This window comes from Crotalus tigris, unplaced genomic scaffold, assembly GCF_016545835.1.
Source record: "Crotalus tigris isolate CLP2741 ecotype Arizona unplaced genomic scaffold, ASM1654583v1 scf7180000017814.3102382, whole genome shotgun sequence".
In the NCBI taxonomy this organism is placed as follows: Eukaryota; Metazoa; Chordata; class Lepidosauria; order Squamata; family Viperidae; genus Crotalus; species Crotalus tigris.
The window spans coordinates 1627810-1771988 of record NW_024096652.1 but is presented as its reverse complement, the minus strand read 5'-3'; the positions used below and the strand labels follow the sequence as shown (position 1 = coordinate 1771988).

At 38.5% G+C, this 144179-nt stretch overlaps 2 protein-coding genes across 5 annotated transcripts; one reads left to right on the top strand and one right to left on the bottom strand.

The window, feature by feature from the left end:
- Positions 1 to 46813: 46813 nt before the first annotated feature.
- TMEM104 (transmembrane protein 104) lies at positions 46814 to 118117 on the bottom strand. Of its 2 annotated transcripts, XM_039342880.1 has the most exons (10): positions 117966 to 118117; positions 115493 to 115605; positions 112710 to 112831; positions 105712 to 105793; positions 105259 to 105361; positions 102099 to 102179; positions 91028 to 91127; positions 90097 to 90205; positions 61115 to 61208; positions 46814 to 51141 (listed from the first exon to the last, which is right to left on the bottom strand). In XM_039342880.1, exons 2-10 carry the CDS (start codon positions 115535 to 115537, stop codon positions 50381 to 50383), a joined length of 1497 nt encoding a protein of 498 aa, XP_039198814.1. In that variant the 5' UTR covers positions 115538 to 115605; positions 117966 to 118117; the 3' UTR covers positions 46814 to 50380. The 2 variants fall into 2 exon arrangements, with proteins under 2 accessions (XP_039198814.1, XP_039198815.1); XM_039342881.1 differs by lacking the exon at positions 117966 to 118117 and having other exon boundaries at positions 115489 to 115605.
- Positions 118118 to 118236: 119 nt separating this feature from the next.
- On the top strand, positions 118237 to 132247 carry NAT9 (N-acetyltransferase 9 (putative)). Of its 3 annotated transcripts, none has more exons than XM_039342882.1 (8): positions 118237 to 118358; positions 119343 to 119538; positions 124982 to 125068; positions 127008 to 127117; positions 128688 to 128828; positions 129770 to 129829; positions 130449 to 130543; positions 130641 to 132247. In XM_039342882.1, exons 3-8 carry the CDS (start codon positions 124992 to 124994, stop codon positions 130782 to 130784), a joined length of 627 nt encoding a protein of 208 aa, XP_039198816.1. In that variant the 5' UTR covers positions 118237 to 118358; positions 119343 to 119538; positions 124982 to 124991; the 3' UTR covers positions 130785 to 132247. The 3 variants fall into 3 exon arrangements, with proteins under 3 accessions (XP_039198816.1, XP_039198817.1, XP_039198818.1); XM_039342883.1 differs by having other exon boundaries at positions 118243 to 118358; positions 119461 to 119538; XM_039342884.1 differs by lacking the exon at positions 118237 to 118358 and adding an exon at positions 124306 to 124415 and having other exon boundaries at positions 118365 to 119538.
- Positions 132248 to 144179: the final 11932 nt, after the last annotated feature.

The following is a 144179-nucleotide window of genomic DNA, read 5'->3' as shown; positions in this document are numbered from 1 at the left end:
TTCCTGCAGACCCCATCAACTGGTGTTCATCTCCCTAATCCAATGTAAGGGGGGAGGGGAATTCTGCAACCTGGACTGCCTTTCTGGCCCTTATAAGGTAAAAATAGGGGGGGGGGAGTGAAATAATGCAACTCCTTAGACATGTAGCTAAGACATTTCAGTCCTTTCCTGGCAGATAGACAAAATCAAACATACTAAAAAAAGAAAAGACACATGTCACTAATTTTGCTTCAAAATAAATCATAAAACTATATTTAGTGTTCCAGGGATACCTCAAGATGATGCCAATATAATGATGAAAGTTTATACCTGGTTAAAAGATGTTGCAATTTCATATGAACAGTATATTAGAAAATTATAAATAAAATTAATTTCTTCCTGCCCAGCCTGGAGGATGGAATGCAAGTGGAAGTACATATTCAATAACCCAATCTGTGCAGAGAGATAAGAAGACATTACAAAGCTTATGTACCATGTTCCCCAAAAATAAGACCCACCCCCAAAATAAGCCCTAGCCTGATTTTTTGGGGGTGGGCCTAATATAAGCCTTACCCCAAAAATAAACCCAGGGGGATGGGCATGGCCAGCACAAGCGGTAGCGAGTGCACGGTGGCCAATGGTATCCGGCAGCAGCCACAGCCCGCTGACTCCTTGGCACAGTGCAAGTAAGTCCAAGCATGGAGACAGAGGCGGGGGTGGGAGGCAGGCGATCCAGATGCGCTATGTCCTTTTCGCCCAGAGGGAGACTGGAAGCTTTATCTGTGAATGGGATGCTTAGAGAATAAGCGATTTGCTCCGTCTCCAAGTGCCCCATTTGCAAGCAGACGAAGCTTCCAGTCTCCATAATTTCTCCGTCTGGGCTAAAAGTAGTTTGGATGCCTAGGGGGCACTTGGGGCAGCTCCATCCCTCCCCCACCTGCCTCGCCTCATGGTGGCGACACAGCATGATGGGCCATGTGGCCTCCTACTATGGGCAGCCACGAACAGTCACAGAAGTGGGCTGGTGGCCACACGGGTTCCTGCTGGATGGGGCTGTTGGTGCCGCTGCCGCATGGCAGGTGTTGGAAAAAAATAAGACATCCCCCCAAAATAAAACCTACTGCCTCTTTTGGAGGCAAAATATATATATATAAGATTGGGTCTTATTTTCAGGGAAACATGGAAGTTACACACACACACACAAATACCAAGAATCTAATACAAGATCCAGCTTGACTTCTATCTATCACTACAGAAACAATGATTTTCTGAAGCAAAAGTTCATTACTTACATAGTCATCCTTCAGCATGGAGGGGGAGGTGTTCAGGGTTCCATCTTAACCTGAATGACCTCCCAAAGGATGATCTCCTACAGCCTTTCTCTAGGGGTCTCCCCACTTCAAATTATTCTTAAAAAATCTAAGCCTTTAGCAGATGAGAATAGGAATTTCAATTTTGATGAGAAGCGAAACATTTTCAAAGAAAAACAAAGTCCAATTGCCTTTTGAAAAAAGCACCGTTGGGACTACTGAGGCAGATCTCAGCTATTAGAACTGTGACAATTATGCCATCCTATTTTTCTGTTAACTCAAGGACTGGAGGAATGCACCTTAATACAGCCATGAAGATGAACCCATAATAAAATATAAGCCAGTATAGTCCAAGTTCAAACAATGATAGTTCTTACCAACTGACAGAATAATGAAGAGCAAGCTGTTAGAGATCTCAAATAATCAAATTAACCTGAGCATCAAGGGGAGAGATTCCTGCCCTGGAAACTGAACTATATCCATCCAAGTGCAGCTGATTGGCTTCATTTCAACAGTTTAGCTCTTCAAAACACTTGCCTCAACAGGCAGAAGAGTGGCAGAGTGCATCCATGACCACCAGCTAGCAATCAGAAGACATGTTGAAAACTCCTTATTGCACAACATATGGACAGACTTAAACATAGTCTCAACTGGGAGACAGTGAGCATCCTAGACCAGAGGTCCTCAACCTTGGCAACTTTAAGACTTGCGGACTTCAACTCCCAGAATTCCTCAAGCCAAGACCAAGTCCAAAAACACAAGAGAATTCCTGGAAGCCTAGCATTCAGACAAATCATACATCAATAGGCACATAAACAACATCCATGTATCATTCGAAAGAAATAATCAATAAAACCAAAAGACCACAACATCTCCTGACCAGCAATCAAAACCCAAATAAGCAGAGATTAACACCAAGCAGCAAACAATACTGAATCAAGGAATTACTAACTCAGTAAACAACTGCCTATTCAAGGAACCACCAAGAACTGACAGGGTGAGCTACTTGTAGATAAACAGAGAGAAAACCTCTCTCTCTTCTAGCATTGATGATATTACCTAGTTGAGTAATAGCAATAGGATTTAGACCAGGGGTCTTCAAACTTGGCCCTTTTATGACTTGTGGACTTCAACTCCCAAAGTTCCTCAGCTAGGCTGAGGAATTCTGGGAGTTGAAGTCCACAAGTCATAAAAGGGCCAAGTTTGAAGACCCCTGATTTAGACTTACATACCACTTCATAGTGCTTTACAGCACTCTGTGAGTAGTTTACACAGTCAGCCTATTGCCCCCAACAATCTGGATCCTCATTTAATGAAATGTCTGCAAGAAAACAACCAAGCTCAGAGAGCATCAAGGACCCTACAGTTCAACCCTGCATGACAAATACTCTCTTCTATTGATACATTTAGCCAGAGCTTTTTTTGTCATAGAACGCCCAGAATAGAGTTCCGGCACCTTTTATGGATGGAACCTTGTAGGGTAGGCAAGGCGGGTTGTATGATGTGTGTGAGTTCCGGCACCTTTTTTTTTTTAATCAAAAAAGCACTGCATTTAGCTCAATTTGCTGTTTCACTTTTCTTTTAGGCTCCTCTGCTTTGCTACCATGTAATCACTGGAATTTGGTGCCCCTGAGATGAATGCCAGGTCCAACCCCCATTCACCAGAATTTGGACTGGCAGATCCATTTTTTGTATAAAAACCTGTTAGGTATGGTTTTTCCAATTTTGAAAGGGCTATCAGATCTGAACTGCAGAAACCCAGCCCCATCTTATGATACCTTATTTTTTTGTATTTCTAAGATAACCCATTTCTCTATTTGCTCTTTATCTTATCCAAGAAAGACATGTTCAGCAAACCTTGAGATGGATGTTCAGTCAAGAAGTTAAGAGGGATAAAAGTCTCTATTAACTTTCTATATGCAGAACAGGAAGATAGCTATAAGTTGCACTCCTATGTGAGAGCTTTCTCCTATAAAGATAGTATGCAACTATAAGTCTACCATTGATAAGAACTGGATGAAAATGTGTAGGAAACTCAAAGTTTCAAATACTTCTTCAAAAAAAAATCATGCTTCACAACTCAGAATGCTGCAATATTTTCCCATAAATATGTGTTTCACTATCGCAACATAGTGGAAAATTGAAAATAACATCTAATCAGCTGGAGAAACCACTTCTAAATGTCTACTGTATTTTTGGTTCGTGCTCTAATCCATCATCCTGTCAGAGAAAGAGAAAATCATTATCCAAAAAAGAGAAGGGGAATTACCCCCTTCCACCCTCTTGGACTCCATTAAATTAAAACACACACGCAAAAAGTGTCAAATCCCCTGATTTCCACATAGAAAACAAAAAATGACTTCCATCTTGCCTTAAAGTCTCTGGAACTCCAGAACATTTGCAAGGCCTGGAATGCAAAATGGATTGCATCTCTATTGCAAGAGATGGTCCAGGTAGCTAACTCTCATTGCTTTTCTAAATGGTTGTTGAAAAGCATGAAACGAAGCTGCATCCTCAGATAAAGTCCAGTTTTGGCTGATGTATTAGATAACTGCATATTGGAGCAACACCAAAGAAGAGAAGAAAAGAGATTGGTTGTATACAATAAATATTGCATATGTTAATTTCCAATGGTTTTGTTTTATGTGTGATGAAACTGGAATTTCAGCAAAGGACAATTCCAATCCTTCCTATAGAATAACAGAAATAACAGAATAACAAGAGTTGGAAGGGATCTTGGAGGTCTTCTAGTCCAACCCCCTGCTTAGGCAGGAAACCCTAGACCAGCGGTTCTCAACGTTTGTGTGACGGCGACCCCCGTCACACAAACGTTCTGTGCATGCGTGGCGCCGCCCCTGTGCACGGCACGCATGCACAATGCCGCCCATGCGCGGTGCGCATGCACGGTGCGCATGCGCGACGCCGCCCCCTGAGGGGAGAAAATGGCGGATCACCTTCTTTGGCGACCCCCGAAAAATGGTCAATCGACCCCAAATGGGGTCATGACCCATAGGTTGAGAACCGCTGCTCTAGACCATTTCAGACAAATGGTTGCCCAGTCTCTTCTTAAAAACTTCCAGTGTTGGAGCATTCACAACTTCTGGAGGCAGGTTGTTCCACTGGTTAATTGTTCTAACGGTCAGGAATTTTCTCCTTTGTTCTAGGTTGCTTCTCTCCTTGATTAGTCTCCAACCATTGCTTCTTGTCCTGCCTTCAGGTGTTTTGGAAAATAAGTTGACCCCCCTCTTTTATATGGCAGTCCCTCAAATATTGGCACACTGCTATCATGTCACCCCTTGTCTAGGATCTAGACTTGGCTGGCTGGGGAATTTTGGGAATTGAAGTCCACACACCTTAAAAATGCCAAATTTGAGAAACAGCGATGTAGAGTATTTATCCAAATTGTTTCTATGGGGAGTTATTCATGATACATGAGTGGATAGGGGAAAGAAAATATTTGGCTATCCTCACAGCAGTGCAGGTGGTGCAATCCACATCTAAAAATTAAAATCAGTATAAAGAGACAGACTTTTACTGCCCCACCCTCTGAAATTACATATTCCTCATTGTTTTCATAGCTAGATGAAGACCTCAAATATGCCAAGATTTTAGGAACAGCATGTAAAGGATATTTTGCTTGATGCATTTTTTTTTCTAATACAAGGTTAAAATGATCATGCAAGATGTTCTCTATACAATGCTGAAACAAATTTCTGGACTGTTCTCTGAGTCAATATTATGTGAAAAAAAAAAGTCCTTTCACTTCTGATTTGGAACAGTCTCTGCAAATACATTGCCTTCTCCTCCTCCATCAGCTTCTCCTTTACCCTATTCAGCTGAAAGACCACGTGTGCTATATCAGGGTGATATTTTGCTTTATAGCCTACCTGATGACTTAAGCATTATTTATTTATCACCACAATTTTGTTTTAATTACTTGAACATTACCTTCCAGAACATTGTGGAGAAGGTAGAGCAGAAGGGATTTTGGTTAATGAAAGAGATGAACAATAAAGGATGCCCTCTTTCTGATTTAAAAAGTCATAGATAGTTGTTATTTTCTAGGCCAGGAAGACCGAGCCTCCACAAATTAAGAGGTGGCATCAAGCGCTGACAGGATGGTAGACACCATCAAATTAAAGGCAGAGCCCTTAATCCAGATTTAGTACACAGACGCCCACTGGAAGTGCAGGATCATCTTCCTTTAGGTCTGTAAAACATTTCATCTCACGCTGACATTTTGTAGATGACAAGATACCCAACTGGGCATGCCATCAAAAAGTAAATCCCATCCCTCCAGGAGGAGTACATCTACATTTGTTAAGTTAACCCAATCACTAATTAATGTTAACACCACAGCATCATAATACAATTTCAGGTTCGGTACCTTGAGTCCACCTCTCTCACAAATATCTTGTATAATTTTAAGTTTTACTCTTGGTTTTTTCCCTGCCCAAATAAATTTATTGATACCTTTCTGCCATTCATTTAAGTTGGTCTCATTCTTTAAAATAGGTATCATTTGAAATAAAAAGAGAAACTTTGGCAAAACATTCATTTTAATTGCTGCAATTCTCCCCAATAGGGATAATTGCAGCTTCTTCCAATTTTCCAAATCCTTTTGTATTTTAACCCACAGCCTTTCATAATTATTTTTATACAGTTTTGCATTGGAAGCAGATAAAATAACCCCCAGATATTTTACCTTGTTGACAACCTCAAAGTTTGTCAACCTAACTAAAGTCTCCTTATCCAAATTGGTCATGTTTTTGAGCAATATCTTAGTCTTATTATTATTAATTTTAAAACCCGAAACTTGTCCATACTGATATATCAATTGTAACAGCTCCATTACAGAATGAGTTGGTTGGGATAAAGTAACAACCAAATCATCTGCAAAAGCCCTTAATTTATATTCTTTTTTATTGACTTCTATTCCTTTTATTTTCTGTGATTCCCAAATTTTAATCAGCAAAATTTCCAAAGTTAAGACAAACAGCAATGGTGACAGTGGACAACCCTGTCTGGTCCCCTTCTCAATTGAAAACACCTCTGACAAACCTCCATTAACTATGAGTTGTGCCGTTTGTTTTTGATAAATAACACGAAGAGCTTGTAAAAATTTTTCTCCAAAATTCATTTCCTCAATTAATCTTAACATAAATTGCCAATTTAACTGATCAAAGGCTTTTTCAGCATCTAAAAATATCAATCCTGCAGAAACTTGGTTGTTTTTATCCAAGTATTCTATTAAGTTAATAATTTGTCTGACATTATTCTTCATATACCTTCCAGTTATAAAACCCGTTTGATCCATATGTATTAATTGATTTAACACCCTCATAAGTCTATTAGCTAAAATTTTCGAAAAAATCTTATAATCTACATTCAAAAGAGATATGGGTCTATAATTCTTTGGTAAAGTGAGATCTTGATCTTCTTTTGGAATCAAAGATATGAAAGCTCTGCCCCATGACAAGGGGGTCTCTGAACCCTGTAATATATTATTAAAAAGTTCCCTTAAAGGTTGTATCAACTCTTCTACCAAAGTTTTATAATAAATAGATGTCAATCCATCAGTACCCGGTGCTTTACCTAATTTTAATTCTTTAATTACTATCTCAGTTTCCTCGATGGTAATCAAACCGTTAATTTTTTGTTTCTGATGCCTATTTAATTTTCAATAAAAAAGTTGACAGGGTTTTTAAGTCTCATATTTTAAGAACTTCTTTACTTTGGGTTTGGAAGAAATATTATAGAAGTGACTCTAGAATCCCATTATGGGCTATCCCATGGCATGCGATAGAAGGGATAAGGAGAGGAGTTAAGATGGATAGTATTTCTTATACACAACTACTGTAAATGCCGGCGTATAAGACGACTTCCGCGAGCGCTGAAATCGGCGCCAAAGATGGGGGTCGTCTTATACGCCGAGTCGTCTTATATGCCGGAAATACTGGTAGTTTCCGGTGTATAAGACGACGTTCTAGGAATGCGGCCCGGCTATAAAGACGGGGGTCGTCTTATACGCCGGGTCGCCTTGTACGCCGGCATTTACGGTACTTAGGTGGGATGGTAAAAATTGGCAATTAAAATCTATGGAAGATTTAATACAAGAAAACATGATTTATTCATGGTTTCAGTATAGACAATTATTGGAAAGGTGGAAGATAGATTGCAAACTGGGTTTGCTCAGAGAGGATGAGAATTTGTTAAAACTAATAAAAGATCAAAGACGAACCCATATTAAAAGAATTTATGGGGTGTTAGTGGAATTGGATTCAGAAGCAGAATTAGTTAAAGATTGTATGGTTAAATGGGCACAAAACTTTAATGAATCGGTTCCATTAGATACTTGGGAGATTATTTGGGTGAGGAATGTTAAATTTACACAAGCCCAAAACTTACGGGAAAACTTTTATAAAATGTTTTACAGATGGCACCTTGATCCACAAAAAATGTCTCGTATGTATTCAAACTTAAAGCCTAAATGTTGGAGATGTGGTTGCTTGGATGCCACTTATTATCATGTTTGGTGGTTATGCAAAAATATAAAAGCTTTTTGGATTAAGATATGGTGGAATATTCAAAGAATTTTTAAAAGAAGGATAAAATTTACTCCACAATTGTTTTTGCTGGGTATTGTTTCCAATTGTGACAGTAAAGAAACTATATTAATGTTAAATTTAATTACAGCGGCTAGGTTGTTAGTAGGGCAATGTTGGAAGAAGGAATCTTTGCCTACTTTGCAAGAATGGTTTCTTAAAGTTTCTTACTTAGCGGAGATGGCAAAGATTTCGGCTTTCTTGAAAGATCAGTCTCAAGAGAAGTACCTTTTGGTATGGAAAAGATGGATAAATTTTATACAATATAAGTATGATATAAAAATATTATTTAGCTTTTGAATAATTTATATTTAAAGTTTAAGATATTTTTTAGATATTCTTTTCTTTTTTTAATTTTCTTTTTTCTTCTTTTTCTTGTTTCTTTTTTTTTTCTCTTTCTGCTTTTCAAATATTGGTGTTAAAATATTTTATAATTTGTTTAATTATTGTAACAAAATTTGTATATGGTTTATTTGTGTTTAAATTTTTTTTCTTTTAAATCTTAATTAAGCCTGTATTCAGCTCTGGGAAGGTTGGGGGAGGGTTGGGGTGGGTTGGGAGGGTTTGGGGAAGGGAACTTTTTTGTAAAATTTTAAAAATTTTCAATTAAAAAAAAAAAGATACCCAACTGGGTACTTCAAATAAAGTACTTGCTTGATTAAAAGGTCTCCTAAGGCAGGGCTTTTCAACCAGTGGTACAGGTACCACCTGTGGTACATTGGCACCTGGCAGATGGTACTGGCCATTCTAGAAAAGTGGTAGTGGGGGAGAGGAATGAGCTTGAACCGGTGGCAGCACCGCACAAGCCTGAGCGAGAGACAGCTGGAGCTGCAGGGCTGTGAGGGCTCAGCAGAAGTGTCAGGATCAGTGCTTCTTCGGGACTGTCAGGGCTCTGTGGAAGCGCTAGGATCAGCGCCATAGTGAGTGAGTGGCCAACTTGCACTCTTAATGATGTAACCCCAAGACAGGCTGGATATCAGGCTAACCTGCAGCCACTAGAACATGTGCAAGATATAATTTCTCAGATTAAAGACCCATTAACTAATAACAGATATTGTTTTGTTTTGCTCAAAGTTGACTCAGCCTTCCGAGGTCGGTAAAATGAGGACCCAGATTGTTGGGGGCAAAATGCCAATTCTATAAACTGCTCAGAGAGTGCTATAAGGCACTATGAAGCAGTATGTAAATCTAAGTGCTATACCCATGGTGGCGAACCTATGGCAGGGGTGCCAGAGGTGGCGCTCAGAGCCCTCTCTGTGGGCACTCGTGCCGTCGCCCCAGTCCTAGGCCTTCAGCTGGGTTTTATAAAACCTTTTCGCTTTAGGCCTCTGCCACCATGTGCAAAAAAAAAAAAAGGTTCAATCAATCAGTCAATTTCAACTTCTTGCGGGGGGAAAAAGATCTTGCAAAGTTGGAATTAATTGATTGAACTTTTTAGTCCCAACCAGTCTGCCGTTACCACTGCAGCCACGCCCACTCAATGGGCCATGCCCACCCAATGAGCCACACCCACCTGGCACCCGACGATGCATAAGTGGGTTTTGGGTTGCAGTTTGGGCACTGGGTCTCTAAAAGGTCCGCCATCACTGTGCTATACTGTATACCAGGGGTGTCAAACTGGCGGCCCATGGGCCGGATGCGTCACGCACAGGCCATGCCCATCCCAACTCTGCAAAGGCATAAAATGTCATGACACATCACGATTCATCACGATTCGTCGAGTTTGACACCCATGCTGTATATCATCATACGGTTAAAAAACAATTTCATTTATTCTGCTTCTGAACTCAGATGTGAGAAATCACATTTCCTCAAGCCGCTAGTTCAACCTCCAAAAGAACGGCTGTGCCCAGGATTGGAGAATATTGCAAGTCAGCAATTAATAAATATGCCCCAAAGAAAGGAACCCAATTCATAGGCTGCAGCCTAGAGTGGGGCTTGATTGCCTGAACAATTCAGGCTGTCAAAATTATGTTGAGTTGGATTCAGTTCTTTTTCCCCAGAAACAGTCTGCAAGAAGAAACTAAGGCCATTTTGCAAAAGACCAGGTCACTTTAAATAAGTGCTATAAAACTGGATTGTGCATATGTGTCCATTGGCTTAGATACTGGGCAATACAGTGAAAGCATAGGCTTTTTCATTCAGCTTTCATTTTAATAATGTTGGGTATTATCAAGCTATGATGGTAGCCCAGACCGTGCACATAATGGTGCAGCAGAGTCTTCTCCCAGAGACTTTGTCTCTTTCACATCAAACCCCCGTACACAGTAGCTCATCTCTCTTAGACAACAACAGTCTGCCTGATTTGCTTCCCACCTTTGGGCACAATTCTCCTGGACCTGAAAATACATTGAAGAATCCATGACCTAATATATTTTTGCCTTTAGAAGTGCTACCGCTTGGAACCCGATATCATCCCTTCAAATGAATAGTTTAATTATTCAGAAAACCACATTCACATCTCAGCAAATGTGAGCAGACAGTTCTGGACAAAATGCATAAAAGGTACACTCTTTTGCATGTTTGGAATGCAGCCACAGGTGACAGTGGTCTAGTGATGTTCCTATTCCTGTTCTTATCACAGTTATGTTCTCTTCTGTTTCATCCGAGTCAGAGACTGAAAGGCCTAATCTGACATGTTGTCAGCTTGGGAACTGGCAAGCAATCACCTGAAGTAGAGCAGAGAGACCATAAGCAGAGCAGGGGAGTGCAGACTCAGATCACGAGGGGCCAGATTCAAGCATGACATCCAGCCCCAAGACACATTCTCAACTTTGAAAGACAGAGCAAAGGTGATCCTGCCTAACTGAGTTGTGTCCACAGCTGAGGTTGCTTTGAAGTAGCTACCAGGTCCTGCTCTCTGTTGAAAACAACCCTGCAATGTCAGAACTCCATGCCTGTATTCTTATTCTCTGCTCTCAAACAAAAGGTTTACAACTCAGAATAGCTTATGGAAGTCTCCTGTGTCTGAATTCTAGATAGACTGACTTGATTCTCTAGTGTTGCTTCTTCCTATTTTTGTGCTTTTGGCTCTCTACCTGTTAGATCTACCTCTTATTGCTGACTCCGATTCTGGATCCTGAAGTATCAGCTTGGCTGTGCCCTGATTACCAGGCAGACCTTCCCTTCCCAGAATTCCTTTTGAACCTTGTGTGCTTAGCCAAAAGTTCCACCTGCCTTCTTAGTTATTTGAATTACAACCCTGTAATAAAACCAGTTGCAACTTACTATTGTTTGCTCACATCAGTCATGTCACTAGAAGGCAAAATCATGAAGCTGCGTCTCATGTACTTAGGCCATATCTTGCGTGGGAATTCACTGGAGAAAGCAATTATGTTTGAAAGAGTTAGTAGTAAAAGGAAGCCAGACTGCCAAAGAACATGGTGCCTGGACACCATCAAAGCTGACACCAGCCAGAGCATTGAAAAACTTAAAGAAGTAGTGCAAGATGGGAAAGTGTGGAAAGACCTGGCCCATAGAATTGCCAAGATAGAATCAAGATCACGTGAAGTATTAGTACTGCTTTATAAGGCCTTGGTAAGACCACACTGGAATACTGCATTCAGTTTTGATCACCACGATATCAAAAAGATGTTGAGACTCTGGAAATTGCACAGAGAAGAGCAACAACGATTATTAGAGGGCTGGGGGTTAGAATGTATGAAAAATTAGGAATTAGGTATGTCTAGTCTAGTAACAAGAAGGGCTAGGAGTGATATGATAACAGGGTTCCAATATTTGAGGGGCTGCTACAAAGAAGAGCACCAGAAGGCAGGATAAGAAGCAATGAATAGAAACTAACCAAAGAGAGAAGCAACCCAGAACCAAGGAGAAATTTCCTTGACAGTGAGAGCAATCAACCAGTGGAACTGCTTGCTTTCAGAAGTTGTAGGTGCTCCATCTCTGGAGGCTTTTAAGAATAGACATTTGTCTGAAATGATATAGGGTCTCCTGCTTGAGCAAGGGGTTGGATTAGAAGATCTCCAAGGTCCCTTCCAGCTCTGATGACGATGCTCTATTCTGCTTTGGGAAGTTTAGTGCTTCCTGTTGCAGTTATTCTGTGTCTTGCAAAAAAAAAAAAAAATCCACTGATGTCCTTTTCAGTCCTAGCTGGAAACATCCAGAACACAGAGAAAGTCCTCTATATTAATTTTTGACAAGGCTTGTCTTACCGAATCAGGAAGGTTTTATAAATGCTCTTTTGAACTAGGCTAACCCTGTGCTGCTGCTTGTGCTCTACAGTCAGGTTATTTTCCTGAGAGAATCCTGCAAAGACACAATTAGCCTCCTCATTAGTATCCTTGGAGAGACAGGATGAAGTCAATCTTCACTTTAAGCGGCGTTTGGATGAAATGGAGAGGGGGGTGGGAGAGAGGGAGTTCCTCAGCCCAGCCAACAAACTTGCAAACCGTTCTCAGGGCTGGGATGCCCTTCCCTGCCACTGGGGAAAGGTGGTGGGGGGAATGTCTGGTAACCTCAATTATTATAAACTGCCCTGTCAGAAAACTGCAGAGTGGGAGAAGGAGAAAGCAGTGGCTTAAACATGAAATCAGACCAAAGGCATTTGTCACAATGAAATTAAAGAGATGAGGGGCTGGAAGCAAACGGCTTGTCAAAGCAGCCCCCAGTTTGGCTCACTTGAAAGAGCAAGTCTCAAAATGCAAAGACAGCTAATTGCCACTGTAAATTCCTTGCTGAAAAGAGGCTGCTCTCCATGGGGGTTACTGCTCAGTTTCCTGTGGCCATCTCCCCATCTCTCACCTTATTAGCATCCAGTTTTCAATACTTGTGCGATAGCTATGCCACTTCTATTCAAATGCTACCAAGCAGGAGCTAACCAGAGGCAAAACATCTGTTAAGAGACAGACATATGCATACCCTAATTTTGCAAACCTAAAGTTTGAACCCTGGAATATTGACAGACCATGTTACCATGGTATTTCATTGTTTCATGTATTAATCATAGTTAAGAATTTGGGTTCCTATCTGAGGAACCAATTTCAAACATATTTTTTTATTCTGTACATTAGCCAACTCCATACATATCTTCTGGATTTAGCTTTAGCGTAACATTTACTTGCAGGAGAGATCAACCTTCTACTTGGGTTTAAAGGCAATAGATGATGTGCAGAAAGTCATAAATCAATTTTTCCCCACCTGGAAATTTTTTTTTCTGGCAGATGTGTTAGAGTTAAACCATCTATAATTTCCAGAGAGCTGTTAGATATGCTGGGTGAGGATTAATGATTTCTTTATGTTACAATATTTCAAGTACCATTTGTTCCTCAGGAATCTGCAGAGGAAAATGTTAAGTCCTTGAAGCGAAGGCAAAGGAAGAGGACACATTGCTGTATAACAACCCTTGTGCATTCAGTCAAAACTCCAACAACGAGCAAAGGCACGCAGGCCTCCTTTTATATGCCCAGGTCCCCGGACATAATGGCAACATCAGCCAAGGACACTTCATAGGACAAGGGTCCCGAGACCTTGCAGACCACAGCTGGTACCCAGAGATGACCAGGCCTGTAGTTCCGAGTTCAGACTGGATCACCCACGTGAAGGCACCTTGGTGCTCGTGGATGTGGCACCTGAGACGTCACCCGGTCAGGATGCAGTCTGTCCAGCTTTGTAATGAGCCGGCGACCCCAGAGGAGTTCAGCAGGACTCTTCCCGGTGGATGTGCAAGGTGTGGTGCGATGTGCAAGAAGAAAGTCTGCTAATCTGTGATGCCAGTCACCGTAAATCAGTCTCTTCAGGGCATCCTTGGTGGTGCGCACCATACACTCAGCCATCCCGTTGGTGGATGGGTGGAAGGGAGCCGAAGTTGCATGGTGGATCAGGTTGGCTTGAAGAAAAGCCTGGAACTCAGAAGAAGTGAATTGAGGACCGTTATCTGAAACCAGAACATCTGGAAGGCCATGAGCTTCAAAAATACCTCTCAGCACCTGGATAGTCTTGGCAGTAGTAGTGGAGGTCACAGGAACAACCTCTAGCCACTTGGAATGGCTATCAACAACAACTAGGAAGAATTGCCCCTAAAAGGGCCCGGCGTAATCAATATGTACCCTAGACCATGGTGTTAAGGTTTCCGCCCACCTATGAACTGGGGCCTGAGGCATTTCAGGCCGGGACTGTTGGCACACATGGCACCCATGTACCTGGGCCTCGATGGCTTTATCAAGGCCAGGCCACCACAAATGGCTGCACGCAAGCACTTTCATCCTGACTATCCCAGGGTGTCCCTCATGTAGAGAGATTAAGATTCTAGACCTCAGTGAGGCAGGGATTACTATCCTACTTTCCCATAACAGGCAACCCTTGAAAGTGAACAACTCATGCCTCTTATGCCTGAAACTTTGGAACTCAGTATCAGGGCACTTGTCAGGCCAACCTGACAACACCCACGACAACACACATGTAAGTGTGTGATCAGTGGCAGTTTCTACAGCCACATACCTAGCATTGAGGGGAGACTCAGGCAATTCTTGAATGGACAAAATATTAACTGCGAGAGCAGGATCAGGCTCAAAGACTGGCAGGGGTAATCTACTTAGGCCATCAGCATGGCCCATTTCCTTTCCAGGTTTGTGAATCAGCGTGTAGTCATATGCTGACAAGAAAATGGACCATCTCAGCATACGAGGAGAAAGAATATGTGGGGTCTGTTTGGTTGTGGTAAACAAACCCAGCAGTGGCTTATGATCAGTGTAGACCATGAAATGGCGGCCATATATGAAATCATGAAACTTCCTAATGCCAGCCACAATGGCCAGTGCTTCCCTGTCAATCTGAACGTAATTACACTCAGCAGAAGACAGTGTTCTGGAATAATAAGCCACAGGAATCTGTGTCCCATGAGCCATCAGATGGCTAAGGACAGCCACTACTCCATAAGGAGAAGCATCGCAGGCAATGCAAACAGGCAGTTGTTCATTGAAGTGAGCTAGTACAGCATTAGAAGTAAGCAAGGCTTTAACCTCATTAAAACTTTTTTTCGTGGACCTTAGTCCACTGCCAACAGGCTTGTTTGTCTAAGAGCCTATGCAAAGGCTTAGCTATAGCAGCTTTATGTGGCAGAAATGCATGGTAGAAGTTCAAAAGGCCCAAAAAGGCTTGAAGTTCGCCCTTAGACTTAGGGCTTGGGGCCTGCTGAATGGCCTTTAATTTAGCATCAGAAGGGTGAATGCCTTGAGCATCTATCCTGAATCTCAAAAAGTCAGTTGAATTGATGCCTATCTTACACTTGTCTTTTTTTAACTTAAGGCCTGCTCTTCTGAAACGAAGTAAGACAGCCCTTAATCTCTCTGCCAAGTTTTGGGATGATTCCCCTGCAATGAGGACATCATCAAACTATGGACAAACTCCAGGAATACCCCTCAATGTGTTTTCCATGACACTTTGGAATATGCCAGGGGCTACATTCACCCCAAATTGCAATCTCTTTACCTTAAAAGCCCCTCTATGGGTCACAATTGTTTGAGCTTCAGCAGCTGCCTCATCAACAGGCAACTGTTGATAGTCCTGTGCCAGGTCAAGTTTCGCAAAAATGTGCCCCCCTTTTAGGGAAGCCAGAATGTGACTTACTACAGGTACTGGATAAGCATGTTGCTGTAGTGCCTTGTTTAGTGTGCACTTGTAATCTGCATAAATACATATGTCCCCATTAGCCTTAAGAGGCACTACTATGGGAGTTTCCCAAGGACTAGAATCTACAGGTTCCAAGATACCCTGCTGGAACAATTTGTCCAGTTCAGCATCAATCTTGCCTTTGAGGGCAAAAGGTATCCTCCTAGGTTTGACCCCAATGGGTGTTATGGAAGGATCTAATCTTAATGAAACTGGAGGCCCCTTATAGGTTCCAAGCTCAGAACTAAACACATCTGCAAATTCCTTGTAGACTTCTGCAAGACTTAACGTGTGCAAATGGTGCAGGCCCATGACCTGGATTCCCAGAGCCTCAAACCAATCGAGTCCAATGAGACTCGTGCGTTCACCCCCAACAACCAACACATCTAAAATCCTTGTACTGTACCTTAAGGGTGGCCTCCCCCTTAACACACAACTTAGAATTCTGAAAGTCAGTGAGTATCACATTGGATGGCCTGAGTTTAACTCAAAGGCCACTGCTGCTACAAATCTTCCTGAATGTGTTGAGGGAAATTATGGAAAGAGCAGACCCAGTGTCCAATTCCATGGATAATGGAACCCCCTGCAACCTTACTTTAAGGGACAGTTTCTTCTTTAAGGGTTTATGTGTGCCTGTCCTTAGAATACTTCTGAGTGTTGCGCAGAAACCCACCCTATTTTGGCTGGGGACGCTGGTATCTTTCAGATGCAATTTTTCTCTAGGTTGTACCTTCTGACGACCCAAACAGACGGATGCAATGTGGCCTTGCCTACCGCATGCCCTGCAAATGGCGGAATGGAACCGACAGTCAGCTCGTTTGTGGTGTCCTCCACACCCGAAGCATTTCAGGGCCGTTGAAGCCTTTTCTGTGCATTCCTCCTGTCTCCTTCCAGCTGCCTGGTAAAGCTTTTCCACCTCATCTTCAGGAACTTCTTCCGACTCTTCTCTCACATTCTCCTAGTGGACGGCGACGGTCTCCAGAGAGCTTCTGTTGGACTGCATGTTCTTGACTGCCCCTCCTGCTGCTTCCTCTGCTGTAACCTCTCGCAGAGCATCTTGGAAAGAGACATCTTCCTTAGAGAAGATCTTTTGCTATAAGTCTCTATTCCTTAACCCGCACACAAAACGGTCGCGCAGCCTTTCTTCTAAGTCTTTAAACTCACACGGTCTGGCTGCTCATCTCAAGGCTGCAATAAAGTCTTAGGCAGATTCTTCTGCCTTCTGATCCCTTTGTTCAAACGTGTGCCTCCATGCAATGACGGACAACTTGGGCTGGAAATGTTCCTTTAGAAGCTTCTTTAAATCCATGTATGTTACGCCTTCCAGAGAAGCAGGAGCCACTAGGTTTTCAGCAATCTCAAAAGTCTCTTGTCCGCATACACACAACAATGTGGCAGCCTTCAGCTCATCTTCACAAATTTGGTTGACTCTGAAATAGTTCTCCACCCTCGCAATGTATGATTCCCATCGTTCTGGGCGTGCGACGTCAAATTCTGACAAGCGGCTGATCTTCGCCATTGTAGCTTGTGCTTCACCACCTGCTTCTTCAAGGAAAGGGTCTTTCAGCCAAACTCACCCTCCAGAGACGCTGTACTGACAGGATAGATGCTGATTTTAATGCCGTTTTTTCCTTTTCAGGACTTCTTTTGGGTGAGTCTTATAGCTTCCTTCTATTTTTCTTGTGAAATATCCCACCTTCGTCACCAGTGTTAAGTCCTTAAAGCGAAGGCGAAGGAAGAGGACACATTGCTGTATAACAACTCTTTATTGTGCATTCAATCAAAACTCTAACAATGAGCAAAGGCACACAGGCCTCCTTTTATATGCCCAGGTCCCCGGACATAATGGCAACATCATCAGGCCCTTTTCACGCCTTGCGCATGCGTACAAAGCCGGCGCTACTCAGTTTGGTCCCGGGCAGCTTCTGCAAGCCTGAGACCATTGCAACATCCCGAACCTGCAATTGCAGGCTCAGGACACAACAGAAAAGATGTTAGATGCTACCCAGGACAGAAGAACAGGAGAATTAATATATCTGTACCTACAAATATTATCTGTATCCAATTTTATTAAAGATTTTTTTTAAAAAAAAGAAAGATAAAACTAATACAAATTATATAAAGTAAGCAAAAGAAATCAAAGAGAAAACTAAAGGTGCAAGAAAGGAAAGTAAAAAAAAATAGAAAAGAAAAAAAAAAGGAACAGAGAACCATTTTCCAATCTTCTTTATAGCAGTTATAAAAACTACTATAAATTTACCTCTTGTTCTACGGTGACTTGCTTCTTTTTATAATCTGCACTTACAATTACCATAACTCTCAGAATGCTATACTTTATGATAATTAGGATTTTATAAAGAAAACAAAACAACCTGTAGTTTTAGAATGACCCCAAATAGCACCTCAAGCATTTGATCATTTCAATACAGTTTTTCAAGTTTTTAAGGAGATTTTAAGAAACCAGAGCCAGCTTTTAACCATCATTCCAGAGGCCCATTCTTTGGTAGGACAGCTAATATTCAGTGGCACAGAAAAAAAGATTCCAGACCTTTGCTATGTCATCTATTGCCTCACCCTCAGACAAGGAGTTCGGGGGCACCAAGAAGTTTTTGCTCTGTGCGGGATTCTTGGTTGTTTTGAGCTTGGTTGTTTTCTTGCAGACATTACCCAAACTAGATAACATCATCAGTGCTAGTAAGGAGTGCAGTTTGCTATTGATTTATATTCTGGTGGCCTACCTGGTCCGTGTTGGTGGGGTGATCTTAAAGTTTTTTGGATTGGGCTGTTTGCTTTTGGCTTGTTTAGCAGTTCCCTGATTGGGGTATTGTTTACTTCTTATTGTTGTTCTGATGTTAATTTTGGAGTTAATCTATTCTCATCTGGGTGTTGATTGCTGGTAGGGAGGTGTTTGGATCTTTTTGTTCTCTTTTTGGCTTGTTGATTGTCTCTTTTGCATAATATGCAAGTGTTGTTTATGTCCATGTGTTTATTGATGGATAATTTGTCAGAGTGTCAGGATTCTAGAAATTCCCTGGAGTTTTTGGACTTGGCTTGGTCTAGGATGGTCATAGTTTCCCAGTTGAAGGTATGGTTAAGTCTGTCAATGTGTTGTGAAATTAAAAGAGTTTTCATTATGTCTTCTGACCGTCAGTTGGTGTTCATGGATGTGTTCTGCCAGTCTTCTGCCTGTTTATTCTACGTAGTGTTGTTGCAGTCATTCCACTGTATGTTGTAGATGACTCCTGTTTTTTCTTCTGGGACTACTGGGTCTTTTCATTTACTAGGATGTTTTGAAGGGCTTTAGTTGTTTTGTGTGCTATGCTGATTCCACATGGCTGTAGTAGTCTGTTGGTGGTTTCTGAGATGTTTTTGATGTATGGCAGTGTTATTCTTTTTATGGCTTGTTTTGGTAGTATTATGTTGGGTTGAGTGGCCAGGCACTTTTTGATAAAGGTTTTTCGTGACTCTTCACTTCATCACTCTTCCATGGTGTTCCTTAAAATGATGTCCCTGACACAATTCATAATTAAGCCTTTCAGCACCTCTTCATGGGAGGTTTACTTATCAGACACCTCACAGATGGCAGGAAGAGGGCAGATGACTTTCCTAAAGTCAAACTGCAAGAAACACACACACACATACAAACACACACACACACAAACACACACACACACACACACACGTCCCAATAAAAATACAGGCATCAGGTACAAACTAGGATGATGGACACTGACAAAGTCTGTGCGGTGTTGCAATGCAACCAGCCCCTTTTGTACTTGCACCCAGATATCAGACATAAGTATGTGAATTACCTGATTTGTTTGTGATGTCTCCATACATATTTCATCATTTCTTGCCCCACCGATTCTATTCCAGCAGAGCAGTGCAAAATACAGCAATCACGCCTGTCACTACCACTTTGCTCACTCTCTCTAACTTAACCAGGACTTATTGAAAAAAAAAAAAACCTTTGGAAACAGCTTCAATGACATTTATGTGAAGCCCTAAAATTAATTATCACATTTTTTATGCTGTCCTTATAAGGTATAATGAGCCCTGGTGGCGCAGTGGTTAGAATGCAGTACTGCGGGCTACTTCTGCTGACTGCCAGCAATTTGGCAGTTGGAGTCTCACCCACTCAAGGTGGACTCAGCCTTCCATCCTTCCGAGATCAGTAAAAGGAGGACTCAGATTGTTGGCGGGCAATATGCTGACTCTGTAAACCGCTTAGAGAGGGCTGTAAAGCACTGTGAAGCGGTGTATAAGTCTAAGTGCTATTGCTATAAGAGAAAGCTGATTCTCAAAGAGAACTTCTAAACATTATTGTGTTTTTTTGTTTAAAATGTGACATATAACCTATAATAGTCTTCCCCAACTTGATGCCCATCAGATGTATTAGATTCCAGTCCCTACCTCTACCTCTATTCACTGGAGCCGATGAGAATACATTTGAAAAGGGTCACTTTAGAGAAGGGTTGGGTTTGGGGGTTTTTGGAAGGCTTCTCTAAAGACTAGCAGCAGGCATGGCCCCCCTAAAGGTTAAGAGCAAGCTCTTGAAGGTAGCAATCAACTCAGATCAGAATGCAAAACTGGGGCTGCTCCTCAAAGGAACTCTTCAATCACTTAAGAAAAATCAGTAACCTATCACTTGACATATTCTCATTTGCAATCCATGCAGAATTCTTTACCAAGTATACACTAAGTCAGTGTTTCCCAAACTTGACAATTTTAAGGCATGTGGACTTCAACTCCCAGAATTCCACAGCCAGCAACGCTGGCTGTGGAATTCTGGGAGTTGAAGTCCTCATGCCTTAAAATTGTCAAGTTTGGGAAACACTGCACTAAGTAGAAAAGAGAGTGGTGGGAGCTGGGGGAAGATTTGCTGACGGTTTTTTGTCTGTATTTTCTATACAGAAGTACTAGTTGTGTGGATACCACAGAGACCAAAGCAGAGAATCTATTACTTCTTGAGCAATGAAGGGAAACCTGGGTTTATTCAATTTCTGATGGGAGAGAAGTCTTGCTTCTTTCCTATTAGCCAAATTATCCAGAACAAGAGACAAATATGTCAGCGTATTTTAATGGTGTGACAAAAAAGAGGTAAGAAGACTCCTGATATGTTGACAGTGCGTTAAATTAAAGCAAAGCAGAGCTCAAAGAAATGAAGAAATTTCACTCAGATTTGAATAGGGCAGACACACTAGACTAACGTGGTATTGGAAAAGTTGGAAAGATTTTTTTTTTCATATTTCAAGCAGCTATAATAGTCAAATGCAGTCCATCTCCTACCCAGATATGAGCTTGAGATACATATGTTTCTTTTTCAAATAAATATGTTATTAAAGTTTTACAAAACACATCAAAAGTAACGCAAACCAATAAAGTGGAGAAGCAGTAAAGAAAGAAAAGAAGAAAAGCAAAAGTGAAAAGAAAAATAGAAGCTTCTTTCTTTGCAGCAAATATAAGTACATTTACAAAATTCTCTCTATAGTTATATAAAAAATACCTCACTTTTTTCCATTGTCCAATCTTTTTCTAATCATCGAAACCACAAATCATCAGTGCATTTTTTTCCTGTTTCATGCAAAAAGTCTATAAAGGGTTTCCAGTCAACCATAAAAGTAGATTTTTTTTCTCTAAGCAAAGAGAATTTAGCTATCTCTGCAAGTTCCATCATCTTCACCAGTCACCCCTCCATTGTGGATGGTGTCAAGCCTTCCCACTATTGAGCATATAATACACTATAGTCCAGTGGTGGCAAACCTATGGCACGGGTGCCATAGACGGCACTCAGAGCCCTCTCTGTGTGTACATGTACCGTTGCCCCAGCCTTGCCTCCCCCCATGACCTCCTCCTCACCAATAGCCCTCCTGGAGAAGAGTCACCCACGCGGAGCAGTGCAGCCAAAGACATGGCAGCCAGGCAGCGTAGACAAGACTCTGCCCTCATGCCCTATCGTGCACAGTTGATGCTGTGGGGTGTGGGCAGACAGCATGGCTCCCATGGCACTGCTGGGCGATCTGCGGTGGGCTCTGGAGGCGATGAGTGGCCCTGCGGGCAGGCGGGGTGGGGCGGGATGGGGGCAAGGCAGGGGTGGAGCGGAGTGGGGCCAGTTTTTGGGCACTAGGTCTCTAAAAGGTTCGCCATCACTGCTATAGTCTCTCTACAGTTATAATATATAAAAACAAGGTTGTGTGACTTTTTTCTAGTTGCTTGTCCCTTAGTCCCAAAATAAACGTCTCTGGTTTCTAAAATTGTACTTTAACCTTTAAAATTGTCTGAATTAATGCATGTATTTGTATCCAAAACATTTTGGCTTTTTTATATGTCCATCAAACACTACAAAATGTGGTTCACATAAAATATGTTGTTCACATTTCCAGCAAAGATTCTGAAGTACCTTTGGCAGTTCTGGTTTTCGGCAAATCTGTGTCCATAGAGAATCGCTAGTTCACTTAATGACTGCAACATTTGCTTAATGGCTGTGGCAGCCACTTTACGATTACCATGTTTGTTTAATGATCACTGCAAAACAGGTTGTAAAATTCTGTCAGTCATGTGACTGAGCCATTCTTACAACTATCATAACTTACAGTAATGGGCAGTCTCCATTACAGTCATACGTTGAAGACTATCTGTATGGTACTCACTTGGTTGAGTTGGGCAGCTATAGAAACTGGATAAATAAATAAATGAAATGGTAATTTCTATCATCATTCTTAGTGAATTCCCTTTGATATTACTCTTTTATTAATACTTGTAATGTTGTGACAATAACCACCAGCAATAGCCAGAAGCCTTTGTATCATTTTTCAAATATTCACTGTACAATAAAAATCTTGAGATATTGGAATAATCCATATTCTTTGTTCACAATTGGATCAGATCCTGCTGATATTGCCAAATCAGACCTTTTTTTAAAAAGGATAATAATTGTAGAGATCTTGTCTGGTACTCATTACTATGCTAAAGAACCTCTTTATCTGGCCTCTCCTGCTTAGTCCAGGAAGGAGAATGAAAAAAGAGGCTTTCCTTTTCTTCTTTTGAATGGTACCTTGTTGATGATTTCCTAAATCCTGAAGTAAGAATTTCATTTTAATTTGCTAAATCCTGCAAGGAAAGGACAAACACAGATAGCATGTCTCTCCACTCCTCATAATTTAATTTCTCACATTTGTCCTAGAAAGTCAACCCCTACAACTTCACTGTTCTTTTTCTTAAACCATACTTTGTCCACTTGTCTTCTCATTTTGACTGCCCATTATATTCTCCAAATGTATACTGCTCAAAAAAATAAAGGGAACAAAAACATATAGGATCCTATACGTTTGTGTAACCTTTATTTTTTTGAGCAGTACATTTCACTTTAGATATTTTTGCTGATTGGCAAACTGTTAATCGTAACAATTGAATACCAAGTGGTTACTGGACTGCCTCTATGTCATTAACTCAAATGTTATTTAATATACTGAATTAATAAGTTTTACCATCTGATTCTGACAGACCTGGCAGTGTAGGAGGGTCAGTTCCTTGGACGAGCTAAACCTACTTTCCACATCACCATTTACTGTACATCTAAATCTTTCAAATATTGGTAATTTGCTCCAGTAGAAGAGATTAAAGCAGACAGCCTCATGATATTTCAATTTCCATGATTATATGGAAGAAACATAAGTCAGGATGGCTATAATTACAAAAAATAAGCTCTAATTAACAACATTGTAAGAGATACATTGATCAGATCAAAGCTTCAACTTCCAGAATTCTCCAGCCAGCCTCTATGGTTGACCTCTATGGTTGACCAACCTGTTTGCCTGCCTCCGCAATAGATAAATAGTTGTCCCTGTAAGTCCCACTAGCAGGTCATAAGTTGTATCTCCATTCAACACCCCACTGTTTCCTAGAAAATAGCATTGAATAGCATGTTATCTCTGATTCTGAAAGTAATATTCTATATAATCAATGCAAGGCACAGTTATCAACTTTTATCCTCCATTAATTTGTTGAATCTTTTTAAAAGTAATGTAAACTATTGGCCAGTTCTAGATCTTGTGGCAAAGAATTAGCTTATAACTAAGTCCATCACCCAAATGGGGCCATCTGGTGCAAACAATTAGTTACACTAATCGTAAATCACTTGAATCCATTTAGCCAAAAAGTGCAGTGGCAGGAAATATTATGTCCTGGTTCCTTAATGGAAGCTATTCCATGTTTTAAATATTGGCTCCCTTATGTAAAAAAAAAAAAATTCAGTCATAACTATTCAGTTGTTGACCTAAAGGACAATTTACAAAATCCATTCACAAATGTATATAATTTGGGATGCCAGTCAAATGAACAAACTTCTTTCTCTGCCACCCAGATGGCCTTTTCAATAGTTAATTACAAACCAAGAAACTGAAAAATATTTTTAAAGAATTTACTTACATAGTGTACAGAAAATTAGAATATCTGCACAGTAGTGAAACATGCAACCCTACTGAGACTTTTATAGCTAACATTAATTATCTGGTGTAGCAGATTTAGAAGCCTGTAGGCTAGATGGCAACTCTATAGCAATGTTTTTCAAACTTGGCAACTTGAAGATGTGTGGACTTTGACTTCCAGAATTCCCCAGCCAACAATTCTTGGAGTTGTTTAGCTGCTCTAGATACTCTCGCTGTCAAGACATTTCTCCTTAGTTCTACATTGGATCTCTCCTTGAAAAGTTTCTATCTGTTACTTTTAGTCCTTTCCTCAGGTGCTTTGGAGAATCGGTTGACCCTCCCTTTTCTCTGTACCAGCCCCTCAAATATTGGAAGACTGCTACCACGTCATTCCTAGTCCTTTGCTTTGTTAGACAAGCAATGGAACCATCCTAGAATCTGGAACTAAGGAGTCTACAGATCCTGGAAGCACAAAAGAGTGCAGAAGCAGATTTATTGAGTGGGCCTGGGATGTGTGAGCCATTAGTTTAAAAGTAGTAGGGGGACTGGAATCTTAGCAGGAAAGCCGTACAGTAGGTAGAGCATTAAGAGCATCTTCTCCCTTTGCAGTATTAGTTTGATCCGTTAGATCAGGGGTAGGCAACTTTGGCTCTTTTATGACTCGTGGACTTCAACTCCCAGAATTCCTGAGCCAGCATGGCTCAGCTTGGAAACCTCTCCCTGTCCCCTCAGCATGGCTGGCTCAGGAATTCTGGGAGTTGAAGTCCACGAGTCATAAAAGAGCCAAGGTTGCCTACCCCTGGGTTAGATGGTTTCATTTCTCCTCATTTTTAGTTCCTCTATTTACAGGTAGTCCTTGACTTACAACAGTTCATTTAGTGACCATTTAAAGTTACAACGGCACTGAAAAAAAGTGACTTATGACCATTTTTTTTCACACTTACAACCTTTACAGCATCCCCATGGTCAGGTGATCAAAATTCAGATGCTTGGCAACTGGTACATATCGATGATGGTTGCAGTGTCCGGGGGGGTCACGTGATCCCCTTTTGCGGCCTTCTGACAAGCAAAGTTGATGGGGAAGCCAGATTCAAGTAACAAGCATGCTATTAACTTAACAACTGTGGTTATTCACTTAACAACTGTGGCATGAAAGGTCCGTAAAATGGGGCAAAATTCACTTAACCATTTCTCTTAGCAACAGAAATTGTAGTCACAAGTGAAAGACTACCTATATTTGCTCATTTGCTATTTAATAATGCCTAGCTCTTGTATATACATTAATGCTTCTGATATCTTTGTTCAGCAATCTTCTCCAAGCACCTACCTTGTTTTATTTACTAAAACTCCTTTATTTGCTGCTTTTCCAGTGGGTTTGTATAACGTTGAGGGAAGTCAGCTCCCTAGAGTAGGAAATATTAAAAGGCCAGAAAAATATATTTCCTCAAAAGGATTTTAAAAGCAGAAACCAACCCTGCCCCCAAGTCTCTCTCTCTCTCTCTCTCTCTCATTCTCTCGCAAAAGCCTGCTCTGTACAAATGCAGATATAAACCATCAGAAAGGCCCCAGCTAGGAGATCAAGAAGACAAAGACACCTAAAATCTGCATTTTGTTGTTGTTGTTGTTAATTGTGAAGTCATGTTCCTCCAGGTCTTCCTGTCCTCTACCATCTTCTGGCGTCCATTTAATAAACTGGCTCTTCAATAAACTGCAACCTTCTTTCTAAAGCAGTTGCCCTCTTATTTATTTATTCCTGGCTTGGATGAACCAGGATGAAGACTTTTCTCTCAACAACGTCACTGCCCTTTCAGAATCGCCCCCTTGGGTTCAGCCAGCTTGTTTAAAAGAGGGGAAATTGGAACCATTTATTCACTTCGCTTCAACACCTTGTAATCTGCAGGGTTGATTCAGAAGTCAGAAATTCCTTATGCTAAATCCCTGCTGGCTTCAAAGAGCCTGAGGCTAGATCCCGAAGCCCTGCTTTGATCAATGCAGGTTCACAGTTCTCAGAGGATCTAACTAAGTAGATGCAAGAATTGAGTGTCATGTTTTGATTGAGAGGCTGATTGGCATGCAGCCGTTCATACTTTCTTTAGTTCTGCTTAATAAACCCTAGCTCCTACATTATTTTGCTTTTCAATAAAGTTCTTTTTAAAGAACTCATTAAAATTTATGCTAAATTGTGAATGTAAGAATAAAATCTTCTCCTTTGGATCCAGATTTATGTACGTTCAGGTTGCATGTGTGGAAAAAGGAAAAGTCTGCTATTCCTTTTTGTGGGTGAAAAAAACAGAGGAAAATGAAAGAGGAAGAATAAGCAGAAGAACTAAAATAGAAACGAAGGGGAAATATAGCTGAATCTAGCTTTAAATGCCACCATTTCACTCTACTTTTCCTGCCTTTCTAGTATTTCTATCACGTTTGTGCGCCATTTCATTCATCATTTTGTTCTTAGACTTCATCTCTCTTTTTCTCAGAATCACTTCAACTCCATCCAACCATGACTTGCTTGGTGTTCTTCTTCTTGATTGAGTCACCTTCCTTCATATATAAGTTCTGCAGTTTGATCCTCATTCATTTTCTCTGTATGACTCAACTCTCCCACTGTATTTTTTGTACCAGTTGCTCACTTTTATATTTAGTTTACATTCATTCAGCATCAATTCATTCTTGAGCTTACCTCTTCTTGCTTTAACCCACACATTTCCCTAGTACTCCACTGACATAGCAATCAAAGTAATGTTAGGTCGCTACTGGGATACCCTCATTTCATTATACTAAAGCATGCCGAACATAAATACAGGTAGTCCTCTACTTATAAGCAGCTGATTAGCAACCATTTGAGGTTTCACTGGACTTACCTGGGAGGTACTTACAACCTGGATTTGAAGTTCCAATAGTTGGGCTCCTCCTGAAGTCACATGATCACACTTTGGATGCTCTGCCACCAGGTTGCAATTATGGCCATTTGCAGCATTTTACAGCAATTTTACTGAAAAATGGCATTTACTTCCAGTTTTCAGCAAAGTTGACCCATGGCAAACCATGGGTTTGCTTAACAACCGCAGCATTCACTTAATGACCGCTGCAAAAAAGGGTCATAAAATTGAATCAGTCACGTGAGCGACTTGCTTTACAACTGTCATGAGTCAGGATTGTGATGGGTAAGTTCCATTATGGTTGTAAGTTTGAAGACTACCTGTAGATAGCTATTCACTCCCATTTTTACTTCTTTACAATAAAAACTCAGCCTTGTAGCATGCCACATACAACCCACTACCTTACTACTAACATCGGCATATCTTTAAAAAAAAAAACCTTCAGTTTTCCCACTTTTAGGAAGCATTCTACCAAGGTAACCAAATTAATGTAGTCAATAGGATGGGCATCTATAAATAATAAATACATACATTTGCTCAGTGGTGGGATTCAAATATGTGAACAACCGATTATCTGTATGGATGCCGCTTCCGGAAGTCCATTCTGGGCCTGGGGAACAAAAAAATAGCTACTGGTTTTGCCAAAGTGGTGCAAACTGGCTGAATCCCACCACTGCATTTGCTTTAGTGTTTTGTAATATATCTACAACGTGCAATTATTAATTCCATTTTCCTAGTGAAACCCTGACAGATTCATTATCAGATTCATACACCTTGCTACCCATATAATCTATTTGACATTGTCAGCTTCTCAGCCAACAACATGGCATCATCTGAAAATAAAAATACATCTCACCAACCAACGCACCTCTGTCATCACCTCAAATATCCTTATAAATTTGGGCATATATAAACTAATCAAGGGACATTTCACACATTTGTATTGTTGTCTGTTCAACGTTGAACCATCCACCAAGCTTTTCACAGATCTCCTGCGTGCTTTTTCTCTCTCATATACCACTCTTATCCCATTCAGCAACCAATTGGGAACTTCATAGTCAAGTAAAACATTCCACACTCCCAACACTGTTCACTTTATGATACTTTCTCAAAAGGAAGGACATGTAAGCTTTGTTTCTCACATCCATACTTTCCTTAATGACCCCCATGGGGGGAAAAAAACTGTTTGTACATTCCTGCCTGTCATAAAGAAACACCACCTCTTGCTTGTGTCACCTCTTAGTACCATTTTGACAGAACCCAACCAAACATTATTGCAGCACACTTCATGAACTAGTCTGCCTAAAGTTTTTATAATAATTCTTCTTATAGGTAGTCCTATAAGACTTACCGCCACAGTTGAGTCCAACATTTTTCTTGCTAAGTGAGACAGTTGTTAAGTGAATTTTGCCCCACTTTATGACCTGTCTTGCTGCAGTTGTTAAGTGAACCACTGCAGTTATGAAGTTAGTAACATGGTTTTAAGTGAATCTGGCATCTCCCATTGATTTAGCTTGTAAGAAGTTCGTAAAATGGATCACATGACTCCGGAATGGCTGCAACCGCCACAAATATGATCACATGCCCATGGGGGTGGGGCAACAGTCATAAGTGTGAAAAACAGTCATAAGCCACTTTTTTTCAGTGCCATTGTAACTTCGAACGGTCACTAAATGAACTGTTGTAAGTCGAGGACCACCTATACCTCTCCCTTTAAAGGAGGGGAACCAAATTGGCATGCTTCCCAAGTGTTACCAGTGCAGTCAGACTGCTGTAAAATAAGCCACTTAGCCATGCCATAAATAAACCACATCTGCAGTTCATTCACTGTAGTTCCACCATTTATACTTACAGCCTCATCACTATCAGTATTCAGAGAGCATTTATGGCTTCCTGTTGCTCATATTTTCATGGATGCTAACATTTACAGCATTCCTTTCAATTTTACCCTTCAACATTCCCATACAAGCGCCTATATATTCCTTGTAGGACCCCCCGCCCCCCCATCTTCAAAGTTTCATCCCAAATAATTATAATCACTTTTATTTCTCCCCCCCCCCTTTGCCAGAAGATTTTCCTGTAGGCACATTTACCCAATTCCACAACATTTTTAATTGTCATCATTTTCTATTTAATTTTCTCTGCTTCTTTTAATCATAACCATTTCTTGCTCTTTTATAGTCTTTGCGTCTGTTTCTTTTGTTTTTCTTTTTTTTATGTGCAGTTTCTTTTGTTCTCTCTCTTTTTCTTTGCAGCAATCATTCTGTTATATGCATTTTCCCCCTCAACCACAGCATTTTTCACTTTACCATTCTAGCAAGCTCTTTTTTTTACACATCTCATTAGTGTAACTTCACACACTTCAGTGGCACTTTATCACTTAATTTTTTTCAGTCCCTTCCAGCAGCTTCCCTATAATTTTTTCATTCATTCTGTTGGGCAAATCTAATATACATATATATTGTACTTTCAATATATATATATATATATATATATATATATATATATATATATATATTAAAGAAAAGAAAATATTTTTCCATTTCTTCTATGTCCTTTTATTCATTATCCATTCTTGATAATGTGAAAAATGATCAGTTCGACATTCAAGACTTCTCATCACTCACAAATCCTCTATATGTATACATGAACAGACAGGTGATTAAACCCTGTAGCTGAAACAATAAAAACTTATTCTAAGTAGATGCTTACAAAACAAATACAATTTCAATATCTTTTTGTATAATATAAGCCCAATTTTATTGCCATCCATTAATTTATAACACCTAACAGAATATTTTCCACCTAGATTATTTATTATTCAATTCATTTAGCCACTCACTTGACGTATGTCTCAGGGCGACATACACAACTGGAAATAACAGATTACAAGTATGTATATGTGTGTGTTTGCATATGGTTTTGTACACAAAAAAATCATGCATGTGTGCGCAGATACACAAACATATTGCATCAGAGGAAGCTCAAACAATAAATAATAATGAAGACAAACACCTTAAAGGCCCCGTGGTGACACAGTGGTTAGAATGTATTATTGCAGGCTGTCTCTGCCCACAGCCAGGAGTTCGGTTCTGACTGGCTCAAGGTTGTCTCAGCTTTCCATCTTTCTGAGATTGGTAAAAGCTGCTCAGAAAGTGCTGTAAAAGCACTATGTAGCAGTATATAAGTCGCAGTGTTTTTGTTATTGCTAACCAAATGTTATATTTGTTTTACCAAATATAATAGCAGGTGAACTATGTTAATGTAAAACCAAGGTACATATAGAACAAATAAAGAAAAAAATATTGAAAATACAAAGAAGTTTTACTGCAGTGAGGATTCTTTAGTTCTTTATTTTTAATATTAATTAAATTTAAATTTGTGGTTGCTTTTTATAATGTGACTGATGATACAGACCAACTAAAATCCAGATAAGACTTAATACTTTATAACACAGTTATGATTCAGATCCCACCACGATTTTAACAGGTACCAAGATGGGTCGTCCTTTATCACCTTTACTATTTACCCTAGCAATGGAAACCCTGGAACCAGCACTTATATCCAATAATTAGATTAACAGCGTAACAAATGGGAGATAAGTAGTATCACTGATCAAATAACTGAATGCTTCCCAGAGCTAGACTTACTGCATTTATTTGCACACACATATACATACTTGTAATCTGTTATTTCCAATTGTGTATGTCACCCTGAGTCATATGTCAAGTGAGTGGCTAAATGAATTGAATAATAAATAATCTAGGTGGAAAATATTCTGTTAGGTGTTATACAATTAATTAATGGATTCAGATCTACTAGTTCCAGAAAAAGAGTCATAATTGCAAATACTGGAGAAAGATGTTTCAAGAATATTTTCTTTTTTTTAAAAAGGAAAAAATATTAAATTACCCATCCTTTAAAAAAGTTCAGGTGGCAAATCCAGCATGAAACCATCAAATTGCAATTTGTCTGGAACTTTAATTCTAAATTTTTCTTTTTTTTTTATCTCACTATCTTACTGATGTAAAGTTTTTGGCCTTCTTCCCCAAGATCACTCAATAAATTCTCACAGTAGCTATTTTGATTTAAAAAAAACAAAACACCAAAAACCCCAAAAGAGCCGGTAACTTTGCTTTTTGTATTGGGTCCTTGTTTGGTTTTGATTTCCACTAGCCTCATTTCTCCACCAGTGTATGTGAATGTGCACATGCACACATGGGTGTGCCTGTCAGTTTTGGATTAAACTGCATAAATCAGAAGTAGATTTAGGTTTGCAGACACTCCTGCCTTAATTAGCATGCTAGTGCCCCCAACTCACGTTCCTTTTGCCTAGTTGAAGCTCTTATCTCTTATTAAAAGGCACACAAATGGCTTTGTGCCATTTAATTAAAGATGACATCACAATGTACATTCAGAAGCATTTCAAGAAACAGGCTCAGTCTCAAACTGGCACTAGCTAGAGGGAAGTTGTCTTAGCAATGTTACCATTCAAGGTCACCCATGTATGGCACGCTATATCAAGGGATGATGGAAACCTGTTAAAGTCCCTGCCACCTTTCAGCTGAATGGCTTTTGAATTTCTCATTGTGCAAAAACACCGTGCAGAGCCTGTTACTAAACTGGGAACTGAACTGGTTTAATAGCAGGCTACTGGGATAATTTACATGATCTCCCAACAAAGAAAAGGTCAGCCTGAGCCCACTCATTAGCTAGAGAACAAACAACAGGGAGTTTATTGCATTTTTTTTTGTCACAAAAAGCACATGGCTTCACTCAGTTCTTCTGAGATTTTAGAGTTTAATGGAAATAGAAGTTGATTTCTTCCCATACACCAGAGCATAAGGCCTACTGAACATTATTTGATCTACTGCAATCTAGGGTAGATGAGAGGCATTGATTTACATAACTTCAAACATAAATTACTGAATCTGCTTTTCGTCTCCTGTTTCCTTTTTTCGTACCCATGTGGAATTATTTTAGAAGATATGATGTCCAGTGGAAAAAATAAGAGAAATCTCTTCAAGGTCATCTAATAATAGTCATACTGACTTACTTGTAAGCGAGGATTGGGGGCTTATTATTTTCTATTATTCAAGGAACAATTTCCAGGCCAAATAGCCTTTGTCTCATATGGGCATATCTATATTCATGGCTGGGGAATCAAGGCTTTTTTCCTGCACTGCTTTAATTAGATCTTTTTATTTTTGCATATTCAAATAGGTCCTTAGTTCACTTAAGCAACATATTTGATCAAAATTTCCATTTTTGAACAAGGTCAGATGGTAGTTTTCAACTGTCCAGTGACTTCAGATTAAATGCAAATGTTCATTCACCCTTCTAACACTGCATCGTCCACCCATGAAATTTATCCAATTAAAGTTAGCTTTAGGCAACAGTTCCAGATTGGCTCCAAGGTGCCGAGAAAGATTGTCAGAGAGAAAAAAAATACTGGAAGAATATTTGTCTCATTGAAACTGTTACTGTCCTCTAGACAATTGCAGAAGACAGGACTACATTTCAGCTCCTTCTTATGAAGTAACCACAACAAGCTCTTCTGTCTTCTTCCCCTGTATGCCCACTCTAAGTTATAATGCACACACACCTACTCTAGGCCAGTGTTACTATCAGAGGTGTTTGCACCCCCATTCCCCAATACTGAGATTATAGTTGAGTAAGTTTCCTTGCAGAACCACTGTTCACTTGGAAACAGTATAATTTTAAAGTAATTACAAAAAGAAGGCAGAACGTTTAGAGATTTGACTGAATTTGAAAATTTCCCAACCTGAAATTCTGGTGGCGAAGGTGATGGTCTAGACCAGGGGTAGCCAACTTTGGCTCTTTTGTGACTCGTGGACTTCCAGAATTCCTGAGCCAGCTACTCTAGAAACCTGGAGCCTATGTGTTCTAGTCCTGCCTTAGGCATGAAAGCTGGCTGGGTGACTTTGGGTCAGTCACTCTCTCTCTCTCTCAGTACAACCCAACTCACAGGGTTATTGTTGTGGGGAATATAGGAGGAGAAAGGAGTAGTAAGGTATGGTCATTGCCTCGAGTTACTTATAAAGCAATAAAGGCAGGGTAAAAATCTAGTAAGTAAGTAAGTAAGTAAGTAAGTAAGTAAGTAAGTAAGTAAGTAAGTAAGTAAAGGAACTTGACTACAACGGATGAGTTCCTCTCTAAGATCAGACAAGTGCAATTAACATTTTCCCTAGTTATTTCCTTTCCTTCAAAGTGGCAGCAATCTTCTTGTCTACTTCTAAAGCAGAGATGTTTTTGTAAAATTATAAAGTGGCTCAACTGATGACCACACATAGTATATTTAGACAAATAATTAAGACCTTTATTGTTTGGAATGTATCAATTTCCTCAGCGTGTCTTGTCAAAAGATTGCCAGAGGGGGAAGTCTCCAGGCTAGTCAAACAGAGAAAAAGCCATTTCTTCAACAACAGACACTGAGTAAAATACATCCCACACATATTTATTTTATAAAGACTTGCTAATTAGATACCAGCTGCTTGAAAACCCGATAGAGAATTCCCCAGGCGGAAGCAGCTCAAAACGAGAAAGACTTTTGGACACCACATTAATTTGAGAGACAAGGGCAGATCTGCCCTACGTCTGAATTCCTAACATTTAGCATCAGTGTGGAATTCTTAAAAGCAGCCACTGGAATGCAGGACAGTTTTCAGTCTCTTTTTGAAGCTAATGAAATGCTCTGGTTAGATACTGGAAAAAGAGACCTTTCACCTTTCTCATACTGTCAGTTGCACCCCTATCCCCCCAAGCTTTTCCCATTCCAATTTATCTTTCCTGCAAATATTTTGTTAAGGAAGCTGGGGGGGAGGGGGCAGTGTCTTTGGAAAGCCTTGCATATGAATATAAATGCAAGAAGTTTAGATTGTATTTTCTGCTTCAAGAAGGCTGAAATTTCAAAACCTATGTTGGTGCTAGGTTGACCCCAGCCCTGATGTACCACCGAGCACATTGTCGACGAAACATCCAAGTTTGTGCCCATAGCAAAAAAAAAATGTGACACTTGTTTTCAATTGGGTTAGCTGAAGATGACCCAAACTTGCGTCTGAAGCTGGGATGAGGAAATGGTGTGATGAGGTTCTGTCCTTTAAAAATGTTTAGTGGAGCATCTTCATATTGTGGTTAAATGTGAGGATGAGCCCTTTGAGATAATATCTAGGGCAATTCAAACCCTGCTGGTGACAGCCTCAATAGAAGAAAGACCAAAGAGAAACAAGTTTTAATTTCATCCCCATTCTTGCTAATACTCAGCCCCATATGCAGGGTGCCATCAGAATGTGTGACACAAGAAAACTCATTGGATGAATGCTAATCACACATATTGACCTACAAGAACAGCAAATTCACACAAGGAAAAAGATGTTTGTTTTCCAAAGCAGGTGCAGTCATTGTGTTTGCTTTGTTTTTGCAATTCTATTCATGTGCTGTGGATTTTAGACCAGTTTCTGCAGGATTAATTAGGCTTCTTCCTTCTTTTAAATTATATTTTAGCTTTTAACGAAAAATATGAGGTAACATAAATCCAAGATACATATAGAGAAAAAAACCTCTGAAAAACATATAGAAAATGCAAAAGAGATCTACTGCAATGAAGATAAAGAGACAGGTACTAAAAAGTATGCCAAATTTTAGCCTATTGCTATTGAGATAAACCATAAAATCCATCCAAATTTAATAAAATTGTGGTTCCTGCCTTTCTTGTCTCATTAATTTAATTTTGTCTGTTATTTTTCCTAATGTAGAAATTGAAGAGGCCTTATTAATCCACAACTCAACTGTTATGTTATTTAGAGTTTTTCAGTATTGCACAATTTGGCTGCTAAGATTAGACAAATAAGAAGTTCTCTATTTTTAAGCTTATGGTTTGGTCCTGTAAATAAATGCAGTAAACTTAGCTCTGGAGAGCATTTAGTTCTTTGATTAGTAATAATACTTATATAATGTTATTGCATGACCTCCAATACACACACACACACACACACACACACACACACACACACACACACCAATCTAACAGGAGTCAAATGCCAACAATATATAATCTTTCACTGCAATTCTTGCACTGAAACTGTCTCCTGCAGAGATTACCAAAAACAGTATCGCAAGCTTCCTTTATTAAATCATTGGTCGGTCTCCTATGATTGCTCAGTGTAATCTTTATTGAAAGGTTCCCTGTTACTATAGAAATTATATTCTCTCAAATATTCTCTCAAATAATAATTATCTGAACAATATGTATTATTAGAGGATTTGAATGGGAAGTATCCTTTATCAAAGCTATGTATTTATTATTCCAGCATGTCCCAGACTGTTGCTGAGGTTTGTATAAAATCCTTTTAGTTACTCTCAGTTTTTGCACATAAAAACAAAAACTTCCTATTTGTTACTATTTATTTTTTGCCAATGTCTTAAAATCTAATCTGGAATTAGGACTGGGTAGCATTAAATAAAAAGTTAAGCCTTACAAGAATTTTCATTTTTAACACTGCAAATCCACCCCAAAATACTGAAATGGTTTGAAGTCCAGTTTTTCATTTCTTTAATTTCTTCCGGGTTCCAGATATGTAATTATTCTTCTGGATATGTAATTATTTGTTTAAAAAAAGTGTTACTATTTTTAGTAATAGTGGTATTTAAACATTTTAAAGTTTTATACACTATTAGACTCCCTAAAACTGGAAATATCATTTTGGCGGTGTATGAAAAAATACCAAATGTGATTTATGAAAATTAACTGATAGTCCTTTATGCTTCTGCAAATTCCTCTAATTCCTTCTTAATATAGCTAGCTGAATAAGAAGCATTTGAGAGCATCAAGATCATATCCTCTTCAAATCAATTTAAAAATATGTCTTATCTCCCATTTTTATTCCTTTAATCTGATTATTGGACCTAAGTGCTAGTTCTAGGGCTTCTATAGCTTGGTTAAATAGTTAAGGTGATAAAGGACAATCCTGCTGACTTCCTATTGAAATTGAGATGGGATCTGAATCATAACTATTAAGTTGCATCTGGGCTTTATTTGATTCATAATTATGTCCTATCATCTTATAGAAACCAGCCACAAATTTAAATGTAATTAATATTTGTTTTAAAAATGGTATATCCAAACCTTTTCCTATATTTTAGAGAATATATGGCTAATAAGGATTATTACCTTCATTATTAATTTTTCTAATTTGCGTATTATTTAATAATTTCTTGATTGGGGTATAGTATGGCTTGGAATGCAGCCAGATTGATCCATATGGTTATTTTTACCTATAACCACTTTTAATTGGTCAGCTAACAGTTTAATGCATATTTTATAATCCATATTGAGAAGTGAAATGGGCTTATAAGATGCCAATCATGGAAATTTTCACCCAATTTAAGGATCAAACTCCCAAACTTAATTACAATAACCCTTTAGACATAATTTTACCTACATTGTTTTACTTAATTCTTTACTCTTATTTATTTAACTCCCTCCTTTCCCCTCTTCCTCCAAATCTAAGAATTCAAAATGAGTAATGCAATCAATATAATTTTCTTTTTCTCCTCAGCAAAATGCAGCCTTCTTGTCATGGTTCCAACAGATGAAACGCTTCAAAGAACTTTGAGGCATTGTTTACCTTAAAGAATCTTTATTTTGAGTAGCATAGCTTCGGCACTAACATAGTTGAAGCCAAAAACTGGATTCCCCTCCCCTGAGCACATAGTATCAAAGCACAATTCCCTCTTCTAATTAACAGTCATAAATCACATTCTCCAATTAGTTTGAAATACAGGCTTTCCCTCCTGTTCTGCAACCCACCAATTCTTATCATCTCTTATTTCAAACTCTGAATTCACACCCTAGTACAATATTGTTATGTCTAACTAACTCCCACCACATTCCACCTCCTCCCCCAGCATCATCTAATTCTAAGAGTAAAGCATAAGAAAGAAAAAGGCTGCATCTTCATATGTTGCCAAAGCAAGAACATCCAATGTTAGCAGCGTTGACACTTCTTATCTAACCTTCAATTTTGGATGAGCTGCTCTCCATAGTTCCAAGGACAGGTCCTATATTGCTTCCTTCATCCTTTGTTAGATAGCTCTGCCAAGAACTTGTGCATCTCAGTCAAAATAAAAATAACTTTTGTCCTTGTGGCATAAAGACAATTAACTTGAATGGGCATCCCCTCTTGCATTGAATCTTATTCTGCATATATATTTTTTCTGTCAGGAGTTTGAATTCCTTTCCTTGCTGCAATGTGGCTATGCTGATATCTTGGAAGAAGAATATTATCTCACGATCCTATTTCATCTCTAGTTCACATGATTTTCTTATAATTTTATTTTTTAGATTTGAATTTACAAATCTCACCAAAATGTGTCTAGATTTCTCTGTTTTCCTAGGAGCATGTTCAATACTTTTATCCTTAACTTGAAATCAAAGCTCAGATCATTAATTTTAGAGAGGAGATAAGTAGTCAAATTGGTCATTGCAGTTTTTTCTGGTTTGATCTTTAAGTGATCTCCTGTGACGATTCTGTAAATCTGCCAACTCAATTTTTATTTCCAGAAATACTCTTTTGAGCCTTACCTATCTCTAACGTATTGTTTGTAACCATATCATAAGCTTTACTGGCAATGATCTGACCTGTATCTGCTATTTGCCATGACATTTCCTTAAATTGTTTATTCATTTGCTCAGACATATATACAATAAGTCTTTAGTTATTCACACAGCATGTTTATCCTATTCTGTCTTATATTCTTTGTTTTAATAATTGTCCAATTACCACTGTATCGGATGTCTGTCCGTGTCAGTGGGCAGTGCTTCCTTCTTCCATTGCTTCTTCTTCATTGCTCAGAAAGGGCTCCTCAACCTCTTTCAGGTCTTCCAATTAAGCTTTCCCTTGAGCAGATTCTCCTTAAGAGTCTCCTTAAATTGTTTTACTATCTAAGATATTTAATAAGGTAAACAGGCAATAATAAAGAAAGCAGCTGACCTGGGGGCAGGAGTGGAGAACTCCACACGCCATCGTTATCTTTAGTTAGTTATATGAGCTGTGGTGGCGCAGTAGTTGGAATGCAGTATTGTAGGCTAACTCTACCTACTGCTAGCAGTTCAATCTTGACCAGTTGACTGAACCTTCCATCCTTTTAAGGTCAGTAAAATGAGGACCCAGATTGTTGGGGGCACAATATTTTGACTCTGTAAACCGCTTAGAGAGGGCTGTAAAGCACTGTGAAGTCTAAGTGCTATTCCTATTGCTATATATCCCTCCATCAGGCTTCTTCCTAAAGGTAGCATAACTAACCGAAAGAAGCTTCAAATAGTGACCAAATCTGATCATAAAGAATTCTGGTCCATACAAAGACAAAGATTTCTCCTTTTCATCCCTAGTGTTGGATTCTTCTTCTCCTTCTCCTTCTTCTCACTAGGTGCCAGCAAATCTTATTACTATGCAAGAATCTTTTGTCTAAAAAAAAAGCAGTTTGTGCACAACTGCACAACAAAAACTTCATTTACATTTAGAGTAAAGCAGGGTTCCTTGCTGTTCAAAAGAGGTGGTCCTGCTGGATGACAAGGGGAGAAAAAAAAATCCCATTATTTTTCTTTTCTGTTTTGTCTCTAACTAAGTGCTGTAAGATGTGAAGCCTAGAGCCAGTTATTTGAAAACTGTTCCTCCCTAAATAAACAGATCTACAGCAGGAGGATGCAGTGCAGATTATTTTGATTGACAGTTGGAGGATATACAGTTTTTTTGGAATACATCACATGCCAGTTTATAGGTCTTGTTGTACAAAACCAGACTCTTTTAACAGGGAAGGAAGAGGCCTACATCTATATATTGCTTCCACTTTGGTCATACATTTTTGGTTTTGTTTGATTGTAATTTTGTTTTTATGATATTTTAAATACTTATTAGTATTGTTAGCCATCTTGAATGCTTCAGAAAGAAAGGCCTGGATATATTTTGGGGGAAAAAAGTCTATTACTACTAGGAGAATTCTATTACTAGAAGCTATTACTAGAATCTGAAGGTTCTGAAAGTTCTGAAGGTTGTTAGTAATAATAATAATAATAATAATAATAATAATAATAATAATAATAATAATAACAACAACAACAATGTTGGAAGGGACCTTGGAGGTCATCTAGTCCAACCCCCTGCTCAGGCAGGAAACCCGATACCATTTCAGACAAATGGCTGTCCAGTCTCTTCTTAAAAACTTCCAGTATTGGAGCATACACAACTTCTGGAGGCAGGTTGTTCCACTGATTAATTGTTCTAACTGTCAGGAAGTTTCTCCTTAGCTCTAGGTTGCTTCTCTCCTTGACTAGCTTCCATTCGTTGCTTCTTGTCCTGCCTTCAGGCCCTTTGGAGAATAGCTTGACTCCCTCTTCTTTGTGGCAGCCTCTGAGATATTGGAATATTCCTGGTCATGTGACTGCATTTTGGAAAATTGGCAATCGGGCCAGATTTACAGCCAAGCAGCATCCCATGATCACATGCCTGTGTTTTACAAAGGTTTTGCCCAAACAACGGCATTTATTTCTGGGTTTTGGCAAAAACACGCCCAGAGCAAACCGTTGGTTCCCTTAATGACTAGGACGTTCACTGAATGACTACTGCAAAAAAGATTCTCCTGAATAGATATACCCAAATGATGAAGATTATTAAACCTCTATTAAGTATTAAACTTCCTATGGTATTCCCTCTTTAAGCAATTTTTTTTAAAAAAAATAAGGGTTATTTAATACTTTATTGAAATTGAAGCTTCATTTAACACCCAGAAAGTAATTTTAAAAATATGGCATGTTATGTCCCAAGCCTTGCAAACGGCTCGGGCGTTTGCAGGCAGTCCCGGGCAGGTGCAAAGCTGCCCGGGACCAGACAGGCTGTCGCCAGCGCCGTGCGCATGCGCGGGTGCTGGCGCGGGAAAAGTAACCCATTTTACCCGGGAGTTGCCTATATAAGAGGCTGCGAGGCGTTTGGGCGAGGCTGAAGCCATCTTCCTGTAAGCTGAACGCTGAATAAAAGAAACTGAGAACTCCAGCTGCGTCTCGTGTCTGTTTCCCGCCACGGACTCAACACTGGCGACGAAGGTGGGATGCCTTGCACTACCTGGAAAGGAAGAAGTGTAAGCTTACCCAAGGAGTCCTGAGCGGCGGAAGAGGAACGGCGTCGACTCGGCAGCTACCCGCCAATCCGGTGCGCATTCGGGGGTAGGCTGGCTGATAGACCCGTCTCCTGAAGATCCGAAGATGGCGAAAATCGGACGGCTTTCGGAATTCGACGTCTCACATCCAGAGCGGTGGGAGTCCTACGTATCCAGAATGGAGAACTACTTCAAGGCAAACCAAGTGACGGAAGATAGCTTGAAGGCTGCCACCCTGCTTTGCGTTTGCGGCCAAGACGCCTTCGAAATTGCAGAAAACCTTGCAGCACCTGATCCAGTAGAGTCTGTAAGCTACGCAGACCTGAAGAAGCTGCTGAAGGAGCACTTCCACCCCAAGGTGTCCGATATCTCATGGCGCCACACCTTCGAACAGAGGGATCAACGGTCCGGTGAGTCAGCCAAGGAATACATCGCCGCGTTACGGAAGGCCGCCAAGCCCTGCGAGTTCAAGGACCTCGAGGAACGACTGAGGGACCGATTCGTGTGCGGGTTAAGGCATCGAGAGTTACAACAGAGACTTTTCGCTAAGGAAGAATTATCCTTCCAAGACGCCTTAAGGGAAGTCACCGCAGAAGAAGCAGCAGGCGGCGCCGTCAAGAACATGCGGCCGATCAGAAGCAGTGCAGAGGGTGCGTCCGTGCACCAGGAAGACGTCCGACGAAACTCCGAGGAGGATCCGGACGAAGAAGTCGACCGTCTACACCCTGCGAAGGAAGAGAACCAGAAGGGAAGCTCTTCGGCTCCGCTCAAGTGCATCGGCTGTGGAGGTCGCCACAGGAGAACCGACTGCAAGTTCCGCTCCGCTACCTGCCGGGCATGCGGCAAACAAGGGCACATTGCAGCTGTGTGTCTGGCCCGACGAAAGGCACAACCCCAAGAAGAACGCCTGAAGGGTACCAGACTCCCCAGCCAGAATAGGGTAGGTTTTTGCGCTTCGCGAAGAAGCATCTGTAGGACAGGCACACACAAGCCCATGAAGAAAAAGCTGTCACTCAACGTGAAGCTACAAGGGGTTCCATTATCTATGGAACTAGACACAGGGTCTGCCCTTTCCATCATTTCATTGCATACATTTAGGAAGATTTGTTCCAGTAGTGGGACTAAGGCCAAGTTAAGGCCTTCTGATATTGTATTAACAGATTTTCAGAACTCAAGAGTGTGTGTTAAGGGGGAGGCCACCCTTAACGTGCAATACAAGAGTTTTGAAGGTCCACTAGACTTATTAGTAGTAGGGGGTGAACGAACGAGTCTCATAGGACTCGATTGGTTTGAGGCCCTGGGGATACACGTCACAGGACTCAACAGCTTACAAACACTCGACCTACAGGAAGTCTGCAAAGAATTTGCAGATGTTTTCAGCCCCCAGCTGGGCACATTCAAAGGACCACCTGTGTCCTTAAAGCTAGACCCCACTGTCACTCCCATTAGGATTAAAGCAAGAAGGGTCCCTTTTGCTTTAAAAAGTAAGATTGACACTGAATTAGACAAACTAATCCAACAGGGAATCCTAGAACCTGTTGATTCCAGCCCGTGGGAGACCCCCATTGTCACGCCTCTAAAGGCAAATGGGGACATTCGCATTTGTGCTGATTACAAATGCACACTCAATAAGGCATTGCAGCAACATGCCTATCCTGTTCCTGTGGTCAGTCACATCCTGGCCTCTCTCAAGGGGGGGCGTGTTTTTGCAAAGCTTGACCTAGCTCAAGCATATCAACAGCTGCCTGTTGATGATGATGCTGCCATAGCTCAGACCATTGTGACCCACAGGGGAGCCTTTAAAGTAAAAAGGCTACAGTTTGGAGTAAATGTCGCTCCTGGGATTTTCCAAAGCGTAATGGAAAACACACTACGAGGTATACCAGGGGTCTGCCCCTACTTTGACGATGTCTTGATTGCAGGAGACTCCACACACATTCTAGCTGAAAGACTTAGGGCTGTCCTGTTAAGATTCAGGGAATCAGGCCTCAAGCTCAGAAAAGACAAATGCAAGATCGGGGTGCCTTCTACTGAATTTCTGGGATTCAAAATTGATGCTGCTGGGATTCATCCTGCTGAATCCAAACTAACTGCTATTTTAGAAGCACCCAGGCCAAAGTCTAAGGCCGAACTTCAGGCCTTCTAGGCCTCCTGAATTTCTACAATTCTTTTCTTCCACATAAAGCTAGTGTAGCTGAGCCTCTTCACAGGCTACTAGACAAACAAGCTGTGTGGCTGTGGTCACAAGCACATGAGGCTTGCTTTAAAGAAGTCAAGGCCTTGCTCACTTCTAACAGTGTTCTTGCACATTTCAACGAGTCTCTTCCTGTGTGCATCGCTTGTGATGCGTCCCCCTACGGGGTTGGAGCTGTCCTGAGTCACCTCAGGTCTGATGGAACTCAGGTTCCTATTGCATACTACTCCAGAACACTGTCTTCTGCCGAGCGCAACTACGCTCAGATAGACAGGGAGGCTCTGGCTGTTGTTGCTGGAATTAAAAAATTCCACGATTTTCTATATGGCAGGCATTTCACGGTCTTCACTGACCATAAGCCTCTGCTGGGACTGTTTACCACACGTAAGCAGACTCCCCACATCATTTCCCCTAGAATGCTTAGGTGGTCTATTTTTTTGTCTGCATATGATTTTTCATTACTCCACAAGCCTGGAAAAGAAATGGGCCATGCTGATGGCCTCAGTAGATTGCCTCTGCCAGTAGTAGAAGCTGACCCGCGCCAGCTGTCAACATTCTATCAATCCAAGCCTTGCCCGAGCTCCCTCTTAGTGCCAGGGATGTTACCGCTGAAACAGGTACAGATCACACACTTTCACGTGTCCGCTCCTGGGTCCTGTCCGGGTGGCCTGAGCACTGCCCTAGTCCTGAGTTTCAGAGTTTCTGGTCCAAAAGGAAACGACTGTCCCTTTCTCAGGGTTGTCTGCTTTGGGGAAACAGAGTTGTCATTCCCACCTCAATGAGGACTAGGGTCTTAGAATCCCTCCACGAGGGTCATCCTGGCATTGTTCGTATGAAGGCTCTTGCACGAAGCCACTTGTGGTGGCCTGCTTTAGATAAAGATATTGAGGCTAAGGTACACGCATGCCACCTGTGCCAACGATCTCGCCCAGAGATGCCCCAAGCTCCTGTGCATAGATGGGAGGAAACACAGTCCCCATGGTCTAGGGTGCACATTGACTACGCTGGGCCCTTTCAGGGCCAGTTCTTCTTGGTCCTTGTTGACAGCCATTCAAAATGGCTTGAGGTTGTGCCTGTCTCATCCACCACCACTGCAAAGACTATTCAGGTACTGAGGGGGATTTTTGCTGCACACGGGCTGCCAGATGTCATTGTGTCCGACAACGGCCCTCAATTCACCTCCTCCGAATTCCAAGCTTTCTTACAGGCAAACCTGATTCGTCATGCCACGTCTGCGCCTTTTCACCCGTCCACCAACGGTATGGCTGAACGCATGGTGCGCATCGCAAAGGACGCCTTGAAGAGACTCACCTACGGGGACTGGCATCACAGGTTGGCTGACTTTCTCCTTTCTTATCGCACCACACCGTCCACTTCTACAGGGAGAAGTCCAGCTGAACTTCGTTGGGGGCGCCAACTTACTACTAGACTTGACCGGTTGCATCCGGACAGACTGCCTTCATCTACCTCACATCCTAGGGCACCTAGACAACTACTTGTGGGTGCCCCGGTTTGGGCTCGCAATTACGGGCCTGGTCATACATGGGTCCCCGCTTCTGTTTCCAGGGTCACAGGTCCTCTCTCCTACGAGGTAGCCCTGGACAACGGTCGTGTCCTGCGTCGGCACATCGACCAACTCCGCTCTAGGCGGGACTTTTCTGATGAGACTCCTGGGTCTTTTCCAGGGGGGGAGGGGGACCCTTTGGAGCAAAGGGAAGGGCAAGAGCTACTGCCCATCTCCACTGAGGGAGCCACAAACGGCCCATCCCAAGATTCCGCAATTGCTCCGAAAAGGAAGTCATGGAGCTTACCCACACAACAGGCACTCACGCCTACTCCAGCCAGGGAGTCACCCCGGGGGCATACTCACTTCCCACACACATCACATAGCACTCCAGTAACGGAGGATACCCGGGGGCATCCCAACAAATCATTCCCCGCAAGAGAGCTGGCACAAAATTCCCAAGGTTGGCCTGACCTTACCCCAAATCCTACAGGGGGTCAAACATACACAGAGCTAGTCGAGGAGCCAAGTCCCGACTACAACACCCCTAGCACAAATCAGGGAACACCTGAGTTTTGGGAAAGTACAGAAACCCACACGAGCCCGAGCACAGAATGGGGTTCAGGGAATGGACAGCCTCCTGACAGGTCTTGGACTGACCTAGGAGGTTCTACAGAGACGCCCAGCAGTGGCTATCACTTCAAGGGGCCTGAGGGTCTACAGCTAGGTAGGACAACCAGGTCACAAAGCAACAGAAGCCCTGGCCTGACGAGCCCGGTGGGCAAGCAAGCAGGCCAGGCATCGGGGCACAGTCCTTGGAAGACACCAGGGCACAATAGAGAGAACAGGCTCACGCCTCCCTCCAGTCAGGGGACTTATGCCAGTAACCCAGAGCTAAGAAGGTCACAGAGAGCAAAGAAATCTCCTAAGTACCTAGAAGATTACATAACATTGCTGGCAAGGCAAAAGCCAGTAAACAGTGGGAGCACTGGGGAGCAAATTGTCGTATAAAATAAATGTTGTATGTTGGTAGTAGTTTTAGCCCGGGGGAAAGGGGTGTTATGTCCCGAGCCTTGCAAACGGCTCGGGCGTTTGCAGGCAGTCCCGAGCAGGTGCAAAGCTGCCCGGGACCAGACAGGCTGTCGCCAGCGCCGTGCGCATGCGCGGGTGCTGGCGCGGGAAAAGTAACCCATTTACCCGGGAGTTGCCTATATAAGAGGCTGCGAGGCGTTTGGGCGAGGCTGAAGCCATCTTCCTGTAAGCTGAACGCTGAATAAAAGAAACTGAGAACTCCAGCTGCTTCTCGTGTCTGTTTCCCGCCACGGACTCAACATGGCAAGTGTTTTACAAGTGTTTAAAAATAAACAGATTCTTCTAAGAGGAGGTTTCAACCCAATTTTACAGACAGGATTCTAAACTGAAAGAGGGAATGGCTTGTCCAGGGCTTTCCAGAGATGTTATGGATCTCAAGAAAAGATTGGCTGGACCATACTGACAATAGCAAAATGTTCTGCTTTCATAAGCTTCAGTGGAACAGTAAGGATGAAATGTTGACAATTCTCCCTATGGTCTTCTTCCTCAAATTTGGTATTTCCAACTATCCTACTTTTGGAGGTGGCTCTTTGCCCATCTGATCTTTGAAGTGTGGAAAAAAGATGGCTATCAGTTCCAGCACCACTTTGATTTCAGATTTACGCTCTGGTCCCTCAATAAATCAGCCACAGTGCTTTAGTCCCTCAGACAGAAATAATGTGTGAGCCACAAAAGGAGAAAGTAGAAACTGTTTATTTCCATCATAAAGATGCCTTTTAATATTTCAACATAAATCAAGCTGTGGTTTATGATTATAATAAATTTACCAGGAAGAAAACCAACAGTACTTCATTTGTTGCCCAAGACTGTGGAATGATTTGATTTGCTCCGTTTTTCAGTTCGAGAAAATGTAATTGAGATGGGTGAGGTACAGCTGTTTTAATTGAGTTTTCAGAGAGTACCTACTGCTGCTGGAAGCAGGAGGCTAATACAGAACAAGAAGGCGCGCACACACACACACACATCTACAAGCTGCTGCCCTTCTTTACTTCTGGCAATAGAAACCAATTCTAGATTTCCTCTAACCCCTGGAGGAAAAGGCCAGACACCATAGATGCATAATGTTTGGGGGGGGGGAAATCACCCATAGAGACAAATCAAGGACACAGGGCAGCAAAGAGCCATAGGGGAGAACTTTTGTATTAGGATAATCAATTAAAAGTATCTCCCACATTAAAACAAGTGGAGAAGATCTCAGCTGCTCATATTCACCCAAGATATGCACTGGATTTCCCTTTCCTGTTCCCTGCAGTCCTTGATTATGGGGTCAATGAAGAATACGCAAGAACAGAAACAATCCTATTTCACATTTCTAGCTCTTCTTTTGAAAGTTTTTAATGTAAGTTACAACTATTACGGGAATTGGATCGCCCTGCCACTTGCTTATTGCTGACATTTGGACGATCACTCCAACTCTAAGGAGGAACCCTCCACACTGAGGGACTAATGGAAGGCACTATTATTATTAGGCCGATGGAAAAGTCTGGTTCCTATTCAGAAAAGTCTGGCAAAGCCACATCTATCTAGAGCAGGGGTGGCAGGGGAATTCTGGGAATTGACATCCAAAGATCTTAAAATTACCAAAGTTGGGTAGCCCTGATCTAGAGAGTTGTTCTGAAATCAGTAAACAACTTCTACAATGTTGTGTTTTACAACCTTCAGAGCAGCATTTGGGGGTAGCAAAAGAATGTAATGTTGGCTAAAAGAGACATTTAACACAACATGGAATTGGGAAGGAGCTGCTGATGGAAATCCCGCAAAGCATACCAGAGGCAGCAGCTGTGAAGTTACGAATAATAGTGCATTTAAGTAAATGATAGGAAATGGGTGCACTTGAACCTTGTTGTTTCCTCTTGAGGGAAGTCAGAGCCCCAGAGAAGGAAATATTAAAAAGGCAGAAAAATATATTTTTCCTCAAAAGAATTTTTAAAAGCAGAAGCCAACTCTGCCCCCAAATCTCTCTATCCCAAACAGGAGCCAGCTTTATACAAATGCAAATGTAACCATCAGAAAGTTGGAGCCAGAAAACTCAAGAAGACAAAGAGACCTAAAATCTGCAAAGCCCACCCAAACTCTAAGAGTCATTAGCCCAGCCCCAGGGAAGCAGGATATGACTTTTGGGACATAATAGGATTAAACCACAGATACCAAGGCCTAGAAAAGCACTCAGACTTGGTTCAAAGTTCATGCCACAGGAACAGGAAACTTCCAAACAAAAGGCTAGGGAAGGTATAAAAACTACTGCCCATGTGCTCAGGCCTTTCTTTCCTCTGGTCTTTCCTGCAAGAACCATCTTTCTGCCTCTTTAAAGCAGTCGCCATATTGCTTATTTATTCCCGGCTTGGATGAACCAGGATGAAGACTTTACTTCCAACACTCTTTTCAAACAGGAAAAATGAGCTTCTGTTTAACAGAAGACCAGTTGCAGGAATTCTGCTTTTGCTGAAATCTAGCCCTTTTTGGCTGCTTCTAGAATCGAGCGATGGCAAACCCTGCCTTCAGAGGAGGTTCTTCTGAGCCGAGTGGCAAGGTCAAAAGAAGTGGGGGAAGAAACCCTCTTTTAAGATTAGGGAGGGATACATGCATAAAACGAGTAACTCACTATCCAGAAGAAAAAAGAAATACAATATATGGTCAATTCTTTTAGGGGAAGTAGGGCGCTTTTTATCTTTCAGATCATTCAAGGCCTGAAGATTAAGCAGTAATAGCCAAAATGTGCATTTTCATCATATACGGGTGATTCCTAAGGTACAGGACGTTTTGTTACTAAAATGCTAGCAGCCATCCTATCTTTGCTGGTGTCTTATTATTCTGAGGAGAGATTGGACCAGCATCTGACAGCCCTGAAATGACTCCCCGTGATCTCTCTTCTGCCGATTAGGAAGGTTTGCAGCAATTGCAGGCAAGAATGACAGAAATGAACAATGCTAAATCTATGCGCTTGTTGGGACAGAAGAGTTCCTATTTCAACGGAGTGTGGATATGTTTTTTTTAAACAAACTATTTTTGTTCTCCCTGAACCAGGGCAGAAATCTGGCTCTTATGGGTTCAGTCATTAAGAGCTCCCCTCAACCTGGTGCCCCAAAACCAGCCTTATTCATCTGCAAGCTTTGCAGGTTGTGTACGTGATTCTCTGATGCACCAAAAGGGCTGCCAAGAACAGCCTGATATCGAGAGGTTGCTGTCATCAGGTCTTGATATGCCTGCAGCAAACGTCCCTAGCTGCCAAGCCTAACCTTATGCAATCTAGCAAAGACAGAGTCTTCTTTGGGAGATAGCCGAGTTTCACTGAAGAAAAGACACTGTCTGTATTTCTTTTAAGAACAGTTGCTGCCAATCTCTGTAATAAAAGCAATTTGGGCTTTTAAAAAAAATCATTCTACTCAACAATTCTTAAAAAAAAAAAAAAAAAACCTAACATCACTGAATTTATCAACTAACTTTGGTGAACATCAAATTTAATATCACTGGTACAACCAGCCTGGAGAAGAGCAGCAGCATCCACCTGTTTGGAAGATGGAATTTAATAACAGAAAAAGCACTTTCAACACAACGATAGCCAAAGGAAAGGAAAAATAATACTTTCCTTATATGGATAACTTTGTGTTTTATGACCTAAACTCCTCTTGTGACTGTATCAACAGCAGTTGAAGAAATATTCCTTCTCAACAAAGCCTTATAGTCCCAACTAGAAGCAACTGAAATCCAGTATTTTGACCATCATGTATCAAGTCGGATGTAGGAATCGGATTTAAGATGGGAGTTCTCTTTCAAACCCCCACCCCACCCCCTTTTTTTCAGAAGGTTTAGTTGTCATATAACAGCCTGATTCAAGAGAAAAGGAGAACAGCACTACACCTAGAATACTGCATCCAGTTCTGGGCATTGTATTTTAGTAATGACTTTCACAAACTGATATTTACTTATTTACTTTTTGATTTACATAGCTCTGCATCCAAAAACAGCAACTAAGATGATAAGAAACCTGGAAGGAAAGTGTTATGAGGAGATAGAAGACCTGGAGAAGAGAAGACTGCAGGGAGTTGTTTTGAAGTAGCTAAATGACTGTCATGTAGAAGGGGAAATGTTTTTATTTATTTATTAATCAAATTTATATGGCCACCCATTTCACAGGAAGTGACTCTGGGTGATGTACAGCATCACTCAAAGTTATTTCAGAAGACAGAATGGCAAACAATGGAAGGAATTAATAATGGGTCATCTGAATTTCCTTATAGTAGGAGCTGTTCAACAATAGAACAGCCTCCTTCAGGTGATGACTGACTTCACAAGAGGTGTTTACACAGACTGTGGACAGCTATAAGGTGCGAAGCTATATAGCTGAATCATGCACTAGGATGGCAGTGGACTCAACAATCTCTAAAGTCTCCTTCAACCTTTACATTTTATGATGTGATCATCAGTTTAAGGAGAAAGAGAAATGAGATTTCATGGATTGGAGTTCATGATTTAGCGAGAATCAGGACGCATCGTTTGTAATTTTCAGATAGAAGATGGATTGGCTTTCAGAACAAGTCTCTTTCCACTTTCTATAGTTTTTTTCCCCCTATGTTTAGAAAATTCTTTAGATAGATTTAGTCATAACATATTGCATCAAGACTATATCAGCTGCTCTCCACATTTATCAAAGTAGTCTTTTAATAAGTAATCAACATTTTCACACTCGTACAGAAAGCACAGGGCTGGGCCTGCCCTGCTGCTGTGACCCTAGCATGATTCTGTTAATGGTATAAAGAGAAAATAAAGCATTATAATGGGAAACATTTCTTATTACTTATTTAAGAGATGGCTTTGTATCAACTGAGTGTATAGTTCATGACAGGACATCCTGCTCAGACCCATAGAGTACATAAACAACTGAGGAGGGAAATATCTGAAATAAAGTAACAACAAAGCTTAAAGTTTGGCAAGTTTCAGTCTCAGGGCTGCATTATATGAAACAAGGCAACATTTAAAGGCATTGGAAAGGCTGAAAAACAAATGAGGAAAACAATCAAAGTAGGACGAGGGGAGAAGAGGAAGTGGTGGGGCTCCTCTACCCATTCCAAAGGGTTTAGGTTGCTACATACATCATGCAGTATTAACAGTTATGAAACCAAGTTCCATCAGTTGCTTTCATTTTGCTCCTAATATTCAATGAGTTGGCAGAACAGAAAGCCACTTCAGAAAGAATATGAAGGATTAGGTAAGCAGATCTTAGTAAGTAATTGACTTGAGTCATCGTCTATTGCTTTGACTACTAAAAGTAAAACCTTTAGTAAAACTGGTCTTTTCCATCACATGATTAGATGCGTATCCAATAGTCTCTGAAATCTTCTAATAGGAAGGAAAACACCCCACTTAGAAAGCCTGATGTAGGATAGAGTCCAATTGTTTTGTACATTAAATGGAAAATCAGAACCTGAAAGGTAACTGAACAAGCAGCAAGGTGCCTCAAATGAGCATCAAGCTCAATGATGTATTAGTAGTTTAAAAGTAGTTTAAACTTGAGATAGTTTAAAAATATCCTTATTAGGTGCAACGCCTGGAATGGAAGTCTTAGAGATCCTCTTAACCAGAAATATTGCTCCATCATCAGTTTTTTGTTTCACTCAAAATGATATTTGCAGTCACAAACAAAAAACAAAAAATCCCCCAGAGCAGCACAAACCCAATCCAGAAGGTGTGCCGGAAAGGGGACAAATGTTTGTTGAGTGCGCTATTTCTAAAGGTCGTTCGCGTTTCTTTCCGACTATAGTATGCTAAAAAAGCAGGAATGATGTACTGGATCCCATTTCCAGCATAGGCGCCAGTAATTCCCACTAAGGATTCCAGATCATGAGTACAGAAAGCCACAACAATTGGAGGAATTAGTGTGATGACTGGGAAAAAAATCCTGTCCACTACCCAAGGGTAGGTTCCCCCTTCCCGGTGGAAGAGGGTTTTCCAATTATTTCTTAGAGTCACAGCAATTATAGGAAAGTTTGTACTGATGGTGAAGACGGGGAAGAGTCCCAGGAAATAGCGGATAAATGCAATGTTGACAATGTCACAGTTTGTGAAGTTGAGTGTGTACATGTCCATCAGAGTCCCGTTGCGGAAACAATAGATAGCAGTGAAAGACAGAAGGCTGTAGAAACCCAGGATCAAGACGTAATCCAGCAGGACTAGCTTGTTAACATGCTTCTTCTGAGAGATGGGAGTGATGAGGGATGGCAGGGAGTGCTGACACATGAAGGAATAAACACAGACTCCAAAGAGATTTCGTACTCCTGAGAGCTGAGCCAGAGGGGGGTGGCCTTCCCCTTGACCTTTGGAGATGCGGAGAAGGGCCATAATGATCATGATGATGAATGCTGAAACGAAAAGGGGGAGGGGGAAGGGAAGAAGAGAGAAGGAACAGAGTTAAGTCAGAGAAGTAGGCAGGATCCCAACTTTCGTAACTTTTTCCTCTAATCTTTGCTGGATCTTTCCTAGCCTACAGCTGGAAGGACAAGGGAAAAAAAACACTCATCTGGATAAAACTGCTCCATGAAGAGTTATCAGTACATAAACAGCCTTCCTGATTGTACTGAAGATTGGAAAGGGGTTATATAAGGCTCTGTTTAGGCTCTTCTAAATACCACTCTTTTTCCTCAGGAGCACCTGCTTCACATTTGAGTTGTACAAGAATGTACACGTTCCCTTCGTTTGAAGGTTTTTGTCTCCGTTTGTGTTAATAAAGCTGCATGGGAAAAAAAACTTCTTAGCATAAGCATATACCACTCCGGATGAAAGGTCATTTGAAAAATTTCCTCTGGCAGCACAAGAGTACATGCCTTGTGGTTCTGGGCAGCATTTATTAGATTTTTACAAAACTGACAGGGCAGGAATTCTTGTAAATGGCTTCCATAAAATGTAGATATGTATAAAGAAATCACTGATATTGTTCTGAATCAACAATAGTCAAATTGGCTAACTGCAATCACAACAAACATAGATAACTTATCATTTATTGTGCTTTTTGTTTCCTATTTTTTCCTCTTTCTTTTTCGCATAAAAATGCATACACCATAGAACAGTGGTTCTCAACCTTTCTAATGCCGCGACCCCATAATACAGTTCCCCATGTTGTGGTGACCCCCAACCACTTATACATCACCGGGTGCCAGGGGTGTGGCCAAAGAAAAGGGGGAAAAATGGCGGACAGCCTTGTTTGGGGACCCCCGTGAAATGGTCGTTCGACCCCAAATGGGGTCCCGACCCACAGGTTGAGAACCACTGCCTTATAAGCAGAAGAACACTGACACTGACAGCCCCTAAACTCAGCTGAAGAAGTTACCTAGTCTGGTAACTAAACATTTGGAAACCAACCCACAAGCTCAAAAGGCGAACCTCCACCCTCATTCCCTGGAGTGTTTTTTCTCCCAGCATAAGAACAGATCTCACCATTGTTTCTGCTGCCTTGTTTTCACTCAGGCTGATTAGGACAGATATTCTGGTACAGTGTTTCTGCTCCTAGAAAAGCTAGCAAATAATGACTACATGGCAGGGGTGGCTATAAGCAGTGAGCTACTGAATATAGACTTTAGGCTTTGGGATTTGATTTCAATCGCGTGTGAGCTTTCACAAAAATCCATTTTCTTTAAAAAAAAAAATTACCAAACTGTGAAATATAAATAGGGTTGCTGCTGTTTTGCATCTGTTTTTAATCTTCAGACCACAAGTCATAAGATACTTCAAAAGAGCAGAGAACCCAGTAAATAGCTGAAAATATGAAGGCTGAAATTAAAGATTGAATTCTATAACTTGTGCAGAAAAATTAATAAGACTCAACAACACAGAACACAGAAACAAAAAGATTAGCTGGTACAAATTCCTAGCTACCCTTATCAACCTTACCAACCTCTAAAACAAACAAACAAAAAATCAGAAGCTTCCTAAAGCAAATATTCTGCCACTTCGATTACTGCTTCCACTTCTGCAGTTTCTTGGAGAAGTTCCTGGGAGCATAAAAACTCTGTTCCTTATCCAACAGCTTTGTTTTAAAAAGACTAAACATTTATCCAACAGAGAAAGCAGTTGGGTATCTGGCAATGAATACTGTATTTGACAAAGGGCTATTTCAGTTGTAGACTGGCTACGCAGACTATATATTCACAATATCCCATTTTGTTTTATTTCTACTACAGCCCAAAAGCAGAGTAACAAGGAACAAAATGATGTCTTTGCCTGTAAGAGGAAAATGTCCAAATACCAGCTTCTGGATGCTGGTACCACATCAGGAACCACAGAATTGTGTCCTTAATTTGAAAATTACTCTGCAATATTTGTATATCCCGTTCTCAATTTATGAATGGGAAAGTCTGCCTGTCCAACCAGATCTGATAGGGTGGGCCCACTTCATGTCCTTTCCCTTAAATGCTTCATGGGACTTAGGTTGCGTGGTGTACCTTCCCCATAGCAGCCCCTGTCTTGTGGAATACCCTTCCCCCTGAGATCCAGCAGGCTCCTACACGCCCCACATTCTGGAAGTCTAAAAAGCTGGTTCTTGCCAGGAGTGTTGGGGTACTCTGAGGCTAGAGTCCAGTGGACTCTTGATGGTCTGTTGCCTTTGGACAGCCAGGATTCCTTCTCTTTTCTTAACCCAAGTTAGTATCTACTAACTACGTCTTCCTTTGTTTTAATTCTGTACAAGGCACAAATTGTATTTAGGTTTTTTTGCAGTTACTCCCACAAGGATTCCATGTTATACCATAGTCAATGTTCATATGAAATAAATAATGCCCTTCTCCAATAAAGTAATTTTGGTATGCACTGGAAAAAGGTATCTTTCCCAGTGGTTCAGTGAAATATAGACTAACAAAAGCAAAATTAGAATTCCTCACCCCCATCTTTTCTTACAAACTGCTATAATGTCATTTCAATATAGAAGGAAGACTGAATCCTGGTTTTCATTTTCCAAATCCAACTGTCTATACATGGGTCCATAAAGTTTTTTTTTTTAAAACATATTATGTTAAGATATTCTACATGCAGAAAGCAGCTTTCTGTTTTGGAGATTTTTTTTTCTTTGTTGAAAAAGCTACCTTAAAGCTCAACCTGTCGCAGTTTCAAGTCTCTTATTGCTTCTAAAAACAATTATGTACAAAAGCTCTAAATCACTGCAGGATAGGTACAAAGCTCTTCAAATTATCTAGAACTCTCACAAAGACATAAAATATTATCAGTAAGGCAGCAAGAATTGCAAGCTCACACATCCTGACAGGAATAGGACAGCAGGCGTAATACCAAATGGTGGCTTCAAAGAAACATCAAGTAAGACAAGTTAGTCTTTTCAGAAAATGCAAGTGGAAAATATCTAACTCTCTATTTGGAGAGAAGAATTTGATTTATGGTACATAGTCCCATAAACACTGCTGGAGCTTAATTATATTTAACCATAAGACCTCTGTACCTCTTCTCCTGCTGGAGAGTGAAACAATATATCTCTACCCTTTCTGTTCATTCAAGGTTGAGGATCTGACCTATATCCCTCCAAAGTTCCCTTTATCAAGTACAGATTGTTCATTATTTCCCCTAATAGTAGCACATGAGTACCAGTGGTGTGCCCCAGCAAACGCTTTTTTCCAAACCTTTAATGTCACCTGGCAACTTTATATATAGCATTTTCAAGCTCACTTCCAAGAGGCAAGTCACCAATCACTCAGGTCTAGCTTTAAACCCACCAGTTTGGGAACAATTCTGATGTTCACTTTGCAACGTTTGAATTTTTTTTTTTAAACAAGAGAATGCATTATTTCTGTGCTGGAAGGGCAGGGCCAAGCTTAGAGATCACCGGCAACAGTGAATTGATACTTTATAGAATCTATAGAGTTAGAAGAGGCAATTTACACCATCAAGTCCAAATCTATATAAAGATGTCCCCAGCTGCAGCTATCTCCTGTCCAGTCTCTACTGAACAAATCCAGTGGAGAAACTCACCAATTTTCTGAATAATTGGTTCCACTATCAAAATGCCTTTTCCGTTAGAAAAAAATGTTCATATCATTTACAATACCTGAAATCTACCTTCATATAATTAGACCCATTCTTCTGCATCTGCCCCCTAGGATGACAGAGAATATATCTTTTCTACTGCCGTGTCTGCCCTACTCAGAGAATATGTCTACTCTACTCTTCTGTAGGCTATAGGGAATTTAAACCAAGACATTTCATATGAAATAATCCAACTCTTAAAAAAAGCAAACCATTATGAAAGATTATAAAGTTTGTTGTTTGAATGATATGAATGCATGCATGCATAACTTTGCATCTGTGCAGTTAAATGGTATCTACCTGCTAACTGATTTATGACATTACCATAAGTTCAGATATTTTTTTTAAATAAATTCATCAGTAGTTATGCAACAGAAAACTCACACACAAATAGGCGTACACAATTATTTTTATATGAGAATTATTTGTAACATCTGACTCCATTTTTGTATAGCACATATGAACAAAATGCAAGCTAACATATAATGAGTCTCAAAACTTTTCAAAACAAGTTATAATTCGTGCTCTCTGAGCTTGGTTATTTTCTTGCAAATGTTTCATTATCCAAAGTAGGTAACATCATCAGTGCTAGCTATTTTTAAAATATGCAAAAATATCATCAAAATGTCAGCTCCAGGGGTGTTCTGGTTTACCTTCTATTTTATAAGTTGTAAACTGTAAACTGAAGGTTTTGCTAGAAATGTTCATTTCTTTCTGATCTACAATTCACAATTGATGCACTTCAAGATATTTAGCAATTATCTTAATACTTTCTTTCCTAGTGAAGGGGATAATGGGAACATCTCCTTGCACTGCAAAGCTGATTATTCATATGCTAAATTTATCTTTCTATCCTGAAAGGCAGCAAGATGAAGACAATGTTCCAAAACCCAGTTATGTCCAACAATAAATCAAAATCAAGAGTCTAATAACTCTTGATAACAAATATTAAAGCTAGGATTTGGTGGCATATGGGACATCCACTGTTCATCTAACTTCAGGTTCCTCAAGTAGGGAGAAAGAATACAAACATCAAATTTTATAAAAGTTACCTATGAAGTTAGTGGGTATTACTAGCTATTTCTCTTCAAATAAAAAATGTTAAAATGCTTACCTACATAGATCTTTATTAGAAAATTGATATAACTTTCAGTTTGTCAAAACATAAGCTGCATTCTAATTAAATGCAGCCCTGAATACGTGAAATTTAAGAAAATAAATAAAATGTTAGATATTTTGAGGTGGTACAACACTGTACTTTAATCATTCTACGTCTAGCATGTTACATCTGGAGATAAATGTTATATGGGAACCCTTACTTTTTGGACATATGACAACATATTATGAGCCGAGGTGGCGCAGCAGTTAGAGTGCAGTATTGCAGGCCACTTTAGCTGACTGTGTTCAGCAGGTCAGCAGTTCAAATCTCACCGGCTCAAGGTTGACTCAGCCTTCCATCCTTCTGGGGTAGGTAAAATGAGGACCCAGATTGTTGGGGGCAATGTAAATATATATATACATTGCTTACTGATGTAAACCGCTTAGAGAGTGCTTGCACTTAAAGCGGTATATAAGTCTCATAAATAAATAAATAAACATAAAATAATTATATGTATGTAGAAAGAAATAAACCTCTGAGAAACCCTAAGAAAATAAAAGAAATAAAAATGAAAAGAAAAAAAGCAGGATTTAAAAAATGGCTTTATAAAGTATCATCAAGTAAAAAAAATGCACATATTTTCAAGGAAAGGAAAAACAAATTCTGCTAAGACAACTTCACTGTCCTGCACAGGTAGATGCTTCTTTTGCTGCTTCTCCAAATGTTTTTTCAATGTTCACTTAGTTCTCTTTCTCACTTTACTTTCACATGCCCCCTCAAGATTATTAAAATTAAAAATAAAATAAATGGAGAGGTGGCATCTGCAAAGCAAAGGTCTGGCCTCTAGCCATTTATTTGCAGGGTTTTTTCTTTTTTCTGTCCTCTCTGCGATATCAGAGTATTTTGGGAGAGAGGAATTGAGAAATATGTCTAGCCTTCTCAAAAATGCTAATTAGGTATCCAGCAGATGTTGTATTCTCCCTCAAGCACTTGACACAATATTTTAGCAATTCTAGAAACAATTCTAGAAGCTTATAGAACAACAGAGCCAATGTCAAAAGGACTCTTCTTAAACAAACTGAAAGGATGGTCCTACATTATAAAAAAGTGACAAAAATGTAGAGGAGTAGATGAAAATTAAAATTTCCATTTGCAAAACTTTTAGCAATTCTACCTTATTTTGTGTCATAAATTCCACAGTTCGGAAGCCATAATAGTTCAACAGAATATATTTTACTCTATTTGTCACTACTACAAACAATCTAGACTAGATCAGAACATAAAATCATACTGTATCATTATGATAGAAAGGGAGGAGCCTAAACCACATTGCCTCTTGATCCAATTTAAAACCATTTGTTTAAGCAAACAACTATTAACTATTCTGACACATTTATGACAGAGCTATCTATCAGTACTTGCTCCTGGCGTGATGCATATTCCCTTCAAAGCTGAGAGTCAATATTCTAGAGCATAATGATAATGAATCACCCTCTTTAAATATATGCTTCTTGCTTCATTCTTCATGAAAAAAGTATCAGGATTTTAGTGGGAAGAAGAATCGGAGGGAAAGAGAAGGCAGAGGAGACAAAATCATGAATTTTCATGGGAAAATTCTCTTTCAACACATTTTACAGAAAGGAATGCTCTTTGGCTCACAGGCTCTATCTTATCAAAAGGTCTTCAGTATTTTAGAGTGATGGACTTGAAATCTCAGCTCTGGGACTTTTCTGACTTATGGTAGTCTAAGGCAGTGTTTCCCAAACTTGACAATTTTAAGGCATGTGGACTTCAACTCCCAGAATTCCACAGCCAGCGTTGCTGGCTGTGGAATTCTGGGAGTTGAAGTCCTCATGCCTTATAATTGTCAAGTTTGGGAAACACTGGTCTAAGGCAATGATATTTAGAAACTTCATCTTAAAATATGAAAAGAGGCCTGTTTGAAATTTGCTAAGTTCAAAAAATCTTAAGGCTGATTATACAATGTAGTACTGTGCTTAACTGATCAGGTTAAAGACTGTAGTACTGTAAGAGTGATTTTAGAAATTATTTACAAAATTTCTCTTCAAAAGTCTACAACACCTGAGAAAAAAAAGCACCTTAGCCAAATTAAAATCAGAACCAAACATTTCTGTTTGCATTTTATAGGCACACTCATGGGGAATATGCAACTTTACCACCAACAGATGTAGAAGAATTTTCATCTTTCTTTCATCTGGAATGGGATTCTGGATATTTTGCTTGGTCAAAAATCTCCTACACAAGCAAAGTCCAGTTGAATGTTACCTTCTCCCCTGTACAGAAAAAGTTGCCACGGGTCTGAATTTTGATCATGTGATCATAAGAATGCTGCAACAGTTAGTTGTAAGTGTGAAAAATGGTCATAAGTCACTTTTTTCAACGCTGTTGTATCTTTGAATGGTCCCTAAATGAACTGTTGTAAGTTGAGGACTACCTGTATTGAAAAAGTACAAGAGATAAAACCTCCCTTGATGAACTCGAAGCTGACACTAGAAAAAAACAGAATTATTTTAGGCTTAACATCTCTATTGTAGAATTGACAGAAGATGAAACAATATCCCATTCCCCCAAAGCACCTGTTTTCCCTTTGAAGGTTGAAGGACCTGCGGTAAAGGAAGACTAAGAAGCAAGCTGGTCCTGTTCTATCCTACCAGTCATAGTTATACTGTAAATATGGAGAATAGTTCAATTCTGTATCTGTGGAAATACATTCTTCTCTCATCACATTATTTATGAGAGCCACTCATCTTCTCTGAAAGGATTTTTTTTAAAAAAAAATGGTTTTATATGGGCACACATAAAAACTTTATGAGCTAAAGATATCAGTTAAAATCCTAAAGAAACATGAGATTCAGGCTTCTCTAAAACCAACACTGGTATATGTAAATTAAAATCTAAAGAGGAATAGATCATATAAGGTTTTGATGAGCACTCGGCATTTTTTTTTTCATTTCACTTGGGTAAAGTTTAATGATATAGACAGATTAATGTAATTAACTTACTAACAGATATTATAGATTATTATTATTAGCCATGGCTCTAAATACTGAGATTAGTTCTCCCCAGTCCCAATTTGTATAATAGCAAAACTGTTTCAGAAGTGGGTCTGCTAGATAAATTTTAATTTCAAAATACATGATGGCCACAGCTAAGAATTCAAAGTCTATAAAACAACAACGCTGTAAAAGTAATGATTTTTAACTGTCACTGTGTGCAAAGTAATAAAGGAACCGACTATTGTGAATGTCAATTACACCACAACCAGATATGATTACCAATAACAATAGGTTTACACAACTCTATTTTATTTTAATGAAATCCAAACAGAGTCTTACTGAAAGTGGAATATGTTGCATCCTCATGCCTGTCATGGCAACATCAAATTGGGAATTTTCATTTAGATCAGGGGTGTCAAACTCAATTTCACTGAGGGCCGCATCAGCATTGCGGTTGCCCTTGGGGTGTGGCCAGAGTGGGTGCAGCCTACCGGGTGGGTGTGGATGGAGTGGGTGTGCCCTACTGGGTGGGCGTGGCCAGTTCTACATCATTTGCATCAAGGGTGCCTGTGGGGGCCTGGGCAGGAGTGGGACAGATCTGAGGGTCTCTGGCAGAAGGGGGTGGGACCGGGGCAAGTGCCAAGGCATGGTCCACCGGTGCAAGTGCCAAGATGGCCACCACAAAATTGTACATTGGCTCCCGGTAGGCCTGGGCCAGAGCCAAGGCAGCGGGGGCCGTTCCCTCACTGTTTCCAGGATGGCTTCGAGGGCCACATGAAATCACTTCATGGGTTGCATCCATGAATAATTTGGTGTGAAAGTTTACATATTGTGTACTTGGTCCTGAAACAGCTGCAAATCCAGAATCTATTTCTAAAATGGTCAGTTTGCTGGAGAAACCAATGGATCACTTGGATAAATGTCAAAGTCTGGAGTCTTTTAGACACATAAGGATAATGTATATGTATGTCTTAAGCTTTTGACTTTGAAATTGGTTTCTGAACTTAGTTTATTCTTGAACCAAGAACAATGATGGAGTTTACTCATTATGCTAAATCATTATGCTTAGGGTCATATGGAATGTGAAACCATAAGCTATGATTTCTTAAATGAGTTCACACAACACACTATGACAAAATTAGCAAATCTCATTGTGCTCAACATGATGTATGAAGCCAACTTTCCCTCTTAATGATGAAATGAACTTTTTTCTTTAGGACTCGGATTTATTTCTTCACTGGGCTTCTACATTCAATTATTTAAATGTATTCTTCTAGTGTTTAGAAAAAAGTAATAAAACTCTAATTTACTTTCTTACCTTCATGTGGTATACAAAAAGTCAAATGTAGACTGATTTAGTTTTGTAACATAAAAGACTTTTTGGAGTCTGAAATATAACTGACATAAAACAGGGCTTTTCAACCGGTAATATGCACCCACGCCCTCAGCTCTGCAAAGGCAAAAAAGTTGCAATACATCATGATATGTCACATGACGCAATCGAGTTTGACACCCGTGATCTAAAATATAAAATAGCTGACAAGAAAAACTGTTTTTGATGATATCCCAAGGGAGAGAAGGAAGACATGACTGTCTGAATAAGTGGTTTTCCACCAGACCTTTGCTTCATAGCTGGTCTCAGTGGAAAAGTCCGCTGTGCAATCATACATATACAGGCAGACAGTTGGGAACACCTTTTGAAGCAGCCACACAAGCCTTGTAAATATTGCTGCTTTAGTGTTTCAATAATAAAGAAAGGTTTTGCAAAGCATGTGTTTATATGCTTTGTGAAACAGCTCTTTTGAGTTCTTTGCAGTCCTTGTAGTCATTCTTTTTTCCTCCAAGCTGCTAAAATGCACAGCAATAACAATTACAGAAACAAAACTACTTAATTTTGTATCATGAATTGCTCTGCTTTTTAAGAATTATGCCCTGGTCAAAGGAGAATTTCTAGGTTCTACCCCATAGTACCCATTAAGCCATCATCACAACTGCAACGTAAGTGAAGCAATCACATACATTTTTGTAACAACAACACAGAACGGTATTCTTCCTCTCTCTATCTTCCCACAGCTAGCCAAATCCAATCCAGAGAGTTGGGGATATTCCAAAACAGATGTGGGACACATATGGAAGAATAAAGGGAAATCCTATATGGAAATAAGGACACAAAATACCTGTGACTAGTAGACTTACCTAACCACCTCATTAGCGATGTCATGATCTGAAGATATTTAGTTTTCTGCACATTAAAGAAGGTGAAAGGACCCAAAAGAAGAGTAAATACTGCCTGAAAGAAAAACAATTGAGAAAAACAATGCAGATTAAGAAGAACAGCTTCCTGGTAGAAGTCTAAAAAGTTCACTTTACCAGTTATTATTCGCTTAAAAAAATAATAAATTTGCTCAGTAAACAATTTACTTATTTTTTTGATTAAGATAGAGCAGTGGTTCTCAACCTTTTTAATGCTGCGACCCCCAACCTGTCGTAAGTCGAGGACTACTCAACCGGCTGTAAGTCAAGGACTACTCAACTGGTGCAGCACCATTTGCAGAATGGGACTTTTGGAGGGCTCAGCAGGGCAGAGACAGCCTGGACAATTCCTATTGGCTTTTGAAAGCCAATAGAATTAGACTCTATTCAAGAGAGTCTATTCTGTTGGCTTTCAAAAGCCAATAGAATAAAAGGGAGTAGCACAGCTAAGGAAAAGGGGAAAAAAATGGCGGACTGCGTTGTTCGGCGATCCCCGTGAAATGGTTGTTCGACCCCAAATGGGGTCCCGACCCACAGGTTGAGAACCACTGAGGTAGAGCCATAATACAAATAGGCTTCATCATACTTGCTGCAGCCAGTATGACACATTGAGATAATCTATCTCAGATATACTTAGTATCTTTTTTATTTTATTTTATTTTTTTCAAATTTCTCCTAGGAAGAAACAAACTTTGGTATTTTTAGCAAGAGTCAAATTTATTCTAAAGTGGCTTATTAAATGTGTATCATTAATACTAAAATATGCCATATAGAATACATCATCAGAAAAAATGATAAATAGCAAATAAAAATTCAGAATACACATTTATGTAGGTGCAAAAACAGCCCAATATTTCTTGTGCATTTCAATACTGACTTTAAAGGACAGCACGTAAAAAAGGTGGACAAATCAGTTGGGACTGAAGTCTAAAAGAGGCTTTCTTTTCACTCTGCTTGACTCAATGAAAATCACCCCTAACTTGTTTTTTGTCCTATTGAATAGTCATGTTTTGTCATGTAGGATAGAAGAAAATGAATGTGTGCATGAGCACGCATTTTATTTTCATTTGGAAAGATAACCCAGGTGCAGTCATATTTCTCCTTGTTAATTAAGATGTTGGAAAAATGGTGGGAGATTCAAATTTCACTTCTTTTGAGTATTTGTTTCAGGAACTCATCTCATGGCCACATTTTCAAAAACTGACAGTAGTGATGTCATAATGACAATCAATACAGTTTTATAGGATTATCAATAACCTGTTCCCATTTCCTTTCAAGGGGCTCCCAAAGTGTTCAGAAGTATCTCTTAAAGCATGTCATAAACATTTTACAATGTTTACAAAGTTCTCTATATTATTATTATATACACAACAATATGTAATTATAGCTCCCAATTCTTTAGCTGTTGTTGGCCTTCATAAGCATTGAGTTCGTCCCAAGAACCTAATGTATCAAAGTAGTATATGTGCAGATCCAAATCATGTGGCCTTTTGTAATTAATACATGGAAATTTTGTCAATCTGCAGATTTACTAAGTGTCATCCAAGGCTTTTTCATATACCATCCACTGATAACCACTGTGACCACAGCCAGTTTATGCCACAGTCTTTAAACTTGGTGAAGTACTTTGTGAACTCCCAATCTTTGTCTTCTATTCTATTTTCCCTTAATATTGTCACATCAATTATCCACATAATAATTATCCATTCTTCTTCTTTTCAACCACACTTAAATCTGGTGTGTTAGGTGCCAAGACTTTATTGATTTGTATTTGGAAATTCCACAATATTTTAACCTGCTCATTTTAAATTAAATTTTCCAACTATATCTTCCCACTAATTTTTCATTACTGGTCATGATAATTTTTACAGATGTTCTAATGAATTGTTTTGGTGAATATGCCAGGTTTTATCTTTTCCACTTTCCCCTCCATCTTTTAAAGAAATTGACCATATAATGCTTTTCCTTGCCGGCATTTTGTTCACGTATTATTTTGGTATTCAGGTTTTTCTGTACACTCAGTAAGTTCCAATTTTTAACTTGCATCAGTCTCCCTTTTTTACTGTCTTTGACATAACCAGCCAATGCATGCTTCAGTTTGTTTGACCTAAAGTACACCTCTGCTTCTATTTTTGCAGGGCAGGTATAATCTATCATTATCACTACAGGGATGTAATACATAACAAATAGGCATCAGTTTTCTTGTTTTTCAATCCAAACTATCCATTTCAGGTTGTGTCCAGTTAATAATTCCAACTGTGTGTCATATCACAGGTTTGGCCCAGGTATTGATAGCTTTGATGGTGTTTCCATCATTCAATTTTGTCTTAACAATTTTCTCATTCTTTGGATCTATTCTTTATTAATCGCTTTTTAAAAAATTTATCAATGCTTGATGTTATCCAACTGTAAAATGCCCAGATACTGTTTAGGTATAATTGTTACTATTGTTATTTAGCCTTAAGCTAATGATATTAAAATTCTAAATTTATTATATAAAAATGTAAAATTAATTTTAAAACTAATCTTGAAAATTTCTTAAATACCAATAAAATATTGGGTACTATTAATTCTGCACCTCTTGTCTATTTAAATTATGTAGCCAAGTAGGCTGTGAAAGAATATTCTGCTGGATACAATCTATTCTGTTGAAAGCCTGTCCTTGTTGCAAATAAAAGACAAGGTGCAATTCTACATTAGGTCTAAGGGAATAAGGCAGATTAGTATATTTATGCATAAATGTGAATGCAATGGTGGTGATATGCTCATTGATGGCATGTGTGAGTATATGCAGACAGTACTACGCTGCTGGCTGAGAACCTGCATAATTTGGCTGAGAACGTACATGAAAAGGAATAGTCTGGTGTATGGGTACACTCTATTCAGCAATTAATAATAAAAGAACTTTAATATTGTTTAATATCACACGTTTGGTTGCTATTATTCATAATTCAAAAGATGAATTCTCTAGAAATATTGCCCCAATTTTCCTGGATTTCACATTGTAACAGTCCTTGTGTGCCTCTGACAAAACCATTTAATCAACTCTGCTCGGAATGGAAGGGAAAGACAAGAGAGGAAAAGAATATTTAGTGGTGGCGGGATATCCCTGAAGTTTAATAAGGTGAACAACAGCTTCTCAGTCTCCAGCAACATTGGAATATCATCTAAGCAGCAGCACAACCTACATTCTGAGTGACTGGACACGTGCTTTGTGGATCAGTGGTTGCAAGAACGTATGTATTTTCACGTAAATCATCTTTACTGCCTTTCTTCAAAGATTTCAGGGTATGATTTAAAGTTAAAAATACATGCAATATTATGAACTCATTTCTGAATTCATTATGAAGAAATAAAGGAATTAAACAGTACAGAGTATTAAACAAAGGTTACAATAGCATTTTTATCGTATTTTCCACTAGTCTTTATGTTTCAGCTGGATACTCAACAAACCATAATAAACACTTCAACATGACAAATGTATAAACAATAAAGGTAGCTAATATCACAAGCATTTGCAAAATACAAAGGAAATATAAAATTCATGAATTCTGATAACCTTTTGCTACAGGTAAAATCTACTCTCCTATTATACCAATGATCATATGATCATACCAGCTAATTAATAATCAAATAAAAACAAACCCCACTTCCATCATTTGATCAGCTTTGCAGACATACATACTGAGATCAGACATCTGATGAAGACCTGGAACTATTCAAGGGAGCCCATTGGGCTACAACTATGATATAAAACTTCTTATCGCTCACGTCTATCCAAAAAAAAAAAAAAAGATAGGAAAGGAGAAAGCATGTTCTTTTGATGTAAGCCTGCTTTATGTGAATTTTGTAAACATACCTAAAGACTTCTAAATGTCCTCACTTTCATTAAGTGAAATGATAATATTCTTCATCTATAATATACAAGTTAAATTATCTTTCAGGAGCACTGTAGAGTCCACAAATGTCTTCAACTCTAATCCTTTGACAGCCCAAAGAAATCAAACATAAAAACAAAAATAAGTTACTTCTTTGAAGGCTTTGACAGTGAATTCTAATCAGAGTGCGATGCTTTAGTAATTCCCCATGGAGACAAAATTTCCTACCTCTACCATTCTTAATCTGAGTAACTCTCAATGAGTTGTCTCTACAACTAGAGCCAAGAATAAGAAACCAGGAGGAGGCCAAACAATACAGTCCTCGCTTACCAGTTGTCTCGTTCAGCAACTATTCCAACTTACAACAGTGCTGAAAAAGATTTATGACTGGTCCTCAAATGTATGGCCACCCCGAGGTCCATCGCAATTCAGGCAATTTGCAACTAACTTGATTTACAATGGTCACAGTGTCCTACGGTCATATGATTGCCATTTATGACCCTCACAACTGGCTTCCAACAAAATAAATTATTTACTTCTAGCAATAAATCACAGTTGCAGTCATGTGACATCACACTAAACAACCATTTAGTGTGATGTCACATGACTGCAACTTGCAACTAACTGATTTGCTTAACAATTGAAGTGGAATGATGTCTTATGTTGGACCTGGCCACTTGATATTTTTCTTAAGGGCCATGTCGTTTAGCATCAGAGTTGCCAATCCCAGCTGAAGCATCAACCCTCTCAGGTAACTTCCTAGACAGGATATGTAATTAGAAGAACTAATTCTATTTTATTGTAAGGCTAAATTAAATGAATTGGCAAGTCTGAAAGTACCAATTTCCCGCCACCACTTTTAACTGTTTTTTTATCCATCTGGGCAGGTCCTTCCTAATTTTCTTTCTCTGAGTGTTAAGCCACTGGGGGCTCCTACTTATCTAATTGCTTCTTAGGCACATCTCTATCCTATTCCCCAAGGTCATCCACACATTCAAATACATTAAGCAAAGATTACATGTATATTTATTGTGGAATGCAAACTAAACATTTTGAGTTAACAATATAACCATTTATGTTGGTAAGACAGTGGTGGGATTCAAATAGGTGAACAACCGGTTCTCTGTGTGGATGCCACTTCCAGAAGTTCATTCTGTGCCTGGGCAACAAAAAATTAGCTACTGGTTCTGCCAAAGTGGTGCAAACCGGCTGATCCCACCACGTTAAGCCATAATATGAGCAGTTATGCTGCCTGTAAAATTTTAGAATGCTTTCTCTTTTAAATATTTGATCTACAAAAATTATCTGAAGTGTCCTGAAACTTCATATTACAATGAAGATAAAAAAAATCATGATTCATAGCCACACTAAGTAAGTATAAAAGCTTGTATCAGTGCCAAAAGGAGAATAGCTATCTTCTGTGTCTTCTGAAATTATAATTCAGGTCCCTGTTCAATTTTCTTAGGAAAACAGGATTGGACTGCTAATACAATCCCCACTGGAAAAAAAAAGATTAGCCCATAGATGAAAAAGAGGTGAAACAAAGAGACAGACAAGGGATGTGGTTAATTAAAGAACAGGTGTTCTCAGCAAATTGGAACACACCAAAATCAACCAGCAAAATCTGCAACTTGCTTCGGCTCCATAAAGGACAGAAAATTGCTATCAAAAATGTTAAAGCACTGGAAACATTTGAAATAATACGTTTGAGCATATCAACTGTTACTTAAAGGCACAAGGGTCTTCCTCACTAACCTAGGCTAGACTGGCATTTTGTCAGCAAGCTGGAGAAAAGAGTGCTGTCTGATTTATTGTTATAAGAATTTTTGAAGTAAACCCATTTTTACACTGGAAATTTATCTTACTTTTGCATGGTTATTAATTCTGAAGCAAACTTCACCATTAATTAGCGTTAAGATCATATCTTCAAATACTGCTTTCTCCTAAAGAGTTCTACCATTAAGTTCATTACCAGAATGAATAGACACAAATCACTGCACCTGAATTATGAATTTTGTTTTTTAGTCCCCTGTATTAAAAAAGAATATTTTGTTCTTTATGCATTTTAAATTAAGCTAGAAGTTTAAAGGAATAAAATGTTTGATGAATGTGAGTACAAATAACAAATCCTTACTGTTGTGTCACACCAGTAAGCATGAATGAATGAATAAGCCTTATCTGAGAGAGGAAAAAGGATGTACCTGATGCTGGAAAAATAATGCCTAAACTTTTTATACAGAAAGGTTTCATACAGGTACTATTAAAAAGCCCAAAGGGATTATGTGTAATAGTCAGCAGCCAAAAAAAACAAAGCAAAACAAAACAATCCATACAAGGAACTAAACAATACACCAAACTCTTCAATCCCTGACATTTAAGAATAAATCCTTAGTAATTAATCAAAATATTTCTAGTGGATATAACTATTAATTGTGCAATGAAGCATATTATCTCCAAAACAGAAAAATCAATATAAAGGAATTAGAAATAGTTTGTACCATATTTTGTACCATATTCTGTTTATGTTCTCTCCCTCTCTTTGTCTTTAAAACAGAGCCATTGCCCAACTTCCCTTTATGATTAATCTAAAGCTGTCAACACTAGCAGAAACCAATCCAGGATATTACCACCTTCTCTAAAAAAATGTGTGACATATAATACTTGTAGATGCATGTATACTGTATATCTGCAAGGGACCACAGTCCAAAAAAGAACAGAGCAATGAGCAAAGCCACCACAATCACTAATAATTAAAAGTTAATTGCCCGTAAAATAAGAGTACCCCATTTAGAAAATTAATTCCTTCCTCTCCCACTCTCTCGTATACATAAGCCAGCCTCTCACAGAGGAACAAACATACAGATAATCCTCAACTCACAACCACATTTGGGACAGAATTGCCGTCACTAAGCGATGCAGTCAAAAAGTGTGAAAAAAAAGAAAGCAATTCAGATAGTCCTGTTTGCCATCATTAAGTGAATGCCTTGGTTATTTCCTGCTGGGGAAACTGACAAGAAGTTGCAAAACCCAGACAGGACGGATGGAGAAGGAAGTGAGGAAGTACTGGAAGAACCTTAGAACTGCTTGGATTTTCAGCCCTAGAGTAGAGAAGCTTCTGAAGCCTCCCCACTCTGGGGCTGAAAGTTGTCTGTGTCAATATCCAAGCAGGATTATGTTTTTCAGATTCCGGGCTCAAGAGATTATCATATGATTTATTCTGTGCCTAGGCTGAATCCAGAAAATGCAGCCTGATTTGCAGTACTATTGCAACTGTTAATTTCACAGAATCAATTAACTCTTGTTGCTCTTATGCCCTGGATAAGAATATATTAATATTTCTTTGATACATAATCAAAGCTGGAAGACACACAGGCAACATGCATTTGGAACACTTCTTCTAATAAGGGCCTCAGAACAAAAGTGACAAACTGTCTAAAAATGTGAGCTTGGGCTTTTTCCCTTTCATTCTAAGGATAACAACCTTACTACCAGGACTCTTTAAACTCTTACAGCACTCTATAGAAAAGGCAATCAGATTTTGTGGTATTCAGTGGGATGCTTAAAAGAGCAGATAACAGCAAGGAGAGGGCAATAAATGTATGCGTCAGAAGTATGAACATCTGATGCATGACATCAAGCCAATTATCTAAATCCTATTATAGGAGTCCCCAATCCCCCCAGGACCCACTACCAGCTCTTGAGCCTTTGGGAACTGGGCCATGGAAGTGTGTGTGTGTGTGTGTGTGTGTGTGTGTGTGTGCATCCCCACTTGTGTGAGCATGAGTGCACGCACTCACCGCGCACATGGAACCATCTCCTTCCCCCCCCCCATCCCGCTGGTCTGCAAAACTGAAAAGGCTGGGGAATTCTGTCCTATTAGGATGAGCCACAGATCAAGTGCAACAAAGGAATGGGAAAAGTAATGTGAGCAACTAAAATATGGTATAAAAATACAATTTAAAAAACATGACTTTCATACGGGATAGAATATAGGAAATAAAAATGCAAATCAGGAGCGAGAGCACCTGAACTGAAGTGAGGAAATTAAAAATGGATTCTTTAGAAATTGTATCAACAGGCTGGATGCACAGCCAATGCCTGCTTCATAACCTCATAAGCTGAATCAATAAAAATGAAAAGAAAAGAAGCAATTAAATCTAACGTTATTAGATAAGATAGATAGATAGATAGACAAAGACACAATCATATAATGAGCCAGAACAAACAAATCTTCATAATTGGAATGCATTAATTTACTGATGGTTTGCAACAACTGATTCAAAAGAGACATTCACATCAGACTAAACAAGACAAGTGACAGCAAGGAACATATTTTATTGTCCCCTAAGGAAAATATTTTCAAATCAGATCAAGCAAGGCAGTTATTCTCATATAGGGCTAAGCTCCTCTGGTCAGTATAAAATGTTCCATTTCCTCTGTTATTTATTAATGCTTTATCTCTCTACGTTTTATTCTTTTATGCAACTGTTTATTCTGCTACTTTAAGTATTATTATAACTACCAAAAAAAGAGGGGAAGGGGGAACTCTCCAGATGATGTTGCACCTCATCTCCCACCCAACAACCACACACACACACACAAACAGCAATCTGAGCCTGTGTGGACAATACTAGGAGTTGTAATCCTGCAATGTAAGAAAGACACAGATTCCTGTGCCCGAAAGGCAGACACTGCTCAAAGACATCTGGGAGAATCAGCAATCAGATGCTGGGCACTCACTAGAGAAGTCATTTGAACCAAGATTCCTGACCTGTGCATTTCTGGGCACCGAGTTGTGAGCAACTTGATAAGGAGAATGTGAGCTATAGTTCTGGTTTAGGTACAAAGTCAGCTGGGTGACCTTGGGCCAGACTCTTTCTCTCATCCCTAGCAAGGAGATAATGGCAAACCACTTCTGACAAACCTTGCTAAGAGAACTGAAGAGTTTTTACCAGGCGGCCTCCAAAAATTGGATTTGACTGAAGAACAAAAAAAAAAAAAAAGGGGGGGGGGAGGGAAGGGAAGAAGGCTGACAGGCTTTTTTTTTTTAATTGAAAATTTTTTAAATTTTACAAAAACAAATCCCCTTCCCATACCCCCCCCCCCAACCCTACCTCACCCCCCCCCCTTCCCAACCTCCCAAACCCTCCCCTGGACTTCCCAGAGCTGAGTACAGGCTTAATTAAAAAAAAAAAAAAAAACCTTAAAACACTTTTAAAACCTAAACAAGTTTAAATACAATCATCATTCTATATAAACTCCCTCCAAAAACACAAATTTAAACATTACTTTCTTTGAATATCTATATCTATAGTGTAAAATCTAATTTCTCCCTCTTTCTTTATCCTAAAACAAAAAATAAACATATAAACCTTTGTTATACCATTAAAACTAAATACTCTTAAAAAACTTAAAGTAAATACATATTTCCTTCAATCTTCATAATCTTCTCTCCTATCCAAAAAGAAAAAACTTAAAAAACTTATAAGTCCTAAACAAATCTAAGCACATTTAATTAAACAAATTATTTTCTCTTAAAAATATTAATAATAATATTTAAAAACTAGAAACACTTTTAAATCCTAAACAAATCTAAATACAATCATCATTCTGTATAAACTCCCTCCAAGAACACAAATTTAAACATTACTTTCTTTCCTAAACAAATCTAAACATTTAATTAAACAAATTATTTTCTCTTAAAAATATTAATATTTAAAAACCAAATTTAAGCATACTTAAAACTTGAACAAGTTGTACTCCCTTCAAAACACGAATTTAAACATTACTTAAAATTTAAAACATTAGAATCCCCTCACTAAAATGAACAAATTATAATCCCTTCAAAACACAAATTTAAACAATATTATCATTAAAGGTTCAAAACTTAAAACAACAAAATTCCCTTATACGCCTATCCATAATAAACACATTAAACATTTCAATCTTCACCAATAACAAATTCCATCCGTAAGAAACTGCATCCTTATCAGTCTCAATTATATTAATATTATTATTAATTATTCACATTCCAGTTTTTTCCATTCTCCATTCTTCCATTCTTCCATTTCCATTCTCCATTCTTGTATCGAACTCGCAAGAAATGCTGCAAGTTCTGCCTTAGGAGACTGCTCCAAAATTCCTGAATCTCCCATCGACTCCGAAGCCAATACAGGTAAGGGTTCCTTAAATTCCTCCTTGTGTTGATCTTTACAATTGTAAGTTGTACAAGTTATCCTCTGCCCGTTCCTCTCTTGTTGATGCCCCTCAAACTGAGATTTCCCAATTTCCATTTCAGGCAGCAATTCCACCCTTGAAGATTGCTCCAAAGACTTTATAGGTCTAACATCTCCCAGAGATTCAGAGACCACTGAATATGAAACTTCCTTAACCTTCTTCTGTTGCTGCTTTTCTTTGGAATTGTATGCTACACAAGTTGTCTTCTGCTCCTCAATCTGGACTTGTTGAGACCTAATAGATGGCGATGCACATACCCCCAGGACCGAAGTATAAAAATCTTTTGCTTGAGAAACAGTATTAAGTCTATGACATGTCCCCAGGTAGTTCACCACCATTCCAGTCGGAACATCCCATCTGAATAGAATTTTTCTCTTTTTAAGTTCATTTGCTAGAAAAGCAAACTCCTTTCTTCTTCTTAAAATTTTAGATGGGATCTCCTTAAAAATTATAACATCTTGTGAAGCAATCTGAAATCTCTTCTTATAATAGGCTTGCACAATTTCATTGCGTAAAGATCTTTTACCAAAGTAAATTACCACATCTCTTGGCAGATTCTTCTGTGCTGCCACCACAGAGTTAACCCTAAATAATTTTTCAATTTCACTAAGTATTCCCTCTTTTTCTTTATTCAAAATCAATGCAAAGTCCTTTGCAACCATCTCTTTCAGATCTCCTTGCAAAGACTCTCCCAGGCCTCTGATTCTTAAGGCATATTCCATTTGTCCATATTGAAGCATAAGAATCTCATTTTCCATTTCTTTTTCCATACTTTCAATTTTCCCCTCCATTATGTCCACTTTTTCAGCTACCTCTTCCACATGGGAGTTCACCTTTTCAAGAACAGAAGCAACTCCTTCTAAAGCCAAAACAAAATCTTGTCTCAAGATCTTATTATTTTCCTCTAAAATCTTTTTCATTTCTGCCCTAATTTGAATTATAACATCTCCCATCATGTCTTGCAAATCCTTCATAGTTATTAGCTGACCCCCGGAAGAGGGTGAAACTGTTGATTTAGAAGCTGTAGAAATCCCTGGACGCTTTGGAGCCATCTTAAAGAAAAACCTTTAGTCCTTCTTAAAAAATTATAAAAATTCCTTCAAAAATCATAACTCCCTCCAGAGAAGGTCATTATAATAAAAAGAAAAAAGGGGGAAAAAAAGGAAGAGAAAAAGAATTAAAAAAAAGCTTTACTCCTTCTTAAAAATTGCAAAAAATTAAACAGAAAAAAGTCCTTCAAAAAAGGGTCATTACAATAAAAAGAAGGGAGTTCAAAGAGAAAAAAAAAAAGGGAGAAGAAAAAAAAAATAATTAAATAGAAAAAGTCCGTTCCAAAAAAAATACTTAGAGATAAACAACCATTCCAATCATAAGAAAATAAAAAGGGAAAGGGAAAGGAAAGAAAGAGAAACACCAAAAAAAAAAAAACCAAGATGATTGCTACTTAGTTTTTTATTACCAGAGTATTTATGGTGCTGTATCAGGAATCATTTTGGCACCATAAACCTTATATTTTTACTATTCTAAATGTAAATATATCATTGATAGAGAAGAAAGGAAAGCAAAAATAATAAGAAAAAAAGGTAAGAATGTGGCAATAATACAGGGAGATCTTGACTTACAACTGGTTGCCTAGGACTAATTCAAAGTTCTGACTGACCTACGCTGGCGGGACTTATGTCCTGAATTCAAAGTTCCAATGTTGCAACATGCAATAGTCATGTGACCACACATTTCAGGCACTCAGCAGTGGGGCCACATTTATAGCTGTTTGCAGTGTCTTGTGGTCACTTGACTGCATTTTGAGATGATTTTGGCAAAACCCAGCATTTATTCCTGGTTTTCAGCAAAATCACACCCATAGCAGGCCACTGGTTTGCTTAATAACTACAGCTTTCGTTTAATTACAGCAGCATTTGCTTTACAACTGCCACAAAAAAGATAAGAAAATCAGGTTAGTTACATGACTGACTCACTTTATGTCTGCAACAAGTTACGACAGGATGAGCAGGCTCCATTATAATCCTAACTAGAGGACTATCTGTATTATATACCATGGAATTGCTCTGCAATAAAGTTGCCAAAATAATGAACAAAAGTATGTAACAATTGTAGGTAACAATTAAATGTAGAAATTGTTTCTAGTAGTTACATAATTACCTAAGAAAATTTTGGATAGGTTTTGAAGCATAAACAATTCAATGAAGGAGTACAACAAAATATTACTATTAAATGAGACAACCAAAAAAAAACACCCTGAGAAATGGCGGCTACAATCAATCAGCAAAAAGTTCAAGCATATTTAAAGGGAGCAACATAGATGGATGGAAATCAGTCATATCCAAAATTAGCGCATGTGGATTATTAGATCTAAGTGTTCTTTACTGAAGCAAAATATATAGTTCTATCCTTCCACATTTCAATTGCTAAAATAAGTTCAGTTGCTTGTGAATGAAAATAAACACCTTCACTATATTTTATTGTGAACTGAAAATGATAAAAACTTATCTGCAACTAAGGTAAATTTAAATAAGATAGAAAGGGTTTTGATAGATCCTTTCCTCATGGAGATGAAAAACTTAATACATACTTGCACTTTTGTTGTTCTTAATATATTACTCAACTGTGAATTTTCTTCTTATACCTACAATGGCTCTGTTCCCCCTGGTCCTAATTTACCAAAAAGAAACACAAAAATAGTTTTAGTTGAAGCTCTTTAGCAGTTATATCCATACAGAAATCTGCTACCAAGCATGCAGAATATATACAGCCCCCCCAATCAAGACTTTTATATTTCTTACAAAGGACATGCTCTAGAAAATTTAATACTATATAAAATGATTGTTTCTTCTCACAAATCCTAACGTATTCTTAAACTGCCAAATTCTGAAAAGAATAAATCTCTGAATAATACACTATGGTTTTGCATCAGTAAGCCTTCAATTGATATCGCCAGTTGCCATAGTATGGCTGTATTTCTACATATTTCATGGCCTGTAAGTAATAAATCAAACTATGTAGTTTTGCTATGCATTTTTTTTTTCTTGCATAAGTGTTCTGGCTATGGGGATTGGAAAGGACAAACCTATAAAAATCTCCTTATAAGACCATTCCAAAACAGTCTGATCTATGACAGCACAGACCATGCTTTAAATGAAAACAAGCTACAAACCAAAATCCTAGCTGTGCAGAGGAATATAAATTGAGCGAGCAAGCAAGCAAACTAATAAATACAATTGGGCCTCTTGTGAAGTGCAAAGACAGCTCTATGCAAAGAATATTCTTAAGTCCCTTTTGTTACTATTTATCTATAAGTTGATACAAACCAATAAAATCCAATAGGATTGCTTTTCTCCTAAAGCGCTCCTCCCAACCATCTCAAGTTTTACAATACATGGCAAGATCAGTATCCACTTCAGAGCCATATCATCAAAGTCTATTTTTCTCATTCTAATTAAATCAAATTCAACCTGAAAATCTGACCTCAGAAGCTAATGCTGAAACTTATACTTGGTTTGCAGGATGAAGCAGCAGGAAAGAGAATTTGCTTTGGCTTTGTCAAATGACTGGAATATGGAATATGGAAGAATAGAATAGAATAGAATAGAATAGAATAGAATAGAATAGAATAGAATAGAATGGAATGGAATGGAATGGAATGGAATGGAATGGAATGGAGTGGAGTGGAGTGGAGTGGAGTGGAGTGGAGTGGAGTGGAGTAGAGTAGAGTAGAGTAGAGTAGAGTAGAGTTTAGAATACAATACAGAATAGAATTTAGAAATAAAACAGAACAGAAGAGAGGAGAGTGGAGTGGAATGAAGTGGAGTGAAGAGGGGTATAGGGGTAGGATAGGGTAGGATAGAGCAGGGGTCCATAACCTATGGTCTGCGGCCCGGGACCAGGCCGTGGGCTCTTGATTAGCAGGCTGTGAAAACAGCTGGCTGATGCACACACATGTGGGTGCGCATTTCCCCCCCCCCACACCACTAGCACCCGCTTGCGCATGCATGCAGGCACGAATGGGAATGCTAGCATGGGGCAGGTGTTTGCAGCCCGTTTGAGCATGCACCGCTAGCCCAGGCGGTTTGCTCTGCCTGTTTGCGCATGCGTGAAGGGGCTCCTAGCTGCTGTGGGGGGTGCGTGGCCATTCACGCATGTGCGGAAACAGGGTTGCTAGTGCCACGCCAACGTGTGTGGCCCCATGTGCGTGTATGCATGCACGCACCCCAATTTTGAAGCTGCTTTCCTTCCCTCCATTCCTCGAGCCTGGAAAGATTGGGGACCTCTGGGGTAGAGGATAGGAAAGGATAGGATGAGCTTTTGTTTAGGATTAGAGATATTATACAAAATGTCTTTAAGAGAACAGATTTTTGCACTTGTAAAACAGTATCATCAGAATAAATTTACTAAGATAATGGGAGAGTAATAGTCATGACAAGAACAAAACCAAATATTTTATTTAAAATCTTTAAAGGACTTCAGATAAATCATCTTGGACTATTTTTAATCTAAATTCCCTTCAAATCTATTTTGATGTTTCATCAAAAAGTTAAAAAGAAAATAATTCATAAATGATATCACATCTTTTTAAAAGTACATTAATCAAGCTCTTTTTAGAACATGTTGGAATCAGTTGATATATAGTACCATAACCTCTGGTAATTAATCCCAAAATAGTACCATGTAAGAATAATTTTTTTTTTTTTTGGCTTGTTGTGCCAATAGATTTTAAAGTGTGAGAAGCTAACTGGCTAAAATGTTAACATAATATAGCAAAAGTGCTTGAAGATTCCTTTAGATAAGAAGTGTTTATGTATACTTGGTTTCCATTTTTTAGATATATTAACAAATGGATTCTCCCAAAACTTATTACCATCAATATACTGTAAATGTTTTTGGACAGAAATATTGAAAATGTATATTTAAATGAAATATCTCTCCATAATGTTGTACATATTCTACAAAATGCTGTTTCTTATTATGCTTTTTATTTTTAATGTATTGTTTAAATAAAAAGTAAAAACAGACCCTAATATCAGCAGAAAGTATAAAGTATAAATACTACCAGTAGCAGCAAGTATAACTTCAGAGACAGCATATTCTAAAGTACTAGAGCGGCTATGGAGAAGAACTGTATTTGGGCTCACATAGCTCTGCTCTGAGTAGAAACAAGACCTAAGCCTTCTTGTGTACAAGTATGCACACACCAAGCTGATTCAACCTGAAGGAATTTGGAACCAAATCATTTAGAACTTTATAAGTAAAAGCCAGCATTTTGGATTGGACTTAAAAACAGTAACTAATAATAATAATAATAATAATAATAATAATAATAATAATAATAATAATAATAATAATAATAATACGTGGTTGTGGGGCTTTTGGGCTCTGAGGCAGATGAGACCTGTGCCAGAGGTTCAACCATACTGGACAAGTCTCATCAGAGAAGTCAGACAAAGAGTGTCTCTCTCACCCATAAAAAATATGGTGAGAGGTACATTTCAGAAAGCCATAGCAGCTCGGACATTGCCCACGTTAACAAGGTCTGTGCTAGATGTTGGAGTTCCTGGGTATCTGGTGAAAAATGGGCTACAGGACTCAGGATTGTTGGCTGAGCAACCAGGGCCAGTAGCTGTAGAACTACAGAAGAAAGTAGTTTGGAAGAAAAGAAAAGAAAAGGTGTTTGCTAGTCACAAATATACAGTGATATCTTGCAACGATATCTGTAACACCATCAAACATCCAGATCTGCCTATCCCAGATCCTTGGAAAGGACTTGATAGGTAGATAAAAACCCAGTCTGAACAGCTGGCTGACTGTGTGGATGATGATGATGATGATGATGATAATAAATGTCATGCAATAGACACCTACTGTACATACCAACATTTCGGATCATGCTTTTTATCAGTCTTTTAAAGGAACTCCCATACAGACATCTTAATCCAAAGTTGTTTAGAATCTTGCATGTTACTGCCAAACTTTGAATGCAATACAGTAACAAATTAATAGACACTGGCATTCTTTTAATGCCAATATTAGATAGCAAGCTCTGCTATCTTGTTTTCCATTATCTGCAGTTTATGAATTCTTTATAAGGGTAACAACAAAGCTCCTTTTGGCTAAAGTTTCCCAAGCCCAGGAATGGGTATACCTGACACACCAACCTTTAGCACTAAAGGGGGCTGCTTTCCAATATTGCCCTTGGGCTTCCAATGAATGGGATGGTTCTGTGAACACTCTAAGCTATATAACCATTCTTCATCTTATCAGAATTTAGTCTCAGATTACAGAACCTCATCTAGTCCCATATTCAGACAACTAGGTAGGATTTCCATAATCTATCTTAATTCAGAAATAACAAAGAAATACAGCTACCAATAATTAGCATTCTAACATGTTCCTACCATCTACTGCCAAGCTTCATAACAATATTAAACTGCCACCTAAGTCTTGAAGGCAATGTAATGAAGTATTGCATTAAAAAACGTATCCCTGTCTCTCTCACAAAAAATGTTCCATCAGGACAACAAAACTAATTTGATCTCAAAATCAGATGTAACCTAGACTGAAGTTTTCAACAACTACAAATCCTACAAAAATATATGGAGCTAGATTGTGACCATTCTGTTAACTATTTCCAAATCCCAAAAGATATAGCAAGGATATGTTAGACCGTTAGACAGTAAAGAGCTTCCATTATTTTATCCCAAACCACACAATTGTTCAACAATTGTTCTATTGTTAAACTATCTACAGTCAACTGTCACAAGCTTATAGTTGAATGCAGGAACAACATACACAGGAAAAATCTGCTTGGTTAGGGATTCATTTTTAGAGTATTTAGGAAATGTCAGCTTACAAAAAGCCCAGACCATTTACTTGTTATTGGACCAAATGTAAAAAACATGTTTTGCATTCTTTAATCACAATTTTTCAGTGCAGAATGCCAGGCCATACTAAGAAAATCGAAAGGGTATGTACTCATGTGGGGGAAATACCATAACGAGGCTATGTTTAGAGCCTGGATCTAAATACTGAAAATTATTTTGGGGATTGAACAATGACATCTAACTAAAGTAGGTAAGATTAGCAATTTTTTTCCAGATATTTTACAAAGACTAAGATGGGAACATTTTCCAAAAACAAGAGGTCTGACAAAATTCTTAGGCATATACTTGCACTCATATAATACTTAATTCATAATATATGCTAAATTATATGAACTTTCTACTGCAAAGCACCGGTTTTTTTTTCCTAGACTTGTTCTGCATGCAATAAATATCAAATGTTATTCACAACCCACGGACAGGAGAGGAGACATCTCCAGTGACTGGAATGGGAGATGAAAAAGAAAAAAAATAGGAATAATACATGTGATTATAACACATGGGTTCATTTCTCTTAAGTAAGGTTCTGGGAAGTAACATCAAAATGAGGGAAAATAAGAAGTGAAGCTTTGGTATTTCTTTGGAAATCAAACCAGAATTACCATTCTATCAATGGTAAGAGGTGTACTTGTTTGTGATTCTAATCGGTGTTAGCTTGGGGTGGCATTGCCTCTTCCTAAAGAAAATTTAAGTACTTGCAATCTAATTTTACTCGGTGCACTAGTATGCTTCCAACTGGGATAATATCCATCGAACCATCTGCATGTCTTTCTTTGCTCAGTCTACACCTGCTGGGCTCCCTATAACACTGCAGCATCTCTGAAACTATATGCCTGAAAACAGTCCTCATCCTAATTAACTCAAAAATTTCATCCCAAGCTCTGACAGAACAGATGTAATAAAATGTCTCAAACAGACCAAGCCAGATTGGAGATAACAAATTCTGCAACACTCTATATCAAATCAATATTTTGTCCTCCTGTCTGGAAAGCTTGAAACATTTTTCTTGTGCTTGAAAAATAGTTGAACAGTAGAGTGAAAACTAAAGCAATTTGGTCAGGCAGATATCAAAAGAACTGTTTGCAATTCTTGTGTTGTATCTCTTTGCTAATTGTTTCCTTTTAAATTCTAACATAACAGCCAAGACAAAGATCTATGCCAGTGGTGGCGAACCTATGGCACGCGTGCCAGAGGCAGCATTCAGAGCCCTCTCTGTGGGCACGCACACCATGCCCTGGAAATGGCAACTATCCCTCTTCAACCAGCTGCCTGCTAACTCGCCGAGGTCCCACGTGGTCGGATGCATCCCAGCACGGCTGGTTTCCCTCCCCCGTCCCATCCCTCCTGGCCTCGCATGCTCTCCTTTTCCTGGGCACGACCCACTGCATTGCCTCCTCAGCCGTCGGCCGTCCTTCCAGCTCAGAGACGGCTTCTCTGAACTGGTGGCAGGCTGCAGAGTCCCAGAATGCGCCGGTTGAGAGACCAGCAGGCTGTGGCTGCTGACAGACACTGTCAGCCCCATGCGCTCGCTGGCCTCTGTGTGCAGAGCAGCAGCCGCCCCGGCCCCTGCCTCGCCCTGCAACAATGGCACCCCCGCCTTGCCTAGCCTCACCCTGCAGGACGAGCCTCCTGCTCACCACCCCACCTGCCAGAGACTCCCCTGGATCTCCCCCAACCCTGCCCGGCCCCCACAGGCATCCCTCCCCATAAGCAACATCAAGGTGACCACGCCTACCTTGGCCACACCCACCCAGTCTGTCATGACCACCACAGCCATGCCCACTCAGCGGGCCAAGCCCACCTGGCACCCGGCAATAAATAAGTGGCTTTTGGGTTGCAGTTTGGACACTTGGTCTCTAAAAGGTTTGCCATCACTGATCTGTGCCATAAAGATAACAACAAAGCTGTAATTTGTAAGGGTTGATTCTACTTTGATAAATATTTAGAAGACCATTATGTAAAGCCAGGGAAAACCTGCCTTCTCAATAGATCACAAAACACCTATTAGGAAACAAAATGAGAATGTCTTGGTCCTAATATGCACATGGACATATTGGATTTAAATAAATAATAGGTTTGGTTGCTACAGTTCTTTTAACCACATCCCCTTCATTTTGATAAATCCTGCTAATGAGAACTGTGTGAAAATATTCTTTTGGGGGGGGGGGGAAATCACTTTCAATTTTAGCCCTTGCCAAAGAGCCTGATACAATAAGATTAAGAATAAACAGGCTGAATAGGATGCTGATTCACTAATTCATAAACCATGTGTACTTTAATTGATTCAGAACAAAGAAAAAAGCTTATTCAAGAATGTATAGCAGTGGTTCTCAACCTTTTTAATGCCGCGACCCCAACTGGTCATAAGTCGAGGACTACTCAACTGGTGCAGCACCGTTTGCAGAATGGGACTTTTGGCGGGCTCAGCAGGGCAGAGACAGCCTGGACAATTCCTATTGGCTTTTGAAAGCCAATGAATTAGACTCTATTCAAGAGAGTCTATTCTATTGGCTTTCAAAAGCCAATAGAATAAAAGGGAGTAGCACAGCTAAGGAAAAGGGGGAAAAAATGGCGGACTGCGTTGTTTGGCGACCCCCGTGAAATGGTCGTTCGACCCCAAATGGGGTCCCGACCCACAGGTTGAGAACCACTGATGTATGGCAAAGAACTATCCATTCTTAAATAATGTATGCTGCGTAATTGCCTCATCAGTCTGGACTAAGAAAAAATATTTATGACAGCTTATAAATAATATTGAGATTTTTCAGGCATAATGCCAAGTCACAGTCTGTTATTATAACTATAACTATAAAGCTATAAACTCTCTCAACTTTTCTCTTGACTGATGTCAAATAATTGCTCCTTCTACATAGCAAACAGTTTACATCCAAACTAGAAAACGATATGCCCTCCAAACCAGCATTGCAAGTTAACTTCTAATAAGGCTTCAAACTATTACTTCAGATAAAATGGGAAAAATTAACTCAGCCGGAGACTGCAAGTGATTCTCATTCCAAAACCGCTTGGAATCTGAATGCTGTGGTGCCAATAAACAATAAATAAGAACCAGAAAACACGGTCAAACGTCACCATTTTCTTTCACCAATAAATCTGCATTGCCATGAATTCATATCACCCAATATGCCAGTGATTAGAAAAGAAGTATTTATAACACTTCATGAGTGAATCCAGATTCAAAACCCATCTGTAAAAAAGCTACAAAATGATGTTTGAGAGTGAAAGAATCATCTATCAACTAAACACCTTTCTTTAATTACTTGTTTATTTAGCAAAATTATGCTTTAGAATAGTAGTTTCCAGGGAGTAGTTTATAAGAGAGTCAATTCTGAAACTTGTGAAAGATAAAGATTAAATGTAAGCCTACCAGACAGTGGAGCTATGCTCAAGTTGATGGAGCCTGCAGACAGTAATATTAAGATGCTGCACAGGAAGGAAACTCATCAGAAAGCAACTTAATCTGTCTAAATACTTTCACTACGTGCATGGCGCTCAGCCTTCATTCAAGGTATAGAATACAAACTATTTCTGGAGGAGCTTTTGAACATTAAACTGCAAAGTAATATTTTTATGTCCATCATTCTCTCTATTTCTTTCCTAGCTTCAGGACACAGTTAACGTATAATAAAAAAATACTGCAATAGGAGAGGGAGAAGAGTACAAAAAACCAGAAATCTTAGAAAGAGGGTATATGCGTGCTTGTGTGTGTGTGAGTACACACATATGTACATATAATACATGATGATAACGGGCAGGCAACAGCGTTTTGAGATTCTAAATATAGTACAATATAGAAAACTGGCAATTTCCTATAGTACAATATAGGAAACAGGCAAAATATAGTACAATGTAGGAACCCAGAATGCAAACTTCAAATTTCTTGGGGGCAAAAGTAAACAGTTTGAACAATCTTGACCACACTTGCTGAAAATGATAGTGAACTCAATTGGAAGCCTTATTTTCTCCTTCCCAATGAACCAATTAGGAAACTGTTTTTACGAAAGTGCATCAAACTAGTCAATGGAAGCAAAATGAGGGAAGTATTTAGTGATCTAGATCAGGGAAGGACAACTTTGAGGGGTAGCCAAGGATTCTATTTAGCTATTACTGCTACTGCTTCTTCTCTTCCTTCTTTTCTTCTTTTTTAATAGAGAAAAGGCCACAGTATACAGGATAATGATGTAAATTTAAAAAAAAACTGCAGGATGGCTGTACACATGGAAACAAAGTTATCCTACATTTTCCCCCTGTGTTTGAGAGAGGTTTGGAGTTTTTTGTTAATATGAGATCCACTTTATATTACAATTTATATGCTTTCTACTCTACAGCAGCAGTAAATCATATTGCTGGTCATATGAAGCTCTGAAGCCCATAAAGGAAAGAGATCAACTGCAACTTTGGGAACCAGGATGTTTAATTTTAGGCTATGAAAAATACTCAACCCAATCATTCTTCCCAATAGTTTAGAGCCAGTAAGCAATTGAACATAGAAGGCTCTTTCATTCTACTACCAATTTTTACATACTGTTGAAGCTTCAACATTTGATAAAGTAGACCACAACCTACTACTTGATAAGACAGAAAAATGTGGGTTAGACAGCACTACCACCAGATGGTTGACAGGCCGTACTCAGCGTATGGTCCTCAATGGAAGTGCATCTACAGGGAGGGACGTGTGTAGTGGGGTACCCCAGGGCTCTGTTCTGGGCCCAGTGCTCTTCAACATCTTCATCAATGATTTGGATGAGGGGATAGATGGGGAACTCATCAAATTTGCAGATGACACCAAGCTGGCAGGAATAGCCAACACTCCGGAAGATAGATTAAGATACAGAAGGATCTTGACAGACTTGAACATTGGGCGCTATCTAACAAAATGAAATTCAGTGGTGAAAAAAGTAAGGTTCTATATTTAGGCAAGAAGAACCAAATGCAGAGGTATAGTATAGGTGGTACTTTACTCAATAGTAGCAACTGCGAGAGGGATCTTGGAGTCCTAGTGGACAATCCCTTAAATATGAGCTAGCAGTATGCTGCAACTGCCAAAAAAGTCAACAAAGTGCTAGGCTGCATTAACAGAGAGATAGAATCAAGATCACGTGAAGTGTTAATGCCAATTTACAATGCCTTGGTACAATACTGCATCCAGTTTTGGTCACCATGATGTAAAAAAGATGTTGAGACTCTAGAAAGAGTATAGAGAAGAGCAACAAAAATGATCAGGGGACTGGAGGCTAATATATATAGCCTCTAATTATGCTAAAAATGTGAATCCTGAATAAATCCATACCATAAACACACAAGCACAGTCAGTTCAGGGAGGGTCGGACAGACCACGGAACGGGGCTAGAGAGGATGACGGACATGGGAGTTGGTGAACAGAAATGGAGAGCGGTTGGTTCCAGGAGGAAGGAAACAGCAACCTCGAAGGGCACTAACACAATAAAGGACGTGGGCCGTTTAAGAAACCAGATGGAGGGAACGGACAGACCGGTAACTAGGTCAAGCATAAGAAGGACTCCCAGCAATCTCGCATCACACTCTGATGATGTCAGTAGTGTTGACCAACGAAAGGCTCAGCTTTTATATTAAACAGTTTTGTTTTTAGTATCATCCTGGTGTTTGGATTATTTTATTTTATATACATACATACATACATACATACATACATACATACACATACCGTATATGCCGGCGTACAAGGCGACCCGGCGTATAAGACGACCATCTTTATCGCTGAGCTGCATTCCTAGAACGTCGTCTTATACGCCGGAAACTACCAGTATTTCCGGCGTATAAGACGACCCGTCTTTGGCGCCGATTTTAGCGCTCGCGGAAGTCGCCTTATACGCCGACATATACAGTGTGTGTGTGTGTGTGTGTGTGTGTGTGTGTGTATGCAGTGTTATCTTCCTTTTAGATGTCAAAAGGGTCTCTCTCTCTGTCTCTCTCTCCCTCTCTCTCTTTGTGCCCTTGATCTGCCAGTCCTCTTCCCCACTCTCTTTCTTTCTCTCTTTCCTCTCTCTCTCTCTCTCCCTCTCTCTCTCTCTTTCTCCCTCCCTTTCTCTCCCTCTCTCCAATCTTCGCTCACTTGACAAGCTGGCTTCAAGCTGTTCTCCAACAAGCTCAGGGGTAGGCAACCTCAGCTCTTTTATGACTCATGGACTTCAACTCCCAGAATTCCTGAGTCAGCATAGCTGGGATAGCTAGCTCTCTCCTGCCTTTCCTGCTTCCTGCAGAGATGCAGCAAAGGGAGAAGCCCCACCTAAAAAGCTTTTCAGCTTGTTGGAGAACACTGTAAGTCCACTTTCTTTTACTTACACACACACACACACACACACACAGAGAGAGAGAGAGAGAGAGAGAGAGAGAGAGAGAGAGAGAGAGAGAAACAGCCAGAGAGAAACAGAGAGAGAGAGAGAGAGGGAGAGAGAAAGAGAGAGAGAGAGAGAGAGAGAGAGAGAGAGAGAGAGAGAGAGAGAAGCAGGGAAGCGCAAGTGCCTCTCGCTGTGTCTCTCTCTCTCACTGCAAATGGCAGAGGAGGCTGGGAGCCACAGGGAAAGGCTCAAAGAGCCGCATGTGGCTCCGGAGACACAGGTTGCCAACCTGTGGTATAGTCTAATGAAGAGAAGGATGAGGGGTGACATATAGCACTGTTCCAATATCTCAGAGGCTGCCACAAAGAAGAGGGAGTCAAGCTATTCTCCAAAGCACCTGAAGGCAGGACAAGAAGCAACAGATGGAAAGTAACCAAAGAGAGAAGCAACTTAGAACTAAAGAGAAATTTTTTGACAGTTAGAACAATTAATCAGCGGAACAACCTGCCTCCAGAAGTGGTGAATGCTCGAACACTGGAAGATTTTAAGAAGAGACTGGACAGCCATTTGTCTGAAATGGTATAGGGTTTCCTGCCCTAGCAGGGTTTTGGACTAGATGACCTCCAAGTTCCCTTCTAACTTTATTATTATTGATCATTGCACAGTCAGCCAGATGTTCAAACTGGATTTGGCATTTTTGTCTACCTATCGAGTCCTTTACCAAGGACCTGGGATAGGCAGATATGGATGTTTGATGGTATTACAGATATCGTCGCAAGATAGAAGCAGTTCCTGGTAAGGCCACCTTTTGCAATTGACTAATGGCGAATTTGTCAATGCCAATGGTGTTCAAGTGATGCTCCAGTTGTTTTGGAATTGCACCCAAGGTGGCTATTACTATTGGTACTACTCTTGCTTGCTTTTGCCACAGTCTTTCAATTTCTATTTGTAGGTCGTTGTATTTTGTTATCTTCTCCAGTTCTTTCTTGCCTATTCTGCTGTCTCCAGGCACTACCACATCCACTATCCAGACTTTTTTGTCTTTCTTATTGACAATTGTTAAATCCGGGGTGTTATGTTGCAGGTGCTTGTCTGTTTGAATTCTGAAGTCCCAGAGAGTCTGTCAATGTCACTGCATGGATGAAGGGCATGATTCATTGTCATTATTTTTCTGGTCTTCCTATCCATTGCTTTTAGTTCTGCTTGAGTCCAGTCCACTATTCCAGCTGTGTATCTAATGACTGGAATTGCCCAGGTGTTGATTGCCTTCACAGTATTTCCTCCATTGAGTTTGGACTTTAAGATCTTCTTCACTCTGTTGATGTATTCACCTCTAATCTTTTTCTTGACTTTAGTGGGCTTGATGTTGTCAGCTTGAAGGATATCTAAGTATTTGTAGTAATCTTCCTCATACAGATTCTTATTTTCATGGGGCATCTTGATTCCTTCATTTTTCACTATTTTTCCTTGTCTGATAGTAAATGTGGCACATTTGTCCAAGCCAAACTCCATTGCAATATCTTGGCTATATATACGGACAGTGTTGAGCAGCGATTCTATTTCAGATGATGTTTTTCTATACAGCTTCAGATCATCCATGTAAAGGAGGTGGGATAGTCTGGCAGATGTTTTTGATGTTTGATAGCCACGTCCTGAGTTATTCAGTATTGTTGACAGAGGAAACAATGCAATAACAAATAGTAATGGTGATAATGAATCTCCTTGAAATATTAATCTTGATATTAATCTCTCCCATTCTCTCACCATTGACCTGCAACTGTGTCTTCCATTGTGCCATTGATCTTTGCACAAATTTTCTGATGTTTCTAGTGACTCCTGTTATTTCTAGGCACTTTATTATCCAATCATGTGGCAGAGAGTCAAATGTTTTGTTGTAGTCAATCTATGCCACATTCAGGTTGGTCTTCCTTTTTTTGCAGTTTTCCAAGATCATTTTGTCTATTAGGAGTTGATCTTTTGTTCCTCTGCTATTGAGGTGGTTTCCTTTCTGCTCAGGTGGAAAGAGATTGTTTTCAACTAGATGCTGTTGTACTGCATCAGCTACCACACCAGTTAGCAATTTGAAAGTTGTTGGTAAGTAGGTAATTGGCCTGTAGTTGCCTGGTGTTGCCCCTTTTGCTGGACTTTTCATTATTAGGTAGGTTTTCCCAGTTGTTAGCCACTTTTCAATTTCTCCTCCTTATAGTATATTGTTGAACTGCTTGGCAATGAGTGGGTATATAACAGTTAGATGTTTCAACCAAAACCCATGCAATTTATCTTCACCAATTTTTGACCAATTTTTGATCTTCCTTGCTCTTTTTTCTACCATTTTTGTTGTTATTACTAGTTCTTTCACTTCAACTTCTGTTTTATTTGCATCTATCTATTTAAACCAAGTCGCATCCTTGTTGTATTTCTTTGGGTTATCCCAAATCTGCTTCCAGAACTGCACTGTTTCTTCCTTGTCAGGTACTAACTGATTCATTGCAGTTTCTCCATTGATGGATTGGTAGAAGCGTTTCTGATTGGATTGAAATTGGAGGTTCTGTCTATAATTTGCAATTCGAGCTTAGTATCTACTGATTTTCTTGGCTATAGCTGTTATTTGCTGCTTTATTATTTCCAATGCTTCCTTGGTCTTCCTTATTTCTAAGTGGTATTTCTTGATTAGGTATTCTTTGGTCTTCTTGTTCTTTAGCTTCTTTTCTTTCATCTGTTCTAGCTTGCTTGCATGTGATCTTAACTTGCTGATCTTATTTTCTAGTCTAACCTTCCATTTTTGTGGTGCACTGTTTGTTTGTTTTTCTTCTTTGTTGATTTTGCATCCCAGGTATTCAGTTATAACTGCAGCTGTGCTGTAGACTAGTTGGTTTGCTTCTTGCAGTGAATTGGTGCTTATATTTGATATTGCAGTATTTACATCTTTTAATGCTTGTGCTAGCTGTTTCTTTGGAACAAGCTTCAATGCAGGCAGCCTTATTCTGTTGTTTTTGTGCTGTTCTAGATGCTCAGTTATTCTTTGTTTCTTTAGTTAGAGGCTTTTGTTCTTTCTGAGGAAAAGGTGCCTGGTTTCCAAATGAGAACAGCTGTATATCTCTGCTGGATTCCTTCACTGCCAACTCCCTGGTTTGCCTCTACATTCTGAATTACTTCTGACAAGGCTTTGATTTCTTTGCCCTGGGTAAACCTGGACAGCCATTTGTCTGAAATGGTGTAGGGTTTCCTCGTTTCTAAGTGGTATTTCTTGATTAGGTATTCTTTGGTTGTTGTTGTTGTTGCCAAATTGTATTATTATAGATCAGTGGTTCTCAACCTTTTTAATGCCGCGACCCCCAACCGGTCGTCAGTCGAGGACTACCCAACCAATCGTAAGTCGAGGACTACCCAACCGGTCGTAAGTTGAGGACTTTCCCTGCCCGGGAGCACCGCACATGCGTGGTGCCACCCCCTGCGCCGGCCGTGGCATAGCTGGTAAGGGGCAGCGATGGCGCAGGGCGACCACTGGCTGGGCCACCAGCTGACTCAGCCCAAGGGAGGTAAGGCACCCGCTGAGCCCCACGCATGCCAGCAACCCTCCTTGAACCCGCCGGCCTCCTACCTCCCACCCCTGGCCCTCTTTTACTTACATTTTTAGTAGTTGCTCAGCAGGGAGGGGTGGAAGCTTCCAGACAGCTCGCCTTCGCTGCAGACAACTTGCAGCACCGTTTGCAAAATGGGACTTTTGGCGGGCTCAGCAGGGCAGAGACAGCCTGGACAATTCCTATTGGCTTTTGAAAGCCAATAGAATTAGACTCTATTCAAGAGAGTCTATTCTATTGGCTTTCAAAAGCCAATAGAATAAAAGGGAGTAGCACAGCTAAGGAAAAGGGGGAAAAAAATGGCGGACTGCGTTGTTTGGTGACCCCTGTGAAATGGTCGTTCAACCCCAAATGGGGTCGCAACTCACAGGTTGAGAACCACTGTTCTAGATTATTATTGCTTTTATAGAATTCCTAACCTACTCTTTCCATAAAGACACATTTTCTTCCATCTCTGGTATAAGATATTACTTTATGAATTATAGGTGCAATATCTCAGAGATACAGGCCATAATTAATGCCTGCACGCCTCTCCTTCTGTTGGCTCAAACAGTTACTGAAATTCAGTAAGAAAACCTTCAGAGGTATAAAAATTCTGGAGAAACCGCCCTAGACACAATTTAATAAAACAATACTTCCTTTAAATAATTAACCAGGCTATGGCATTTCTTAATATTACCAAGGCTTGCTTCCTGTTTCAGCATTATTACTGTGTGTCACCCATCCTCCAGAAGTGTGCTGTTCATAGTAATAATCTAGTCAGGAGTGCAGGAACAAAGTTAAGATGCAAAGAGTACCCTCAAGGAAAACTGTATTTATTGCTTCAGGTTTGTTTCTTCTTTCCCATCTGTATGGTTTACTTACCATTTGCAACGGCCATAATTTTAGCAATAAAATCAGATATACTGATTTTTATTACTCTTTCCCCTAATTATCATGTTTAACACTTGATTGTTACTAACTAACAGCCAAATGTCAAAGTAAATTCATGACAAACATTACAATAGAAATATGAAGAGGGTGAGCTCTAGATAAACTGCAATAGACAAGCAAACTCCTCAGTCGGTTACTTGATTAACTACAATGGGAAAAAGTATCTCTATTAACATCTCAAATGATACTTCTAAAATCAAGATAGATAGTTGATTTCTCCATAGAAAGAATGAATTTAGTTCAGATAATAAAACAAATTCTTGGGCTCAGGTTTTTTTTTTTTTAAGTACACAGTGTATTTTTCACATACAGCTTCAATTGGTGCATCTCAAATTTGAAATAAAATGAAGTGGATCCCAAGCCGAAAATGTACACATACTTGTTTTAGTAAAATCTTTTAATATATATTGAAATATTGGTAAAGCAGGACCAGTGAATATATTTGTTAAAAATCACACTCATTTATAAAATGCCAACATACAATGAGCAGTCCTACTTTAACTGCTGAAGTATATGAAGCATCTAATATTTATTGTATCCAGGTAGCAATATTAATGCAATTAAGTTGCTTTTCCAGTATTAAGTTGCTTTTCCAAGGTAGTCTGACAACCCTTTTCAAGCTTTCATCACTTCATTAGTATTGTAAATATTTCTGGCCTGGAGAAGAAGAGCTATTTGCGTTATTGCCTTATTCAGGAAAAGAGGGGAATTAGGAAGGAAGCATTACAGTTAGCCAAAGCTAAAAAACTATGATACTATGCCTGAAGTGCAGTGTGAAGACAACCTGATAAATATGAGTTGTGGCTGGGGTAATTTCCATTGAAAACTATCATTAATTTTCCACCACCTATGTGTATCTCAAGGGACTGCCACTATTCAGTACAAGGCTGACCTACTGAAAAGTATAAAGTTAACAAACTTCCAGGAGAAAAAATAAAAAAGAAGAGAAAGAGGCTGAAAACAGCAGCAGATTATACCCTTAAAATGGAAATCAATCATTCTTTCACAATGTTGTTTTGTTTAAGAACAAAGCAAAATTCATACTGTGCGCCTTTGGTTAGTGACACCTACCAGATAAATCCTGTAAGCATCAATCCTCCTGATTGGCCCCCAGCACTTGTCTGTGTCATTATACTTTGTCCCATCCTCCACGCTGCATGAATGATTGCCAGTCATAGTACTGACAAAAAGAAGCAAAGCAGATTATTAATATTCATCTGAATATGTGAAAAGACCCTTATTCATAAATATACACTCTGTCATACAAACATGTCCAGGAAACAGTGGCAGACCAAGTAATAATAGCTTTTTAAGCAACAGATGATGTAGTTAGTATGACAACTGCAACTATTCCTTAGCTAGTTGTTCTCCACTCTGCAGTTACTTCTTATCAATGTAATATGTTCTATGTGGACTGTCCTACACAGCATTCAGAAGATATAATTCATGTCACAGTTGGATTACTAACTGGTACATTTAGCTTGCCTTGAATATTGGCATACACTGCCAAATGTTTTTCAGGAATTCAAGTAGTGGTTTTTATTTTCAAATTCCTAAATAGATTGGGGCCTATCTGAATAACGATCTGATCTATAAACAAATATATCCAGACACTAAAATGCGCCATCAATTTGATTTATGTTTTATCAGCTCAGCTGTCAATTCTTAGCACCCATGTGGATAGATCCTCTCCAAGATGATCTGTCCCCAACCTTCAAATCTCCCAATGGTATATCCATTGCCATTGAAACAGAGTCCTTCTCCTTTCCTGCTGATTATCCTTGTAAACTGGATTCATGATTATTTCTAACAATGGTTTTTAAGTAAATTCTCACTCTTTTAAAGTTTTGTATAGTCTGAAATTGACTTGAAAACTTGGATAGAAATTGAAACAAAGACATTAATACAAAGTCAAAACCATCAATATGAAATAACTACATAATCCTTTAATTTTTTTTAGAAATGATCACATTCACAATATTGTTACCAAATGCATACCTACCAAGTCACTTGCATGAGAGAAACTGGGACAGCAGCTGCATAGATTGCCAGATCACCATATAAATAGATGATTAAACAGAAGTAAAACAAATTCACTCCCACTACAAGGAAGAAAATGAAATAAAGATATAAACTATTGCAATTCACATCATTGTATCACATTACTTTTTTAAAAAAATGCTTGATATTTTAGTCATTTCTTGTTGAAAGTTACTTTTTTAGAACCCATGGATGCTGAAATGAAATGGACCCAAAATACTGCTTGAAAAAAAGAATCTAATCGATGCACAGTGGAATTAAATCTTACAGGCAAAAATATGGTACCCTATCTAGTATTTTAAAATCTGTAACATTGTTTTCTATAATTATTTCACATTGTTATATTAAATATAAGGCTCTCACTATGACAAACTTCCAGGCAGAAGTGAAGGATATATATGGTACTTTTACACTGCCCTATAATATGAATCCTAGCAGCAGATTTCTACAACCTAGAGCAGAATACCTGTTTCATTGGACTACAATTTGCACCTATTATTTCACTTGCAGTATATAAAAATTATGATAGGTGCAGTGTGATCACACTGAAATTTCATTTTATCAAAGCATACAGTAACCCTCTTTGATGTATTATAGGTAGTCCTCAACTTCAAACTGGTTTGAAGTTCCAAAGCTCTATCTGGGGGGGTACTTACAACCTGGATTTGAAATTCTGACAGTTGTTTCCTTCCCCCCCCCCCATAGTCATATGACTTCACTTTGGGTGCTTGGCAACTGGGCCACATTTACAAGCGTTGGCAGACTTCCATGATGCCAACTTCCAAATCATTTTACAACTGATTTGCTGAAAACCAGCATTTATTTGCAGTTTCCAAAACAGGATATGATTCTAATCTTGCCAAATTACCATATGATTTATAAAAGGCGATGATGCAATACTTTTTCTTTATAATTTGGGGACAAAATTATTGGTATGCCAAGAAGCTTTTATGATCAGACATCAAGAAAGATAAAGAAATCCCAAAACACATCAACATGTTTTTCAAAAAGGAACTGAAATAACTCAATCTAAACATATTTCATTTTCAAAGTAATCAGGCCAAGGACAGAAGGCATTAATTCAAAGACAGGAAGAAAAAAGGAATATAAGAAATCAAAAAATTGAGTACATTCAGCTGACATTAGGAATAATCTTCCGTAGTCTATTTGTGAGGACAGCATATATGTGCATACAGTTATATACATATGCACACATATACACATGCATATCTCTGTATACATACACGCATGCACAACTCTGTTAATACATAAAGTATTCTTCAGTCAAGTTTAATGCTTGGTGATTTCATGTCTCTGTATGTCTTGGATAACAATACATTTGCAAACCACCTATATCTCACCTATGTTGTACTACTGGATTAACTCCATGCATGCTCAGATAAATAAATACACAATTTAAATAAAAAGTAAATAAATTGTCAACTCTTTCTTCTGAGTTTTGGCTTCCAATCTAGCCTATTAATTGTCCTTATAGCCTATTTGATAGTCTCCCATTCGAGTATTAAACGGATCTGACTCTACTCAAATTTTGAGATCAGCCAAGGTCACCGCTAGAAAAATACAAGTACTACAACAATTGACAGCCCTCTTTCTTGGCAAAAATAATACATTCTACATTTTAAAAAACCTCCCCAACCAGAAACAACATGGTGTACTCAGCAACTACATGTCTTCTAAATGGGGTCAAGGAAAAAGTATTGTATTTCTTCAGAACACTTTGCTCAAAAGATAAATGGAAATGAGCACTATTCCACCTAGGCCAGAGGTGTCAAACTCGCAACATCACGTGACGTGTTGCGACGTATCATGACTTTTTTGCCATTGCCGGCAATGGGGTGGCTGTGGTTTCACTATGATGCATCTGGCCCGTGGGTCGGCGGTTTGACACCCCTGACCTAGGCCATTGTTCAGCAGTATTAACTCTGTAACTGTTTAGCATACATTTTCCCCATTATAATTTGTCCCACTTCCTGAAAGCGGTTCCTACCAAATTATTTTATGAATTAGTACCAGACATATGTTGAAGTCTGACCTGATGCAAAGCTTGGATAGGCAGTCATTTGTTTTAAGCATTTAGCTCATCAGCAGGTGACAAGCTTTCTAGTTTCCTCTATGCATAATATGCTGAAACATGAACAAGGCCGATTATGTATTTTTTAAAATAAGTAATTATCTATGAACTCCAGTAATCACCAATATATACCAATGAAGGTGAATATTTGTAGCTCAGGGTTGAAATGAGAGGACCTTGGTGATATTACCTAGTTAGGGTAATGAAACGTCTGCAAGAAAACAAGCAAGCTCAGCGAGCACCAAGGACCCCTCACCAATATATTTATGCCTGCTGAGATCTGTTGCCAGGCTGGTTTTTCACTTGCTTTACCGCCTGTTCCTCTCTTGATACTTATTTGAGGGTTCCTTTTGACTACCCAGAGATCAGATTTTGACTTCAACATCCAGCTGAAACCAATGGCATTAGGTGTGAAGAGTCTGTTGCATACACAAGTTCAAATTATAACACTAGAGGAAATTCACTTTCTACTTTCCAGGCAACTATTGTGTCAAAGCCATTAAAATGTATACCATCATGAATTAATGCATCATACAATATGCAAAAAGCACAGTGCATGCTAGTTTCAATTGCTAACTGTATACTGCAATTAAGAGGGCAGTGCAGTACAATAGCCATCCCACTTATAAAACCTCCATTCATTATATAACTTCAATAGAGTCATCAGTTCATTTATTGCTAGTATATCTATGCCATTGTATAGCCCACAAGTGATATTTCATAATGAATAAGCCAAATAATTTTACAGTATGCTAATAGTTGGAAACCATAAAAATTCTTGTTTATGTCTACAACATATTCTTCTTTCTCCTCTTCTCCTAAAAATATTTTGGTTCTTAAAAATTATTAAAACTTAGTGTAACTGAAGAGGAAAGCATAAAAAAACAATAAAAAACCCACAAAATACTAGGTATCTGTTAATAACGATGTCTATAAGTAGAATAAAAGCAGAACTATTTCTCTGCAGTAATAATCAGTAATTATGTCCCCACCTTTAGCTATTCATAATATTAAAATGAGACAAGAGCAACAGGGCAATCAAAAGCATATTTATTCCCAGCTGGGGCTTTATTATTATTTTTAAAATAGTAAATAGATTAAAATATTCATTAATTCTTTAAGATCCATTGCAGCTTTTTCTCCAGCTAAATGTACAAATAACTGCAGTTATAAATGCTTATTAAAATCTTATTCAAAGAAAAAAATCAAATGCAAATTAATCTAAAACCAAATAAAACTTGAACATTACGGTCATTATTCATGTATATTATTTATTAAACTATAATGGATTTTTGTCAGCACTTTCGTAAATGCTAAACTGAATATATTAGAGAACAAATACTCTTTATTAGGAGAAAGAGAAATTAGTCTCATGAAACTCTGGCATGAAAATGAGTTTGGAATAACATTCAAGTTTAAAGTCAAGCTATGACTGCCTCATCTAGCAAGATCAAGACAGCACTTTCATCTTTCTAGAACAGTTAGGTATTATCAGGTTGATCCAATCTGGGTTGGTCACAGGGATTGGAGGTTTAGTCTTCCCAGCTTTTGGACTCGTGCTGGAGTCAATCATCAGGGAACTTCTTTCTCCCAGAATGTGTGCCTTGGGCCATTTCTATGTGTAGTAGCTTCTTTCTAATGGAAGTCTCATGAACTTTTGACACCAATAGTAGTGAGAGCTACCTCTAGGTTAACATGGTAAAATTTGGGGGTTCTTAGGGATTTACTTCAGCATCTTGTGAACTTGCTGGGATGGCCTGCCCTGGGCAATTTGGCACTTGTTTGAAATCTTTTCCACCTCTTAATCATCTTCTTGACAGTGGAATTGTACAATTGTTTGGCAATCTTTTTAAATCCCTTTCCCAGACTCATAGGTGCCTATAATCTGTTGGAAGGTTATGAAAGCTCTTTTAATCTAGACACAATGATACCACACACTTCAAGAACAAAGAGCAAATCAAACTAAATATCTGAAGTTTCAATAAGGCAGATTCATCCAAGATCCTCTCTAATAATGTTCTAATCATTTGTACCTGACCTGGTGCATTTATAATTTTAGGTATTTGAGATAGTGGTAAATCTACGAATGTGCTCACTTTTTCAAAATGTGAAATGTACATTTATATTTATTTCAATCACACAATGCACTACGAAATGTAAGGAGTGCATAACATCTGTTATGTTACATCAATATTGTTGAAATAAAACTCATATCTATATGTTAAAAAACATTGAAAAAATCATTTTTCACAAGACTGTATCTGCTCACAGCACGTCTGAAATTTGTGTATTTTTGCTTGTCAATTATCACCTCAAGGGAATAGCCAGTCTTTATTTGGTCCATTGTAATCTTAAAAATCATTTCCAAATCCTTAACTCAAAGGCATTTCTCTCTCTCTCTTTCAGTGTCCAGTATATAGAAATATACATTACCACTATCATTTTAATTATTATTTTGGATTTTATTGAAATGTTCTTATCCTTCGTGATCTTTTCTAGGTGTACATTGCCTTCTTTCTTGGACTTGATCTCCTTTTAATTTCTCCAGTTTTTCATATGTCTTTATTTTTGCATCCAAGAAAGTAAACTATTTACCACCTTCATTTCTTCACTATCAACAGTTAAGTTCAGACCTGCTGGTTCATTTTAATTTTCTTTAATATTAAACCCAATTTTTCACTTTTATCATCAGCTCATTTTACTTTCAGTTAAGTGGTATCATATTTATAACTAAGAAGGTTTAAGCTTGTATTTGATTCAGTGAATCCTGCCATTTTAAAATATATCAATTAATATAATATTGATATTCAATGAATAATAAATAATGCTATTAGATAGGATTACAAAATTTACTCAGTTACAGTCAGCCACATATCTAAGGACATCTTTTAAAAAAACATTATTGACATTCTTTCATATAGCTGTATGCCCTATTGTATAATCACCTGACTGAGAGTACAGTATCCTGGTCCACTTATGTTTGCTTATTCCTAAAATGTCATATTTAATACCTTTCAGCTTTGACCATTTTATATTTTCTGTTGTTCAGGCTTCTTACATTTCATTATCTACTACATAATTCCTTGACTTACAATTCCTTTGCAAAGGTGGTTTAGTTTACTTCACACCCACAGAACCACTCCGTCTTTGCCGAAGGAGCCCTTAGCTTCATTCCCCCCCTCCCCCCTTTGAACTTTTCTGGCAAAGCTGATTTTTAAGGAACTCATGGGTCTATCCTCACTTTCAAGGTTATTTGAAGTTACTGAGCCTTTCTACCATATCAAGGTGATAATCTCCTGGAAGGACATTTTGAATATATCTCAGTAAATGTAAGAACAAGATAGCATCTATTTTAAAAGCTAATACTTGGATTCTCAGGAAAAAAAAAAACCTGAATTAGGAACAACTGTAATATAATCAGAGGTATACCGTAAAATTAGACTGTCATTCTTCAAACAGTCAGTCCATTTTTCAGATGACATTTCTTATTCATTATCATTAACCAAAGCAAGAGACCTTCTCTTTTGATAAAATGAGGTTTGTAAAGATGTACTCTTTATCTTCACCTTGTAATTTATTGGCCAAAAAACTTTCTTAGCAAGCATGATATTAAGAATTATTTTTTAAAAAAACAATTGCTACTCAAAAGCTTGATTTCTACAAAAGAAATCAATATATAGGTGATACCTTTTAGAAGGGCGACATGTAAAATAGAAGGATTATGAAAGAGCTGCTATTGCTCATTGTTAAAATCAAACCAACTAAATATATTGCTCACTATATAGGTCATTTGATTCTATTAAATATTTGAATGTATATTTAATAATGCTTCTGATAGGGATTTTAGTTCAGTAGATTATAATCTAGATACTTAAATAGAAAGTAAAACAAAGATGCTCCCATGACTTATTTTTTGGCTACAAAAATGGCTTTTCCTTGACTCCTGCTTATGATTTAAGGTAATTCTAAGAACATATTTCTGTTTTAACATTCTGTATTCATTCGACAGACAGAACTTTGTTCTGGTCGTTGATTAATAAAAATACAATCAATAAAATGAAAATAATTTCCTAACAAGAACTACTATCAACCATAATATAGCAAAAATTTGCTACTTTTAAATAAATAAACTTATCTTTGATTAATAGATAGTGCAGATAAAAACTATTAGAGTCCCCCAGGAATTTCATTAAAAGAAATTGATCACCAGTTAATCCACTGGTGACAAATGTCCCTATAGAACTGGCAATACCGAACAACATAGGCTGATGTTTCTATGGTGCCTACATCAGAGAGGCAGTATTGGGTTTCATATGGGATTTCCTGTATTTCTCTTTCAGGACAGCTGTGGGAGGAACATGAAATCAAGCTAAAAATAAAGCTCTCCTAAATTTGGGAACTGTGATATGATATAAATATGTGGCAGGTTCAGGTACTAAAATTTGGTTATTTACAGTTACAATATAATTGAGAAGATTATGAAAGAAAGCAGCAATTTCTGTTTGACCTTCTCTAAGATTCTTTGCCCTAGTATTGATCTACCATGATTTAACTCTAAGGTTAAGATGGCATCACTGGAGAAACTATACAGATTTGGCCCACAGATGCTTTTTCATGAGACAATGGACTTTCTTTTTTTCTTTGAAGACGTTTCACTTCTCATCCAAAAGATTCGTCTAAAAGAATGCAAATGACCAGCTGTCTGCAAAGAGTATAAATCCTTCCATTCCCCACCATCCAATCAGAGCTGAAGAAGCTCCTTGGATGAGACATGAAATGTCTTCAAGGAAAAACAAGAAAATCCAGTTCCTCGTGAAAAAGCACCTTTGGGACAACCATGACCTGGATGACTGAGAATCTCCATAGACATATACAAATTCATTTTCTTTTGAATCAGTTTCCCAGGAAGATTTGTAGTTGTCTGCCAAATATGACATTGGTCAGTTCATTAAGGTTAGGGTTTGAAACCATTGCCCTTTAGCCAATCTTGTGGTTCCCCTGAAGAACACTTTGGCTCTCCTTTGTTAATTCTTCAACAAAAGCAGTGTTTCATTTTAATTTTTACAATAAAGTTATGATTTTGGTTTGCCATCTTCTGTTTTCTTCAATTAATTGTGCCGGTTCTGTTTTATAAACAGTCATAGACCTTCATTGATTGATACTTTCATTACTGCACACGAAAAAGGAAGATCAATGAGTTTCTCCAGGAGTGGTACATGACATATATGCCTAGAATCCATTACTACAATAAATGACTCCAGAATCCCTGTTAGAGGAGGCCAAGCTATCCTTCAGAGTTAGACTCTTTTCATGGAAATAGTCTGAGGTTTTCTTTCTCTTTAAGACTACATACCGATTCCCTATAAAGTATAACCTGAAATCTTATGTATCTTAGCTTAAATTGGTAAGATAACAATTTGACAAGCATTGATTCTTATAAGATTACCAAAGGAAATGTGCAGGGTATGCAGCAAATACAAAGACTTTCTTTTTTTAACAAACCTATCACTAGTCTGCATATAACAGCAATTATAATAGAACATGATATTCTGAAAAGCTTATTCTTTGCCTGCACTATATCTTTTTATCCTGGTAGCAAATCTTGCCAGGTTTTAATTGGGCATTGTATCAGATATATTCAGCATGACTGCATAAATTTGTTTTAGGCTGTACTAAAACTACATCACACAGAAAGCAAGGTCAGAAGTTAGCTCTTAAAAGCAAGGAATCGATATAGTACTGATTTCATTTATTGAAAAATGATGCAGAATTTCCTCAGTTGCAGAAAGCCTGGCAAATGCCAAAGTGAGGCAAGGAAAGAGCAAATTGGAAACAATAGATTGTTGTTGTTAATTGCGAAGTCGTGTCCGACCCATCGCGACCCCATGGACAACGTTCCTCCAGGTCTTCCTGTCCTCTACCATTTTCTGGAGTCCATTTAAGTTCACACCTACTGCTTCAGTGACTCCATCCAGCCATCTCATTCTCTGTCGTCCCCTTCTTCTATTGCCCTCAATCTTTCTCAGCATTAGGCCTTTCTCCAGTGAGTCCTTCCTTCTCATTAGGTGGCCAAAGTATTTGAGTTTCAACTTCAGGATCTGGCCTTCTAAAGAGCAGTCGAGGTTGATCTCTTCAAGGACTGACCGGTTTGAATGTCTTGCAGTCCAAGGGACTCGCAGGAGTCTTCTCCAGCACCATAGTTCAAAGGCCTCAATTCTTTGGCGCTCAGCCTTTCTTATGGTCCAACTTTCACAGCCATACATTGCAACTGGGAAAACCATGGCCTGGACTATACGCACTTTTGTTGGCAGGTGATGTCTCTGCTTTTTAGAATGCTGTCTAGATTTGCCATAGCTTTCCTCCCCAGGAGCAAGCGTCTTTTAATTTCTTGGCTGCAGTCCCCATCTGAGGTGATCTTGGAGCCCAGAAAAATAAAATCTGTCACTACCTCCAGTTCTTCCCCATCTATTTGCCAGGAATTGAGAGGGCCGGATGCCATGATTTTGCTTTTCTTAACGTTGAGTTTCAAGCCAACTTTTGCACTCTCCTTCTTCACCCGCATCAAGAGGCTCTTTAGTTCCTCTTCACTTTCTGCCATTAGAGTGGTATCATCTGCATATCCTAGGTTGTTGATATTTCTCCCGGCAATCTTAATTCCAACTTTTGTTTCATCTAGCCCTGCCTTTCTCATGATGTGCTCTGCATATAAGTTAAATAGATAAACAATAGATAGTAGTTGGGAATTTCTGACACCCAATAATCTCTAAGGAAAACAGAGTGAAATCCCTGGCAAAGGAACTGCAGAGAAGACAACTGCAAAACCATGCATTTGAGAAATTTGATTTTTCAGCAGTACAGGTACCCCTCAATTTACAACTATTTATTCAACAACTATTCAAACTTAACAATTGAAAAAAAGGCCTTATGACAGTACTTGCACTTACAAGTGTGGCAACATCCCTATAGTCCCGTGATCAAAATTCAGAAGCTTGCCAACCAGCATGTATTTACGATGGCTGCCGTGTACTAGGATCATGTAATCTCCATTGGTGACCTTCCCAGCCGGTTTCCAACAAGCAAGGTCAATGGGGGAAAACTTGATTTGCTTAACAACTACAATTCAGTTAACAACAAAAACAGTCAAAAGTCTAGCTGAATGAGGAAACTAGAACATTTAATAAGAGGCAGTAATTCAAACCTTTATATTTAAAAAAAAAACAGAGTGAAAGAGTCTTGTCCCTTTGGTAAATTATTTGGAATTATCTTGCTATTTAGATATGTTTGAAGTAGAGACACCCTATAGATTTCCACATTCCTATAGAAAGCAATGCTGCAAGGGCTAATAAATCTGTAAAAATGTGATTCTATCTTCAGTTTCGGTATGTACATTTTTGCTTCATATAACTATACTACTAGACTATGATGTATTTCTAACTGAACACTATTTAGAGACCATTCAAAATACTATACTGTATGCACACTAAAATATTTCTCCAATACAGGCATTTCTTGACATCCATAATGTAAAACCTCTATAGACCAGAAGCCAAAAGAAGAAATGGCAGAAAGAGATTTTATTATTCTCCTAACTAAATTCAGTACTTGATAATGTATGCCTGGATTTGGAAATCTCTATGATCTTTCCAAAGCATCTTCCTACAGATCAAAAGAACAGAAAAATCATATGACACAAATTAGGGCCATCCCTATCTTTGAAGGGGCACTTTTATTTTGCTATAACTGTTCGTTATTAGTTTTTTTTAAAAAAAAATTCCCTGTGGAAAGAAAGCTAGTATCACAACCTGCCTATAATAAGCGAAAAAGAGCAGAATAAATTTTGTTTGAACTGTCAATGAAAGAAAGCATTTGTTAAAAAAAAATTAACTATGCTTAACTTGCATTCACATATGTGATCTGAGCACCCTCTACTGTGTAAAATTATTCACCGCAGAAATAGAGAATTAATGCTACCACATTATTCCAGAGCTATATTTCTCCAATGTAATCTTTCTTCTAGCCACCTTATCAAAAATATTTGGCCCCACCCATGATAAAAAAAAATCCCCAAGGAAGACATGTATTCAGTGCTAAGAAAGACAGTAAGAAAAGATTATAATGGTGAAAAGGTAAACCTACTTCAAAGGAAAACAAAAATATAGACATGGTGGAATAAAAGTACTCCTGCATACAAAATGCAGTTTTGAATCCTATTCACCCTCCTTATCTCACTCCTCTTCATTGCTTACAACTTCCTTACATTAACTATTATGGGAAGGTAAAGTTAGGCAACCCCTTACCAGCTCACTTCACATGACACTGACTGGAATGATACTTCAACTTTTGCTATGAATACAAACTTAACGAAGAAGAGGCTAAAGACCCTTGATCACACACATAGCCTTATGCTGTCCTGTATCTTGGGAACAATCACTTACATAAGTGTCATCTATCTTCCATAGCAGCCATAGGTATGGATAATGTAGATCAGAGGTCCCCAACCTTTTGGGCACCAGGGATCGGTTCTGTGGAGAAAGGTTTTTCCCTGTATCCCGCGGATGGGGCTTTGCTTGTTTGTGAGGACCGGCTGATGGTATGCCGCAGCCCAGTACTGGTCCACGGACTGTGGGTTTGGGGACCCCTAATGTAGATGTTCTCAACCAGGCCATCATTAATGAAACTTATACTCAGGGGTAAATTGAGGGGGGGAAGGAGGGGGCAGGGGGAAATTGATAGCTTTTTGGCAATAATTTAGCAGAACTCCATTCTCAGTATTAATGTGTAGGTGTTTCCTAGTTTGTGCATACCTGAAAACATTCCACAAATAAAAACTTTAAGTATATTTTAGGAAATGTACCAAATAGTTTGTTGTTGTTTTTTTTTAAAAAAACCAACAAAACATATCCAATATAAAACAGGGTCTTAATAGCTTAAAAATAGTTACCTTTATTGAAGAACATGGAGGCCATCTGACCCATTTCTACCCTTTCTGTGATTTCAAAAATATTAGGTGCTCCTCGTTTCTCTGAAAATTAGAAGGAACTTTTTAGACCTATAAGTCCAAGCTATTCATATTGTAAACCATTTCCTTCACAGGTAGTCTTCAATTTATAACCATTTGTTTAGCTATTATTAAACGTTACAATGACACTGAAAAAATGACTTATGACCGGTCTTCACATTTGCAACTATCACAACCTTCCCACAGTCATCTGATCAAAATGCAGCCACCTGGCAACCAGCATGTATTTACAATGGCTGCTGTGTCGTGGGGTCACATGACCACCATCTGTGATTCTACCAGCCAGCTTCCAACAAGCAAAGTCACTGGGAGAAGCTGGATTCGCTTAACAACCACGTGATTCCCTTATTAACTGCAATGATTCAATTAACAACTGTAGCTAAAAAGGACTTAAAATTGGGCATCACTCACTTAACAACTGCCTTGCTTAACAATGGAAATTCTGATCCCAATTGTGGTTATATGTTAAGGATTACCTGTATGTTGTTTATGAAGTACCAATATACTTGTAATAAAAAGAAACATTACAATAGATGCATATTTTTAAATTCATTTTAAACTGTTTTATAGTTAAATTGTTCAATCTCCTCTTGTTTTTCATTTTTTAAATTATTCCTTTGGTTGTACTACTGAGAAATATATTTGATTAATTATGGGCCAGAATTAACAAAAAAAAGTATCTCCTTCTTCCCTCTCTGAAGAAGAACAGCTGCTTAAACAGAAGAATGGCTGAAAGATTTGGTTGATGATCTAAAAGAGTAAGTAACAGGGAGGGGAAAAGCTATATTCACCATTTTAAAGATTTTTCTCCCCATGATTTACAAATTTTAGATTTTTTTTTATTTATAAAGGTAAACGTGCAAAACATGGAGTAGAATGTTTTGGAGCTCAGACAGAGTTTTGATGTTCTGGTTCAAAACATTAATATTTCATTATCCACAATAATCAGTTTTTAAAATTTGACAAACAACATGACACAGATATGAAGCACAGTAAATAATTTCAGGATGACATAAGCCATTAGAACTACACTAGAGAAATAATCCACTATTTCTACATAGTTCTTATAATATTCAACAAGATCAGTCCACAGCAGTCTTATGGAGAAACTTACACGAGATTTTTTTTCACTATTGCTAATGCAAGCTTAAAACTGAAACTGCTTATCTTATACTTTCCGTTTAGTATAAAGAAACCAGTCCTATTGTTATACTGTAATGCACAGTACAGAACCGTATCTTGAATTTATCAAAGCAGGTGGAATTTTTGGAATGAAATGTGAAACACTTGTTTTCACAAACCGTTCAAAAGCAGATATTCAGTAAAGTTTATTTAGCAACAATATTTTCTTTCCTGTTGATATGATATTAATTCAGGACATGAGGAAAGAAGGAAACTAGAGTTAATTAACAGTTAAACTCTGTAACTTTTGAGAAGGAAAGAAAGCAACATGTACAGATGCTCTCTTCAACTGTTTTGTACCAAGACTGAAAATTATTCTATAAATGTCTCAAGCAAATATGCTAGTTGGAAAGGAGCTGTCATGGGGGAACTTGGAAGATTATAATCTGGAGAATATGGAAGATTATAATATTGATACAAAGCAAAAGTAATTCAACAATGAGCTTGTTTGATATGAGAGCCTGAAAAAATTTAAATTCCTAGCTCCCATTTGCTGGCAGAGGCTTTGTACTACACAAGGAATAGATCCAGCTTTTGGCAAATCCCTGTTTACTTGGAATCTGATGATGACATGTAACAAAAGGCAAGAGAAAAGGGAAAAGAAGAAAATCAAGCAGCACTCAAACAAAATGCCCCAAACAAAATAAAATAGAAAAAATGCATTATTTGTTCTACGCAATTAAAAATAATCCTATAGATGCTGCAAGAGTAAGAATAAATTCAAACAGATTTTAAGACTAATGAGTTTCCATCAAAGTTACTAAATATTGATGAAGGATAATAAAGAAAAAACAAAAATTAAAGGGAATAAGTGGTTTTATAGTTTTGTCTGATGGTTTTATGTATTGATAGCAAGTACTGCAGCAACAATAAAAAGCAGTTTAAGTGGTTGTAAAATCTTCAGTCCAAGCTGGAGCAGTAATTGAAGTCAAGAGGATAAGTCATACACACAGACCAAAGAAATTGGCTTCTAAACAATTTGAACGATGATTTTATTCTAATAAAAAGATGATGTTGTATGTTTCTGACTGCTGTTATACACTGCAATTACATAAAAATGAGCTATAAATAAGCCCACCAAATTTAAAGTAGAATATGATAAAGTTGGGAGCCTACTAAATATGATACTGTATCTAAGCTTGATAAAAAAAATGGAGTAGAAAGTTACTATCCTGATTTCAAATAGTGAGCTGACGAATCATTGATACTGATGCAACAGAGCAGTTATTTTCTAATACATATATCATTATTAGAATAAATTTATCTGGGTCACTTATACAGCAGTAGTATCAATAAAAGAAAAACTAAAACCAGGGAGAGCCAAGCTAGCCACTCAGGGGAAGAGAGATTGCCAGTCTTGATGTGATCTTCTGTTCCAACTGATCTAGCGCTTTTGAAGGATTTGGTAATCAGATTATCAGGGAACATGGCCTCACAATGTTGTGGATTAATCTTCTGCAATAAGACCACCTTCATTCATTATTTAATGATGGACAAGTAGGGAGATCTGGAGTATATTACTGAAGCCTAAGTGAGGATAGGGATGTTCTCTGCTCTGAGTTATCCAACTGTGTATCCAACATTGCAAAGAAGGACAAAATATGTATATCAGATCATTGTTGCATACAATGTGGCCTGGAATAACAAAAATAATTTTTAAATATGCATTTTGGTCATCTGCAAAAGAACAAGCTTTCTACTTTGATAAATTATTTTTTTCCATTAAATATGGTTTGCAAAGTATTCCTAATGTTTGATTTCACGATGCACTTGTCTTATTTACAGAAAGGTCAAATAAAGGATAAGGATCTTTTTTCACTTGTCTTTGGCATTAACAAAAACTGTAGAGAAAGACTGATTCTTGTATATTATCAAGATGAAAGTAGAATCAGCTACTTACGCACAGACAGAATTGGCCGTGTTTCTGATCGTTCATAAACATCTGGGTGAACTTCACTATCAGAAATTTCAGATGAAGAATCTTCTTCATCATTATTATCTTCCTAGAAGAGAAAGACATTAATCTAGATCTACAAAAATGAAGGATTATTGTAGAATTTTGACAAGTAAAAGAAAATTAAGAACTAAATTAAAAATGCATTTACTAGCTGAAAAAAGCAAAACTCTTTAGCTGTGGGTCTTTAAAATGCTTAGAATTTCAGTTCCTATTGAATATCCAATGTAGCGAGAGAGAGAAACGCTGTTTTCAACAAAAGTGCAGAATGATAGGGAACTTATTGTTGTATTTTAAGGGCAGACACAAGAGCAATATTAAAATTTTCCTACTATATTACTTTCCTACCATGTAACAGTATGATCGAAGTGATATCAGATTAAGACATGCCACACAAACCTTGTGCTTTTCCATTCTCTTTAAATGAAGCTGAGCATTTGCTGCAGCCATGGCTTCCATTACAAAAGTTGTGGTCATGTAACTATAAGAGAATTAAAAGATATCAAATTATTTAAAACAAAAATGAATCACAGTATCCCATTTATATGAACACATTTATTTAAAAGCTCTGTTCTGAGGAGTTTTCAGGCAATGCTGACTATAGAAAGCAAAGTCAGATATAATGCGGGCAGCCAAATATGCTTTGTATAGAGCAGAGGTGAGACTTTAATTTTTACACTTAGTATCAGTGGAGATTTGGAGAACTCAAGTTAGTTTATCTACCAATTCTTAGCTTCCCTTGACACTTTACTTTTCTTCCAGCCAGCTTCAATGGTAGGAGTCAAATGGTAAGGTTTAATAGAATTAACCTGACCAAAATATTGTAGCACTGGATGGAAAGACACCTATGGAAAATGCAACATTATATGTAGAATGAATTTGTGACAGATTTTACTCCAACATTTCAAAGAACTATAAAACTGAATTTAAAGACAGGATAGTGTATGAAATGAGTCAGTGGTTCACATAAAACGCTATATATTAAAGATTGAAAATACTTTTTAAGATCTACTAAGACAATAGCTGGGAGTAAGTGATTCTTCAATAAGAGATCAATATTACAATTTGATTTGTTGAGCTTTGATCCACTTTAGCTATTTTGCTTATTTTTAGCAAAAATGAGCAAAGGATAGAATAATATAAACCTCAAGAATAATATTTTGCTGCTTTACAATTTGAACTAATTTACAAAAATTGAGTGAGAAATCAGTTCTGTTAAGATTAATATATAGTAAGTATTCCCTGGGGTCTAGATAATGATTCCCCCTAAAGGCTTTTTACTATATCAAACATACTTCAAGGATATCACGGATTCAGAAATTCTTATAGAGAAATGAATGTATCAGGGTAATATTGCAGGAAACATTTCCAACTTGACAGCAGTAAGAAAAATTACAAGGACAATATAATACAAATACTACAAATAATTACAAATTGGAACAGAGCCTATTAATATAAAGAAATGAACAGGAAGAAAAATCAAAGGAAATTATAGATAAGCTGTAAGTTTTTAAAATAATATTTCTTACAAAGCTCAGAAGCAATCAATAAAGATTTATGCTTTCCATCCAAAGAAACCATAACTTTTTCAATGCCTTCAGTAATAATTTATAACATTAATTTGCAAACAACTCAGTCTCAACTGAGGGAGAAAAGATACCTGAAAATTGATTTAAAGAAATACTATTACAATGGAAGGTAATGATGCTCACAGTAGAACAATTAAATGTAGGCATAAATTGTAAATAATTAATTGCATTCATCTAATACAGGGGTGTCAAACTGCCGGCCCGCGGGCCGGATGCATCATAGCAAAACCGTGCTTACCCCATTGCCGGCAATGGCAAAAAAGTTGCAATATATCGCAGCACATCATGTGACATTGCGAGTTTGACATCCCTGATCTAACAAGGCCACAAATTTAAACTGACCATTAATGACCACAGTGTATGGAAAGCATTTAAGAGGGGGACTAAGTCATTTTTTTATTTGCATCTATTTTCGGAGGGTACAGTAGAGCAGGGCTTTTCAACGAGTGGTACGGGTACCATCTGTGGTACACTGGCACCTGGCAGGTGATACGCGACCATCCTAGAAAAGTGGTAGCGGGGGAGGGGAATGAGTTGAATCGATGGCAGCCCTGGACAAGCCTGAGCGAGAGATGGCTGGAGCTGCAGGGCTGTCAGGGCTCAGCGGAAGCGCCAGGATCAGTGCCGCTTTCCAGCTGATTGGCGCTTCTTCGGGGCTGTCAGGGCTTAGTGGAAGCGCCAGGATCAGCGCCAGGCTCCAGCTGGAGCTCGGCGCTGATCCTGGTGCTTCTGCTGAGTCCTGAAGAAGCACCAATCAGCTGGAATGTTGCCTTATCTCCAGGGTCTTGTGATTTACATTCAGATGCTTGGCAACTGATTCATATTTATGACAGTCACAGTGTCCCAGGGTCATGTGAAGTGACCAAAACCTGCTGCAACCACCCATCAGACGGGGGGAATAAAAACCACACCCCCCCACCCCACCCCTGCTGCCAATCCTCAACAGAAATGCTCACAACAATGAAAACCTCGGACAGGAGGAAGAGCGCCGCCGGGTGGGCAGGCAGGTATCTTGCTCAGCTGTGGCTTGGGGGGCACTTTTTTCAGTGCCCTTATAACTTCGAAAAGTCACTAAGTGAACTGTTTTAAGTCGAGGACTACCTGTACTTTATCACTTTTTTCTGGTTTTCTTTTTTTTTTTTGGGTCATCAAGTTTTTGACACCTTGCTAGGCGACTGGTGGTACTTGAATATTGCCATATCCTAAAAGTGGTACAATGGATGAAAAGGTTGAAAAGCCATGTAGTAGAGAACAAATTATTGCATGTTCTGTGCATTTTTAAAGCTCATTCAGAAGTATAAAACTGATCCATTACCATGAATTCTCTATATTTAATGGAAACATTCAGGGGAGAAGTGAAATATATATTTTTTATTTTGCCCAACATGAAATCTTTGCCTCCCTACTCTGCTTAAGGGGGCATTACTGGTGGGGGGTGGGGGAAGAACTATATCATCTAGAGCAGGGCTTTTCAACCTTTTCACTCATTGTACCACTTTTAGTATATGGCAATATTCAAGTACTACCAGTCGCCTAGCAAGGTGTCAAAAACTTGATGAGCAAAAAAAAAAAAAAACAAAACCCAGAGGTAGTCTATTTGTTCAAAATCAAAACTACATTATTTCATTAGTGATTGTTGAGGTTTTGCCTAAAATGCCTCTAAACTGCTTCTCTAATGGGAAAAAAATATAGCCATCATGTCTTGTATATCTGGAAAAATGTTGCATAATACTTTCAAATGAAAAATCTATCCAGTAGCTAAATTCAATGGGTGCTTATATCTAAACTAAATGGCAGATTATTGGATTGTTGAAAATAACATTACCCAGTATGTACCAATAACCAATACATAAAACTTTTTCTTATTTAATGTTAATATGGCTTTCATCCATGGATGTTTAAAGTAGCATACAGCAACGAAAATTAAATTTTAAAACATCAGCAAAAAGTTAAAGGGCTATACTCAAAAAGCAATCTAGGGGACATTAAAATTGAGAGAAAAATATAGGAGAAAATGTTTTCCAGACTTTCTGTAAAACAAATATAACTGCAAAGGCAATCATGTACATATATGCATATACTGTATCTATATTTATTAATTCTCCTTTCTTCACCTTTGCCAGTCTACTTTGCACATCTACAAAAGGCCTACCGGTATGTTATGCAGATTCATTATTCTATTGCCATCTATATTCGACTTGCTTCATTATTTAACCATCAAACAAATTGTTAAGTTTGCATCCATTAAAAATAGGGAAGAATATGCTAAATGACAATTCCTTTAATAATCCTTTTCAGTATCTAGTTCAAAGCCAAGATTGTTATGGGAAGCCTGATCATCACAATATAAAAGACAGCAGTGCCAAAACTGTATCAGCCATTGGACTAATCCAGTAAAGGGCTATACTCAAAAAGCAATCCAGGGGACATTAAAATTGAGAGAAAAATATAGGAGAAAATGTTTTCCAGACTTTCTGAAAAACAAATATAACTGCAAAGGCAATCATGTACATATATGCATATACTGTATCTATATTTATTAATTCTCCTTTCTTCTCCTTTCTTCACCTTTGCCAGTCCACTTTGCACATCTACAAAAGGCCTATGTTATGCAGATTCATTATTCTATTGCCATCTATATTCGACTTGCTTCATTATTTAACCATCAAACAAATTGTTAAGTTTGCATCCATTAAAAATAGGGAAGAATACGCTAAATGACAATTCCTTTAATAATCCTTTTCAGTATCTAGTTCAAAGCCAAGATTGTTATGGGAAGCCTGATCATCACAATATAAAAGACAGCAGTGCCAAAACTGTATCAGCCACTGGACTAATCCAGCTTTTGGGAAACAAAAACACAAAGGCAGTGGATTTGCACAGCAACAAAACACTTAATAAAATCCTAAATATAAATATGAATATCAACTAATACAGTGGTGGCAAACCTATGGCACGCGTGCCAGAGGCGGCACCCGGAGCCCTCTCTGTGGGCACACACCATCGCCCCAGCCCCGTCTCCTCCTACAGCCCCCTCCTCACCAGCAGCCCTCCAGAGGAGAGTCACCCCCGAGCACAGCCCACCACGAAGCAGCACAGCCAAGGACATGGTAGCTAGGCAGCGGGGACAAGACTCCGCCCTTGTGCCCCGTTGTGCACAGATGATGCTGCAGGGCTTGGGCGGATGGTGTGGCCATGGCGGTGCTGGGCTACCTGGGTGATCTGTGGCAGGCCGTGGAGGTGGTGGGTGGCCCAGCGGGCACGGCGGAGTGGGGACAGGAGTGGGGGGGGCGTTTTGGGGCACTTGGTCTCTAAAAGGTTTGCCATCACTGAACTAATAAATGATTTATTTAATAATGGATTAGAAATATATCTTTATTTAATAATGGATTAGAAATATATCTACCCTTATACAAGGCATGGAAAAAGTAGTAAGCACAAGAAATAAAAGACACGAGAGAACAAAAATCCAACTACATCTCATTCATACCAACACTATTCACTATCTTTTTCATACCTTTCTTTTCTTGCAAGCACTTTTGCTTCTTCCAGTTCCCTGCATGGCCTGATGTAATGCCTTTTGTATTGTAAACTTCTCATGTCTCTTTTTTCAAAATATCATCCAATTACAACTCCCCTTCCTCCTCACACATTCACTTTTCCTTCATGTTTTGGTTTTATGATTTAATTCTCATTCACTCTCTCTATGGAACTAAATCATCTGAATGGAGATCTTTTGTACTGGGCAATCATTTTTCTACATTCAGGCACCACTAAACATTCTTGACTTTGTCTCTTCTTCTTTCCATTAAGACTCAATGTTTTCTTGTTTTACCATACATACTTTTAAGTAATGCATTGTCACTGCATTTAGTTTTCACAGTGAGATCTTTAACCTCCATGTTTTTTAAATAGCAATAGCACTTAAGACTTATATACCATTCCATATGCTTTACAGCCCTCTCTGAGTGATTTGCAATGTCAGCCTATTGCCCCCAACAATCTGGGTCCTCATTTTACCAACCTCGGAAGGATGGAAGACTGAGTCAATCTCGAGCTCGTCAGGATAGAACTCCATGCTGTGGACAGAGTTTGCCGGTAATACTGCATCCTAACTACTTTGCCACCAGGGCTCAGGTGAAATGAATTAAATATTTCAATGTATGCAATAGGCAAGAATAGACATGGATCTTTAGTTATCTTAATTAACCTATGAAGCATAATTTTAAAAAGAGAATCTGATTTCAGCAAATTTTCATTGAAACAATGATTATTGAATATACCACGTGTAAAATAGCATTTTCTGCATGTATCAGACTATTCACTTCTGATGAATAGAACACTTCTTCTATGATATTCAGTATGTAACAGTTCAATTCACCAAGAAATGCTAAAGCTATCTTCATATGTTAGTTGTCTAACAAACTCAAGACACTCAGCTTCCATTAACTTTAATAATAGCAGCTAAGTAAACAACATTGGAAAGCAAGGGTGTCAAACAGCTGGCCCGCGGGCCGGTTTCATCATACTGAAGCCGCACCCACCCTATTACTGGCAATGCAAAAAGAGTCGTGATACGTCACGTGACATGGCAAGTTTGACATCCGTGCTGTAAAGCATTAGAAGCACCTAACTATATAAAAGTATACAAAAAATGGCTTTAAGACTAGGATACATTCGTTAAAAAACTGTCATTCATAAAATTTAGGAATGACATATAATTTTCAAGGCAATTATATTTTCATATAGTTCCAGGAGGTGAAACACTAGTAGACCTAGGCCAGTGATGGCGAACCTTTTAGAGACTGAGTGCCCAAACTGCAACCCAAAACCTACTTCTGCATCATCGAGTGCCGGGCGGGTGTGGCCCATTGGGTGGGCGTGGCCCATTGGGTGGGCGTGGCTGTGGTGGTAATGGCAGACTGGGTGGAACTAAAAAGTTCAGTCAATTAATTCCAATTTTGCAAGATCTTTTTTTTTCCAATGAGAAGTTGAAATTGACTGAACCTTTTTTTTTTTTTTTGCACACAGCGGCGGAGGCCTAAAGCGAAAAGGTTTTATAAAACCCAGCTGAAGGCCTAGGACTGGGGCAACGGCGTGCGTGCCCACAGAGAGGGCTCTGAGTGCCGCCTCTGACACCCGTGCCATAGGTTCGCCACCACTGGCCTAGGCTGATCTTGAAAAGAAAAAAGAACAGGTAAAATCTTGTAGTACCTGGACAGGAGAACACCAGGAAATTTCAAGGATATAAATTAAACTGATTTTTTTTTTAAAGGCAGCAATAACAAAGAACATAGATGTATCAATGTAATTGCTAAGAATAAAGCTTGACAGAGGAATTTTTTTTAAAAAAAATCATATCATTATACTTAAAGTAAGTGTGTATTTACTGTGCTATTTCAATTTGCCAAAAATCAATTAAAACAAGAATTCAGTCTACTGGCAGCAAAAGTAGATCACACAGCTGGTTTGTTATCAAAAGACAGTTTCTTATTTCTTTCACTATGAACCCCAATTCCATTGTATGAATCATGCCACTGTTGCTCAGGTCTTTTACCAGCTCTACTTTTTTAACCTTAGTTTTAAAGATGTGATTCCACTGGGTCCAAAGATGCTGCTGAATTTGATTTACAGAGTTAAAGCAGCATGATATTGACCATACCATATTGGTCAATATCATACTGAATGGTCATACTGAAAATATGCATCAAAGAAAGTTGGTATCCGAGCTGCAGCTAATCCAGGTATATCTCCACACACCTCTTGTTTTAGCCAAATTAACAGAAGTAACATGTAGCAAAATCTTACCTCATAAATCCCAAGAACATTATTAGAATAAGGCTGACAAGCCAACCAGCAGTAGCAAAGGCCTTTGGCATAGTTAAAGCTCCTGTGCCAACTATGAGGTTGAACATGTAAATCAGGCCAACCTGCAATGATAGAATAGAAACATTTAATAGAAACTATTTAAATTAGTTCCATCTTTGGGTAAATACAGTAGCAATCTCCATATGTGCAATTCAATCAGGTATTATGACTATGTGATTTCAGAAGTCTAATAGCCAATGGAAATATCTTTGCTAGTTCATATTAACTGTTCCAGTAATAATATTGTTTTATGATACGAAAGGGTTTTTTTTCCCCTCAACTCATGCAGGTGGTTCATTTGGCACAGTATAAGCCTGCAAAGAAATGTTTCAGTCAATGACTTTGCCAAGTGCATCTGATGTGCTTAATGGGGCCTGTAGAGCAGTGGGTGGAACTAAATAAGGTCATCATGGAGAAAGCAATCTAAATCTGGCTTGCTACCATCTGTTCCTACCTATCCAGAACTTCCTACTTGCATTAATTCTTATGTTTCCTGCAAGACATAAAAAAAGATCTCCTTAAAATTAATCAAGGGCTTCCTATAAAATTTATCTAGCCATATATTACTTTTCATTGATATTACTTATCACTATCTTTTCTTTCCATACTTCTGTGCAAGGTAGATTTATTTCTTGAAGCCTGGTCTGCCTATATCTTTGGTAACCTTCTTTCACCTGGGAACCCTTTCCCATCTATTCTAGAACAGTGGTTCTCAACCTTTCTAATGCCGCGACCCCATAATACAGTTCCCCATGTTGTGTTGACCCCCAACCACTTATACATCACTGGGTGCCAGGGGCGTGGCCAAAGAAAAGGGGAAAAAATGGCGGACAGCCTTGTTTGGCGACCCCTGTGAAATGGTCGTTCGACCCCAAATGGGGTCCCGACCCACAGGTTGAGAACCACTGTTCTAGAACCTACATTTCTTCAGCAGCCAAAACTGCTTAAATCCCACTTCGTTTGCCAACCATCTTCAGCTCCTTTTTTCAAGTTCAGCAACTTCCTTCCAGGCAGCTTCCTAGCCTATTTCACCTGTCTCCTCCTCCTTATATATGTGAAAATCTTAAATTTGTCTCGCTACCAGCATCTCCCAAATAGAGTTTAACAGCTTGAAGTACAGTTCATATGCTGGGAGACAATTGACAGGATGGCAAAGAATGCTTGGTTATTCTATTTTGTTACACTCTTATAAAAACTCTTTTGCAAATTATAAGGAAGTGTTCCTATTTAGATTTGAAATAGATTAATAAATTCTCAAGTAGGCTACCTACCCGGATGGTGCTGGTTTTGGGAGCCGTTGCGCACAAAAGCAGTATGTTTAGTATGGAGAACTAGTTTGGCAGAAAGCTAATTCTGAGCAAGAAATTCATATAGTATAACTAAACATAGAACACTTCTTAAAAGCACAAGATAATGGCAGAAAAAAACCAAATTCTATAAAATTTACCATACTTATCAGAACTATAGGAAACACAAAAAGGGGGAAAAGAAGGGGAAAATAAAAGAAAATATTGTTATTGCCTTCAATTGCTTTATTAGAAATTCTGTACATAAAGCAGCTCTCTCTATAGAACTCCATCTCCACAAAATATATTTATTTCTTATACTACAATATATGGGATTCCTGGGAAAAGAATCCAGTGGATTGCGATTCTCAGTAAGAACAGCTGGAAGGTTGGGTTTCCATCTTTTCCTGTCACTGTTTGCTTTTTTTAGGCATGCCTCTGTTTTAATTTAATTCTACCAAGCTTATATACCTACTGGCTCTTAAATAAAGCTGAGACACCACCATCAATATTAAGCAAAGATATATCAATGGAAAAATAACATGAAACAAAATGCTCCCTTAAAACAATTTTAATACAGGCAGTCCTCAACTTACAAGCACAAATAAGTCCAGAATTTAGGTTGCTAAGTGAGAAATTTGTTAAGTGAGTTTTGCCCCATTTTACGACTTTTCTTGCCAAATTTGTTATGTGAATGACTGCAGTTGTTAAGTTAATAACACAGTTGTTAAATGAATCTGGCTTCCCCATTAACTTTGCTTGTCAGAAGTCGCAAAAGGTGATCACATGATTCCGGAACACTGCAATCATCATAAATAGGAACCAGTTGTCAAGCATCCAAATGTAAATCACATGACCATGGGGATGCTGCAATAGTCATAAGTGTGAAAAATGGTCACAAGTCACTTTGTTCAGTGCTGTTGTAACTTTGAATGGTCACTAAACAAACTGTTGTAAGTTGAGGACTACCTGTAATTAAGGATTTTCACTACATTTTTGTTATTATGTAAGCAGGAAGCATGTTATTATGTCAGCAGGAAGCATTGTTAATTTTTAAAAAAACTTGTTGCCTGAATTTTGCGAATATCTACTTGTTTATTTATAAATTTGTTTCTGTACCCTTTGGCACTCAAAAATTTATAAAAAAAGCACTATACACTAATGCTTTCTTTAAATTTGAATTTATATGAAATATAAGTATAATCATTTACTGTTTTCAAATCCTTTGCTAGGTCAAATACAATGAGGTGCGAAATGATCAAAACAATATTCAGTATCAAAACCCAATTTAGAAATTAGCTGTAATGTGTTCCATAATTTGGAGAAAAGAAAAAACAAGCACAATAAATTACCCTATATAAAATTACAATTTTGCATGCTAATACTGGACTAAACATAAACATACATTAAGTAACAATACCAATGCTACTCACTCACATAAGGAGAGTAGAGCTCCCCTGTATCAGTAATGCTTCCAGCCATGCTGAAAAGAATTTAAGGGCTTGAGACAAGATATGTTGTCAGTCGTATTTGTTCCAGTCACTATTAACCTGAAAAACACAAAACAGTTAACTTTTTTACAAAGTTACTTACAATTATTAAGAACTGAATCTACTACATAACAAATTTTACTGAATTAAAGATAGTATCAGAGACTTCAAATTAACCATCTAGAGTTTAACCAATCGAAATATCACTAATTTCCATGCATTGCTTTATTAAACAACTCTTAAGATTTTCTCTGCTTGAAATTGGACAGCTGTAAGTAAAAGGCACTCTTGCCCTTGTTAGTTCCTAATTGGTTCTATATCATAGGGCAACACTTATATTATTTCAAGGGGAAAATAAGTATGAGATCATAGTAATATATGTAATTACTTCATAATAGAAAATTCAATGAAGTAAAGAGAATACAGTATATCAGTTGCAAATAAAGTCAGTCAATCAAGCAGAAAGCTGCAAGAAACCTGTTGGACAAAACATTTTCTACAGAATAAAGTGTATTTACTGGATTTATATCCCGTCTTTCTGTAATACAAAAAAGCACAAATGGGACTTTAAAATATCTAGATATAACTCCTTAATTGGACTGTTGCAAGATTCAACAGATTAACTCTCAGTATTTCTGACCAAAGACAAAAGATGAATACATCCCAAAGACCTTAATGCAATTTGGTATAGATTAATGAGTTTTGTGTGGCATCGGCTAGTATTAGGATGCTTTTTATTTTTCATTTGGTCAAGTCCATGTTGTTTTCCTAGAATAATACAAAGTGTTTTGCCATCAGATTCTTCCAAAATGTCTCTTCAACTTTGCAATCTAATCTATTTTTCCATATAAGTACTAAACCAAACCCAACTAATTATTGGGCAATTATTGGGCAAAATCTAGAAATCTTGGTGGAAATGGGAATGGCCTATGACTGCTAGTGATATTTTTCACAAAGCAGTGTCTTAACTCTTCATTTTGATACACAACTCATGAACAAGCTGACTCCAATTTAAATACAGTGTTCATGATAAACATCAATACTTTCTTCTTTTGGTGTATTTCATTTTTTAGAAAATCCTCCTCAAATTGTAGGTATTTTTCTTCTATCAACAAAAATATTACATGAAGACTGTTCCCCAAAATAATCCACTTTTTATCAACATCTCTGATCACCTGACTCCCACGTGAGACTGCATAGTAATTTTAATTAAGCACTTGTCTTTTTAAAAAAATTCTTCAACAACACACATACACAATGAATAAAAAATACAAGGTAGTCAATTTATGATCACAATTGAGCCCAAAATTTCTGTTGCTAAGTGAGACAATTCTTAAGTGAATTTTGCTCCATTTTATGATCTTTCTTGCTATAGTTGTTAAGTGATCCTTTGCAGTAGTTCACTTAACAATTGTTAAGTGTATCTGGCTTTCCCACTGGCTTTGCTTGTCAGAAGATTGCAAAAGGTGATCACATGACCCCAGGACACTGTGACTAACATAAATATGAGTCAATTGCCAAGCATCTGAATTTTGACCATTTGACCATGGGGATGCTGCAACAGTCATAAGTGTGAAAAATAGTCATAAGTCACTTTTTTCAGTGCCACTGTAACTTGAACAGTCAGTAAATGAACTGTTGTTAAATGAAAGATTACCTGTATGGTATATATAAAACATCAGCTCCTATTTTAAACACATTACTTCTTGATCCTATGGAATAAAACTGGACGATCTTTCTATAACATTAACATAGAGCCAGTTCATAAATCAGTAATGAATTTATCTTGAATCCAGGACCATAAATACAGACTCCAATATTTTTTTCACTTCGCCCTGTACTCCCTAAATCCATAATCATATACAATTAAATTTATCAATTAATTCTAACTTTAGGAATGTTATTCAGAATATGGATTTGGGAAAGGCAATACTGCATAAAGATGTGATTAACCAGCACCTTAGTCTCCTTACTTATTGTTTGCTTATTATACAGCATTGCACACATTTCCTAGATTACATCCTTCGGAGGCTTACGATCAGCACTCCTTTCAACCTGGGGCAGTTTGAACTGTAACCACATGCACATGCGTGTCTGCCCCTGAAACGATGCTGACGACCGTCCTAACACGAAGTCTCTTCCCCTCCCGTTAGCAACGCCCAAAGCGAATTTCACGGGACTTTAGTCATCCTCTACACGGGCTCTTTCTAAAAGCACTTCAGAGCTGCATTCCCTGCCGTTAGAAAGCCAAATAAAACCTCTGCCAGCGCTGCTCCGGGAATGCCACGTCCCTGAAGCTCGCCCAGCCGCGGCTTCCTCTTCCCATTCTGCCTCCCAGGGTTGCGGCTTCGCCATGCCACTATGCCTACCATCCCGCAAACCACCACGAAACCTCCTTCCTTATCTCTAAAAACCTTTACCAGGAACAACCGCAAGCCCAGAGAAACCCAAGGCAGAGGCTCCAACCGCAACTCCAAGCCGGCTCCCCTCATGCTATACCCAGGGAAGTGAAGGCACGAACAGCGCATGCGCACCCCCGGCTAAAAGGGGCCACTTCAAATACTACGGAAAGCAACACCCTGGACTACAGCTGTTCGAGCCGCTTCCTACGTCAATCGGGCAGCTTCTCGAGCAGGAGATTGCGAGGCGGATTGAGGCTCAACGGCTACCGTAGTGTTCAGTTAAGGGAAGGAGGGCCTTACAACTGCGCAAGCGTGGAGATCTAGGAATTGAGAGATCGCGGGAAATGCGCGCTTATCGCCTGTTTCCTTTCACTGTTGCGGCAGACGGGGCTGGCGTGGGCGACGGAGCGGGTGGGCTTTGTATCCTTTCTTGAGCTTTATTGGCTTTTCCTCTCCTTCCTTCAGGAACATAGATATTAAAGACCCAGCTCGAAGTACACTTAGGAAGGGAACGGTCCTCGAAACTCAGTGGGGCGCTATCTTTCTCTATGACTTAAACAGTGAAAGATACAGCCAGCAGCACGCAAGTCTAACGTACAGTTGGCCAGTTTGTGGCTCAGATGATTGATTGATTGATTATGTACCATCAAGCCAAGCAAACTTGTCTGAAATGGTATAGGGTCTCCTGCTTGAGCAGGGGGTTGAACTAGAAGACCTCCAAGATACCTTCCAGCTCTATTCTGATTGAAACATCAAACACATAGACAAGATTTTCTCCATGAGGATGTGTGAATAATTTGAGCTATGATACATCTATACTAGGAGTGTCAAACTCAATTTCATTGAGGGTTGCATCAGCATTGCAGTTGCCCTTGGGGAGCAGGGTGGGTGTGGCCTACTGGGTGGGCGTGGATGGAGTGGGTGTGGTCTACTGGGTGGGCATGGCCAGCTCTATGTTGTTCGCATCAAGGGTTCCTGTCGGGGCCTGAGCAGGAATGGGATAGATCTGAGGGTCTCTGGCAGAAGGGGGTGGGACTGGGGCAAGCACCACGGCATGGTGCATTTCTTCATTCCTCACAAAGAGTGACACATCCCCAGCATGTGTAGAGGTGAGAGACAGGCAAAGGTCATGTGCAGAACACTGCCCTTCCAAAGCCTGTGTACCCCTCCTCTCTGCATCTATCTCATTCTTTCACATCACCATGGCGATGTGAAAGTGCGCAGATCTGTGTGACCTTGCCTGTTTGATAACAGCGAGCTTGCAAACAACAAGATGTGATTGCCAACTATTCCCTGTTTCTGGCCTCTGGCTGCTATATTCTTGAGGATTGGTTGGGAGTTTAACCAATGAAATGTTATTGCCATGTAGAAACTTTTGCTTCTTGTAAACTGTAGAAAAACAATAAAAGCTGTGTAGAGAGCAGCCATCTTTTTGCACCCTGCAATGACTAAGGACTGATTACTACAGCTGGCACCCAATCAACAGGGACATTTGGTTTTGGGACCCCTACAGGAAGAAGCAGCTACCAACATACTTATCATCGTCTGGAACAGACCCCTAAGTGCACTTTTGTCTTCAGAGACCCCTGTGGTGAGTATGGGCTGCAAGTTATCTCAGTGCCAGCAAGGACAAACACAGGAACTCAGATTCCTGCTACACATACAGGCACGGGAATTAAGTTTCCTGTTACAGCCTGGGGCAGACATAAAGAAGCTGGTGGCTGAGGTAGGAAAACATTGTTCTTGCAATAATTTACAACTTGAACCTTGGGCTCCAGTACAAACATTGATAGTATTCAGTGCCGTCAGGCAAGGGGAAAAAATATGGCTCAAATGCTTCAGAAGGGCAGCAATTACCGTATTTTCCGGCGTATAAGGCGACTTTCTAAACCTTGAAAATCTTCTCAAAAGTTGAGGGTCGTCTTATACGCTGGAATATATGGGTACCTGTACTCTGAATTTAAAATCAATCTGCCCCCTAGTGGCCAGTCCTTTTTTTTTTTTTTTTTTACAGAAATAAGCACTAACAGGACAAAGCATACATTTTTCTACATCGCCCATCACTTTATTCTTTTTCAGGAAAAGCAATTAACTAGTAGAAAACAGTAAGCTATATAAATTAAGGACATTACATCTACAAAAAAAAGAAACATTTGATTTACTTCTTACACCTATAGAAGCAGTCATGAATATATGGAAAAAATTTTTGATTCAGCAAATCACATTGATTAAGAAAGATACTGGTCAAAGAAAAAAAATCAAAGTGAAAATTAAGAAAATAGATGATGGGATCTACCAGAGAATATATAAAAAAGAAACATTAGTTTGAATATGGTTAAAGAAACAGAAAAGATTCTGAATACATATGTCATTCTAAGAGAGATGAATTCCTTAAATAATACTGTATGCTTTTCCCCCCTTTTATTTTATTTCTTGATATAAATAATATAATACTGCTGAAATAGCCTAGATGAAGGAAATGTTTTAGATAATTAAATGTGTCTGAATTTAGGGAAATTATAATGTTTTGAAAAAATGTTTTGAATAAGACCTAAAGGATTAGATGATTAGGTACTTTAATTGGAATATTTAAAGATTAAATATATTTTATCAAAATAATAAGAACTATATTATTTCAAGGTTTGCAAAGAAGACATTTTGGGGAAAAGGAGAAATCAACTAAATGTACTATGTGGATTATAGATTATAGAAACCAATTGTTAATGATTTTTCTTTACAAATGTAAACCCAGCAAACACACTGTTTACCAACTATTAAGTGATTTATATTTTAAAAAAATCAATAAAATAAATGGGGGGGGGGGGAAATACCAGCTGAGTTCAGGAAGCATTAGGGAAGCAGTGGTGGGCAACACTCGCTTTCTAGCAGCAAAGGAATGGAGCTCCTATTGTGCTCATCTATAAACAGAAATTCAATATTGTACTGTATTTTCTGGCATATAAGACGACTTTCTAAACCCTGAAAATCTTCTCAAAAGTTGGGGGTCGTCTTATATGCCTATACGCCGGAATATACGGTAATTACCAGCCCCCCCTTCTGTTTGCAACTAAGTAAAATTTATTCCTCATAAAACATCTTTAATTGGACTTTCAGCTTCTTCTGAAGAGGCTAATTCTTTTGCTGTTTCTCAGCTATCAAACACCTCGGCAAGGAGAATCGTCAGAGTGATTTAAAGACATAAATTAACTCAAAATGTACTCCCTCTGTAAAGTGTTTTGAATAATTGGAATGTTTTGAAACTCCTCTGCAATCTGTTAGGTTTAACCCTGTCAGACAATGTCTGGTGGTGCTTTTGTGTTATGTGTGTGTGTGTGTGTGTGTGGCCACTCAGAACATTATGCTTGGGCTTGGAATGGTGAGAGAAATGGGAGATGATTAGGGCCCTCAAAACCACTTTTGGTTGGAAAATCACCTCATCATTTTTCTCGCTTCTTTCAGGACAAGTCATATATCTAAATAAATGTTGTTGTAACAGTATTTGTGTATATACATTTGTCTGTGTTGCTCTGTGTTATTTCCAAGACTTGGAAGAGGGTCAAAACCCTCTCTGATAACAACAATACAAAAAGGACTTATTAAGAATATATGGTTTGCCTGGAGAAAGTATGAAATGAAATATTTGTATGTGGAATGGTTTTATGCAAGCAGTTAGCATAGAACTGAATGAGTTAATTTGTTGAAGTGTGTGTTAGCCCTCAAACCCCACCCATTCTCTCCCGGGCTGTGAAAATAATAGTAAATATTTGCATGAGAAGAGTTTCATGGAGGATGTGTGAGAGAATTTATGGAAAATGCATATGAAGGAGAGAAAACTATTTTTTGGTGGTGAGACTTTTCCCCCCTGTCTCTTTCTGCTGGCTGCGTTGCTTTAAGAGCGAGAGACTGAAAGAAGAAGGGGGAGCTGTTCATTTAAAAACTTTTTTTCCTTTGCTTAGAATTGCAATCTGAGAAGAGTGGAGGGAAAGTGAAATCTGATATCCACTTTTGCAGTTTTGGTTTGCAACTTTTTTTTACTCATAAGAGGAAACATTAATTGTTGGACAATATTTTTTAAGGGAAAAATTGTTGAGTTTAAATTGTTTAGTTAGACCTATATATCCAACAACCAAAAGAACTGATTATGAATTGTTTTGTTAAGATTTATAAATGTTTAACCTATTTATAAAATTTGTTTTCATCTGAATGGAATTTGATTAAATTGAAGCACCAAAGATACAATCTAATTGGCTTTCAGAAATACAAAATGATTTAGGATTGCAATATGCCCCAGAAAAAATACAGTTGCACAAATTGATGACATCATGAGTACTCAATTTGTGGACAGAATTCCACACTTTTGATTTTTTTTCCTACTAGTAAATTTCCTACAGGAGTATTATCTGTGATAGAAGTGCAAAAAGTATATTGTATTGAATGATATTTACTTACCCCACACCCCATCCCAAAATGTTTTATTTTTTATCCAGGTGGTTGCTAAAATGATAACCTTAGGACGCACACGAGCTTGCCGTCGAAATGGAACTGATTTAATTAATATTGTTTTTCTTATCTCAAAATCTGATTTTTAATTTTGTTTTCAAGAATAATCTCTGATTTCTTTTTTTTTAATTGAAAGGTTTTATACAGTATACAATATCCCCAAAAAAATTTATAAAAATTTTGTCTTAAATTTTCAACCTGTATAAATTATACATTTCTAACCCAAATTATCTCCCATATATCCAACAGGATCGGTTCCTGAATATTTTGAGCCCATTTTACCATACAATCTTTAACTAAATCCATTTCCGAATCCAATTCTATTAAAACATTATAAATTCTCTTTATATGCACTCGATTTTGATCTTTAATCTGTTTTACCAAATTCTCATCTATTAAAGTAATACCAACCTTTTGATCTAGCTTCCACCTAGCCAACAATTGATTATACTGAAACCAAGATTGTACAACATTTTCTTGCTTTAACTCAACCAACGGTTTTAATTGCCAATCATTCCCTACCAATTTAAGTAATTGCTTATAAGAAGTCCTATTCAAATTCACACCCATAGATACCCCCTCTATCACGTGTCCAGGAATCCCCCAGATTGGTATTCCAAAGCCTGTGTACCCCTCCTCTGCATCTGTCTCATTCCTTCACATCACCATAGCGATGTGAAAATGCACAGGTCTGTGTGACCTTGCCTGTTTGATAACAGCGAGCTTGCAAACAACAAGATGTGATTGCCAACTATTCCCTGTTTCTGGCCTCTGGCTGCTATATTCTTGAGGATTGGTTGGGAGTTTAACCAATTAAATGGTATTGCCATGTAGAAACTTTTGCTTCTTGTAAACGGTAGAAAAACAATAAAAGCTGTGTAGAGAGCAGCCATCTTTTTGCACCCTGCAATGACTAAGGACTGATTACTACAAGCATGCACCCAGGGGGCAGAGCCAACGCAGCAGGGGCTGGTGCCTCGCTGTTTCTGGATGGCCTTGTGGAGCTAAGACTGAATACATTTCAGCATAGATGGCCACCACAAAATTGTACATTGGCTCCCAGCCAGCCTGGGCCAAGGCCAAGGCAGTGCGGGCTGTTCCTCACTGTTTCCAGGATGGCTTTGCGGGCCACATGAAACCACTTCGCGGGCTGCATCTGGCTCCCGGGCCTTGTGTTTGACATGTCTGATCTATACCTTACAAAATCAGAATAGTGCAAGCCATGGCATTCCCTGTGATACTACATGAAAGCAAAAATTGGACTTTGAAGAAGCTAGTTAGGAAGAGTATTGATGCATTTGAACTTTGGTGGAGATAGAATACTCCTGAGAATACTGCGGGCAGTCAAGAAAATAAACCAATGGATCATTGAGCAAATAATTATCTGAGGTGCAAATGACAAGGCTCAAATTATCTTTACTTATATGTAAAGACCCAGGAATTTGGAAAAAGCTCTAATGCTGGGAAAGGTAAGGGAAAAGAGAGAGTGACCAGCATTACAGTAGCAATGAGTGCACCATTGGGAAACTTTAAAGAACAGGTGAGGGATCGTCATGGAAAAATTATGTGGTCACTAGGAGTCAAAAATGATTTGGTGGCAAATAATCATTTGTGCCTTGAGTGAGAAGTCTGGTTTGATGATCCATTGATTTGTTTACTTGGCTGCTAATAGTGTTCTCAGGAGTGTTGTCCAACACTAATGGCTCAAAAGTTTCAATAATCTTCCTATATTGCTTCTTCAACATTTAGAATCAGAAACTGGAGAAGCTTATTTAACCAGCAGCTAAAAAGTGCTGTACAAATCTAAGCTTAGAATTAGCTTGATCTTTTTTTTTCCTTCTGACCTATTTTTTTCTAGATCTAAAACCCTTCATATGGACTTTAACAAGCCCCCAGCCTTCCAGTTGTTCTCCACATTACCTTCATACTCTTCCCGTTACTGATTTAACTCTGACTCATCAGTGCTACGTAAGCAGTGGTCTCTCCCTCTCTCTCTCTCTCACACACACACACACATCTAAAACAAGGATGGAAATATTTGGCACTTGAAAGATTTTTCGGCCAGAAAATTCCATATTCCATATCCATGACTGACACCCAGTGATACATTCATTCTTTTATGTTTTATATCCAGGTATTGTATGTAAGTTTTAGAACTGTTTTCCAAAGAATACTGTGTACAATGCCCTATCCAGATACTGGTTCAGAGTTCTAGATCTTTATTTTGTTTAAGATAACTGGATTTTTAAAAGTTAAAAATAATTGAGAAAATCAAAATGGGAATGAAATATTGTAAATTGCCTTTTGTAACAGCCATAGAGAATACAAAACTTATATAACCTATTAGACAGGCTATTATAACATACTTTTGTCTCATGACTCACATATAGGTACATATAGCTTTGTATTTCATATATTTTTAATTAAGCACACTATAATATCTGTATGAATAAAATGTTCAGTAAATGTTTTGAGTTAATTCAAATACTATCTCTGCTTTGTCAGATTTTATTTCTCACTTATTGTTGTTTCAGAATTCAGGCTATGAAGATTAATCAAAACACTGTACTGCAGGGGAAGAAGGTAGCCCTAGTACCATACATGTCTGCTCATGTACCCAGGTATGCAGTAGATAACTTAGTTTGGGGTGGAGTGGGAAGACACTGATTTGAAAGCTCTGGTTTGAAAATATAGTCATTTTACAAGTTTATGTTCAAAGTGCCACAACAAATTCCCAAAAATTTCAAATTTGTGCACAAAATCATTGGACACGTAAGAGAAAATATTAATGTATTGTTTAAAATCATTCATGAATACTTTTTGACTGAAGAGCGACTGATGCAGCAATAAACCATATACCACTGATTTATCTGCATATTGATTCAGATTAAAAAACAAACATGTTATTTTGAATGTTCATCTTGCATCTGTAGGCAATTCTTAAAAAAAAGCTGCATATTTTCTGTGACTGACATGCAATGAAAGAAAAATAGATAGAATGAATTAAGGAGTTTCAGACAGATGCAGCATGCATAGCCTTTCTGAATCATCTTATCTCCTTCAAATATAGATTGCTGTAGAGGCCAAGTAAACTGTACTATATTCAGAGGTGCTTACTCCAAAATTAACATACATTGAATTTCATTGTTGATTTTAAAAATTGGAAATTAGAATTGTAAGTAGTAAGAATGAGAATTCTAATGTAGATGCCTACATGTTTATTGTATGCCATTACAACAGAATAAAGGTCTGAAAATCATTTCTGAATGGGGATCAGTCTTCGCACTATCAGAGGACGATCCCATATTTTCCCTTGTGTGCAAGATTTTCACCACATGAAATCCTTTCCCCCCTTTCGTGTAAAAGTGAATGGCAACTGAGGATCAAAAGGGACTTAACATACTTCTTATGAAATGAGCTCTGCATACTTGCTTAATCTTTGTCCTAAATTGTATTACTTCCTATTTAGAGCAGTGATAGGAAACCCAAGCATCATATTCCAGATGCAGCCATTAGCCTTGTTTTTTTCATTGTTCTAAGGTCATGCTGTGAAATTCAACAAAATGCCAGTTTCTGTGATAAATGTTTATCAGGTGGGTTTTGTTTTGTTTTGTTTTTTGTAAAAATAAGAAAGAAAAGGTACAGCATAATATATTCAGCTTCTCTCCTCTCATCATAGATAGAAACCCACTTTCTAAGGGTCAAGTATAGATAGTCCCACACAAGATAGTTGTTAAGTGAATTTTATGACCTTTCTTGTCACAGTTGTTCAGTGAATCATTGCAGCTGTTAAGTTAATAGCATGGTTGTTAAGTGAATCTGGCTTCCCCATTTAATAATAATGATGATGATGACGATGATGATGATGTTGGAAGGGACCTTAGAAGTCATTAGTCCAACCCCCTGCTCAGGCAGGAAACCCTATAATATTTCAGACAAATGGTTGTCCAGTCTCTTAAAAACTTCCAGTGTTGGAGCATTCACCGCTTCTGGAGGCAGGCTGTTCCACTGATTAATTGTTCTGACTGTTAGGAAATTTCTCCTTAGTTCTAGGTTGCTTCTCTCTTTGGTTAGTTTCCATCTGTTGCTTCTTGTCCTGCCTTCAGGCGCTTTGGAGAATAGCTTGACTCGGCTTGTCAGAAAGTCACAAAAGTTGATCACATGACCTCAGGACACTGCAACTGTCATAAATATGAGTCAGTTGCCAAGCATTTGAATTTTGATCATATGACCATGGGGATGCTGCAACGGTTGTAATTATGAAAAACTATTATAAGTCACTTTTTCAGTGCCATTGTAACTTTGAACAGTCACTAAATGAACTGTGTAAATCGAGGACCACCTGTAAGTTCAACCTCTAACTGGAGGAAAGGGCTAGTGTGCAGAATTTGAGATGGCAACTCTTAATCTGAATGGGGGGGGGGCTATTCAAATGCCTATATCAGTTACATTGTTTCACTAACACGAGTTCATCAAGAGGTGTACTTAACATCATAGCAGCTTATAGTGGCTAATATTCTAAAGAAGCCTATTTACTTTTTTTCATTTTTTTCTGATCAGATACCATGAGTGGATGAAGTCTGAAGAACTACAGCATCTGACTGCATCTGAGCCACTAAGCCTTGAGCAGGAGTATGAGATGCAGTGCAGCTGGCAGGAAGATGCAGACAGTGAGATTTCTGAATATTTGGGAAGACCTGGAAACGGGTAGTCTGCACATATGCTGGGTGGTTCATTTCACAAATGTTATTTATCTATTAAACTTATATGCTGCCCATCTTGGCTAGGCTGCTTACAACCGATAAAAGCAACAAGCTAAAATATTAAAATAATAAATATTGACACTAAAATTGACTTTAAAATTAACAGAGATGGCAAGGAAAGGAACAAGATGCACACGGGGAGGAGGTGGGGTCTTACCTTAGTCTGTTAACCTCTTCATTATGACACACCCCCATGACAAACCCCACAGATAGTTCAAAGTGTTCGTTTTAGACCATTACTACTCCATGTCACAGTTTAAAATTTGCAATTTCATAATTTTCAGTTGTGGAAATGCTTTTTATTTTAACTCCATTCAATCATGATCAGATACAAAGGGATACTGTAACATAATAGAAAATCTGATTTAAGATGTTTATATTATGGGGCATGGAAATTCTGTGATGCTTGTTGAAAGATTTCTGAAGGAATACAGTTTAATTGGTGGTTTTAGCCTTTTCAGCTTTTCTTGATACCCTTCTGCATCGCTTGTTTGGATTACATTTAGGAGACATGATATTATATTTCCAGTTCTTCCTGGAAGAGCAATCTCAAAATGAGATGCTAGGACATTTCTATTTTACCACAGCGTTGTTAGTCCAAGGACAATATTAATCTGTGAACAGGCTTCTACCATATTTTAACATTTCCCTGAAATCCTTCAAGGAAATAATCGTGAAGTTCCATACAGTCATTAATGAGAATCTGTTTACTAGTTCTACATACCTATTTATTCCAGGGTGGCCCTAGAATTTGTGAGTTGGGATTTGAAAGCACTTTAGGGTAGAAATAAGAAAACAAGACAATGGAGTTAAAGTTTGGAAAACTAAATGTTTTATGGAGATCAACAGTTCTTAAATAAGGTTGTACTCCTGTCAAAAACCCAAATGTGCAACCTGATGGCATTCCAGCTAGACTTTTATAACACACTATACATGGTGTTATGTCTTTAGAAAGAGATCTCTACTGCTCATACATGAAACAAAAATCTCTTTCAAACATTTGTGGTCAGTGAAATTGGAATCAGCAGGCTGGAAATGTTTTCTGTAGTGTTGCACAATCCTAAAATGAGTTGCCATTGGGAGTCTGTCAGTGTTTCTTTAGAAAAGTTGTACAAACCACCTGTTTTCTTTAGCTTTTTAATGTTAGTTTTATTAAGCTACAACGCTGTCTTAAATTTTATTGTAAAGACCAGATATTTATTTTTTATCTGATGTCAGTTGATTGCAGTATTTCAGAAAAATACTATAAATTGCCCTTAAAAGATATATACCTATGTAAAGTGAGAAGTCTTTAATTCAGTTTTCTATGCCTGCTGAATGTGAAGCGGAGTGCTGGTAAGAAAGTAGAATAGTAGCCAAAGCTAGGTAATACTGCTTCTAGTAATCATATATATTTACCTTGATTTTATACCTTATGTTTCTTGCAGAGATTCATAATATTTTTTTTGATTCTGCTACATTTTTTTACATTACCTAGAATGCACATTTATAATACTTGATGCTGAAAAGTGGTCTAGTCAGAAAGCCACAGAAGAAGACTGTATGGTGGGAGATGTGAATTTGTTCCTTACCAATTCCGAAGATCCAACAGTGGGAGAGATAGAAATCATGATTGCAGGTCATCTAATTGTTTCATGTGTATTGCCGTGTCTTCCAGTATTTATTTTGTTTCTATATCATTTTGCTTCCAAGCAGAGCCAAGGAGATTTACAGGACCAAAAGAAAAAAGGAGATGAATCTTAAGTGCTTAATAATAATAAAAAAATAAAATGAACTCTCATTTTTTAAAAATCAAAAAACCTAAATAAATCATAGACATGTTTAAAGGGAGTGTATTTTCATAAATGCCTAAGTACACAAGGATATATTCAAATATTTTATTGATCCAAATACTATACCTTTTAGGAGATAGTTTCATTATTTTGGCACTGCCAGTGAGAAAGCTGTACTCCTGGGATCATATTGTAAACCAAACTCAATGGAGCCTCCCGAATAAAACTTAATGAAGTTGGATTATATTGTTGGAAAAATTCTTTCAAATACTCTTTTACATCTTGGAATAATCTTTTACAGCAACATGCCTTTGCATCTGAAACCTACCAGAATCAGATTGACTATACTTAGCATTTTATATGAGAAAGAGAGAAGTTTGAAAGAATGGCTTTCGAATATTTTTTAGCAGGCCAGTGAAGGTTGTGTAGACAGTATTGTTGTGTTTTGAACCTATAGCATACATCTTGATGAACAAGGTTAGATATAGAGCAAGAAAACTCTCTCTCTCTCTCTCTCTCTCTCTCTCTCTCTCTCTCTCTCTCTCTCTCTCTCTCTCTCTCTCTCTCTCTCTCTCTCCCCCTCCCTCCCTCCCTCCCTCTCCTGAGCCCACTTTTTTCTTTGCCAATCTCATGCTTTCCAAAAATACACCTTGTGTAATACCAAAAATGTATGGAAAATTATATATTTTCCTAATTGCAAAAATAGTTTGAACTAAGATAATTGTGATGGTGATGGAGACTTGTTTTCCGTGACACAAGAAACTTTGGTTCCTGTTCCCTTTTTCAGAGCCCAGCTACCGTGGCAGGGGGTTTGGCAAGGAGGCCACTCTCATCATGATGTTTTATGGTAAGAATGCCTAACATAGAATATGCAAGATCTGATTTTTAGTTGTTACAATGTGACAGGAACAGAATGAGCAAAGAAATGAAGGAATTTGTATGGTCAACAAGGGGACTCAACAGAATTTTCTGAGGGAGCATATAAACAGTTTTGAGCAAAAGACTTAATATTAGGAGAATGAGAATTTGTTTCCATGTCACCTTTACTTCAGACCTGTTTGTGACTTCTGTTCGACTTCTTCTTTGTGTCTTAAAAATGCCCAAGTCCTATCCAATTGTTTTGAATTAGTGTGATGTACTTACATTCCAGCAGATGTTGAATTTTAGCCTCAAATATGTAAAGTGCCTTGTAGATGAGTATTGTTTATTTATACTACAAGAATAAAATTTCCATTTGTCTTTAACAGTAGGAACATTGTAAACATACCTTTAGTTAGTTAACATAATCAAGTCAATTATTTATCTATGTAAGAGGGTATGTTTCTAAGGTGTCAGAGGACCCAGATGGAGATGCCACAAATTCAGCATAGGAATGCTTACATGCAAATTTTGTGTTCTATCATTAGTCTGTAATCATTCCTTTTCCAAATAGAACTCTTTTTCTTAATTATTATCTTGGTCTCTAGGTATTATGCATCTTGGACTCGCTACTTTTGAAGCAAAAATTAAATTAGAAAATGAAACCAGCATTGGCATGTTCAAAAAAATTCATTTTAAAGAGGTATAGTAACTAGAAGCTCTTATACTGTATGTCGAGTTGATATTAAATTGTGTTTGTTTCAGTTTTTAAAGATAACTTTATCTTCTCTATTATCTAGGTGGGAGTAAATAGTACCTTCCAAGAAGTAACACTGAAACTGATTGTGGATGAACAGGAGAAACAGTGGCTTCTTGAGCAAACTAATGGAGTGATTGAAACAAAATACAATGCCATGAAACTACATCACAGTTGTGACAGCTGAGAAGCTATGCTCAATTTGTCTCAAATTTAGAGAGATGGCTTTTTATTGTCCAAATTTGGAATCGTGTCCTGAATCCATGGCACTAGTTCTTGCGGAAGAAGAAAATGAAGTGTGACCTCTGTCTTGTTATTGCCTTAGGGACTTTTTTCTAAGGTTATAAACATCTAGGATAATTACAGCAAACTGCCTCATCTTAGTGAGAAAAAAGAATTTTCAGCTAAAATCTCATTCAGCTTGAACTGTGTTTGAGCAACAGCTGCTGACAAAATGATGTCATGGACTTGTTTACTGTTTAATTCAATGAAAATAGCAACTGAGCTGCATTTTGAGGCAAAGAACTCAAGAATACTGTTACAAATAGGTTGAGAGTGCTCTCACTATAATGGCTGCATTTTACCAAAAACCCTAACTTACCTTCTCTGATGTTTTCCAATTTCGCAGTCTAGAACACAGTGTTGGGATTTCCAACCCAGTATTAACCCAGTCCAACACTTTAGGGTACTTAAAAAAAAAAATTAGCCAGATAGAACACCTAATGCTAATGAAGAGAGCTGACTCTGCCTGCCTGTATATAAATGTTTTATGGGTATTATACATTACTGATGGTACCATATCTGTACATCTCCTTTAGGGAATCAACCATCCATTAATTCTATTTGTGTTACATTTCAGTCTCTCTTCAGAGTGATTTCTCACTATCAGTGGAACCTGTTCTTCTATAATTTCAATAACATACTTTGTCCATTTTTGAATAAGCTCATTTTCTGAAGAAGCTTGTTAAAAAAAGCAAAGATAATTGAAGGTTGTGCTCTGTTTTCTTTTATCTTCTAGTTCCTCCTATTGTCCAACTTTCAAGGTCTCCTTATCATAAAAATACATAGGGATCGTCATTTTCCCATGATAATTTTTTTTAATTAATTCAAGGCTATAATTCCAAATCCCTCTGGCCATTTATTGCTAACTTTTTCTAAACTATATACTAAGCACCATTTTGCAAATAATTTTAAAATAACATATTTCCAATATTTTAAAAATCAAACATGCTATCATCTATGAAGGAGGAGGGAACTCACTGAGGAATATAGTAAAACCTTTCCAAACTGGAGACTTCATAATGGTTGTAAACTCCATTTTGCATAACAGATGGATTAGCATTGATAATTTGGGATGGGAGGGACACTGCATTTGGCAACACTATTGCCTAAAGCTGAGCCTTCAACCTTTTTAATATTTGTGCTTCTAATTGTTTTGTCTTTTTACTTTTTTAAATCAATGATAAACTACATTGGATGCCACGAACAAGCACAATGACAGGTATGATCCTTTTAAAAAGCACAGATAATCCAGTAGGCCTGGGTATATCCTATGGTTTTCAGTCCCAATTCCAAATACCTCAATATAAATTGCTAAGCTGTTGCCTGGAAATATAAACTACAAAATAATAAATAAATTAAAAAATAGCAGAGATTAGTTTGGGCAGAGTGTTTGTATGTCGGATGGCCTGGAGTGTGCTTCCACTGCACTGTTTTGTTCATACTTTCAAAGTGGTGACAATTGGGATCAAGCTTCTGAACTAGAGGCTTGCCTCTTTGTAAAAGCTGGTGAAAGCAGTACAATCCTGACAATGAATAATGCATTTGGCAGTGTTATCAGCAAAGTGCAAGACTGCAAAAATTAACAAAAAGGAGGGCCAGATGTAGTCAAAGCTATTATGGTTCTGTTCTTGATGAGATGTGAATGACAGATTTAGTAATGTGAAAGTCCACTAGTTTTTAGGGAGAAAACAGCAAATGACCTCCAATTGCTTTACATGGAATTAGGTGCTAACAGTGCAATCCTTTGCACATACGCTCAGAACTAGTTATAACTATTACTGTAGAGCATACATCCAGGTACCTAGGCAGCAAAGTGCAGCATTAAATATATTTACTCTGAATGAAATGCTGCTCAGTCAAGGCAGAAAAATACCATGTTCTAAACTTAATCAGTTGGTTGTGAAAGTGTCAATGGAAGATGGGATTTTCCTTTTATCTGGTCAATGACGTTTTTCTATTATTACTTTCTCATCAGGAGTATATTCTGCTGCTTCCGTGCCATGATTCTCCACTCTCCCATGTTTTCATAAGAATCCTATAAGAAAGCTTATGCTAGGGAAGAATAATTGATCAAAATTCAGTGAACAAGTGTATGGGCCAGGTCTACCCATGTGAAATTGGCTTTTAATCATTAATACACAACCCATTGATCGGGCCTTCAACCTCTTCAACCAAAACAATGTTCACTAGGTGTCCCATTTATGATAAAGCACCTGTGAAGATTGGTAGTTGTAGACACCATATTACTGTGGTCTATCTGAGTGATTGGTCCAAGCAGTGGTGGCAACTGAGAGAAGTGGGTCTTTGAATACTATTTTGGAGTGCCCCAAAAGTGCCCCTTTTAGAGAAATGCCAGCCTTGACTGACAAAGGTCTGTCCTTCAGACAGATAAGCAGTCTGGGGAGTCCTAGAGTCGCAACACTTGCCGAAAGAGCACAATGGAAGCCAAAACCAAAACAGCCTTTAGCCAGTTTCTGGTGGCATGCCAATTGCAACCTTATGTGAAACAGGATGCACTGAGGGCGTTCACAGTTGTCATCTCTTTCCTAGGCTAGTGTGGTTTGCCGACCTTGGGGCTGCCTTTGAAGACCACTATACAGATCCAAAATGTAGAGGCCTACAATCTTAGGTCACGACGTGTCGTGACAACATTAGCACGGTATCTGTTCTATCATTGTGTTTCTGAATGCAATTCAAGATGCCAACTGCCATCTTTACAATTTTATGTGGCCTGGTATCTAGATAGCCTTTCTCAGACCGATTCTAACTGCCCAATTTGGATGGCAGAGAACCCCTGCTAAGGTCTTCCCTCTACTGTAAGATATGATAGGAGAAAATCTGACAATGGTATTGTCTTTGGGAGCTCCCTTCCTAAGGAACAGCCTGCCCTGAGATGACCTAAGGAAGTTGTTAAAAACTTGCTGCTTCCAGTAGCCCTTTGGGAAATTTTTGTGGAGTTTCCAACACCAAAATTGATTTTATTGTTTTGTTGTATTATTTATTATTTAACATTATTAGTAGCTTTTGTGTAACAGAATCTTTCAGGATCAAGGCAGTAGATAAAGCTCATATTAATAAAGAAATGCAGCAATAAAGGGGCCTTGGGTGTTAATGGGATCCCATGATATGCTTATTGTTTTGTTTAGACTGGTTGGTTCCTATTCTGACACAAACTTAAAGTGATCTCTTTTAAATCCTGTCAGATAGTTAACTCAAAAGAAACGATCTTATTATAAACAAAATATATTTTAATGAGAAAGATTACTTGCGTTCACATTGAGATTGGTGCTGCTGGAAATACATGTTTGTTCATCTTTTAGATCCTTCCTTTAGGTAAGAAGATATTGCTCTTTATACCATCTTTATGCTTATAGGGAGACCTTCCATGGCCCATGCTTCTTACAGACAAAGAGATTCCCAAGTGGCTTGTGTCCAGGAAGTCTCCCAATGACCTTTGGAACTCCTCCCACTGACCCATCCACATACCTAGCATTTAACCCAATAACTGCCAGACACTCCAATGTAGAGCTGGGACATAGAGCTATATGGGCCATAGAGCTATATGGGTCAGAACAGTTCCTCAGCAGTTATGTGTATTGCTGTGTGTTCTATTCTGTTTTTATCTGCTGTGACCACAAATCACTATTGCAAATTAGCAACCATACACATCCAAGAAATAAACAAATATTTTTAAAGATTATCTAATGAGTTTATTATATTGCATGTTACATGTCCTTAAACTTGATTCTACTCTAATGACAGTTGAATTAAGAGAGAATAAATGAAATTTGAATTCTCTTACAGCACAGTGCAATTCATCTGAAATCTGAATGAAATCAAATTTCAGATGAATTGCACTGTGCTGAAAGAGAATTCAAGTATGCTTGCAGCATATCAACTACCATGGCAAAAGAAAGAACTAGAAAACTACCACAGGAAAATAGTTGAAAGGGGAGGAACCACCCAGAAGCACCCATTCCAACTGCTGAAATTCACATGGGAGCATTATTGTCACATTCTGATTTATGTTACTACAAGACAGATTTGTTCTTGTTATAATTGAGTAAATGAGTGAGTATCAAGCTAAAAACAGAAAAAAAATATTTGTTCAAAGGATAATATAATTTGAATGATGCTGGTGGAAAACAGAGCACGTTTCTCTTCCTCTAGGGCAGCTTTAGTTTAAAATAAAAAGAAAGGCAGTTTGGTGTTTTGCAGATCCAGTTCCTTGTTTGTAGGTCACACAACAACCTCTGGATTGTTGCAGAGTTGTTTGTTGATCCCTGGAGCAACCAGTATTCAACTAGAGAATTCCTACTGGATCCTCCAGATTCAAAAGCTAGCAACAAAACCACATTCTGGGTCCACAGAAATAAAATACTCTCAGATAGTATTTTATATTGCTCTCGAGAGCAATATAAATCTTTATTAAAACAGTCATTTCCTTTTCTTTCACTGAGGATAAAGAGCCTGTGTTAAGAATCCCTTTAGAATCATCCTCAAAACTTCTGAGAATTTTCCATTGCATCTTTGCACTTTGAACTGACCACCCAAGCTGTTGTACAACTACACTGTCATGTACGGAAACAGTCATATGAATCCAGATTCCAAGGAATAGCACAAACTTGCAAGTAAACTATTTGCAAGTGTATGTCATAAGCTAGGCCTGGTAACTTAAGCATGGGATGTCAGCATTTGTATAATTGGCAAATTATCAAGATTTTAACACAAATGGACTGAGAACTGCCACTTTATTCATTTAAAATATTTATATAGTCGCCCATCTTATAACAAACCCTGGGTTCTCCATTGTAACCAGAAAAATCAAGCTGAGTTTGGTCACCAAAGTAGCTTTACTAGCTACTTTGAGAAGCCTCTGATCTGGACCCTAGCAGATAGAACAGAAATTGGGGTCAGTTGACAATCCAAAATGAAAATCAAGGTTGAGGAAGATCTAGGCATGGGAGAAATTGGGGAAAGAGTGGACAGAGATTTTTTTTTCCATTTGCCAAAATCAGGTGGTATTCTCTATGTTGCATATTTAGGATTTTGTACATACAGAACCCAGAGCGTTTTGCTCTTTCCCATTTTCTTTTATTCTTTCAGACCACCAAGACATCTTCAATAGCACAGGAGGTTCTATCTCCCATTGACTCAATTTATTAGATCCACCTTTGGACTTTTTCTGTTGGAATAGTAGCAGTGTCACCAGTATTATCAAGGATTGCTGAAAAGGTATTGGAATAGACCAGTCAATATGGATTTGTTCTAATAGAGCAATTGGACTAATTGCAGAAACAAAACAGGGTTAATGATCATTAACTCTGAGACCATAAATGTCCATTCTTAATCAAGATAATGCAAAATGATGACATGGATATTGTGACACTGTTATTTGTTGTCTTGCATGTGAAGGACAGAATTTGCGTAGGGACATCATCATGCAGGTTTCATCACTTGCCCTCTTTGGCCCTGCCCAGACACCTATGCATGTGATTTACTGAGGATAACAAATCGCAGTAAAAGAGTTCTTCTGTCTTTCTCCTTGATGTTGGCTGCTTCCAGAAGGACCTTTCTTATGATTCACAATTACAGTAACTTCATGGAGCATCTCTTTAATGTTATCACATATTAGCCAGCAGCCTTATCTTCCATCACCTCATTTTTCTATTAAGAAGCATAATCTCTGGCAGCAACAATACATAGCCAATCTCTAAAGATATGGAGGTTCCACAACACCATGATTGTATCACTCTTGTGCTGGGGGAGACTTACAAATCAAAGCAATTTAAAATCATTATTATGAGCTTCGGGGCAAAGACACAATAAAAATGCATACACCTATAGTTATTAATGAAACTAAAAGGTTGTCGCAAAACATACAAAAATACATAAGAATAAATTAATATGGCAACAGTAATACAGACAACAGTGCCAGTCACCAAAATTTATGCTAAATTTCAACCATTGGTAGGACAACAATTAATTGTTTATTTGTGTAATAGCATAAAACAGGGAAAATTTGGAAAGGGTGCTGGTCTAATAGAAGATGTGACCAATAAGCCTTATGCTCTCTTCCAGGGGAGTATTTTAAAATAAGGTAGGTGGATGTTTTCTGAGATTCCCTGTAAAGAGAATAATGATCAAGCAGATCTCAGACTTAGGACCTGCAGAACCATGTGGAAGCCACAGAGGCTTCAATATCACAATGACATTCAATGTATCAGCCTAGAACTGCTGAGCTGTTATGAGAACGAACCCAGGCATTTCTGACATCCTGCACACCGTTTTTTACAGCTTTTTAAAAAATACATTAATATCCCGCAAGTTGCCAAAACACTACTTAAAGCCTAGTTAAGATCTAGATACCAGGACAGAAACTGGGAGACTGTGAGTTCTAGTACTACTTTGGGCACAAAGCCCAAAGCTGGGTGACCTTGGAGAGGCAGAGCCAGTTTAGTCTAGCAATTATAAGGTGACCAACTGTCCTCCTTTAGGGAGGACAGTCCTCCTTTTGTAGGTTCTGTCCTCCCTCGAAAAGTGTCCTCCTACATGTCCTCCTTTTCGATATTTGAAGACTAATCTGCAGGGCTTTTTTTTCCCTCATAGAATGCTTAGAATGGCATTCCGGCACCTTTTTTTGGATGGGTTTTTTTCAGCTTTTGCATGAGATGTGCTACTCTCGCTATTGGCTTTCGAAAGCCAATAGGAATTGCCGCTGAGCGCGCCAAAACACCCGGCTGCAAACTTTGCACATGCAAGTTGTCTGTATTATTGTTGCAATGAATAAAATGTTTCTTTTATTTAATATTTTTTTCTTCAATTTATTTGTGTCCTCCTTTTCATTGTAAAAAAGTTGGTCACCTTAAATTACAGCATCAAGCTAGAAATCAGGAGATTTTTAGTTATGTCTTAGTTCTAGTCTCACCATAGACATGAAAGCCAGCTGGGTGGTCTTGGGCCAATCATTCTGTTCTCATCCCAGTTCACTGCCTTGAGTTATTTATAAGAAAATAATAATAAGGGTGGGATATAAATAAATATATAAATAAATAAATTATACAAATAAAATAAATAAATAAACTGCTTCTGGAAAAACCTTGCCAGGAAAACTGCAGGGACTTGTCCAGGCATTTACCATGATTCAAAAACTGACTCCAAGATATCGAAGAACAAAACAAAACAAAATTATATCCTTTTCCCCACTCTTTTTATTTGTATTTAGACTCCCCCCCTCCTTTTCATCTGCTTTTAAGAGAGAGGAAACAGCATTCCCCCCCCCCTAATTTCCTGCAGCTGCAGGCTAACTTTAGATGCTCTCAGCCTAATTATAAAAGTGCTTTTAGAAACAATTTGTGTTCTTCGAAGGGGGAGGGGGTGTGGAAACGGAAGAAGATCTCCAAAAGACAAAAGATGGATTATTTCAGACAAGAACGAGAAATGTCAACAAGAGGAAAGAAGGGGAGAGAATGCTTCCCTCCCTGTTCCACTTTGCTTCTCCCAGCACTGGCACATGGCCCTTCTCAAGAGCAATCCCCAAGGAAATCATAGGAGGGGGGGAAGTGTTCACCTGTTTTATGAGAAACTGATTATGAGGAAGAAAAACACATTTATGTAATCAGCAAACTTCCCTCAGGCATTATCAAACTACTGCTCTCTCAAAGCAATACCTTTTCATATTAATCTGCCTTAGGGGGCCTTCCTATTTTTGTTATTGAAGGCTTAATGACAGTTTGATATTTATGGAGTTGTTATATCCCTTCTCAGGTCTAAATAGGAATACTATCTTCTGATAGGAGGAGTTTCTTTCATTATTACAGAGCAAGACATTTCATTAAATCCTGTGTATTTAATCATCAGAAAGGTGCTCAAAATCAGGCTGATATTCAGCAAGGCTATTTTAGCCAGAGTGAGATACAGTATGTGTAACACTGTTTTCCAAAGTTGGCAACTTTTAAGATGTGTGGACTTCAGTGCTCGCTGGGGAATTCTGGGTGTTGAAATCCGCACTTCTTAAAGGTTGCCAACTTTGAAAAACAGGGTGTAATAGGTTCCCAGTTAATAGCCTGACAACAGGATTCAGATTGCTTTTTTAAAATAAGTTTATTGTTTTGTCATAGGGAATAAAATACAGAACGGTAAAACAAATAAAATGAAACGAAACAAAAACAGATTCAACCCTCGCCACCACAAAAAAAAAAGAAAAATAGTGTACAAAAAAGGAGGAAAAAGTGGTCAATTAAATTTAACGTGTAGAATCCACCCTGTCTGAGTGCTGAAAGAAAGATTCTGAACAAGGATAAAAAGACTCAAAAGACCATCAATTCAGTGAAACAGCAGAATGAATAACTTATTAACTCTGAACTTGCCTAACAACCATGCAATTAACAATGCAAACATTTGAATCATTTGGGGGTGGATCATTACTCAATTATAGCTTTCTGGTAAAGCTATAAATGAGTTGAGACAGTATTTTTCAAGTCTGATAATATTACTAAAGCAACAACACTGTTATTTACTGAAGCTAATTGGCTCTTTCTTAAAATTTAGAGGAAAGGATACATTTTACAGTATGTGCTCCAAATTGTTTAATTTTAAGTATAGAAATTTTCCTACAGAAATAATTTGTGTGGTAAAGCATTAGTGTCCTTCTTTAGCTTTCATTTAGCTTTTAGTCCTTTTTTTTGTTTGATTCTTTGTCAGCTGGTTTTACCCAGTGTTCTAATACATTCTGTTTTATTTGCTTTTACCTGTTTTGTCCATTTTTGTTTTTCATGTTGTAGTTCTATTTTAAAACAACCAAGTCTGTTACTAGATCCTCAAGTTCTCATATTGTCATATCATTTCCTCTGTAACTATGAATTTTACCCTCTCTGTTACTTTTTAGAAATGAAAGACCAGAAGTGGAATCTTTGGCATTAGCCCTACCTCATTTGAGCATCTACAGATTATGAAAACTTTAGATTCTGAACCTAATGGTCTTTTAGCAAACTCTGTCTTGATACTTAAACCATCCCAGCCATTTATGTAACATCAACCCCAAGTCTTGTCTTGATGCCTCCTATAATTCATTATCTTTTCTGGACTCTCAAAGGCTCCTGAGACGCCCTGCCTTAGTCTCCCTCCATCGTGTTTATGTGCAAGGATTTATATGAAGTTGCTCTGGATTTTCAAAAGAAACATCCATTACAAAATTATTGGTTGAATTCATGAAATTAATGTTGTCTCTACACTGGGGGTGCTTTCAGCACAAGCAGATGCATCTGCTGCTTGCTTCCTCTGGGCTGATTAACATTGGGGGGTCCCTGTGGTCCTTCTATGAAACATGAGGGGTTGCTGAGGTTAGCAGAGTCTACAAGGCTTGGCATGGGAATGAATTGCCCACAAATTATATGCTGTCATATTCATTGCTACAAGAACAGTTTCCTTGCTCATGGGTTATATCTGAATATGGGGCAGTGTGGTGTGTCCTTGTGTTTTAAGTCTTGGAGTACCCACTATCTCTCTGTGCTTCCTTCCTCTAGAAGGTTCACCTGTGCATCCATGAAGCTCAGTCCTTTGTACTGGATGGTGACTAGATCTGTTTGACAAAAGTATACAGTCAGTAGGCACTTTTATTATAAAAGCACATTTGACAAATGACAGCTAGCACCACCAGAGAGAAAATAGTATTAAATACAAACGATTCAGTGCAAGGAGCATCTTTTAACTTGAAAAAAATTGGTTGCAGAGATATTGTCTGATATTGGTCTGAGCTATCATTAAACAATGGATACTGTGCCGATATTTGGCACCATTTATTTAATTAAAATTTCTACCCTTTAATTACAATTAAAATATTATATTTTACTCAAATGCTAGATAGATTTTTGCAAGCCAGTCTATTTAGAGCTTCAGAAAGATGAAATTTGGGTTAGTTACTTGGTTAGAATGCACCATTGCAGGCTAACTCTGCCCATTGCCAGCAGTTCAATCTGACTGGCTCAAGGTTAATACAGCCTTCCATCCTTCCAAGGTCAGTAAAATGAGGACCCAGATTTTTGGCAATATGCTGACTCTGTAAACTGCTTAGAGAGGGCTGTAAAGCTCTGTGAAGCAGTATATAAGTCTAAGTGCTACTGCTATTGCTGCTGCTTTACAGCTAAAGAATTTGCAAATATTTAGCTAAACCTAGACAAAAATCACCTAGTCAAAATCACTTAATCTATGGCTGGAAGCAGTATCTGAAAGTGGGAGATTAAAATTATTTAACATGGCTGAAGAAATAGTTCTGTGTCTATAAAATCATTGTTAGCACATAGTTTTTCAGGGTTTTGATATCTGTAAACTTGTTTAAAGGGAGATGATAGAATTCTTGAACTTCTTGGTACCTTCATTAATTAAATGCAATCTAAATCAATTCTGACACCTAGTGGACATATAAAATAGATTAAAAATGAAGACATGAGAAGCACCCAGCTGTGCTTTTCTTCCTTCTGTCCTCTGTAAATATAGAGAACAGATAACTGTCAGACTAATGTTAACTAAAGCAAAACAAGCAGAACTTCATAGAATCATAGGGCTGGAGAAGACCTTGGAGGTGTTCTAGTCCAACTCTCTGGCCAAGGGAGATGGCCCTGGTGGGTTGGCTGTGGTGAAATGGCTGTGGCGAGTTGACCATGGTGAGATGGCTGAGTCCCATTCGACTCCAAATTTGTCTGCTTTTTTGACTGCTGTGCCAAAGTCGTTGGCTAGACATTACCTAGCCTAGTTTAGATAGGCTCTGTCTCAGGCCACAGACTTCTGTGGCTTAGTCCGATGGATGAATGAGCCCTTGTTCCAAGAGGTCCTGTTTGGGAGTCTTGCTTGATGTTCAGCATGGGGCAAACTTAATCAAAGGGGTATATCAAAGGAGCTCCTGAGTTTTTCTCCATTGTTCTCTTTGACTTTACTTTGTCACATTTACTTTCTAGCAGAATGAGTTGGACATGGACACGAGTCCCTGGAACATTGCTTCCTGATGTCATTTGTGCAGAAATGACAGTTCTGGTGAGACAGTAGTCAAAGTCTTGGGCTAGTTCAGGGGCTTCTGCCATCAAATTACCACTTTTGGCTGATAGTTCTTTTGTTGGATAGGATGGCAACAAAGACAGATGCCCTTGCCAGAAATACAAGAGTGATGGAAATAAGGGCATTAGTGAAGTAGCTGAAAAGGCAGGATTGATGGCATGGTACATGATGAGTGTACAACCATCTGACTTTGCCCACCTCCCCAAAGGTATTCTGGATCCAAAGAGGAGACATTCACTGGAGAGGAATATTCATAGCAAGTGATCAGAAGTGACCATTCCCCTCAACTTTGATCTCAGATACAGACAATTATAAGACCTACTTATGTAGTGTATGGAATTTCATCCGGGTTGAATCAAATCCTGAACAAGACTGAAAGTGGATGATTCCAGAGGTTTCTTCTCCTGACAGATAGCAGTTCACCATTAAGTGGAGCCTTGTACCTGCAGGAGTCAATGCCTTCCCTCAGAGCAACATAGTAATAATATTGTCTTTAGAAAACACAGACATATACAGATGGTCCTCAACTTGCAACCATTCATTTAGCCACCGTTCAAAGTTACAACCACACTAAAAAAAAAGGGACTTACAACCAAGAATTGTTGCAGCATCCTCACAATCACATGAGCAAAATTCGAGCACTTGGCAACCAGCATGTATTTATAACAGTTGTAGCATGTGAAGTGTGGGATCATGTGACCATCATTTACAATTTTCCCAGATGGCTTCTGACAAGCAAAATCAGTGGGGGAAGCCGGATTTGCTTGTCAGATGCAATGATTCATTTAACAACTGTGGTAAAGAAGATCGTAAAATCAGATGCTACTCACTTAACAACTGCCTTGTTTAGAAACGGAAATTCTTGTCCCAGTTGTGGTTGTAAGATGATGACTATCTGTAATCATGGCCTTCTAAACTATTATCCTGTCAAGGGACAACATGCTATTTTCCCCTCCACATAAAAAAGAACAGATTGCAAATTGAATCAAGGCAGTGTCTTCCACTGATGCACCCAGCTTTGTTTTTTCAGTGTGTTTCCACTGTTTTCCAGAGTCTGCTCTCTGAGGCAAATGATTCATTCTATCTAATAGCAGGACTAACCTTGATTCTAGTTTCATGCTCCACATCTATTCTCATTTAATGCAGTTATTTCGGCTAAATGACCCACAAACACATCAGCTGACTGGGTGGTTTCATTCTCTAACATGTCTGCCAAGAATAAGTTTTGATTTATAATCTGGGCATAAGATTATGTGTAAAGAAAAGGCCAACTTTCCTCAATCCATTTCCAGAAATCTATGCACCTCTGTAGTAAGAACGCTGCTTGGCATTCATACATTGTCCATTGTCTGTCGTTGCTATGCGATGTGATAACGCAGCCTAGCTATGTGTCTTTTTGGAATCAAGCCTTGCAGCTGCTAATGATAATTGTCATTGATTCTCTTCCTTTTAATGGCACAAATGGAAAGGGAAAATAGAGGAAGAAACAGTTGCAGGCATTCCTTACTAACAGTTATTGGAAAATATATATTCTTTTCCTCTTAAATTTCTTGGATGATATGTATTATACATGTCATTTGGGGCTCTTCTGAGGGAAATAAATTGTGCCAGGACATTTTTTCCCACCAAGATTTCAAAATATCAGTTTGAAATAAATAAACTTCTTTATCTAGATCAGATTTTATGACAACCCCCCCCCCCTTCCAGAGTTTCACATGCAATAGCTGACCCTCATTTATTTTTTGAGCACCAGTATATCTATTTTAGTTGTCTCTTGTGTATTATTGTTTTATTCCACAATCTGAAAACTTCTAGCAAGCGTAGAGTAGTAAACATTTCATTATACTGTAATTTTACTGTATGTAAAAGGCACCAGCTAGAAACTAGGAGACCAGGAGTTCTAGTCCTGCTTTAGATCTAAAGCCAGCTGGGTGACCTTGGGCCAGTCACTCTCACTCAGCCTAAAGAAGAAGGGAACGGCAAACTACTTTTGGAAATCTTTCCAAGAAAGCTGGAGAAACTTGTCCAGGCAGTCACCAGGAATCAAAACCAACTCAAGGACACATAATTTATTTATTTGCCAGGTCAGATACTTGACTAACTTATTAGTTTAAAGATCAGTGAATGGGAAAAAGTAAAGTGCAGATATATTACTTGGCTAAAAATATAGAGAGAGAATGGAGGAGGGTTGTACAAGTTTTATTCTCTAATCTCAGCATGGTGATTTGACGGAATCATACTTTCTGAATCT

Coding starts and splice junctions, on each gene's coding strand:
- TMEM104 (XM_039342880.1), bottom strand. CDS start 115,537: ATGGCTGGAAGCATTACTGATACAGGGGAGCTCTACTCTCCTTAT. Junction 91,128..102,098: donor CTCCATGTTCTTCAATAAAG/GTAACTATTTTT, acceptor TCTTCCTTGTAG/TGGGAGTGAATTTGTTTTAC. Junction 90,206..91,027: donor TCTCTCATGCAAGTGACTTG/GTAGGTATGCAT, acceptor TCTTTTTGTCAG/TACTATGACTGGCAATCATT.
- NAT9 (XM_039342882.1), top strand. CDS start 124,992: ATGAAGATTAATCAAAACACTGTACTGCAGGGGAAGAAGGTAGCCCTA. Junction 125,069..127,007: donor ATGTCTGCTCATGTACCCAG/GTATGCAGTAGA, acceptor TTTTCTGATCAG/ATACCATGAGTGGATGAAGT. Junction 128,829..129,769: donor GATAGAAATCATGATTGCAG/GTCATCTAATTG, acceptor TCCCTTTTTCAG/AGCCCAGCTACCGTGGCAGG.